General features: G+C 41.2%; 1 protein-coding gene across 1 annotated transcript; it reads right to left on the bottom strand.

The window, feature by feature from the left end:
* Nucleotides 1-33,055: 33,055 nt before the first annotated feature.
* MMP20 (matrix metallopeptidase 20) lies at nucleotides 33,056-91,104 on the bottom strand. The gene is made up of 10 exons (XM_061143348.1): nucleotides 90,979-91,104; nucleotides 83,162-83,409; nucleotides 78,945-79,093; nucleotides 76,292-76,417; nucleotides 75,348-75,509; nucleotides 72,364-72,505; nucleotides 54,009-54,145; nucleotides 52,880-53,036; nucleotides 34,160-34,263; nucleotides 33,056-33,156 (listed from the first exon to the last, which is right to left on the bottom strand). The coding sequence occupies exons 1-10, from the start codon at nucleotides 91,102-91,104 to the stop codon at nucleotides 33,056-33,058; spliced, it is 1,452 nt and encodes a 483-aa protein (XP_060999331.1).
* Nucleotides 91,105-114,517: the final 23,413 nt, after the last annotated feature.

Here is a 114,517-nt window from a genome sequence, read left to right as displayed (position 1 = left end):
ACGGCCCAGAACTTGATTCAGTATTACTCCTCTTCAAATAAATTCCCCTCAGTGTGCTGAATCAGAGTCCTCTCTGGACGGCCCTTGATCCTTGCAGTCACCCCTGCCATGGTGCCTTCTTTCTTTTATACACACACACACAGTAGGCCAGTAGTATCAAACTCCCAATACCTTGGGGAGAGCCTGGGAACTCAACTCAGGAGATCTGATGTGTTAGTTTCAGTAAGGTGGGGGTAATTACTTAGGGTCTCTGACACTTCAGTTAAGAGGCAGCATACTGTTACCACATATATACCAGATCAATACCAGATATATACCAGGTCAGTATATACCATATATATATACATACCAGATATATATACAACAGATATATACCAGATATATACCAGGTCAATATATACCATATATATATATATACCAGATATATATACAACAGATATATATCAGATCAATACCAGATATATACGAGATCAATACCGTATTGATACCAGAGATATCATAAATTTTAAAAAATTATGTGTTTCAGTTTTGGCTGGGCTGGCTCTTGGTTGCTGTGTGTGGGCTTTCCCTGGCTTGGGAGCTGGTGCTCCTCCCTACCTGCAGCACTCAGGTCTCTCATTGCAGAGGCTTCTCTCAATGTGGAACAGGGGCACACAGGATTCAGTAGTTGTAGCACATGGGTTTAATTGCCCTATGGCACGTGGAAACTTCCCAGACCAGGGATTGAACTGCCATCTCTCGATTTACCACTGGATCGCCAGGGAAGTACCAGAAATTTTTTAAATTATTAAAAATTTAATACCAAATACATGAAAATTCTGATCTTCTTGTATCACTTTCCATAGTGTTTATTTTAATAATGTCACTAATGGCCTCTAAAAGGTTTTACAGTGCTGGGCATTCAAAAAGGTAAATTAAAAAAAATTTTTTTTAACCGTTTCCCAATCTGCTAAATTCTATTTTTATTTATTATTTTTAAATTTTATTCAAGTATAGTTGGCTTATAATGTTGTGTTAGTTTCAGGTGTATATAAAAGTAAGTTATAAATACATGTGTATCTATTTTTTCACATTCTTTCTCCTTATAGGTTATTACAAAACATTGAGTGTTGTTCCCTGAGCTATACAGTAAGTCCCTGTTGGTTATCTACTAATGTTTTATATACTGTAGTGTATATGTTAATCCCCAGCTCCTAATTTATTCCTCTCCCCCTTTCCCCTTTGGTAACCATAAAGTTGTTTTCTATGTCTCTGGCTCTATTTCTTTTTTGTATATAAGTTCATTAGCATCTTTTTTGATTCCACATGTAAGTAATATCATGTGGTATTTTTTTTCTCTATCTGACTTACTTTGCTTAGTATGATAACCTCTAGTTTGATAAAGTTGCTGCAAATGGCATTATTTCTTTTTTTTATGGCTTAGTAATATGCCACTGTGGGCTTTCCTGGTAGCTCATCTGGTAAAAATCTGCCTGCAATGCAGGAGACTCTGGTTTGATTCCTGGGTCAGGAAGATTCCCCGGAGAAGGGATAGGTTACCCACTCCAGTATTCTTGGACTTCCTTGGTGGCTCAGACGGCAAAGAATCTACCTGCAATGTAGAAGACCTGGGTTCAATCCTTGGGTTGGGAAGATCCCCTTGAGGAGGGCATGGCAACCCACTCCAGTATTATTGCCTAGAGAATCCCCATGGACAGAGGAGCCTGGCGAGCTATGGTGCATGGGGTTACAGAGTCAGACACGACTGAGCTATTAAGCCCAGCACACAGCACAATATACCACTGTGTGTATATATATATATATATATATATATACATATAGCACATCTTCTTTATCCATTCATCTGTTGACAGCATTTAGGTTGCTTCCATATCTTGGCTGATGTAAAGAGTGCTGCAATGAACATCGGGGTACACATATCTTATTGAATTATGGTTTTCTTTGTACAGCCACCATGGAGAACAGTATGGAGTTTCCTGAAAAAAACGAAAAATACAGCTACTGTGTGATCCTACAATCCCACTCTTGGGCATATATCCAGAAAATCCTGATTTAAAAATAATGTTTATTTAAATAATTTAAATAAATAAGTAAACAAACAACCAACCATACTGTGTGGCCCAATACCCTGCAGGTCAAACAATGCGTGCCTTTGGGTTAGATTTTTCCCGTGGATCATGCTTTCCAACTCTGAAACCAGCCCAAACTCTTTACCTCTGGTTGACAGGACCAAGAGCAAGCCTAGTGCTTACGGCCCATGGAGTGAGTCATTTTTCAACACCTCCTTTCTCTGTATGACAAAATTATTTTCAATCATAACCAGGAAATGAAATGAATAAGAGTACTGACTGGAAAGACAATACAGAAAGTGAAATTTTCAGTTACTGAACATTGTAATGAATAATGTGCTTTTTGTTTTTGAACCCGAACTTCATTGTAATCGATTTTGCACAGTTGCGTGAAAATTTGTCAACCTATCTTGACTCATAGTGCATTGAAAAACTTTTTTTTGATGTTCATTTTATTTCTTAAACTTTTAAAGTTGACCTAGAGATGATTACGATGCTGCGCCAGTCTTTACTGTACAGCTGAGTCAGTTACGCACATGTAGACGCTATTTTTAAAGCACTGTTTTCTATCACAGCTTATCACAGGGTACTGACTCTTGTTCCCTGTGCTGTACGGTAGCACCTTGCTGCTTACCTGTCCTGTACCAACAGTCTACATCTGCAAACCCCAGACTCCTGCTCCCTCTCTCCCCGCTCCCCACTGGCACTCACAAGCTTGTCCTCTATGTCTGTGAGTCTGTTTCTGCTTTGCAGATTGGTTCCCTTGGGCCGTATTTTAGATAAAGGTGATATCACATGGTATTTGTCTTTCTGTGTCTGACTTACTTCAGTTAGTATGACAATCTCTAGTTGCACCCATGTTGCTGCAAATGGCATTATTTCATAAAGAACAGTTTTTATTAATTTAATTTTAAAGGTTTTTTTTCACATGAAGTGACCAAAATACAAAAAGGAAAAATCTTAAACTTAGGGATACTTTTGTCAGTGATAAAAAATTTCCATTTCACATCAGTGCTATACATATCTGTTATTTTGGAACTGACTTTAGCATCTTTCATATGTCTCTACAGTCAAAAAAAATTAAAATACCAGAAAGCTCCACATGGTCACAGGGATGACAGAAATGATGAAGTTCAAATTCCATTCTCTTATTTTTATAATCCCTTATTTTTATTGTTTATCTTGAATCTACTCTTTAAACATAGGAATGAGTAGTCCTATAGAAACTGGAGAAAGGAATTGGGCCATAGTGATCATGAAAGTTATTAACTTACTTTTAAGGGTATGTGTGTAGCTGAGTCCTCATTAGTCCATGGCTAACTTCAGCTAGAAGTTCTCCAAATTAAGTTCTGTGTGGGACACAATATCTATTAAAGATAAGTAATAAAAACATGCTTACTGGAAGTCTACATACATATTATTAAAATTCAACTGTAATGTCAGCATTTATTTAGAATACAGATTGATACAAGATTTTTGGAAGGGGCTTATTTCAATGCTATTTATTAGAATTGCTGGCACATGGTGATAATAAAAAGGAGACTGAGATTTAGTCAGTCTGGAAAGATGAAGCAAGCTATCCAAGAACACAAACTTCATTAACAGAAGACCAGGACTGGAGCTCAGATTTCTTGTTTCCTAGCATCTGGTAACAAGATGGGTAGCACTGCAACATGAAACAGTTCCTCAGGACTGTAAAAGGAAGTGAAAATAATTATTATCTTAATATTAAATCAGTATATTTATTGATCAATTTAATGCTTGTTAAGAGCTAGGCATTGTGATACGTGTTTTATGTAGATCGTCTCACTTAATTCTCCCAATTCTATAATTATTATCCCCATTATGTGGATGAGAAAACCAAGACTTGCGAGATGTATGTCATCAGAAGGATAAAGGTGGGAGGAAGTATACTGATCAATAAGATCGCCTAAGCTGTGAGCTCCTGCCACAGGCACTGACACCTTCCCTCTCACCTCCACCCATCTAGCAATTCACCTTTTTGCTTTAGGGCTCTGGGAATTTAGGTAGGGTCTGAGTTATATACTCAGAGTTATACACCATCACTTCATGGCAAATAGATGGAGAAACAGTGGAAACAGTGACAGACTTTATTTTGGGGGGCTCCAAAATCACTGCACATGGTGACTGCAGCCATGAAATAAAAAGACACTTACTCCTTGGAAGGAAAATGATTTCCAACCTAGGCAGCATATTAAAGAGCAGAGACATTACTTTGCCAACAAAGGTCCATCTAGTCAAGGCTATGGTTTTTCCAGTAGTCATGTATGGATGTGAGAGTTGGACTATAAGGAAAGCTGAGTGCTGAAGAATTGATGCTTTTGAACTGTGGTGTTGGAGAGGACTCTTGAGAGTCCCTTGGACTGCAAGGAGATCCAACCAGTTCATCCTAAAGGAGATCAGTCCTGGGTGTTCATTGGAAGAACAGATGCTGAAGCTGAAACTCCAGTACTTTGGCTACCTGATGCGAAGAGTTGACTCGTTGGGAAAGACCCTGATGCTGGGAAAGATTGGGGGCAGGAGGAGAAGGGGATGACAGAGGATGAGATGGCTGGATGGCATCACTGACTTGATGGACATGAGTTTGAGTGGGCTCCAGGAGTTGGTGATGGACAGGGAGGCCTGGCGTGCTGAGGTTCATGGGGTCACAAAGAGTCAGACACGATTGAGTGACTAAACAAAAGCAACGGCAACATTAAAGTAATAGGAATTTCCCATTTTTTCCTGGAGGTTCCAAGGAAGCGTTCAGGGGCCTCTAAATTTGGGGACGTGGAAAGGAGAGTATAGGCAAGGGGAGAGAGAGGAACACCACAGATGTGGGGGATTAGGGCCTGAGGAGAAAAAGAGGCAGGAAAGGATACTGGGCTGATAGGTTTGGGAAGGGAAGGAGCTTCCCTGGTGGCTCAGCGGTAAAGAATCTGCCTGCCGATGCAGGAGACATAGGTTCAATCCCTGGATCAGGAAGATTCCCTGGAGAAGGAAATGGCAACTCCCTCCAGTATTCTTGCCTAGAAAATCCCATGGACAAGGGCTCGTGGGCTGTAGTCTTGGTGTTCAATTGCTCTGTCATGTCTGACTCTTTGCCACCCCATGGACTGCAGGCCACCAGGCTTCCCTGTCCTTCACCATCTCCCAGAGCTTGCTCAAACTCATGTCGATTGCGTTGGTGATGCCACCCAATCATCTCATCCTCTGTCATCCCCTTCTCCTCCTACCTTCAGTCTTTCCCAGCCACAGTCTAAGGGGTTGCAAAAGAGTCAGACATGACTTAACATGCACACACATACATGATTGGAGAATGTTTTAAGAGAGCATTGATAGTCTCCTGTGCTGTAATCTTCTCCTTAAACCTGCGATAAATCTGTTCCTCTCAGCCCTGTGATTGTGATGACCTGGAACAGGGGGAAGAGAGGCTGTGTCCATGATGAGGGGGACGGAAGGCCTAGAAGGGATGAAAAGGCACAGATGACCGTGATGATGAGGAGGGGCTTGGAGGAAAGACGATGGAACAAATAAGAGATAAGAGAGAAAGCAAGCATCCCCCTAGCATGAAAAGTCTCAGGGGTCTGACGAGAGTCAGTGCAGAAAGGGCGACCTCAAGGGTGGAAATTTGGAGCTAAAATCAGTACTGTAGGCTGACTCAGGATCGTGTCCACCCAGAGGGTAAGGCCAGGCCAACTTGGCCCCCAAAGAGGCAGACTGAGTCTCCCAGGGTTTTTCCCTCCCTGAAGGGCATCCAAGAGTTTCAGAAGGGGGAAAACCGATGATCTATGTGCAGACATACTCCACTTGTGGGTTGTGGGAAGGTGGTCAGACAGCCAGAGCCTCAGAGCACCCTTCCCAGGGTTTACCTGACATTTTCAGGGCTCAGCTCATCAAAGAGGCTGCCGGCTTTCTCAGAGGAATTCCCATCAGAGTGGGAGGATAAGCCCACAGCAGGGGAATGAGGAAGAAAATTCCATTTAGAAAAAACAAACAGAAGTAAGAACAAAGGGTGGAGTTCCAGGAAGAGATAACAGAAGTTTTCTCCCCAGGGAAAGGTGAAAAGTGTGTGAAAATCACTCTTTCATTCAGAGCCCTGCAGTCTGTATTATTCTGTATTATTATTCTAGGAAAGTTCCAGAAAGTCAGATGACTCATTGCTCAGGAAGTCACAGATACCAGAGGCTGCAAGTGCAGAGGGCAGAGAGATCCCAGACAGAGCTCCTGACCTCACTTGGGCGTTGTCCATCTCCCAGCCTTGTCTAAGCCATCCTTCCCCTCCTTCCAAGGCTCCGAGCCATCTTCCCACGCTGACAGCACCTGGGAGGCTTGTCAGCCCTCCGTGGATCCCCACGCAGAGCCGGGTGGCTGATGCCCAGGACTAAGTACAGCTCTGCCTTTACTGCACTGAGGGGCACTTTTCATATGTGTTTGCTCTGGATGTGCTGAATCTTTCTCAGGGAAGGCTGAGTGGCTCAAAGCGGTGGACATGGATTCCAACTGTGCCTCTGCCTCTAGGACTAGGGCAAGTTCACTTAACCCAGAAACATAGAAACAGAAATACCCACCTCACTGAGTTGTGAAGATTAAATAAAACAACATGTGTAAAGCACTTACATGGTGTCTGGCACATAGTAAATGCTCAATAAAAAGGATCACACACTGTTGACTGTAGTGTATATTAGGACAATCCCTCTTGAAGACGCATGCACTCTTGACAATTTTTTGGCATATATTATATATCAAAGCTGAACATATGCATAGATTATCTCAACAATTCTACTCAAAATTACAATCTTTTGTTAGTTTAAAAGGTCACCATCTTGGGAAATATGTTCTAAGCTCTAAAGAGCAAACTAACAAATTTTTGAAATACAACCCAAGTAAAACTTGAGGACTGTTTTATATTTTATTAATAGTGTTGTGGCTTGGTGCTCTTCGGTACTTAAATTCCTGAGCCTTATTGGCTTGAAGTTCTTTGCCCTCCATGGTTAAGTTAGTCACATGGTCTTGTTTTGGAATTTGAGCTCTGTTAATTATAAGAATAATTACATCTTGGGCTGATTTGGAAATGCCTTGGAATTGGTTGACATCCTTGAATAGACAAGAGTAAGTCCCATGATGCTAGGCGATCCACTAGCAGGATTTCTGGGTGTGACAAATGTCACATTGAAACGCTTGACAATTTTCACTGTTAAGGACATTATTACTTGTGTAAGAACTAAACACTCATCAAATGCTCACTTGGTGAAATTACATTCAAAGCTCTCTTATTCACTCCTCAGCAGGATTGTCACACTTGGTTGTAATATTTTATGAATAAAGCCTTATTGGTATACATTTTGGTGCAATCACAAAATTGTCAGCTCTTTCTACTTCTTCCTCTCTTCTTACTTCCCTCCCTTCTTCCTTAATATTTCTGCTGTGATCTATTTTCAGATATCTCATAAATATAAACATATATATTAATATGAAATACTTTACAGATGACTTTTAATTTGAAAACTCGCTGCCCAACACTGTTGATATGATAAAAAGTTTGAATCGAAGGCACGTCATTTTGAATGGCTCCGTCCTGTGGACCAGGGCTACTCAGAATGTGGTTCACAGGGCAGCGTCTGTCGATGATCTGCTTGCTACCAGTCTGCGAAGACATACCTATAGAACTGCAGAACTTGGCACTAAGCATTTATACGTTTTTATAAGCAGTTTCTCAGAGTGATTCTATATACGTTGAGTATGTCTGTAATAACGTCTTCCAAAGAGAAGTGAGTGGTTTGTCTCCTGCTGCTGCTTCTCTTCCTCTTTTTCTCCCACCCCTCCTCCTTCCCCCAGCCCCTTTTCTCCTGTTCTTCCTCCTCCTTTTTCTTCTTATCCTCCTTGTGTTTCTTCTATAGACATAAAAGTCTGTGATATTGACATAAGGTGCATAAAGAATTGTTCCTCCCAGTCAATGTAATGGCAACTTTGTTTAAACCACTGTTGGAGGAGGCCCTGTGAGGACATGACTGCCTGCTGACCCTTGGATTGCTGTTCATCCTGCCAACTATGCCAACTGTATCACTGATCCCGTTTGTGACACCAGGTGTCTTGCTGTTCACACTGTCTGCACTGTTCGCTGAACCCGGGGTAGGCAAAGCGCAAGCTAAGAGGCTGGAAGCAAACTCAGGCAGCGGTAGGATCTGCAGATGTGTTTCTTCTCTCCTGGCTGATGCAGCAGCCGTAGCAGCAGACGTGCTATGTTCTCCCCTCTGGTGGTTGACCCCACGGACACAGCCGGGACGCAGCAGTAATTGGGGCCACCTTCTGAGTGGAGCTTACACATGCGCACCGCGCACAACCCGAGACTACGCCAGCGTTTTGTGAGGCGCGTGCGCAGTGCTACAAATGATCTCAGCTGTACTGTTTGCAAAGAGCTAGGACATGGAAGCAACCTAGATGTCCATCGGCAGACGAATGGATGAGAAAGCTGTGGTACATACACACAGTGGAATGTTACTCAGCCATTAAAAAGAATGCATTTGAATCAGTTCTAATGAGGTAGAGAAAACTGGAGCCTATTATACAGAGTGAAGCAGGTCAGAAAGAGAAACACCAATATAGTATATTAATGCATATATAAGGAATTTAGAAAGATGGTAACAATAACGGCAAAAGAGACACAGATGTAAAGAACAGACTTTTGGACTCTGTGGGAGAAGGCGAGGGTGGGATGATTTGAGAGAATAGCACTGAAACGTGTGTATTACCCTATGTGAAACAGATCGCCAGTCTAGGTTTGATGCATGAGACAGGGCGCTCAGGGCTGGTGCACTGGGATGGCCTTGAGGGATGGGGTGGGGAGGGAGGTGGGAGGGGGGTTCAGGATGGTGGACACATGCACATCGGTGGCTGATTCATGTCAATGTAAGGCAAAAACCACCACAATATTGTAAAGTAATTAGACTCCAATTAAAATTAATTAATTAATTTAAAAATGATCTCAGCTGTTACACAGTCATTATTTACAAAACATGGGGCTAGAGAGTCTGAACAGTCAATTTTGGCCAGTGTGCTCTGTCCCCACAGCCCCCAGCTGGACCTGGGCTACCAGAGGCTTTTCCCTGCCCCCTGCCCCTGGAAGGCACGGCCTGCCCACCCTTCCCACAGCGGGAGTCATTTTCAGGACGCGGCTTAAGAGAGCGTGTGCTGTTGAGATCACCCGGACTGGATGTGTGGCGGTAACTGAACCTGGTTAAGACCTCTGTATAAACAAGACTCTGGGGGCAGGTGCAGAGATTTACTCCCCTTGAGGTCGCCCAAGACGAGCCTTGTATGGCTGTACCCTTGAGTATCATACCTGCCACCTACCCGTCTGGAGTGATCTGCCTTTCTCCAGTCTCTCCTTGCTTTTCGCCTGTGGGAGCCAGTTTCAAATTCCACCCAAGGGAACTCTTGAAGTTGTAAGCCAACACCCATTATTAAAAATACCGCCCCCCCCAATAAAATAAAAATAAAAATACCCCCTTTTCTCTCTGCTGCTGCTGAGTCACTTCATTTTTGTCTGACTCTTTGCGACTCTGTGGATTATAGCCTGGCAGTCTCCTCCATCCCTGGGATTCTCCAGGTAAGAATACAGGAGTGGGTTGCCAGGCCCTCCTGCAGGGGATCTTCCCAACCCAGGGATGGAACCTGCATCTCCTGCGGTTCCTGCATTGGCAGGTGGGTGCTTTACCATTAGCTCCTCCTGGGAAGACCAAATGCTTAATACTGCTCCCCATCAGGGAATCAAACCCTGGTCTCCTGCGTGACAAGCAGGGATATTCACCACTATACTAATGAGGGGTAGCTCCATTAAAAAAATTCAGTTTTGCAACTTGCATTTTTTATTGAATAAAATATAGTTCTTCAGCTTGACCTTTAGGATCTTAACTTAAGCCCAGTATAACAGCTGAATTTCTCATAATTCTTGTAAAAGTTATGTAATTTCTTCTTATTATCCACTTAAGCCATTTCTTTTCCCAAAATGTTTTCTCTGCTTAAATATTTATGAATTTATTCACTCATCTAATGAATATTTGCTGGGCTTCCCTAGTGGCTCAGATGATAAAGAATCTGCCTGCAATGCAGGAAACCTGGGTTCAATCTGTGGGTCATGAAGATGCCCTGGAGACGGGAATGTCTACCCACTCCAGTATTCTTGCCTGGAGAATTCCATGGACCGAGGAACCTGGTAGGTTACAGTCCATGGGGTTGCAAAGAGGTGAACATGACTGAGCAACTAACACTTTGACTTTACTTTTTCACTTCAGTTGCTGGGCAATGGGTTTCTTCCCCTCTGTAGTTTAATAACTAGTACTTCAAATATTTACCTGCTTTGGGGACTAGCTCAAGTTTTGCCTTCCCCATGAAGTGCAATTAGAAAAAGTACTGATTATTGTCAGAAGAGTTGAGAGTCAGAACACTTGGGTGTAAATCCCAACTGGGAAAGTTGCTTTACTCCTGGAGTCTCATTTGTATAGTCATCTGTAAAATGGAGCCAATAGTGATCTTTCCTTCATAAAGATTTATTTTTTAAAAACAGACTGACTGACGTGTTTGTGTTGAGCGGCAGTGGGTCTTTGCGGCGCCCTCCGGTTTTCTCTGGTTGCGGAGCCGGGAGTTGCCCCTTGCTTTGGTGCCCAGGCTTCTCAGAGGTGGCTTCTCCTCCCGGTGGTTCTCTTGTTGCGGAGCGCCGGCTCTTGGCCACAGGCTTCAGTGGGTGCGGTACCCGCGCTTAGCTGCTCTGAGGCATGCGGAAGCTTCCTGAGCCGGGGATTGAACCTGTGTCCCCTGCGTTGACTGGCAATTCTTAACCACTGTACCACCAGGGAAGCCTCATAACGATTTTTATTTTTTTAAATTATATGGAATAACGATGTAAACATGTCTGGCGTAATATGAAGTCACTCAATGCTATTTTCTTCTTTTCTCCTATGAAAAGTTTTGCTTTTTACTCAATCTAATTCGGCCATCAAAGGCATGTTTTTTCTGTTGTCAATATTCTACACATTCTAAATTAGTTCATTTAACTGGTACTACCTTCCTATTCTAACTTCCTCCTTTTCTGGAATCTCCTCCCTTCCTTTCCCATCTGCCCCAATTCATTATTTTTTTCAGGACGGGATTCAAAAACCTCGTTTCTCCATAAGTACTCACCGGCCCCTTGACTTTTGGGGATTTGCTTAGAGAACTTTAGCCTCTAATCATGTTATCTCAGGTGTTGTTGGGCATCTTATTAACCCCACATTATTGATCTAATGAAAATAAATATTCTCTGATGGTAAGGAAAGTGTCGTTATGTGTTGTTTGTATTTTCCTGCTTCCTGGAGTTTAGAACATATGATAAGTAGTTAAAAAACCCAGTAGAACCTTGATGCTGGTGAAGGACACTGATGGTAAGCCATATTTTAATGCAGAGGCCCAGTGGCTGCAGGTCTACTGCTCAAATGCTTCTTTCAAGTACAGCATACAGATTAGTGAACTGCAACCAGTTTGTCCTTTAGCAAAATAATTAACCCATGTCCTCAGACATTCTGTGCTTGCAAAAAGCTGAAACTTCCAGGGTAAAAACTTCAAGGGTTTCTTATGCTTTTGATAAAGTTGGTTGTGCCCCAAAATACTGGGTGGAAAAATTCTTACTCGGCCAATTATTTTGGCATCGTACTGCTTCAGTAATAGACATATCACCAACTAGCAGTCAGGTGTGGTTTGGAAGGCTGGCTTTTGGGTAAATACAGACAAGGGAATAATTGCTAGTTCTTGCCTAGAGGCTCTGAACCCGCTTGCATTTTCCCATCTCTGAAGGAGCAGATGCTAAGCACTCCTCTGGCTGCTCGGTGAACTTCCAGAGGCCACATCACGTGTCTTCAAAAGTCCCGCTCCAGGAAGTGTCCTTTCTCAAATATTCCATCTCTCAGTAGCTCTACTCACTAACCAACTTTCTGAAGAATAGTGTCTAGCAAAATGGAAGGAGAGAGCAGTGTTCTGGTTTAGATGAGTATCTTTTATTTAATTTTAACTTTATTTATAAAAATTCAAAAAGAAAAAAGTAAGCTCAAAATTACACCATATTAAGAACTAATATTAGAATTAAATTTCAAATTATATCTAACCCTAACTGAATGCTTATAATGTACCTGTGCAGTTTTTCTTGTCCAGATGGTATATGAAAGCAGACTCAAAAAGTATATGAAAGTTGAACAAAGAATTAATTATATAAAAGAATTAATTATATAGCAATGAATAAATTGATGTTGGAAACTTATTTTGGCTATTTATTACAAATTTCAAGAAAAATTATGAGACTTAGAAATGGAGAAAAAAGAGAGCATTGAGTGTTCTTTTAGCAGAGTGATCATGAGTGTTGTCTAGCTGATCATCCAGGGATTATTTGATTGTATCTTATTATTTCACTGTCTGATCAACAAGTATATTCTATAATTCTGTAATAGAAACAAAGTTGTAGAAAACTGATAGCAATCTAAGTTTTTCTAGTCCACAGTAATGCAAACAATCTCGTCCATAGAAATGCAAATACTCTAAAAAAACAAATGAACAAACAAAACAGAAACAGTTTCATAGAAACAGAGAACAAACCGGTGGAGTAGGGGCTGAACCAAATAGGTGAAGGCGATTAAGAGGTACAAATCTATAAAATAACTGGGCTTCCCAGTGTTGCCTGCTAATGCAGGAGATGTGAGAGATGCAGTTTTGATCCCTGGGAACAGAAAGATCACCTAGAGTAGGAAAAGGAAACCCACTCCAGTATTCCTGCTTGGAAAATTTCCTAGACAGAGGAGCCTGGTGAGCTATAGTCCCTGGGTTTGCAAAGAGTTGAGTAAAACAGCATGCACGCACACACACACAGACACACACACACACACACACACAAAGTAAGCGTAATATCTGATAATATTTTAATAACTTTGTATGGTGACAAGGACTCCCAGGTGGTTCAGTGATAAAGTATCATCTGGCTGATTCAGGAGACTCAGGTTTGATCCCTGGGTCTGGAAGATCCCCTGGGGAAGGAAATGGCAACACAATCCAGTATTCTTGCCTGGGAGATTCCATGGACAGAAGAGCCTCGAGGGCTACAGTCCGCGGGATCACCAAAGAGTCCAATATGACTCTTTGTTTAGAGACTAAACAACAAGAAGAAGAATGGTAACAGATGGTTACTAAACTTATCATGGTGATCAATTCATTATATATGCAAATATCAATGGCATATTGTCTCATTGAGATAAAACTTTGAAATGTAAAATTTATATTTTATTGACCTATAAAATTTTAATCAGTTTTCCATTTATTAGCAAAATTATTTCAGTGTACCTAATTGCACATATATATTCTCCAAAATCTCTGACTAGTACACCCATTAATTAATTGAGTAAACAAATTCTTTGATATATGTTTATTTTATGTTTGAGAGTCATCATTTTAGAAAATTATGGCTTAGCATTTTTGGAATTTCCACTGAGAAACCTGAATGGGCTCTCTTGGCAAAGTATTAGTATCAAGTAAACCGCACTTCTGGAGACATTCACTAATGGTTATTTAACCTGGACACATCCCTTCTTGGAATCCAGGGTGAATTCCAGTAACAGTAGAACTTATTCTGTTTCTCTAGTTTTTCTTCTCTCTCAGCTGATTTTTTGTTTTATTTTCCTGTCTGATTTGCTCATACTCAATAACACATTGGTATCCTGGTACCTTGCATGCACCAGGAGAAAGGAGCAGTGACCCCACAAGAGACTGAGCCAGACTTGCCCGAGAGTGTCCAGAAGTTTCTGGTGGAAACCCGGTTTGATAGTGGCCTGCAGTGGGGTCAGAGGCACTGAATACAACAGTTCTGGGAGCTGCAGGGTATTCTGGCATGAGTCCTTTTGAAAGAATTTGGCCTCAGGCCAAACTACTGGGAGGGAACACAGCCTCACCCATCAACAGAAAATTGGATTAAAGATTTACTGAGCATGGCCCTGCAAGATCTGATTCCCCTACAGCCAGTCCCTCTCATCAGGAATCTTATACACCCTCTTATCCTTATCATCAGAGGGCAGACAGAATTAAAAACCACAATCACAGAAAACTAATCAAACTGATGACATGGATCACAGCCTTATCTAACTCAATGAAACTATGAGTCATGCCATGTAGGGCCACCCAAGACACACCGGTCATGGTGGAGAGTTCTGACAAAGTGTGGCCCACTGGAGAAGTGAATGACAAACCTCTTCAGTATTCTTGCCTTGAGAACCCCATGAACAGTATGAAAAGGCAAAAAGATAGGACACTGAAAGATGAACTCCCCAGGTCGGTAGGTGCCCAATATGCTACTGGAGAAGACTGGAGAAATAGTGCCTGAAAGACTGAAGAGGCTGAGAAAAAGCAAAAACAACACCCAGTTGTGGATGTGTCCAAAGAAGGAAGTAAAGTTCTAGGCTATAAAGAATAGTATTTCATAGGAACCTGGAGTGTTAGGTCCATGAATCAAGGCAAATTGGAAGTGGTCAAATAGGAGATGGCAAGAGTGAACATCGACATTTTAGGAATCAGTGAACTAAAATGGACCAGAATGAGTGGATTTAATTCAGATGACCATTATATCTACTACTGTGGGCAAGAATCCCTTAGAAGAAATGGAATAGCCATCATAGTCAACAAGAGAGTCCAAAATGCAATCTCAAAAATGACAGAATGATCTCTGTGCATTTCCAAGGCAAACCATTCAACATCACAGTAATCCAAATCTATGCCCCAACCTCTAATACTGAAGAAGATGAACTTAAATGGTTTTATGAAGACCTACAAGACCTTCTAGAACTAACACCAAAAAAGGATGTCCTTTTCATCATAGGGGACTGGAATGCAAAAGTAGGAAGTCAAGAGATACCTGGAGTAATAGGCAAATCTGGCCTTGGAGTACAAAACGAAGCAGGGCAAAGGCTAATAGAGTTTTGCCAAGAGAACGCACTGGTCATAGCAAACAAACACCCTTTTCCAACAACACAAGAGTCAACCCTACACATTGACATCACCAGATTGTCAATACCAAAATCAGATTGATTATACTCCTTGCAGCTGAAGATGGAGAAGCTCTACAGACTCAGCAAAAACAAGACTGGAGCTGACTGTGGCTCAGTTGATGAACTCCTTATTGCCAAATTCAGACTTAAATTGAAGAAAGTAGGGAAAACCAGTAGACCATTCAGGTATGACCTAAATCAAATCCCTTAAAATACAGTGGCACTGACAAATAGATTGAAAGGATTAGATCAGATAGACAGAGTGCCTGAAGAGCTATGGGCAGAGGTTTGTGACACTGTACATGAGGTGGTGATCAAATTCATCCTCAAGAAAAAGAAATGCAAAAAAGCAAAATGGTTCTCTGAGGAGGCCTTACAAATAGCTGAGAAAAGAAGAGAAGTGAAAGGCAAAGGAGAATAGGAAAGATATATCCATCTGAATGCAGAGTTCCAAAGAATAGCAAAGAGATAAGAAAGCCTTCCTAAGTGATCAATGCAAAGAAATAGAGGAAAACAACAGAATGGGAAAGATTAGAGATCTCTTCAAGAAAATTAGAGATACTAAGGGAACATTTCATGCAGAGATGGGCACAATAAAGGGCAGAAATGGTATGGGGCTTACAGAAGCAGAGGGCTTCCCTGGTGGCTCAGATGGTAAAGCATCTGTCTCCAGTGCTGGAGACCCAGGTTCGATCCCTGGGTCGGGAAGATCCCCTGGAGAAGGAAATGGCAATGAAAGGTTGTTGCTGAACGATAAGACGCGGGATTCTTGGCCTCCGGAGGAGAAGAATTCAATCCGGGGCCAGAGACGAGGTTTTATTAAAGTATAGAGAAAGCTTCTGACATAGGCATCAGAAGGGGGCAAAAGAGTACCCCCCTCCTAATCTTTAGCTGTATGTTATATAGTCACTCACAGTCTGTTAATGAAATGAAAGGAATGTCATAAAATTTAGAATGGCATCAGATAATCCATCCCAGGCCATAAAACGATTGACTTGAATCTTGTAGAAGGGCAGAATACCAACCAATAGTTCCGTTTACATAGATTAGGGGAACAATACCTGAGTAAGTAAGTTAGGCCGTTTGGCGGAACCAACTTGAAGATAGAGTTTGGAATTCATTAACATAGCTTAAGACAACATTTCCATACGAAAAAGGAATGTATTGGTTAACTCAAAGTTTGAGAGTAGTTAGCTTTTGGTGAAACCAGGTGTCATGGCAACACAGAATGTTAAGAGAAACCTCCTTTTAAATTTGTATAGAGAAGGAAAAACAGATCGCTGGTTTGTTTCTTCCTGCCGCTTAAGAGAGATAAAAATGTCTGGCACTTACAGCCTCTTTCCTCCATCTGGAGACCCCTGGCCTTCCTGCCTGTTACCCTCTCAGCAACCCACTCCAGTACTCTTGCCTGGAAAGTCCCATGGACAGAGGAGCCTGGTAGGCTACAGTCCATGGGGTCGCAAAGAGTCAGACACGACTGAGCGACTTTACTTACTTACTTAACAGAAGCAGAAGATATTAAGAAGAGGTGGCAAGAATACATAGAAGAACTAAAAGAAAAGGATCTTAATGACCCAGATAACTGCCTTGGTGTGATCACTTACCAAGAGCCAGACATCCTGGAGTCTGAAGTCAACTGGGCCTTAGGAAGCAACACTATGCACAAAGCTAGTGGAGATGATGGAATTCCAGCTGAGCTATTTCACATCCTAAAGATGACGCTGTGAAAGTGGTGCACTCAATATGCCAGCAAATTTGGAAAACTCAGCAGTGACCACAGGACTGGAAAAGGTCAGTTTTCATTTCAATCCCAAAGAAAGTCAATGCCAAAGAATATTCAAACTACCACACAATTGCACTCATTTCACAAGCTAGCAAAGTAATACTCAAAATTCTCCAAGCCAGGCTTCAACAGTACGTGAACCAAGAACTTCCAAACATTCAAGCTGGATTTAGAAAAGGCAGAAGAACCAGAGAAAAAAATTACCAGCATCAACTGAATCATAGAAAAAACAAGAGAATTCTGGAAAGACATCTGCTTCATTGACTATGCTAAAGCCTTTGGCTGTGTGGATCACAACAAACTATGGAAAATTCTTAAAGAGATGGAAATACCAGACTCCCTTACCTGTCTCCTGAGAAATCGGTATGCAGGTCAAGAAACAACAGTTAGAACTAGATGTGGAACAACAGACTTGTTCCAAATAGGGAAAGGATTCCATCAAGGCTTTATATTGTCATCCTGCTTATTTAAGTTATATGCAGAGTACATCATGAGAAATGCTGGGCTGGATGAAGCACAAGCTGGAATCAAGATTGCTAGGAGAAATATTAATAACCTCAGATGTACAGGTGACACCACCATTATGACAGAAAGCAAAGAGAAACTAAAGAGCCTCCTGATGAAAGTGAAAAAGTTGACTTAAAACACAACATTCAGAAAACTAAGATCATGGCATCTGGTCCCTTACTTCATGGCAAATAGATGGGTAGACAATGGAAACAGTGACAGACTTTATTTTCTTGGGCTCCAAAATCACTGCAGATGGTGAGTGCAGCCATGAAGTTAAAAGGCGCTTGCTTCTTGGAAGAAAAGCTATGACAAACCTAGACAGCATAAGCAGAGACATTACTTGCCAACAAAGGTTCATCTATTCAAAGCTATAGTTTTTCCAGTAGTCATGTATGGATGTGAGAGTTGGACCATAAAGAAAGCTGAGTGCCAAAAAATTGATGCTTTTGAACTATAGTGTTGGAGAAGACTCTTGAGAGTCCCTTGGACTGCAAGGAGATCAAACCAGTCAATCCTAAAGGAAATCAGTCCTGAGTATTCATTGTAAGGACTGATGCTGAAGTTGAAACTCCAATACTTTGGCTGCCTGATGTGAAGAACAGGCTCATTGGAAAAGACCCTGATGCTTGGAAATATTGAAGGTGGGAGGAGAAGGGGACAACAGAGGATGAGACGAGATGGTTGGATGGCATCACCAACTCGATGGACATGAGTTTGATCAGGCTCTGGTATTTGGTGATGGACAGGGAAGACTGCTGGCCTGCAGACCATGGGGTTGCAAAGAGTTGGACAAGACTGAAGGACTGAACTGAACTGAAGAGCATATTCTCATTTGGTTGCATCAGTTTTTGGAAATTTGCTTTTATAGCACAACCATTTGATGACATTTCTAGTTAATGGATATGAATTTTCAGTTTGGTGAGAAACAGAAGAGAGACTGATTGGTGTTTTTTGTTTGTTTTTCTGTTTATCTATTTGTAAGCTCACATTTATTCAGAATTTTGAGGCCATTGGGAAGGAGGATAATGCTGCAAGATCTAGACAAGTTAGGTTTTGTTTTTCTGTTTTATTCTCAACTCAGCTGAAGTGTGAGACTGAAGCCATAAATTCTCTATGTGCTCATGCATCGCTCTGTGTTAGTGTCTGTAACTGAAACAGGTTCTATCCTGTAACTGTGAAAATGGAAAATGTTTTCCAACTTCTGGAAGGTATTGCTATGGCAGGGTATTAATAAATTAGATTATAATTTCTTAAAGAAACATTGTTCTGATTTTTTCAGAGGTAAATAAGCACTTATATAACTACTAAAAAATAAATGCCTAATATGTTTAAAAGGCAGTAACAGTCTTCCCATTCTTACTTCTTCTTTTTCTCACAATGTGCAGCAGCAGGTAGACCTCTTGAAAGCTGTAATAAATAATTTAGCAGTGTCACAGAATCCAAAATTCATACACCAAAATCAGCTGTATTTCTATATACTCACAAAGAATAATGGGAAACGAATAAAAAAGAATACCATTTGCATCAGGATGAAATATTTATATATAAACTCAAGAGAATACATGCAACACTGGAACACTGACAGCTACAAAACACTGCTTGGAGAAATCAGGGAAGCTGGCAGTAGCTCTCCCATCAGGAGCTCTGTTTTGGATGGAATGGAGTCAAGGCATGAATGGCCCATGGGATCTGGAAAGGGGAATAAAGGTGCACTGGCTTTGCCACCCGTATTGATAGTAATAGCAGGTATCTCCAGAGACTGCTAGGTGAAATCATCTGAGATCAATAATTCATGATATACATGGTGTTACTGACCTGGGTTCTTGGACTCTTTAGTCAATAGAAATTGATGAGACCAGATGAGAAATTCAGGCAAGGATTTATTAGGACTCAGCATGAAGGCGTGAAAACAAGTAACAGGTTCCCTCGCTCCCTCTCTGAGTGGAAGCAAGCTGGGCCCTCTAGTGGGGTGAGGGTAAGGGCAGATCCATGGGTCGGGCCAGAGGGGAGGCTTAGGTGGTCTGCCCACCCCCTTGGAGGTGCTGTGTGCAGGGATCATGTTTAAGTACTTTGCTTTTGCTCTCAGTACCTCAGAAATAGCAGTTAGGGTTTGGCCTTTTTGTATCTTATTGTTTATAACTTGCCCCAGGTGGGCAGGCATACAGTTATTTTTAGTCCATTATAGTTTCTTTGTATTTTGCTGCTTGAGGAGATGTTTGTCCAGGTAGGAGTACTGCAAAGGTTTATAGAAGAGAAGGCCATAAACCTAGACTGAATTCCCTAGAAGGTAAAAATATCCTGGAGCCAGTATCTTAGTTTTCTGGAAAGACTTTAATTATGTGTGTCTCTTTTTCTTATAAGTGAATAAATAAATATCCTGAGTTAATGAAAAAAGTGATTCATAAATCATTCCCCACCCTCTTTGCATATTATAAAGACAGAGCCTTGGGCTGATATGCTGAGGACATAGAGAAATATTGCAAGACTCTAGAATCACGTTGCTAGAGTTTTTCATGTGATGTGCTTTCCAGAAAAGCCTTTACTTTCTGAAGTCGTTTGAAGCCTGCTTCTAATGTAGTGAAACTTCCATTCATACGCACATAACGTATTTAGGTTTCAGGCTTTCAAACTAAATTTGATCTGGAAGCTGGGAAAAGGGAGATACTGTGCGGAGGTACTGAGAGATAGATTGGCTACATGGTTGTGTTCAAGGAAAGTGGAAATCCTGACAGTTAAGCTTAACCACTTTAGAATATTGCTGCTGCTGTGCTCAGTCGTGTCCGACCCTTTGCGACCCCATGGACTGTATCTGGCCAGGCTCCTCTGTCCATGGGGATTCTCCCGGCAAGGATACTGGAGTGAATTGCCATGTCCTCCTCCAGGAGATCTTCCTAACCCAGAGATCGAACCCAGTCTCCCCCTTTGCAGGCAGATTCTTTATCGTTTGAGCCACCGGGGAAGTATTATTGTTATGAAAATAACAGAATCAGACTTCAAGTTCACTTGTAAGAAGGAAAATCCAAGATTTTTTCTTTTCCTTCTCTCTGGACACATTAAAAAAAAAATTGGATTTCTGTTTCTTTTCCCTTCCATCCTGCCATTTTTTTTTTTCAATTTGGGTTTCTATAGCATGTTTGGCTTGTCTTACTCCCTTGGCAATTTAGTTAGCACTGATTTTACTCTCTGTACACATTCACGTACATTTCCAGCCTTATCTGTGTGACTTTGGAAGTAATAATATCTCTCAGGGTTCTTGTGAGTCTCCAAGCAGATTAAGTGTGAAATGATGCTTTAAAAACTCTGGTACTGAATATAATTCTGAGACACCAGCCAAGTGATCTGGCGTTGAAAGTAGGTTAGGAATCTGTGTGCTGGGAGCAAAGACTGAGGTGGGGTGAGGGTGTGCATCTCTGGGACTCATCCTGGCCCTTGGTATACTGGCCCAATGGAGAGCTCCACTGATGGCTGGGCTGAGGTTCCAGATGTAATGGCTGTCTTCAAGATGGACTTGGATACTGAGGTAAAGACGTAGGGACTTTGGTTTTCAGGTAAAGACAGAAAAATGTGGTCGAGACCTTGCTAGTCACTTTCTCTGTAAGGCTTGGTTAGATTACAAATACAAGCGCTTTCACTATAAGAACAAAATGGATTTTTAAAAACTTAAAATTTTCTTACCCTTTTAAATAAATTCCCAGGATACCAACAACTTTCTTCCAGAAGAGCAATCTGTAAGATTTTGTATTTTCTTTTATGATTTAGGCTTTCATTTTTGCTCCAAGAAATGTGACTATCAAGGGAAAAAAGCCTCAAAACATCAAAAACTCTTGTTAAAAATTAAGCCATGTTCTTGCAAAGGGTAAGAAGAATGGATTAGTAGACTGAGCACTAGATCCTGATTAAAAAACTTCAGATCATTTTTATCTGCCTCTTTATTCCTTTATAATTCATTTTCCGCAGGTTTCATGGTAGTCCATGAGGGAAAGGGCCTCAGTGGGTTGTAAATAGCAATATAAGGGTTATCTGTGATTCCCAGATATCTAGCTCCAAATTCTTCCTTGAACTCAAGCTTTTATATCTACTGCCTAATTGGACATCTTCCCTTGGAATACATTCCCTTGGAAGTATTGATCGGTTCAGGTTCAGTCACTCAGTCGTGTCGACTCTTTGCGACCCCATGAACCGCAGCACGCCAGGTCTCCCTGTCCATCACTAACTTCTGGAGTCTACTCAAATTCATGTCCATCGAGTTGGTGATGCCATCCAGCCATCTCATCCTCTGTCATCCCCTTCGCCTCCTGCCCCCAATCCCTCCCAGCATCAGGGTCTTTTCCAATGAGTCAACTCTTCTAATCAGGTGGCCAAAGTATTGGAGTTTCAGGTTCAACATCAGTCCTTCCAGTGAACACCCAGGACTGATCTCCTTTAGAATGGACTGGTTGGATCTCCTTGCAGTCCAAGGGACTCTCAAGAGTCTTCTCCAACACCACAGTTCAAAAGCATCAATTTTTCGGCACTCAGCTTTCTTCACAGTCCAACTCTCACATCCATACATGACTACTGGAAAAACCATAGCCTTGACTAGATGGACCTTTGTTGGCAAAGTAATGTCTCTGCTCTTTAATATGCTGCCTAGGTTGGTCATAACTTTCCTTCCAAGGAGTAAGCGTCTTTTAATTTCATGGCTGCAATCACCATCTGCAGTGATATTGGAGCCCCCCAAAATAAAGTCTGACACTGTTTCCACTGTTTCCCCATCTATTTCCCATGAAGTGATGGGACCAGACGCCATGATCTTAGTTTTCTGAATGTTGAGCTTTAAGCCAACTTTTTCACTCTCCTCTTTCACTTTCATCAAGAGGCTTTTTAGTTCCTCTTCACTTTCTGCCGTAAGGGTTGTGTCATCTGCATATCTGAGGTTATTGATATTTCTCCCGGCAATCTTGATTCCAGCTTGTGCTTCTTCCAGCCCAGCGTTTCTCATGATGTACTCTGCATATAAGTTAAATAAGCAGGGTGACAATATACAGCCTTGGCGTACTCCTTTTCCTATTTGGAACCAGTCTGTTGTTCCATGTCCAGTTCTAACTGTTGCTTCCTGACCTGCATACAGGTTTCTCAAGAGGCAGGTCAGGTGGTCTGGAATGCCCATCTCTTTCAGAAGTGTGTTGGCTGTGACAGCGCAGAAGCGCGCCGGCTGCGATGGACAGCTCAGAAGCGTGGCCGTGAGGAGCTACCCACTCACCCAAGGTCAGGGGCAGTGACTGAGAGCGCCAGGATGTATTGATAGGTAACTCAAACCCAGCAAAGTCAAAATTACACTCCTGATTTCCAGCCCTCATAAACCTGTTCTTCCTCTAATCTCCCTCATTTTACCACCATTCTCCCATTTGCTTAGCCCCCAAATCTTGGAGTCATTCCTGATCCCCTTCTTTTTCTTAAAGCCACATGCACTGTGGGGGCAAATCCTTTTGGCTTTTTTTAAAGAGTAACAGCTTTGTTGCAGTGTGAATTCACAGACCATAAAGTGCACTCTTTAAAAGTACAGCTACGTGGTTTTGGATATATACACAAAGTTGTGCATTGGTCATAACCACCTGAGTTCAGAACATTTTCATCTCCAAAAGAACCCCATTCTCATTAGCATTCATTCTATTCCCTATTCTCCAAGCTCCTGGTGGCCGCAGGCACCATTTTACAACATACAGGCATTGAGGGTTCCATTTTGTATTCATCCTTATCAGTACTTGTTATTGTTTTTGATTAGAGCCATCTTGGTGGGTATGAAGTGGTGTCACACTGTTTATGGTATGTATTTCCTGAGCATCCTACTGGCTCTTCCTAGAAAGCTTTCTCCCATCTGACCATCCTTAGCATCTTCACGGCTCCTTCCTTGGTCAGCACCATTGTCATCTCTCCCCAGGGAAATTCCACTGCCTGGTGTCCGTCACATGCTTCTACACGCATATGTCCCACCATATGCATATGGCGCCCCTCATCTACAAGCTTCTACAAGCTTCCTGCCAGCCGGCAGCCAGACTGACCCTTTGAAACCTGAGATCATGTATGTGCCGGCTCACACCCTTCTCATCAGTGTGCAGCCCATTCCCTAGGTGGCCCACAGGCTTTGCAGAGCATGGCTGGCTTTCTCTCTGACCTCACCTTTTCTACTTCTCTTCTCTCACTGCCTCCAGCCACCCTGGCCTTCCTGCTGCTCCTCAAACGCCCGACCTCTCCTAGCTCAAGGTCTCACCTTGCTGCTTCCTCTACCTGAAACCTAGAGTCACCCATGTCTCCTTCCTTTCCTCACTCACATTGTTGCATGAACATTCCTGACTCAGTGTATCCTTTCCCCACACTTGCTTTTATAAAATGGCACTCCAACACCCTTTTTCCCCTCTCCCACTTTACATATTTTTCAAATTATTTTTAATGTCTTTCATTGTACTGAGATTTATTTAACCATTTGAATATTGACTGTCTCTCCCATTAGAATGTAAGCTCCTCGAGGGCAGAAGTTTACACTTGAAAGCAGCTGAGCCTAGACTGCTGTTCATATAAAGCAAACACTTATTTTTTAATGAATTAAGAATGAATCCTGAGGGTGATGGTGGGATAGCTAGAGCCTTCAAAATAGACTGAATTATTTGTGGAGATGATGTATTTTAGGGAAGGGGTAAAGTGAAGAAGAACTAAAGAGCCTCTTGATGAAAGTGAAAGGGGAGAGTGAAAAAGTTGGCTTAAAGCTCAACATTCAGAAAACTAAGATCCATGGCATCTGGTCCCATCACTTCATGGCAAATAGATGGGGAAACAGTGGAAACAGTGGTTGACTTTATTTTTTTGGACTCCCAAATCACTGCAGATGGCGACTGCAGCCATGAAATTAAAAGATGTTTACTCCTTGGAAGGAAAGTTATGATCAACCTAGATAGCATATTAAAAAGCAGAGACATTACTTTGCCAAAAAAGGTCCATCTAGTCAAGGCTATGATTTTTCCAGTAGTCATGTATGTATGTGAGAATTGGACTATAAAGAAAGCTGAGTGCCGGAAAATTGATGCTTTTGAACTGTGGTGTTGGAGAAGACTCTTGAGAGTCTCTTGGACTGCAAGGAGATCCAACCAGTCCATCCTAAAGGAGATCAGTCCTGGGTATTCATTGTAAGGACTGATGTTGAAGCTGAAACTCCAATACTTTGGCCACTGATTAGAAGAGCTGACTCATTGGAAAAGACCCTGATGCTGTGAAAGATTGAGGAAGGGAGGAAAAGGGGATGACAGAGGATGAGATGGTTAGATGGCATCACTGACTCAATGGATATGAGTTTCAGTAAACTCCGGGAGTTGGTAATGGACATGGAGGCCTGGCGTGCTGTGGTTCATGGGGTTGCAAAGAGTTGGACACACCTGAGTGACTGAACTGAACTGAACTGAACTGAAAGTCTTTCCAAATAAACTGTTGAAAAAGTATTAACTTCCAGAAATTGCCAATTCATATATATGGGAATATTCCTAAAGTTTAATGGAATGACATGCTGCACTCAATGGGGATTGAGATGCAAGTGATTCATGTGGAATGTGCTTTAAGAGGACTTTTGATGTCCCCTCCCCTACTGAGGCAACTGTGAACACCCAACCTCAAAAGTTAACATTGTTTACTTTGTATTACAGGCCTGGAATTTTCCAAGAATAAACAAATTGCTATTTACATAGACTTGATTTTCTCCCACCACTGCAGATGATCTTAAATGGATTTAAATGTTACATTTCTTAATTGGTCTTTTGCAACTGTTTTTTCATCCTTTTATCCTTTGCTGATCTCTCCCTCTATTTGTAGAAACAATATGCTGCATTGTGTAACAAAGATTTAATTTTATCCCCAACCATTTAAAAATATATCTTGAATGAAGGAAAGTATATTGTATTAAGGTTAATGGAGAAGAGGTTAAAAATGAGGATACGTGTTTTAGAAGTCACTGACTAATTTCCCACTCTACCTTACTTACCAGCATGCTTCCAATTCTGCTTTATTTCAATTCCAAGATTCTAAGCTGTGACAGCAAGGCAGAGATTATGCAGTTTTTAGCATAATAGGATGCCCTTTAGCCTCACCATCTTGACAAGCCACTTGGGGATGAGAATGAGACCAAAGACAAGTTCACCAGATGGAACATAATCAGAAGATACTGTTTAGGCCTAGTCAGGCTTGTAGGACAGAGACACAGACCTTTCTATGATCCATTTTGTTGTTGTTATCCAGTTGCTAACTTGTGTCTGACTCTGTGACCCCATGGACTGCAGCATGTCAGGCTCCTCTGTCCACCATCTCCCGGAGCTAGCTCAAATTCACATCCATTGAGTTGGTGATGCTATCTAACCAACCTCATCCTCTGCCACCTCCTTTTCCTTATGCCCTCAATATTTCCCAGCATCAGAGTCCTTTCCAATGAGTCAGCTCTTCACATCAGGTGGCCAAAGTACTGGGGCTTCCTTTTCAGTATCAGTCCTTCCAATGAATATTCTGGGTTGATTTCTTTTAGGATTGACTGGTTTGATCTCCTTGCAGTCCAAGGGACTCTCAAGAGTCTTCTCCAGCACCACAATTCAAAAGCATCAATTCTTTGGTGCTCAGCTTTCTTTATGGTCCAACTCTCACATCCACACATGACTCCTGAAGAAACCATAGCTTTGACTATAATAAGAATCTAAAACTCCAACCTGTTGACAAGCATTAGGCATTTCCACTCACTGGGAAATTTGAGCTACACATATTCACATAAAACCTTCAACAGAAGGAATGACTAAAAGCAGGAATGAAGAGGAAATGCAGATGACATTTAAATGAAAGCTCCTAAAGACCCTGTGACACATTTTAAACATATCACACACAATGATTAAAAATTGTAGTTCATTTGTTGTCTACCACGTGAAATAGAAGTCCAAGATGTTTCTGAATAAACACTTGAAAAAGAACAGAGGACCTAACAAAGTTGAGTCCACCATCGCACACCAGGCTAACAGGAAGAGAGCTTGGTTCCAGCCACAGAAAATTTAATGCTGATCTGTTAGGGAAGCTCCCCACCCAGGTGATCCATTTGTCCTTTAGCAGCCTTTCTGGTTTTTTCCAAGGCCACCTGCAAATCATTATAAAGAGGTTAATAGGACATACACAGAGGTCATCAGAAATCGAAATCTGTTCTGTTTCTTCTTGATTTCAAAAGAAGCAGTTGATTCACACTTTGGTCAAAACTGTTATTTAACCAAATATTTTTGCACTGTTATCCTGAAAACCCTGTACTCCAGAAAAACATCTACTTCTACTTCATTGACTACACTAAAGACTTTGACTGCATGGATCACAACAAACTGTGGAAAATTCTGAAAGAGATGGAGATACCAGACCCTCTTACCTGCTTCCTGAGAAATCTGATGCAGGTCAAGAAACAACAGTTAGAACCAGACATGGAGCAACAGACTGGTTCCAAATAGGGGAAGGGGTACATCAAGGCTGTGTATTATTACCCTGCTTATTTAACGTATATGCAGAGTACATCATGAGAAACGCTGGGCTGGATGAAGCACAAGCTGGAATCAAGATTGCCGGAAGAAATATCAATAACCTCAGGTATGCCCATGGCCACCACCCTTATGGCAGAAAGTGAAGAGGAACTAAAGAACCTCTTGATGAAAGTGAAAGAAGAGAGTGAAAAAGTTGGCTTAAAACTCAACATTCAAAATACCAAGATCATGGCATCTGGTCCCATCACTTAATGGCAAATAGACGGGGAAGCAATGGAAACAGTGACAGACTTTATTTTTCTGGGCTCCAAAATCACTGCAGATGGTGAGTGCAGCCATGAAATTAAAAGACACTTGCTTCTTGGAAGAAAAGCTATGACAAATTTAGACAGCATATTAAAAAGCAGAGACATTACTTTGCCAACAAAGGATCATCTAGTCTAAGCTGTGGTTTTTCTAGTAGTCATGTATGGATGTGAAATTTGGACTATAAAGAAAGGTGAGCACCGAAGAATTGATGCTTTTGAACTGTGGTGTTGGAGAAGACTCTTGAGAGTCCCTTGGACTTCAAAGAGATCCAACCAGTTCATCCTAAAGGAAATCAGTCCAGAATATTCATTAGAAGGGCTGATGCTAAAGCTGAAACTCCAATACTCTGGCCACTTGATGGGAAGAGCTGACTCATTTGAAAAGACCCTGATGCTTGGAAAGATTGAAGGTGGGAGGAGACGGGGATGACAGAGGATGAGATGGTTGGATGGCATGACTGACTCAATGGACATGAGTTTGAACAAGCTCTGGGAGTTGGTGATGGACAGGGAGGCCTGGCGTGCTGCAGTCCATGGGGTCGCAAAGAGTTGGACAGAACTGAGCGACTGACCTGACTGATCCTGAAAACAAGTGAGCAGTATATGTTATAAACTACTTCTACACAAAATTCCTCTTTCAGATGAGTATGTAAATATACTGATTGAGCTCTGACACAAACAAAATCACTTCTTCCTGTGCTTTAGAAAGGCTATATATTTACAAAATGCACACAACTATTTCTCTTACTCAAAAAGGGATAAGGATTTGTAAGAATTCCTTTTGATAGATGGGGGTTAACCACAGTCAGTATATCATTTGATTATTAATTCAACTTGGAATTTGGGAAAGAAAAATTTCAGGTCACTGGTTATCAGTCTTTGTGGTACTATTGCTCAGCTATCTCAAGGAATAATTACAAATTCTCTAAAATATCTCAAAATAAAATTAATTCTAATTGCTTCAAAAGCAACAGTTTTAGAGCCCTTATATGGGCTTATCTAGACCACATATTTTGACTCAGATATTTAAGCCTCTAAATATCCCAGTGAGGTAAGAATTATTCTTACTGTAATTTTACAAAGGAGGAATCTAGGACAGAAATTAGGGAACTTGACCAATATCACAAAAAAGATGACAGATCTGGGTTTTTTTCTTTTCTTTTTTTTTTTAGATCTGGGTTTGAATTCAGTCAGGCAGGCCTCAGAGCACATGCATTTTGCACCGAGTAACATTCATTTATTTGGTGAAAAGTCTACAACGGACACACGCAGGGCTAGCATTGGCCACAAGTCGGACACCACGGGGTTTGTGCTCAGCACTCAGGCCAAAGTGTCACTGCTGTGGGTTCGCGGCCACAGCTGGTCAGCCGGCACGGCCTGCACATCATCATACTACCTTCATCTCCTCGCTTAATTATTTCAAAAAATATAGCAGGTTTATTGAGATATAATTCACATACCATACAATCCCTTCACTTATGGTGTACAATTTAATGGCTTTCAGTATATTCACAGATTTGTGCAACCATCACCTTTAGCAGGTCTTACATGTTAGCAGTCACATCCACACTGACTCTCTCCAGCTTCTAACAAGCAGAGATTAGTTTCCTGCATCTCTGAACATCTCATACATATAGAATCATGCAATATTCTCTGCCTTCTGTGCATACCAATGCCTTATGTGTGTGACTTTTTTCACTTAGCGTAATGTTTTCAAATTTAATTCATATTGTAATATGTATTAGTATTTTTTTAATTGTCAAATAATACTCCAATATGTGAATTTTCCAGGTTTAAAAAGTCCATTCATCATTTGATGCCTGCGTTTCTACTTTTTGGCTATTATGAATAATGCTGCTGTGAATCTTTATGTGCACATTTTTGTGTGGACATATATTTCCAATTCTCATAGGTATATACCTATTTGGAGCCTGGCGGTTTTCAGTCCATGCGGTTGCAAAAGAGTCAGACACAACTTAGCAGCCAAACACCACCACTACCACCTAGGTATGCAATTGCTGGGTTAGTGGTGTCTCTATGTTCTGTGTTTTGAGGAGATGCCACACTGTTTTCCATTCTTGCGTATTGATATTAAGTTTTCCTCAGCTGACCGTTTTTGCAAAAGCGACTTTTTTTTTTACTCTGTAGAGTCAGTTGGCATTGGAAATCAGGGATACCAGATTTTGTCATCAACAGTCAAATATTCAACATCTGGTTGGCTGTAAATAGCCACTTTCACTAATGGAAACCAAATGGAAAGTTTAGAGTACCCTTGAGTAATTGTCCCATCTCTTCTTACTATTAAGTCTTTTTAGTGAGCCTATGAAACAAATTTAATAAATAATAGTAAAATTATAACTAGTATCTACTGAGTACTGTAGCTGTTCCTGGCAGTCTATGAAATATGCTAACTATATTTTATCATCTAATTTTAGAGCTACTTTTTACAAACATTTTTTTAATTGAAGGATAATTGCTTTACAGAATTTTGTGGTTTTCTGTCATACATCAACAAGAATCAGCATGGGTATACCCATGTCCCCCGACTCCTGAGCCTCCCCCCCACCTCCCTCTCCATCCCACCCTTCAGCCTGTCACAGAGCCCCTGTTTGAGTTCCCTGAGTGACATTTTAAAAAAAACTGAAGTATAGTTGATTTACAATGCTGTATTAAATTCTGATGTAGAGCAAAGTGGTTCAGTTTTATACATATAAGTATTACATATTATTTTTCATATCTGTTTTCATTATGGTTTATTATGGTTTCATTATGGTATACTACAGGATATTGAATATAATTCCCTATACTATATAGCAGGGCCTTGCTGTTTATCTATTTTATAAGTATTTGTTCATAGCTGCTAATCCCAAACTCCTAATTTATCCTTCCCCTGCCTTTTAACCATAAGCTTGTTTTCTATGTCTGTGAGTCTGTTCCTGTTTTGTAAATAAATTCATTTGTATCATATTTTAGATTCCACATATAAGTGATATTGTGCGGTATTTGTCTTTCTCCTTCTGACTTATTTCACTTAGTGTGATAATCTCTAGGTCCATCCACGTTGCTGCAAATGGCATTACTTCATTCTTTCATAGCCTAGTGGTATTCCGTTGTATGTTTATATCTTCTTTATCCATTCATCTGTTGGTGGACATTTAGGCTGCTTCCATGTGTTGGCTATTGTGAATATTGCTACTATAAACAGTGGATTGCATATGTCTTTTTAAATTAGAGTTTTCTCCAGATATATGCCCAGGAGTGGGATTGCTGGATCATATGGCAACTCTATTTTTAGTTTTTTGAGGAACCTCTATGCTGTTTTTCCTGGTGGCTGCACCAACTTCCCACCAATAATGTAGGAATGTTCTCTTTTCTCCACACTTTCTTCAGCATTTATTGTTTATACTCTTTTAATTATGGTCATTCTGACCTGTGTGAAGTGATAGCTTATTGTAGTTTTGATTTGCATTTCTCTATTAATCAGTGAAGTTGAGCAGTTTTATTGGCAATCTGTATGTCTTCTTTGGAGACATGTCTATTTAAGTCTCCTGTTCATTTTTTGATTTGGTTCTGTTTCTTTGTTATTGAGTCGTATGAGCTGTTTGTATATTTTGCAAATTAAGCCCTTGTCAGGTCTCATTGTTTGTGTATTTTCTCCCAGTCTGCCAGTTGTCATTTTGTTTGTTACGGCTTCCTTTGCTGTGCAAAAACTTACAAGTTTGATTAGGTCCCATTTGTTTATTCTTGCTTTTATTTCCATTTCTTTGAGAGACTGAACTAAGAAAATGTTGCTATGATTTATGTAAGAGAATATTTTGCCTATGTTTTCTCTTCTAGAAGTTTTATAGTGTCATATCTTATATTTAATTAAGTCTTTAAGCCATTTTGAGTTTACTTTTGTGTAAGGTGTGAAAGTGAAAGTGAAAGTCGCTCAGTCATGTCTGACTCTGCGACCCCATGGACTATAAGGTCCATGGAATTCTCCAGGCCAGAATACTGGAGTGGGTAGCCTTTCCCTTCTCCAAGGGATCTTCCCAACCCAGGGACTGAACCCAGGTCTCCCATATTGTAGGTAGATTCTTTACCAGCTGAGCCCCAAGGGAAGCCCAAGAATACTGGAATAGGTAGCCTATCCCTTCTCCAGGGGATCTTCCCAACCCAGCAATCCAACTGGGGTCTCCCGCATTGCAGGCAGATTCTTTACCAACTGAGCTATTAGGGAATCCCGTAGGGAGTGAGGAAGTATTCTAACATCGTTGATTTATATGTGCTTGTCCAGCTTTCCCAACACTACTTGATGAAGAGACTTTCTTTACTCCATTACATATTCTTATCTTGGCAAAGATTAATTGACTGTAGGTGTGTGGGTTTATTTCTAGACTTTCTATTCTGTTCCATTGATCCATACCTCTGTCTTTGTGCCAGTACCCTGCTGTCTTGATTCCTGTGGCTTTGTAGTATTTTCTGAAGTCTGGGAGGGTTATGCCTCTAGCTTTATTTTTTTCCCTCAGGATTGCTTTGGCAATTCTGGGTCTTTTGTGGTTCTATATAAATTTTAAGATTATTTGTTCTAGTTTTGTGAAAAATGTCATGGGTAATTTGATAGGGATTGCATTAAATCTATAGTTTGTGTTGGGTAGGGCCCAACACATTTAAATAATATTAATTTTAATATATTTAATAATATTAATCCTTCCAATCTTAAGAATATGGGATATTTTCCCATTTCTTTGAATCATCTTGAATCATCTTCAATTTAATTTATCAGTGTTTTAAAGTAGAACTACTAAAATATAAGATAAAAAAATAAGAATGACAGCTATATTTTATCTATACTAATGACTAGGTAGAAAAAAATTTAACTTGAAATAAGAAAAACTAAACCAAAAGACAAACTTCCCCAAATGAAAAGCTAGTCAGAAGAGGCCCTCTTAGAAGGGTTAAAGACAGTTTCACTGAGGGCATTTTATTTTCAGGAAGGAGGAAAAACAGTGAACTACTATTATTTCTTTTAAGTCTGAATATTCATGATACTATCTCAAGGTTTGAGTTTTCTATAAAGTACACAGAATTTGTTATCAAAGTGTGATAGAAGCTAGTAACCATTAACTAAAGAGAAATACTGGATTGATCTTATACAACATTTTTATTGGCTTTTGTTAAAAATTTTCTTGTTGTTGCAAAATGCCCATCTCTTACCAAGTATAAGAATCCACTTGAGTAGATTTGCCCATTATAAACTACTTCAAAGACCAGTGAGCACACATAGAGTCAAACAAACAAACAAACACACACACAAACAATGAGAAACAAAACTTATACAGTATGTAATCTGTGATATGGTTAACGACGGATACATTTATATTCATCATAACAAATGTTAAGACCAAAAAGGCTTGTTTAGAATTAATATAATTTGTGTGGTAATGCTATTTCCTACTAAAAGAATTATAATACATGTTAGAAAATCCACATATAGGCTTCTTCCTGGAAATAAAAACCATACTGATCAATTAGCCTCAGTGTATTAGTGAGGAAAAAAAGATGCATATCTAACTGAAGAGTTGCACCATGTTGATTCTGATTTTGCATGAAGCTGATCATATAATAATTTCCCATTTGGTTTAAAGTTCTGAATCCAAAACTGAGAAACTGTTTAGAAGCATAATTATTTTCAATGAATTCGAAATTACCCTTAGAATTGAAGGCCATGGGAAGAATATGTAACCTGAGTTCTGATTTAGTCCTTAATATCCAGTCCTCAGATCCAGCTCTCAGTCATCTTCATTCTTTAGGAAAGACTAGACTTTGCTATTTAGCAACCAATCCAGGAACTAGATTTCAGCACACTAACCACATCTTCCTTCTCTGTATCATATTTGTATGCTTTGGGTCCTGAAAAGAAGTAAATGTAGCCTAAAAGAGACAAAGTTGAAATAATGGTTACTGAAAATGACTTGAAAATTTATAAATGGGATGGCCTTGCAGTTGTAACTTTCTCGAGGGGGCACCAAAGAGAAACAGGGAATGTGCCAGGGGGCAGCTGGCTAACCCTCAGCCCAGCTATCTCTGAGCCCTGGAATCTGACACCCCTAGCTTGCCAGTCATCTCTCATTATTCTCTCTGCCATGCAGGGGAGCTCTGTGCCTCGCCTCAGGTTGCTCCCATCCGGGAAATCCACCCCCCACTTTTGCTTTCCCGAGTCAAAAAACCAGCCATTTTTTAAAACCCAGCAGGTTTTAAAGTCCCACCACGAAATCTATACCAACTGATGCTTGTTTTGATCTTTTCTTTCTTAGATCACCTCTTGCAATTACTGGGAAGACTACCACCCAATTCAGTACTAAATTATAGATTGTCTTGATTTCTAGTAATTTCATCTGCGTTGGATGGAGGGGCATTTCCCAAAGAGAGTAACCATTCCAAAGTTGCCTTTGCATTTCTCGACAGTGTCCAGCTCTGTGCTAAACACTCAAGACGAATGTGTTGACTGACTGATTCAAAGATTCAATTAAACTTATTAAACCCAGTTCAATTCAACTTTCACAGCTATGTGTCAAATTTCAGAAGCTGGGTGATAGAATGGGGAAAGGCATTTATTCTCAATGGGAAGGTTGAGAATATATACATTTTAAAGACGAAAAAGGTAATTTTGACTGGATGACCTTTATGATGTAACTGGCTAATGGACTGAAGCTATACTTTTAAAACTTTGCATTTGTAAAGAGAGACCCATAATGGCAGACTTTTTATACTCTTTCTGATGGTTAATCTGGTTAACTAAATTTATAAGGGACTCAGGGCCCCAAAAAATAAGAACCAAGGACTCCCCTTCTGAAATCCATTTTCAGTTATGTTAAAGCAAAGCCCAGAAATTGTTACAATTTCTACAAAGAAAGTGTTCTATGGAAACACTCACCATTTAATTCTACAGCCGCATCTATTTGGCCATTGACTCCTGAAAATTCTTCTTCAGTACTCTTTGGATAGTCTTTTTCCATTTTCCTTTTTCGCTCATCATAACTGTAAGAAATATTATTTCATAAATAATGTAAACATGAAGTATTCATTGATTGTAGAGGGCACCACGCTAGTCAGGTGTATTTAGCCAGGGTTGACTTATGATTTACTTTAGATCTTGCTCTCTCTGTTTCTCTGTTTTTCTGTGTCTGTCTCTGTTTCCCTCTCTCTCTGTTTCTTTTTCTCTCTCTCACACACACACTTTCTGCTATTACTTTCCCATTTTGCAGAGATTCCGTGGCCACTAGTTTGGGGGTCATTTTCTCTAAACATTTTCTTTAGCAAATTGCCAGTTATATTGTTTAGACTTAGTTACATTGTTTAGAATTTTAAGATGATATTTCTATAATTAAAAATTACTGCTTTTCAATGGAAAATCTACACTTATTTTTAGTGCTTTTTTTACCGTTGTAATTTCTTTCTCTCTTACTCTCCATGTATGAATTTCCTGGCTCACCAAATAGTTGAAAGCCCTTCATGGAGGCTTTCATTAATGAGCTTTGTGCTCTGTGGAGAAGGGATTGAACAAATGATGCACGATGAATGAATGCATGAAGAAACAAATGTGTGAATGATCAATTGATAAAGACAAGAAGTGAGAAAGTCTGGAATAACAGATATTCTGCTTTTAAAACATTCTAGTTGTTTCCTAGAAAGATTACACAACTAATCAAAAAGTAGATTAGGTTTCTTTTTTTGAATTCACAACTATCATGCAATGATAACTCTAAAGACTGGTTAATACATCTCTTTAGTATCTCTCTAAATTATCCCTTGTAAAGAGACGGTGACTCATATGAACCAGTATGACTTGGATGAGCTCAGCATGTAGGCAGAGCAGGCTCTCTTCCCTTCAAGAAAACTTCATTTAAAGTGTGAGAAAGTCCCTTCGTCATCAGCATGGAGCTCCCAGAGGGGACATTCCCTAGGTGGACGCCCTACTCATTTCCCACCAGAAGGTCAAACAGTTTCTCCTGGTGCCTGGGCCACTGGGAGTTTCCTGCGGCAGCAGATCACAACTGCCTTCTCCTGAAATGTGCCCTCATATGGCTATGACTACACAGGCAGGGGACAGAGCTCTCATGATACTGAGTGGATCAAACCCCGGGAAGGAAGTATTCAGGTCGAAACTGACTTGTGGTTGAGATGCTTCACTGAGTGTTAAGGAGAGAAGTGGAAGTTAACTCCTAGAAGTCCAAACTCCCTCTCCAGGAGAGTCCTTAGAACCTTCCAGCAGGCTGAGGGGAAACCCAAGCAATGTGAGTTACACAAATAAAAATGGAAACCATTGCCATGGTTTGTCATCAGAAGTGCCAGTAAGGAGTGGGGACAGGGCATGTCTATGCTATCAGGAGGAGTGTTGCAAGGTGTCAGGACTGTAGTGAGGCAAAGAGAGGAGGGAAAGGACAGCTGGGCATATTGCCTCTCCCACGGCTTGGATTTCTCTTGTTCGCTTTGTTCCAGTGTTTGAAATCTAGAGTCCCTTGTTCAAAGTGGAAGTACGATTGTGTACATATTAACCAGTGCTTACTAGGTTCTCTTCTCTCACTTCCCTGAAACAGTTGTATTGAGGAAATGGGTGCTATGACTGGAGGGAATGAGGAGGGTAATTCTAATGCTTAAAATATTTGGGGCGAGGGATGAAGCAGGAAGAACAAAGTGACCGAAAGGTGTTTGGCATGTCTGTAGACATACAGAGAGATGTGGTGGGGGATACCAGGGAACGTGACATTTTGAATTCTTTGATTAATGTTGATCCCTAAGCTCAGGGAAAAATAGCAAAATGCATTTCATATCCTCCTCCTCTTCTGTCTGCCCCGAATAAAGGATGAGGGGCTGAGCTATTATAATTAGAGCTATGCCTTACCCTGTGTTCATTAAACATTTATGAGTGATTTTAAGAACTTCATCACCATTTACATCATTTTACAGCAAAATGTGTTCTCAGTTCCAAACAAGTGACTGGCCAAAGAATATCTGTAGGGAAACCTATTACAAATTGGGATCTGCTCATACTGAGAAATCTGGAAAGTATGAAAAGAGAAAGTGAAGATCTTTTCTTGAGAATAGAAAAACCATTTAAATAATATGGAATAAGTTTTCAAGAAAATGATGACTATTAATCCAACAGAAAGAAAAATCCAATAGATTTGAAAAAGTGATCTTTCTTTCTTTCTTTTTTTTTAATGTGTGGGCTTAGTTTGCTAAGGGCAGTGGTGACATCTAAAATCTTATATATCTATCTGTTCAGAGGATAATGGAGCTAATAATATTATATGTAAATACAATTTCAGCAGAAATTTTGGACAAGCAATATCCAGCTGAGAATTTTAATTTTCAGTTACATTTATAAAAACATAGGCAAAAATTCTGGCAAACCTGTGAAATCATTTTTCTTTTCTTCACCCTTTCTACCACTTAGGTGTTTAATAGTTCCTCCGCCTTTCTGAAACCTGCGTCTCTGCCCTGTTGTCTCTTACCCTATAACTGCTTTTCAAAGAGTATCTTTTTAAAGAGCATCAATAAAATCTATGCCAAAGTGTCACTCTGACACATAAATCATGTGGTCCTGGGATGTTGGAGTGGGTAACCATTTCCTTCGCCAGGATCTTCCTGACTCAAGGATCAAACCCTGAAATGCAGGTTGATTCTTTACCATCCAGGGCCAGCACCACTAAGGAAGCCTGCATTTTAAGATTAGCTGATAATATATATATTTCTTTTGGACCTCTTACATAGACACTGTGTAGATGGCCTTACACAGTTAACATAGAGTTAACCTACTTCTCATTTTACCAAATAAAAACATTACCATTAACCATCAAAATAATAATTATCACCTATTTTCATCATCATTTCATTAAAAAAAGAAACTTTAATACTAAAAAAGGCAGAAAGAACATAACCTCAGAAGAAAAGATGTTTCTTGCCAATAATACTGACCCAGATCACATCCTCCTATGTCTTTATTGTGCTATTTTTATTTTTCTGTGGACTAATGAAAACTTTGTGATGATCTATCACTTGGTTTTTGGACAGGTGTTTGAGGATTTCACTTCCCTGGTAGCTCAGTTGGTAAGGAACCCATCTGCAATGCAGGAGACCCCAGTTGAATTCCTGGGCTGGGAAGATTCCCTGGAGAAGGGATAGGCTACCCACTCCAGTATTCTTGGGCTTCCCTTGTGGCTCAGCTGGTAAAGAATCTGCCTGCAATGCAGGAGACCTGGGTCTGGTCCCTGGGTTGAGAAGATCCCTTGGAGAAGGGAAAGGCTACCCACTCCAGTATTCTGGCCTAGAGAATTGCATGGACTGTATAGTCCATGGGGTTGCAAAGAGTCGGACACGACTGAGTGACTTTCACTTTCGCTTTGAGGGTTTCTGTTATGGAGCAGAGAGCACAGTCAAATGGCACAATCAGGGTTTGAGTTCTGACTCTGTTATGTGCTGGCTCTGTGATCAGGGGAAAATGCTCTGAGCCCTGGTTTCTTTATCTGGAAAATAGTAGTCATGAGGATGAGAGAAATAACACATATATACACTCACACACACACAGGCACACATGCACACAGAAACGTGCCTGGCACATGTAGAAATCAAGGGCTGGCCCAAGCTATTTGCTGTTTATTTTGGCCCCAAGAGGGCTTCCCTTGTGGCTCAGACAGTAAAGAATCTGCCTGCAATGTGGGAGACCTGGGTTCGATCCCTGGGTTGGGAAGATTCCCCTGGTGGAAGGAATGGCTACCCACTCCAGTATTCTGGCCTGGAGAATTCCATGGACTGATAATCCATGGAGTCACAAAGAGTTGGACATGACTGAGTGACTTTCACTTCACTTGGTCCCAAGAGCCATTAACTGGCTGGCTAGTATAAAGTTGAGTGAATGTTACCAAAAAACATTTTGTCTGGGATTTGTCCCAGATCTGATTTTGTCTGGGATCCTGAATCATCAAAGAGTTTAATGTTTACCTAATTTTTTAAACATACTTCATTGGGATAACATTTTGCAGTAGTAGGCAAAGTTGAGAAAAAAAGAAAGGAGGACTAGAAAATGTTGGAGGTAGTCCAGAGACCTCAGCAAAAATGAGGTTAGAAGGTCTACTGTTAATAGTATACTGAGGATTTTGCTGAGAGTTAAAGAAAATAAAATTATATGACAGGATGAGAATTATGGGCATGGTTATTTTAATTGAGAGTAAATAAACAGATGGTGAAGAGAATGAAAAGTGACTACACATGGTATATGGAAAAGACTTCTGGATCTGGACTCAGAGGGCATAAAATATAGCCTTGGATGGACTACTTTTAACTGTGTGGCCTTGACTTAATCACTTGATCTCTTAGATGCAATGTTTTTAACTGTGAAATGAAGATAACAGTACCTACTTCTCAAGATGGTTGAGGAGGCAGATGGGAAATGAGAGGAAAAAAAGAAAATAGTTTGATTTCTAACACATAATAAACCATCAATATTTGAATACTAAGAAAGTATTTATTGTAAATATACTATATACTGTGTGTGTGCTAAGTCACTTCAGTTGTGTCCAACTCTGTGCGACCCTATAGATTGTAGCCTGCAAGCCTCTTCTGTCCATGGGATTCTCCAGGCAAGAGTGCTGGAGTGGGTTGCCATTTCCTCCTCCAGGGAATCTTCCCAATCCAGGGATTGATTCCACGTCTTTTACATCTACCTGCTTTGGCAGGAGGCTTCTTTACCACCAGTGCCACCTGTATACCAGATACCTGGTAAAAGCATGCACACATTTTCTCACCACTAAGGTCTTGTTTGTGAAACCCAAATACCAACTAAAAATGATTGACCAGTAACTATCTTTATTTCCTCTGAGGGTATTTGTTTCATCATTTAACATCGATCAATGGGTATAGAAATAAAACAAATCATTACTGACAGTTAAGCTTTACTAGCAATACTGTGTAACTGAAATATGGTAGGGCTGTAGATATCTGATATGCCTTCTCATATATATTACCTTATTCTGCACATTTGAAATCTAAGGATTTAGGGAGTATTTTGGTAAAGTACCTGCGAATTGTTTAATTTTTTGCTGAGAACTTAGATTTGGTAGAAATTTCTAGTGTTTTCATTGTGATGATTTCTAACTCGTGTGAATGGCAAAATTTAACAGCATTCTGTCTTCTTTGAACTGCTGAATCGAGAGTTCAGTCTGCTAAACAATGCTTAAAGAAAATGTGAGAAAGGATGGCAGAGAGAGGAATTTACTGTTAAGTATGTAAGATACTGTCTTCTCAGGGGGTGCTAGTGATAAAGAATCCACCTAGCAATGCAGGAGACATAGGAGACTTGGGTTCCATCCCTGGGTCGGGAAGATCCCCTGGAGGAGGGTATGGCAACCCACTCCAGTATTCTTGCCTGAAGAATTTCACAGACAGAGGAGCCTGGTGGGCTACAGTCCATAGGGTTGCAAAGAGTTGGACACGACTGAGTAACTTAGCATGCACACATGTATTTATGGTACATGTTTCAGGAAGTTTCTTCAAGGAGACCTTTCTAGTGAAATCTAGTGGAACTTCTAGTGGAATCCCCTTTGAAGTTAATAATACACTTCTAGCCAGTAATCACATGGTTCTCATGGAGGAAGGGATCTTTGTGATCTAAACTAGAGAGGGTAGGGGGGAGAACAGTCAGGAATGAAGAGAAGGGAGAAGAGTATGAACTTGCTATGCACCATCCTAGATGAGGTGAGGAAAGTGGCTATGAGAAAATTCTGGAACAAAGAATTAGTAATAATGTTGAAAAGTACTGATGATCTCAATTACTGCCTGACTGTATGATGAAATGCAAATTTATATCCAGCCTGAATTCTCTAAATTCAAGACCTGTATGTCCAACTCCCTTCCAGACATTTCCATTCTTTGATCTTACCAGCATGCCAAACTACATAAATACAAACTGGAATTTCTGTTTATTCTTTTAATTTTGCTTTACTTCTTAATTTTATCCTTTCCCTATTGAAAGGCCTTAGCTTCCTTGTAAAAAAGTGACTGATCATAGATATATGGACTGTCATTTTTATTACATTTATCTATATGTCTATTTTCATTATTAGTATCACATTGTCTTGATTACTGTTGCTTTCTAGTAAGGTTTGAGATTAGGAAGTCTGAATTATCCAGCTTTGTTCCTCTTTTTCAAAATATTTTGGCTATTCTGGGCTTTTTGATTTTCCAAATAGATTTTAAGATCAGCTTCTCAATTTCCAAGGAGAAACCAGTGGTATCCTGGTAGGGACTGTGTTGAATCTATAGATCTATTTGGGGAACACTGACATTAGGGCTCTGAGCCGTGAACATAAGATATCTTTCCATTTAGATCTTGTTTAGCTTCTTCCAACAGTGTTTTATAGTTTTCAGATTATAAGTTTCCCACTTCTTCTGTTAAAATTTATTTCTAAGTATATTTTTCTTCTTGATGCTATGAAATTGCTTTCTTAATTTCATTTTTGCATTGTTCATTGAAGTATATAGAAATACATTAGATTTTTCCATATTGCATGTATACTCTACAAATTTGTGGACTTATTCATTTAGTTCTAACAGCTTTTTTTTTTTGTTTGAGGTTCCTTAGGTTTTTATATGTAAAAGATTATATGACATACAAATACAGATAGTTTTACTTTCTTTCCCATCTTCTGTATCATTCATTTTTTATTATCATTCATTCTTCCTTAATTGCCCTGACTAAAGCCTCCAGTAAAATGGCGAATAGAAGTGGTGAGAATGAAAGTTTTTGTCTTGTTCCTGATTTTACAGGGAAAGCATCCAATCTTTCACCACTGAAGATGATATCAGCTGTGGGTATTCATAGATGCTTTCTATCTGAGTGAAAAAGTTTCCCTCTATTCCTTGTTTGGTGAATTTTCTTTTATCATGCAACAGTGTTTGATTTTGTCAAATGCTTTTTCTACATCTATTGAGGTGATTTTATGGTTTTTAATTTTTAAATCTATTGATATAGTATATTATATTAATTGATATAATTAATCAATATAGATGTTATTATAAGATGAACAGATGTTAAACCAACCTTGCCTTCTTGGAGAAAAATTCCCAGCTGGTCATGGTGTGTAATTCTTTTTTATATGTTTCTGGATTTGGTTTGGTAGTATTTTTGGAGGATTTTTGTATCCATATTCATAAGAGATATTGATCTGAAGTTTTATTCTCTTATGATGCCTTCATTTGGTTTTCATATAAGGGCAATGCTGGCCTCATACAAATAAGTTGGGAAGTATTCCTTCCTCATCTACTTTCTGGAGGAGTTTGTTAAAAATTGGCAATAATTCTTCTTGAAATGTTTTGATAGAATTCACCAGGAAACATGTAGGTGTGGGTTTTTCTTTGTGGATAATTTTTATAATATGAATTGAATCTCTTCATTTGTTATAGGTCTATTCAGAATGTCTATTTCTTCATGACTCACTTTTTTTTATCACTTTGTATTTTTCTAGGAATTTGTCTATTTCATCTAAACTTTCTAATTTATTGACACACAATTGTTCATTCTTTTATAGTCCATTTTATTTCTGTATGGTTGTGTTCATTCTTTCATTTCTGATTTTAGTAATTTTGGTTTTCTCTTTTGTACTAGGTCAATTTAGTGAGAAGTTTATAAATTTTTTTGACCTTTTCAAAGAAACACATTTAGCTTTGCTGATTTTCTCAAAGTGTTAATTCTTTACTTCATTTTCACTGTTATCTTTATTATTTGCTCCTTCTTGCTTGTTAGAATTAATTTGCTCTTTTTTCCAGTGTCTTAAGTGGAAAGTTAAGTTATTGATTTGAATTCTTTCTTTTTTTTTAATATGAATATTTACAGTTAGAAGTTTCTCTTTGAGCACCGCTTTAACTGCATCAACATAGGTTGTGCTTTAATTTTCATTCATCTTAAAGTATTTTCTAATTTCTCTTGTGATTTCTTCTTTAGCCCATTGGTTGTTGAAGAGTGTGATATATAATTTCCATTTATTTGTAAATTTTCCAGTTTTCTTTCAGGTATTTGTTTCTAGCTTAATTCCATTGTAATCAGAAGAGGTATTTTGTATAATTTCAATGATTTTAAATTTATTGAGGCTTCTCTTTTGGCCTAACTTCTTATCTATCCTGGACAATGTTCCACATACACTTAAGTAGAATCTGTAGTCTTCTTTTACTGAGTGAAGTGTTCCATAGATATCTATTAGGTGTAGGTGGCTTATAGTGCTGTTCAAATCTTCCTTTCCTAATTGATCTTGTTTTCCAGTTGTTCTGTCCATTATTGAACATGAAGAACTGAGGTATCCAAATATGATTATTTCACAGGTTGTTTTCTCTCTTCATTTTTGTCAGTTTCTTTGCTTCATGCATTTTGGGGCCTTATTGTTAGGTTGTCTTATATTTTTAGTAGAATAATCTGCCTTTCATTATAAATTGTCCCTGTCTATTCCTAGTATACTTTTTATCTTAAAAGTATTGTTTTAATACTTCGTGTTGCCTGATATCATAACTGCCCTGGCTTTCTTATGGCCATGGTTTCCATGATCTATATATATATATATATTTTTTTTTTCCCCATCCTTTTAACTTTCAGTCTATTTGTATCTTTGAGTACACAGTGGCATCTTGCTTTTTAAATCAGTATGACAGCCTTTGTAATTTGATTAAATTGCTTAATCTATTCACATTTAATATTACTGATATAATGGGATTTATATCACTTCTGTTTTCTACGTATCCCACACATTTTTTAGTTCCTTTTCCCTCCTTATGCTTTCTTTTGCATTAGTTACAAATTTCCAAAGAACCATTTAAATTTCTTTTGTGATTTTTTTCACTTCACTTAATAGAGTTATTTTCTTAGTAGTTGCTACAGAGCATAACATACATATTTTAACTTACCATACTCTGCTTTCTTCAGAAAGAAACAAATCTTTCTATATGCTATAGGCCCAACAATACAATTGTATATATATATGATTTTATACAGCTAATTTAACAATTAGAGGAAATATACATTTATACTATCTTTTATAATTTCATAATTGCACTTACTGGTGTTCTTTTTTTTACTGTGGATTCAAATTTTCAAATTACTGCCTGGGTTTACTTGCTTGAAGAATTTTCTTTAGTACTTCTTGTTAGGAAGATGATAGTGGTAAATCCTCTGTTTTTGTTTATTTGGGAATGTCTTCATTTTACCTTCATCTTTGAAAGATAGCTTTGCAGAATATAGGATTCTTGGTTGAGCATTCTTTCCTTAGGCACTCTGAAGATGTTTCCCACTACCTTCTGGCTTAACTGGTTTGACTGATTTTCAGTCTTGTCTCCCTATAACATAACCGCACTGCTTCCAGAGTGATATAACAAAAACCTTAATGAGTTACTTCCCTGTTTAAGACCTTTACAGATATCCCTATTTTCTCTAAATTAGCACTGATCTCCAGGAAAGGCACAGGCCCTTCCTGATCTCCATCCTTGGGCCACATCTCTCATCCCAGCCCACGTTCTAATCATACTGAACTACTTGAGGTTTTCCTCCTAAACATAGGCTTTTTCATGCATCAGTGCCTTTGCATAACTGCTCTCTCTGCCTGGAAAACACCCTGCCCATCCTGTCTGGGAAACTCCTACTCAACTCTCAGAATGAAGCTCAGTCATTGCTTCCTCTAAAAACTCTTTCTGGACAATTTTGCTAGAATTGGCCATTTCCTTCTTGTTCTGCCCCACTGATCCCTGCACAGTCTTCCATGAGGCCACTTGCGGCATCTGGGTTGCTTTTAATTAGTTATCTATACATTTACTTTCAACTGTACAACTTGCTGAGGGCATTAATAACACCCAATAAGAATTGAGTCCTTACTATACGACAGGAATTTCACACTTTTCTCATTGATTTCCACAACTCAATGAAGTAGATGCTATTTCTGCATCCAGAAATGATCCAACAGAAAGATGATCCAACATGCCAGAGTTGAGATGAACATTCTCTTAATCCTGTCTACACTCTGAAACAGCAAACTTTGTGCCTTGTCATGAGTGTCAAGGTCTTAGTACACAGCTTGACATGTAATCATGACCAATACGGGCATGAATGCAGTAGTTTGGTAATATTTAAAAAAAAAGATTAAAAAATAAGATTTTGAAATCTATCCATCTTTCTTATTTTTGTTACTATTATTTATTTATTTATTTTGATCAACTATAAAATCTTTAAATAAACAGATCCAGTTTCAGCATTCTTGAGGTATCCAGGAAGGAAAGAATCTGGAAGACTGTATCCTATTTTGGGCTTCCCTGATAGCTCAGGTGCTAAAGAATCCACCTGAGATGCAGGAGATCTCGGTTGGATTCCTGGGTCAGGAAGATCCTTCACAGAAGGGATAGGCTACCCACTCCAATGGGCTTCTCTTGTGGCTCAGCTGGTAAAGAATCCACCTGCCATGTGGGAGACCTGGGTTGGGAAGATCCTCTGGAGAAGGGAAAGGCTACCCACTCCAGTATTCTGGCCTGGAGAATTCCATGGACTATATAGTCCATGGGGTCGCAAAGAGTCAGACACGACTGAGTGTCAATCATGCTTCTAGTCTATCTGTATAGACAGAATGATTTAGGAGTGGAAAAGAGCTTGTACCTATACATTTGTAAGTCATTTTACACAAATTTTAGACAACACTGACAGAAGCAGAAGATATTAAGAAGAGGTGGCAAGAATACACAGAGAACTGTAGAAAAAAGATCTTCACAACCCAAATAATCATGATGATGTGATTGATCACTCGAACTTACCTAGAGCCAGACATGCTGGAATGTGAAGTCAAGTGGGCCTTAGAAAGCATCACTACGAACAAAGCTAGTGGATGTGATGGGATTCCAGTTGAGCTATTTCAAATCCTAAAAGATGATGCTGTGAAAGTGCTGCACTCAATATGCCAGCAAATTTGGAAAGCTCAGCAGTGGCCACAGGACTGGAAAAGGTCAGTTTTCATTCCAATCCCAAAGAAAGGCAATCCCAAAGAATGCTCAAACTACCACACAATTGCACTCATCTCACATGCTAGTAAAGTAATGCTCACAATTCTCCAAGTCAGGCTTCAGCAATACATGAACGATGAACTTCCAGATGTTCAAGTGGTTTTAGAAAAGGCAGAGGAACCAGAGATAAAATTGCCAACATCCGCTGGATCATCAAAAAAACAAGAGAGTTCCAGAAAAACATCTATTTCTGCTTTATTGACTATGCCAAAGCCTTTGACTTTGTGGATCACAATAAACTGGAAAATTCTTCAAGAGATGGGAATATCAGACTGGTTCCAAATAGGAAAAGGAGTATGCCAACGCTGTATATTGTCACCCTGCTTATTTAACTTCTATGCAGAGTACATCATGAGAAATGCTGGGCTGGAGGAAGCACAAGCTAGAATCAAGGTTGCCAGGAGAAATATCAATAACCTCAGATATGCAGATGACACCACCCTTCTGGCAGAAAGTGAAGAAGAACTAAAGAGCCTCTTGATGAAAGTGAAAGAGGAGAGTGAAGAAGTTGGCTTAAAGCTCAACATTCAGAAAACTAAGATCATTGCATCCGGTCCCATCACTTCATGGGAAATAGACGGGGAAACAGTGGAAATAGTGCAGTGGATGACTTTATTTTTTGGGGCTCCAAAATCACTGCAGATGGTGATTTCAACCATGAAATTTAAAAACGCTTACTCTTGGGAAGGGAAGTTATGACCAACCTAGATAGCATATTATAAAGCAGAGACATTACTTTGTCAACAAAGGTCCATCTAGTCAAGGTTATGGTTTTTCCAGTGGTCATGTATGGATGTGAGAACTGGACTATAAAGAAAGCTGAGTTCCAAAGAATTGATGCTTTTGAACTGTGGTGTTGGAGAAGACTCTTGAGCATCCCTTGGATAGCAAGGAGATCCAACCAGTCCATCCTAAAGGAGATCAGTCCTTGGTGTTCATTGGAAGGACTGGTGTTGAAGCTGAAACTCCAATACTTTGGCCACCTGATGCGAAGAGTTGACTCATTGGAAAAGACCCTGATGCTGGGAGGGATTGAGGGCAGGAGGAGAAGGGGACGACAGAGGATGAGATGGTTGGATGGCATCACTGACTAAATGGACATGGGTTTGGGTGGACTCCAGCAGTTGGTGATGGACAGGGAGGCCTGGTGTGGGTCACAAAGAACTGGACATGACCGACTGAACTGAACTGACCATCTCAAAGCATGGTGGAGTTGATGGCACCCCTCTGCTCCCAGAGTCCTCAGAAGCTTCTTGGTGTAATCACCGCTCTGGTGTTAGTAAGTAAGGGAAAATACTTACAGGGAGAAATTATCTAGAGGTGGCAGAAGTAACATAAAGAAAGAAACTGGATGGATCGTTGAGGCTGTCTAGAATAGGAAAGGAAGGAATAAAAGCAGACAGATGAATGGGGAAGTAGCCCTTGTTAGTAAAGCTTACCTGATGTGTCATTTGGTGGGGCAGTATGTGCTGGCATCAGCCTGGCAGAGCCCCATTTGGGTTTCACTTTGTAGTTCTGTGTCTGCTCCTCTGTAAGTTACTGTTACACTGACATGTGGTTTCCTACTCTTAGGTGGTGGTGGTGATTTAGTCACTAAGTCGTGTCCCACTCTTGCACCCTCAAGAATTATAGCCCACAAGGCTCCTCTGCCCATGGGATTCTCCAGGCAAGAATGCTGGAATGGGTTGCCATTTCTGCAACTGGAAGGAGATCTTCTCCAGGAGATCTTCCTAACCCAGGGACTGAACCCCAGTCTTCTACACTGCAGGCAGTCTCCTGCATTGCAGGTATTCTCATGCATTTCAGGCAGATTCTTTACCCTGAGCCACCAGTGAAGTCCCCTGAATCAACTTGACCCAAGCCAGCACTCAGTCCTCAGTGGAGGAAGCTATTCAGTAGTTTTTTAATGGCACTTCATTTCACTAAAACGGGCCCCCAGCCCTAGGGGTTCATGGAGAATTTCCCTGACAACAATCATATCTAGAGACTTCTCTTCCATTGGCACATTATTTGTACCACAGACTGAACTAGCATGAGGACCAAAGAAGAACCTGAGGGATGACTAAGGAGAGTAAATCCTAATGCACTGCCCAGGGGTATCAATATAGTAAAATTATTGGTGTGTAACTTGAGCTTTCGGTATTTTTGGGTGTGTCCAAGTGCTTTACCTATAGAACTTCATTGCCTCCTTCCTCTTTCTTTTCAGCCCAACTTCTTCCTATTTAGCATAGGATGTAATGACTGAGGCACCACTGGCCACCTGGAATCCTGTGGCAATCATGAGTGGAAGCTACCTGTTAATACTAGAGCAAAATGTCAGAAGGAACTTGGGACCCTAATGGCCATGGACCTGTCTTACCAGCTCTAAACCTATAAAACTTCAGACATTCTACATATATGAGAGAAAAACCCCTTGTGGTATTTAAATCACAACTATTACTGTCTCTCTTTCTAGCAGCTGAACATAATTTCTATCTGATACAGGGCTTTATAGACTATAAGATATCATACACATGAGGCCCTATTGAGCAAAATGTGTCAAACACAGGGGGGCAGTTATTAATAAAAATGATACATTAGCTTTTCCTGAACTTCTGAGCTGTAGGTCAAGGTTATTTGTCATATTTCTTATTGTGCAAACCAGTGTGTGTATTGGAGAGTGTAAAATAGAAGACTCCCATTGCTGAAAGTACTGTATCTGCCTTGCCAGAAGCAGAGATTTCAGTGCAATGTCAAGGTACTTCAGTGTTTAAAAAGAAAATTCTCTTTGATGAACTCTTTGACTGGATTGCTATATATAGGAATATTTAGGTTTAAGCAATCACTTGTTAATTATCACAATATTTTAAGCAATTATTTGTTAATTACCATATAAGTTCAAACAGGAGATGGCAAGAGTGACATTCTAGGAATCAGTGAACTAAAATGGACTAGAATAGGTGAATTTAATTCAGGTGACCATTGTATCTATTGTGGGCAAGAATCCCTTAGAAGAAATGGAATAGCTCTCATAGTCAACAAAACAGTCTGAAATGTGGTACTTGGGTGCAATCTCAAAAACGACAGAATGATCTCTGTGTGTTTTCAAGACAAACCATTCAATATCACAACAATCCAGGTCTATGCCCCAACCACTAATATTGAAGAAACTGAAGTTGAATGGTTCTGTGAAGACATAAAAGACCTTCTAGAACTGAAAAAGAGATGTCCTTTTCATCATGGGGGACTGGAATGCGAAAGTAGCAAGTCAAGAGATACCTGGAATAACAGGCAAGTTTGACCTTGCAGTCCAAAATGAAGCACGGCAAAGGATAACAGAGTTTTGCCAAGAGAACACACTGGTTATGGCAAACACCCTTTTCAAACAACACGAGACAACTCTACACAAGGACATCACCAGATGGTCAATACCAAAATCATATTGATTATATTCTTTGCAGCTGAAGATGGAGAAGCTCTATACAGTCAGCAAAAACAAGACTGGGAACTGACTGTAGCTCAGATCTTGAACTCCTTATTGCCAAATTCAGACTTAAATTGAAGAAAGTAGGGAAAACCACTAGACCATTCAGGTATGACCTAAATCAAATCACTTACAATTATACAGTGGAAGTGACAAATAGATTCAAGGGATTAGATCTAATAGACAAAATGCTTGAAGGATGACGGATGGAGGTTCGTGACACTGTAGAGGAGGCAGTGATCAAGACCATCCCCAAGAAAAAGAAATGCAAAAAGGCAAAATGGTTGTCTGAGAAGGGCTTACAAATAGCTGAGAAAAGAAGAGAAGCTGAAGGAAAAGGAGACAAGGAAAGATATATCCATCTGAATGGAGTTCCAAAGAATAGCAAGGAGAGATAAGAAAGCCTTCCTGAGTGATCAGTGCAAAGAAATAGAGGAATACAATAGAATGAGAAAGACTAGAGATCTATTCAAGAAGATTAGAGATACTGAGGGAATATTTCATGCAAAGATGGTCACAAAAAAAGGACAGAAACCATATGGACCTAACAGAAGATATTATGAGGTGGCAAGAATACACAGAAGAACTATACAAAAAATATCTTAATGACCCAGATAACCATGATGGTGTGATCACTCACATAGTGCCAGACATCCTGGAGTGTCAAGTCAAGTGGGCCTTAGGAAGCATCACTACAAACAAAGCTAGTGGAGGTGATGGAATTCCAGCTGAGCTATTTCACATCCTAAAAGATGATACTGTTAAAGTGCTGCACTCAATATGCCAGCAAATTTGGAAAACTCAGCAGTGGCTACAGGACTGGAAAAGGTCCGTTTTCATCCCAATCCCAAAAAAAGGCAACACCAAAAAATATTCAAACTACCGCACAATTGCACTCATCTCACAGGCTAGCAAAATAATACTCAACATTTTCCAAGCCAGGCTTCGACAGTACATAAACCAACAATTTCCAGATGTTCAAGCTGGATTTAGAAAAGGCAGAGGAGCCAGAGATCAAATTGCCAACATCTGTAGGATCATTGAAAAAGCAAGAGACTTTCAGAAAAACATCAACCTCTGCTTCATTGACCATGCTAAAGCCTTTGATGGGTGGGTCACAATAATGTGTGGAAAATTCTTTAAGACATGGAAATACCAGACCATCTGACCTGTCTCCTGAGAAACCTGTATGCAGGTCAAGAAGCAACAGTTAGAACTGGACATGGAAAAACAGACTGGTTCCAAATTGGGAACCCTGCTTATTTAACGTATATGCAGAGTACATCATGTGAAATGCAGGGCTGGATGAACACAAGCTGGAATCAAGATTGCTGGGAGAAATATCAATAATCTCAGATATGCAGATGACACCACCCTTATGGCAGAAAGTGAAGAAGAACTAAAGAGCTTTTGAGGAAAGTGAAAGAGGAGAGTGAAAAAGCTGACTTAAAACTCAACATTCAAAAAACAAAGATCATTGCATCTGGTCCCATCACGTCATGGCAAATAGATGGGGAAACAATGGAAACAGTGACAGACTTTATTTTCTTGGGCTCCAAAATCACTGCAGATGGTGACTGCAGCCATGAAATTAAAAGACATTTGCTCCTTGGAAGAAAAGCTATGACCAACCTAGACTCCATATTGAAAAGCAGAGACACTACTTTGCCAACAAAGGTCCATCTAGTCAGGGCTGTTGTTTTTCCGATAGTCATGTGTGGATGTGAGAGTTGGGCTATAAAGAAAGCTGAGTGCTGAAGAATTGATGCTTTTGAACTGTGGTGTTGGAGAACAGTGGACTCTTGAGGGTCCCTTGGACTACAAGGATTCCAACCAGTCCATCCTAAAGGAAATCAGTCCTGAATATTCATGGGAAGGACTGATGCTGAAGGTGAAGCGCCAATACTTTGGCCACCTGATGCAAAGAGCTGACTCATTTGAAAAGACCCTGATACTGGGAAATATTGAAGGCAGAAGGAGAAGGGGACAACAGAGGATGAGATGGCTGGATGGCATCACCCACTCAACGGACATGAGTTTGAGTAGTTCTGGGAGTTGGTGATGGACCAGGAAGCATGGTGTGCTGCAGTCCATGGGGTGGCAAAGTGTTGGACATGACTGAGCAACTGGCCAACAACAACCATATAAGTTCCTTTTATTACTAAAGAGTTACTCTTTTTGAGCACCTGCAATATGTTAGGCAGTATATTAGGTAGCTGCATCCATTATTTCACTAAATACTCTCAGTAACCCAGGGAGGTTAATATCAAAATTGGCCACTGTGGTTTCTTTTCCTTTCTGGCAAAATGAGCTCTTTAATATTTGAATTAATGTCCTAGGCCAACCTTCAATGAATTTGTTTTATCTAGATTGCCAAAGACTTTTCCTTAATAGAATCTCATAGAGGTTCAGTTGGAAAGTTTCAGTATTATTTCCACAGGGGTTATTAGCCATCATTAATATCAGAGATCCTCTCCCTCCCATTCCTTAATTTACAGAGAATTAAAAACCTTTCACCAAGCTCCTCATGTTAGCTGTTCAGCCTCAGTCCTGCTTGGTTGCAGGTATGTGTTTGACTTTGGGTTCTGGTGGGTAGTGGTATTAGTCCAAAGACTAGAACCAAAGTCCTAGGCAATGAATGGATAATAGAAACCATGAGAGTGGATAATCCCCCCAGGGAGAATCAAGCTGTGAACAGACTTTGACAAGTTAAATGGATAATCACAACTCACACTCTGACATGCCAGCTCATACACTCCATCTCTGGACACCATTCTCTGAAAACCTAAAATGGGAGTTGAGTTTCTTAATATGTATCTCCCTGTAGGTCAGCATGGTGATGACAGCCACCTTATCTTGAAGAAAAACTTTGGAGAACATGGCCAGCAGATACTAGGGACTTAATAAGTGAATAACTATTCCTATTTTATAAAGGAAGTTCTGAAAGAAAATTAGCTGGCTTAGTGGTTAAACACTGGACTGGAAGTGTCAACGCATGACAACACAAGACACTTTGAGCAACGCTTCCAAGGCTCTCAGTGCCTCAGAAGAGTCAGGAGGGTCCACATGTGACATTCATTTTTATGAAATAAGTTTTCCTGAAGTATATCTGTGCTTCTGTTAGATTACGTTTTCAGCTCTAAACTGAAGAAGTAGAGGAAGATGATAGATATGTATTTATAAATTTATTTTATACCACAGATATGGTCATTAAAAATAGGTAATATAAAATAAAATGAAAACCCTTAGACCAAAGCTGAGTTGTTTTCCACTGCCAACAAGGTCCTAACATAGACCTACAGAGTTTAGCATAGTTACCTGTTTAGAATCTGTTTTTGCTTCTCTCTCTCTCTCTCTTTTTTTTTTTTTTTGCTTCTCTCTTAAAGTTCAGAAAGACAAGGAATGCTCAAGTGAGAACTGTGACTAGAGAAGGTGTAGAGGCAGAGCTTGACAAAGTTGTACCTAGTTCTTCAACGTGAGTCAGTTAAGGTAGTGAGATGAATCAGGAGAGACGAAGTGTGACCCTGTGTACAGTGATTGAATCTGCTCATAGTAACCTTTTATAAGACAGGCCTGGAAATTATACATGATCTTTGTTTGGATAAGAAGAATTTTCATGTTCTAGGTTAAAGAACATAGCAATAAGGCCTTTGCCTTTCAGCAAAAATTTCCTTCAAAGAGCCCCACAGTCATCACCACATTCATTTTGTACAAAATCACAGAGCATTCTGGAGTGCAGTGATATTCATGCATCAATAAGATATACTCACGTAAGAAGGAATCAGTTCTTCTTTCAAGGCATTCATGGTAGGTATGTATTGGGAATAGTACTTCCACTCTTTTAGGCCACTGGGCATCCAGCTAATGAGTGCTTTGAAAGATTAGGATGTTTCATGTGTTAGACACCAAACAATGGAATTATTGAATGAATGTTTCACTTATTTGGATGGTTCTGTATCTTGAAGACAGTGTCAACCATCAGTAAATGACACCCTAGTGACTGAGAAGAGCCAATGGGCCTATTGTAAATTTGCCTTGCATTCTTTTCAGCAAAAGGATTTTTCCTTCTCATTGAATACAGCTGGACAATCACAAAGAGAAAAGTCATACCTGTAGTATTCATCTCCCACAAAGAAAAGGGTCTTCTGTGCATCCTTGAGATAGACCGCGGCATCTATTCGCTGCACATGTCTTGGGAACCCAAAGTCATAAATAGTCCGAGGAGGACCTTGCATTTGGAATCCTCTTGTTATCCAATAGTGGGGTCCTAGAACCAGAAATTAAAGTTTACAAAAACTCCGTACTGTTTAGTGATGCCCTTCACTCATTAGGATTTCTATGCAGGATTACAAATGGAGCTAGTTTATGGGATATTTGCCATGGCTAAAACCCAGGAGGAGATACAAGTCTCTATTCAGTTCAGTAAAAGACTTAAAACTTGCCCTGGAGGCAGAAATCCCTAGTTATGCCTTATGAAGGCAATAATACTGATACAACTGTGTCTTAAATGCAACACATTCATTTTTTTCAAGATACTTTTCATCTGTACAATCTCATTTCAGTCTTATATATGTGTGAAAGAGAAGGAAGGGGCAAATGAAACACAAATGCTGATTCTTGCTTAAATTGGCACTAATCTTCTATCCTCAGCCCTTGGCATTAAGAAAATACAATCTAAACTGATAGCTAACATTTGCTGGACAATTTCCATTGGCTAGCTACAGTCACATCTTCAAGGTTGTTATTACTATAACTATTTTGCACAGGAAGAAATGAAGATGCAGAGCAATTGGATAACTTCCCTAAGGCACTCAAATAGTAAAGGGCTGGAGACAGAGTCCAGGCGTCTCTCTGCTCCCAGATGCTTGTACTGTTTTGCTGAGGTTTCCACACTGACTTTTGTGAATTAGAGGCTCTCAGCAGAGAATACCATGTCACTCAGAGCAGAGGTCTGGGGAGGGGGGTGGCAGGGCGGGGCAGGGAGCAGGTTTCTAGCTTCCCGGACACTCGCTTATCACCGAGCCTCACCGGACTGCATCTTTGGCTCTGGGAGAGTTTGATAGTCACCGTCACTGTTGTCAGCATCACAATACAGTAGAGGGATGTTTCATCCCCAGTCTGAGGAGCAGGAATGGCTGGAATTGCTCTGTGGTCACTAACAAACACTGATGGTTCTGGGTGCTCCAGACACACTGTATCCTGTACCCCTCCACTTCTTTCTTGGCGATCTTCAGCGTACCTTTAAAGAAGTAGGCTGTGCCCCTCTCAGCCACTTCATAAGCTGCATCCACATTGGACATAAGTTGGGGGAAGGAGCTGGTGATGGTGCTGGGCCGGATCCCTGACATCAAGTGAACCTGCCGACGCCAGAAAATCCTATTTGGTGACAGAAAAGAAATAAGATCAGGGTTGACTCAGATCTTCAACTGAACTTGGACTGCAATATATGGCAAACCACACTTCAGAGGCAATTTCTAAATGCCTCTTGCCCATGTCTTGTTTTTAAGTAGAATATATATATTTTGGCTTTAGTAATCCGTTTCTTTTTCCTTCTCATTCTTTTAGCATCTCTGTAATTCTTTTTCCTTCATTTATTTAAGGATGTTCAAAGCATGGAAGGAAATAGCAGGGGTTGACATCAATGATGTATACACTTAAGCTGTGCACCTTCCTATTCCAAGTATCATTTGCTATAAATTTCCCATTCCTCTTCTGATTTTTTTTATTGTGTGTGTGTGTTTGTGGTTTTTAAATTTTTTTTAAATTTATTTTTTAATTGAAGGATAACTGCTTTACAGAATTTTGTTGGTTTCTGCCAAACATCAACATGAATCAGATCTTTTGAAAATTAAAATCTCATAAAGGTAGCCATTCAGGTGCATTTTATGAGTATTATATAAATGAGCCAAACTTTTGTGGTTTGGAGATGCTAATTACTTCCAGTAAAAACAGCAAAAACATTAATAATTATAAATTATGTTGCCTATTTACTTATCTATTGAATGTGTTTATACCTTAGGACCTAATGACTAGTTCACACAAATCTGGTACCTATACATTAACTTAAGATTTAGCAGCTTAACCATCCATTTTCCCAATATTATTTATATAAAATTGTGGGAGTATACACGAGGGTACTGGTCTGAAAATTTCAATGTAAATGTGGTCTATTTTGAATTTTTGAGTTTAAAATCATTCTTATAAAATTAAAGAAAATTAAAAATTAAAAAAATTTTTTTTTAAATTAAAATTTAAATTAAAATTTTTAAAGAAAATTAAAATTAAAAAAAAAAACACATAAAATTATTTGTGGACAGAGAACTTAAGGGAAAGTTTTGACTTTTAATTTTCCACGTGGTAAATTTAGGCACTCCTCAAACATTCTGTTGAGCTTCAGTTAATTTAACAAATATTTGTGAGCACCTATCAGCAGACACTGAGTTAGACCTTGGGATGAAACACTGAACAAGATTCAGGCTCTGCCTTCAAGAAGCTATCATCTAGTAGTAGAGGTGGATAACTAGTTAGACACTGTGTGTGCTTAGTCGCTTCAGTCCGGTCTGACTCTTTGAGACCCTCATGGACTGTAGCCGGCCAGGCTCCTCTGTCCATGGGATTCTCCAGGCAAGAACACGAGTGAGTTGCCATGCCCTCCTCCAGGGGATCTTCCCAACCCAGGGATTGCACCCAGGTCTCTTGCATTGTAGGCAGATTCTTTACCATCTGAGCCACCCGGGAAGCCCAATTAGACATTATAATTTATGCAATGCAGAGTTAAGTGCATGATGTTCAGGAGCGTAGAGTGTACCCCATAAGAGGGATGCTGCATATAGGGGTCTGGTGAGGCTATCTGGGTGAGCTGATGATGAAATCCAAAGAACAGCTCTATTGAGAGAGAGGAATATTTTTTTCATGTTCCTAAGCAGCATCATGGTGCAGAAGGGAAAGCACATTGTGTTTTAGAAAACTGAAAGCTGTCTTTGCACCTCTAATGCTGACCATTATCTTCAAGCTTGTTTCATAATCTCTTAAATGTAAACAATAATACCTGGCCTATCCCATGCGATCACTAAGAGGATCAACTGAGATAAAGCATGTGAAAGTGCATCATAAACTGTAAAGTACCACTTGGCTGGATATTGTCCATTTTAAAAATAATTATTTGGGCACCTACCATAGGTGTGGCAGGAGTCTATTGAGGGTATGCTTCCTCTCCCCAAGCCCTATACATCATGGCCTTATCTAGACTGTACATATTTTTGTTGTGTTGTTGTGTTAGTTAAGTTTTATTGGGGGCAAAAAGAAGACTGTAGGCTGGGAGACAGCACCTCAGATGGCTCTGAGAAATTGCTCCAAATATGCAGGGTGAGGGAAGGTCAGTATATATATTTGGTTTTGGTGAAGAGGGAATATATATAATCAAGTACATATTTTTCCAGAAGGTTTCTGCTAGTCTGGTGAAGCTTTCTGCTGTCACAAGGAACAGCTGTCACCACAGGGATTTTAGTGCTTTTCTAGATATGAGGAGGTACAAAAATTAGGCTCATAAAATCAGTTCCTAAAAATATCTTCTGCAAACCCATTCTGCCAGCTTTTCCCTGAGCACAGAGTGCCTCATTTTTGCTCTTCTCCCTGAACATTTTTCGGGGGATGTTGAAAATCGGTAGCTGCCCCAGCTCACGATTTCATTCTTGTAGAGGTAGGTAAAAATTTGTAGTTGACAGGGCCCCCTCATGGTTACAAATTCGACCATACTTTGGGAGGCATTTCATGACCATTTCATCCCATGGAGCAAGGAACTCATTCCTAGGTCTGGCGAAGATTTTGCTGATAGGCCAGTCAGTGTACTGTTACTATCAACAGTAACCAAGGGGCTGGACCAACCTGTCTTACTCAGCCTCTTACAGTCCAGGAAAAATTTCCTCTTGTTTGTATCCTTCCATATCTAGAGTAATTACAATTATCGATTGCATACAGAACTATGTATTTGATCAACTGCTCCAAGTCACCTAGTTATTATTATTTTGTTGGAGATTCAGCCACACATTTGGTAATGCAGGAAACAACAATCTCATAAAATAGGCAAAGTGCAAATAACAGAGCTAGCAGTGTTATTAAAGTTATATGTAAGAATTAGGCCAAAATCTTCTATTAGGTGTGGGAAGCCCCTGGTGGCTCAGCAGTAAAGAATCTGCCTGCAATGCAGGAAACATGGGTTCAGTCCCTGGAGAAGGAAGATCCCCTGGAGAAGGAAATGTCAGCCCACCCAGTATTCTTGCCTGGGAAAGCCTATGGACAGAGGAACCTGGCAGCCTACAGTCCATCAGGTCTCAAGAGTTGGACATAATTTAGTAACTAAACCACCACCACCGTTCCATTAGGTGTAGCCCAGTGTATTCTCAGGTTGTCTGAATTAGTCTACTCTGTACCAATCTTTATCTATCAAGGAAATTATATATTTACACTGTATGTATTAACAGATAGAAAACTTAGACCCAGAAAGACTGGGAGGCTCCAATGTCAGTGAGTGGCTAAGGCCAGACAGAGTCAATTAAATTCCAGCTGCCTTGATTTTCATCATACCCCCTAATTTCTCTACTTGCTCCTTCTCAGCCTTGTGACCTCTGGTTTTCCTCTGTTTATAACTTGACCGCTTACCCAATGAGATCTGGCCTTTTCTGGAGGCCAGAAGAACTGCTTTCCCCACTTCCTTCTCTTCACCATCACAAAGTGAGCACTTGTTTGGGTATCCAGAAGAATCAGGTAATAAATATAGAAAAACAGATTAAGTCAAAAGCTCATAATTTCATCTTTGATAAGGAGGCCAAAAAATGGATTCACTGGGAACCCATGAAGAATCCAAAAAGCATTTTCCAATTAATTCAACACAATATGTAATTCCAAAATGCTGATTCTGCTCAAGTCACTGTGCTAGATTTTCTCTAAGGCACAAAGTGTGCCTTTCAGGCAATTAAAATAATGAGCATGAGGAAAGTGGGAAGGAGGAGAAGCAGACACATTGTCTAATAATCAGGCTTTTTCTGAATTACATCTCTGATGAGGTTAACTTCCAGCTGCTTTCTCTTCTTGGGTACTCTAGAGCTGGGATATATTATCTTTCATTTCTCATTTAAAAATCACATGGGAGTTTTTAAATTCTCATTTAAAAATCAAGTGACTCTAGGCAAATTAAACCAATTCTTTCATTTGAAGTTGCATGTTATTGATGTCCCAGATGACTCAATGTGAGAGGTAGTAAAGTGCAATGGCTAAGAGTTTAGGCAAACCAAAATGTACTTTTAGAACTGTTCACAGGTGGTAGAATCTTATATTACTTACTTGACTTAGGATATTGTGGGTATTGTGAGGATTAAATTGATGTAAAGTATCATTCTAAACCAAGAATAATTTTGTGACATGGAAGACATTTTTTAATGAGTGGTGATAGTTTTGGTTGTCACAGCTAGGAGTGGGTAATGCTTTTGGAGTCTAGTGAAAACCAGGGATATCATTTTATTTACCTATTACAATGCACTGGATAGCCCAGCATGACATAGACTTGTCTGGCTCAAAATATCAGTAGTGCCAAAGTCAAGAAACCTTGGCTTAAACACTGTTATGACATATTAGAATGTATACATGATAAATACTAATAACTAATAAGCACTAATAAAGTATCACAAATTCCAAAAGAATCTTTACTCATTAAAAGTTTTATATTAATGAAGAAAAATTATATCTTGTGGGTAATAAAGTGATAAGACACATATTCAGAAGATTTACAAACTTAGACCTATAGATTACAATAATAAATAAATTAAAATTGACCAAAAAAGGTATAACAATTAACCTCCTAATATACCTGTGAGTAGATTTAAAGTATAAGGCAAAAAAAGAAAATCTATAAAATTGTTATAAAAGAAGAACTGATGGGAATGGAAAGATATTCCATGCAAATGGAAATCAAAAGAAAGCCTGAGTAGTAGTACTCATATAAGACAAAACGTTGTTGCTGCTGTTCAGTCACTAAGTCAAGTCCAACTCTTGCAACGCCCTGGACTGTAACCCTCCAGGTTCCTCTGTCCAGTGGATCTTCCAGGCAACAATACTGAAATGGGTTGCCATTTCCTTCTCCAGGGGATAGTCCTGACCAAGGGATTAAATGCATGTCTCTTCCATTGGCAGGCAGATTCTTTACCTCTTTACTGAGTCACCAAGGAAACCCAAGACAAAATAGACTAGGATAAAGACTATTGGAACCCTCTTGCACTGATGGTCAGAATATAAATTGATAAAGTGACTATGGAGAACAGTATGGAGGCTCCTTAAATAACTAAAAATAGAACTACCATATGATGCAGCAATCCCACTACTGGGCATAAACCCTGAAAAAGCCATGTTTCAAAAAGACACATGCACCTCAATGTTCATTGCGGCACTATTTATAATAGCCATGACATGGAAGCAACCTAAATGTCCACCAACAGAGGAATGGATAAAGAAGATGTGGTACATATAGACAATAGAATATTACTTAATCATAAAAGGGAATGAAATTGGGTCATTTGTAGAGATGTGGATGGACCTAGAGGCTGTTATACAGAGTGAAGTAAGTTAGAAAGAGAAAAACAAATATAGTATATTAATGCATATATGTGGAATCTAGAAAAATGGTATAGATAATCTTATCTGCATAGTGGAAATAGAAACACAGATGTAGAGAACAAATGTATGGGCACTAAGGGAGGAATGAGAGGTGGGATGGGTTGGGAGATGGAGACTGACATATATACACTACTATGTATAAAACAGGTAACTAATGAGAACCTACAGTACAATTCAGTGCTCTGCGGTGACCTAAATGGAGGAAAACCCAAAAAAGAGGGGATATATATATATATATGTATAACTGATTCACCTTTCTGTGTGGTAGAAACTAACACAACATCGTAAAGCAACTATAGTCCCATAAAAATTAATTTAAAAAATGATAAAGTGTTACAGGAGACAAAGAAGACACTACATAATGATCAAGGGATCAATCCAAGAGGAAGATATAGCAATTGTAGATGTGGCACTAGTGGTAAAGAACTCCCCTGCCAATGCAAGAGATGTAAGAGGTGTGGGTTTGATCCCTGGGTTGGGAAAAAGACCCTGGAGGAGAGCATGGCAACCCACTCCAGTATTCTTCCCTGGAGAAGCCATGGAAAGAAGAGCCTAGTGGGTTATAGTACATAGGGTTGCAAAGAGTCAGACATGAATGAAGCAACTTAGGACACATGCACACATGCACCCGACATAAACTTCCCAGGGGGCTCAGAGCAAAGAATCCACCTGCCAAGCAGGAGATGCAGGTTCAACTCCTGGGCCAGGAAGATCCCCTGGAGAGGGAAGTGTCATTCTGCTCCAGTGTTCTTGCCTGGAAAATCCCATGGAGAAAGGAGCCTGGTGGGCTACAGTCCATGGAGTCACAAAAGAGTTGGACATGACTTAGTGACTAAAGAACAACAATAACAACATGGGAGCACCTGTTAACAGACATACAAGGAGACATACAAGGAGATATTGACAGTAACACAATAATAGCAGGGGACTTTAACACCCTACTTATGTAAATGGACAGATCATCCAGGCAGAAATCAATAAGGAAACACAAGGCTTAAATGATGAATTAAACCAGATTAACTTAATTGATATTTATAGAACATTCCATCTGAAAGCATTGGAATATTCATTCTTTTTAAGTGCACATGGAGCATTCTCCAGGATAGATCACATGCTAGGCCACAAAGCAAGCTTCAGTAAACTTCTATAGATTGAATCATATAAAGCAGGTCCCCAACCCCCAGGCTGAGGACAGGTACTGGTCTGTGGCCTGTTAGGAAGTGGACCACACAGCAGGAAGTGAGTGGCAGAAAAGTGAGTGAACCCTCATCTGCCATTCCCCATTGCTTTCCATCATTCACATTACCACCTGAACCATGCCCACCCCCCACCTGCCCTGTCCATGGAAAAACTGTCTTCCACAAAACCAGTCCCTGGGACCAAAAAGGTTGGGGACCACTGATATAAAGCACTTTTTTAAATTCACAGTACTATGAGATTAGAAATCAATTACAAGATTTGTGTAAAAAAGCACAAATACATCAAGGGTAAACAATATGCTACTAAACAACCAATGGATCACTGAAGCAATCAAAGAGGAAATAAAACAAAATACCTAGAGACAAAAGAAAGTGAAACGCAATGATCCAAACCCTGTGGGATGCAGCAAAAGCAATTCTAAGTGGGAAGTTTATAGTGACACAAGCTCACCCCAGGAAACAAGAAAAACCTCAAATAAACAACTTAAACCCATACCTAAAGCAACTAGAGAAAGAAGGACAAGCAAAACTCAAAGTTTGTAGAAGGGAAGAAATCATAAAGATCAGAGCAGAAATATTGAATAAATGAAATGGAGACAAAGAAAACATAGAAAAGATCAATAAAATTAAAAGCTGGTTCTTTGACAAAATAAACACAATTTATAAATCTTTATCTAGCCTCATCATGAGAAAAAGGAAGAGGGCCCAAATTAATAAAATTAGATATGAAAAAGGAGAAGTTACAACCAATACCATGGAAATATTAAAGACCATAAAAAACTACTACAAGCAATTATATGCTGATAAAATGGACAACCTAGAAGAAATGGACAAATTCTTAGAAAGAAATCTTATAAAGCTTAGAAATCTCATAAAGCTAAACCAGGAAGAAATTTAAAAAATGAATAGATGAATTACAAATACTGAAATTGAGTCTGTGATTTCAAAACTCCCCAAAAACAAAAGCCCAGCACCAAATGACTTCACAGGCAAATTCTACTGCACATTTAGAGAAGCGTTAACACCTACCTTCTGAAACTCCTCCAAAAAATTGCAGAGGAAGGAACACTCCCAAATTCATTTTATGAGGCAACCATCACCTTGATACCAAAACCAGAAAAAGATACCACACAAAAAAGAGCAGAAATAACCTCATGCACCTATGGTCAATTAATCTATGATAAAGGTGGCAAGAATATACAATGGAGAAAACACAGTTTCTTCAATAAGTGGTGCTGGGAAAACTGGACAGCAACATGTAAAAGAATGAAAATAGAATATTCTTTAATATCACACACAAAAATAAACTAAAAATGGATTAAAGACCTAACTGTAAGACTAGATATTATAAAATTTGTAGAGGAAAACATAGCTAGAGTATTCTTTGACATAAATTACAGCAATATCTTTTTGAATCCATCCCCTATAGTCATAGAAATAAAAAAGTAAACATACAGGATCTAATTAAACATAAAAGCTTTTGCACAGCAAAGAAGATCATAAACAAAATAAAAAGAGAACCTACAGAATGGGAGAAAATATTTGCAAAGACAAACAATCCAACCAAAAAATTGGCAAAAGATCTAAACAGACATTTCTCCAAAGAAGATGTACAGATGGCCAAAAGGCAAACAAAAAATGCTCACCATCGTTAATAATATTAGAGAAATGTAAATCAAAACTACAATGAGGTATCACTTCACACCAGTCAGAACAGTCAGCATCAAAACGTCTAAACAATAGAGAGGGTATGGGAAAAAGGGAACCATCTTATACTGTTGCTGGGAATGTATATTGGTACAGTTCCTATGGAGAACAATAAGGAGGTTCCTTAAAAAACTAAAAATAGAGCTATATATAATCCTGCAATTCCACTCCTGTGTGTATATCTGGAGAAAACCTATTTGAAATAATACATGCACTTTGATATTCACTGTGGCACTATTTACAAAAGCGAAGACATGGAAGCAACATAAGTATCCATCAACAGATGAATGGTTATGGAAGATGGGATATCTATACATATCTATATCTATATATATATATACACATACACATATATAGGTATATAATGGAACATTACTCATCCATAAAACAAATGAAATAATGCCATTTGTAGCTACATGGATGAACCTAGAGATTATCATACTAAGTGAAGTAAGCCAGACAGATAAAGACAAATATCATATGATATAGCTTATATGTGGAATCTTAAAAGACTGATATAAGTGAACTTACATACAAAAAGAATTAGATTCACGGATATAGCAGACAAATTTATGGTTACCAAGGGGAAAGGGAAAGAAGGATAAAATAAGAGTTTTTGATTAACATACACACACTACTATATATAAAATAGATAATCAAAAAAGATCTATTGTATAGCGCAGGGAACTATACTCAACATTTTATACAAATCTATAAAAGAAAAGAATCTGAAAAAACATATGCATGTATAACTGAAGCACACTGCTGTATTCCTTAAACTAACACAACTGTAAATCAACTATGTGTGTTCAGCTGTGTCTGACTCTGCAATGCTATGGACTGCAACCCACCAGGCTCCTCTGTCTATGCGATTTTCCTGGCAAGAATACTGCATTGCCATTTCCTGGCCCAGGGTATCTTCTTAATTCAGGGAAAGAACCCACGTCTCTTGCTTCTCCTGCATTGCAGGTAGATTCTTTTCTACTGAGCCACCAGGGAAACCCACTGTACTTCAATTTAAAAAAAAAAAAAAGGAACAATTGCAGGATATTTTGAAAATGGTAGTGAAATAAACAGATCATATTAATAGTCTGTAATCTGATTTTAGGTAAGGAGGGCAAAACAATGGAGTCTATTGATATTGAAGACTTGCTGATAGATATTTAACTGCATTGTTTAGCCAGGAACCAAAGCTATATCTGGAACATAGTTAAGCTCAATAAAAATTTGTTGACTAGATAGATAGATGTCACGGTTGTGTAGAACTTATCTAACCATCAGTTTTCATACTCTCTTTTCTAAAGAACAGCATCTAAGTCATCAGGTTTGAGCAGAAGTCACCGGTAACATTCCTGACGCTCGCTGCCAGTCCTGTGAGCTCCCTGCGGCAGGGTTGTATATTATTCATCTATGTATTCTTGGGATTAGCAAGTCCTGGCACATCTGGGGCTTGATTGAAGTCTGTTAAGCTTTTATCTTTTTTTTGTTGTTGTTGTTGCACCCCACTGTCTTCATTCCCCACCTGCTTGACTGATCCTCTTGGTCTTTCCTTTCTAGGAGACACGGTTACCTCTTTGCTGACTGTAATTCAGCAAGAGTGAATAGGTCCTTTCATTTTCCATTCTCTTCACCCCTGACTTTCCTTGACTCTTCTCTGTCACTCTGTGCCCTAGTTTCAGGAGAAGGGAGTGTCTTTCTTCTTTCAGTCTTTTGATGCTGGGTTGAATTGATGCTTCTCTTCCCTGAGAATGGGCACTGTGGTGCAGTGAAAGAAGCAACAGGTGCTTGAGACCTTATTTTGTTATTGGATGTGTGACCTTGTATGAGTCACTTAATTTTTCTGAGGCTAAATTTCTTCTTGTCAAATAAGAATGAAAATAATAATAATAACTGCTAACATTTCAAAGGATCAATTGAGACAATGCATATGAAAGTGTTTTATAAACTCTGGACTGCTACACTCTTACAATTATTTGTAAATACTTTAAAAAGACATGATTTTACCCTACAAATTTATTAATTATGTAAAACCTAGAGTTTATCAATAGAACTAAATTTTCTTGTAAATTTTTCTCATTAATATAAAATTTTGTCAGTGGAAACTTTGAAATACAAACAGTCACATCATTGGTCAAGAAGGCATTCATTTGCGGGGAGCTCACTATCCAGGGCTGTTTATATCAGGAAGTTTAAGAGGCCAAGAATCAGACATGCATCATCCATCTCACTGAAACCAAGAAAAACAGAGCTTATAAAATTAAAATCCTACCTGTAGATAGTGGTTAAAACAGTGAAAACTATTCATTGTGTCCTTAAATTAAGTGTATATATCCATTTTGGAGCCTATGGAGATCCATATTTTAAGCCACAACCTATGAAGATGTAAAGAACCTCGTCCTTAGTCAGAAGGAGGGGTTTCAGAAGAAATGACAGTGAATCAGCAATCTTTGTACACCTTCTGCCTCTTTGTCTGAATTCATAATACATAACAGAGAATCAATCTAAGTAAATACAATGCCATGTGTTGACTTTCAGTGATGCAACCTTATAGCCAGAAAAGAAATATCCTCAGGGAGACTGAAGGAGGAAGACTTCCTTTTTAGTTGTGTGTGCTTTCCTCAAGCTCATGAAAATCTGGAAAATGCTAGGTTCCAATGGACTCACCTATTAATAAAAGGAGAGGGTACTGATTTTATTGTCTTTCCTTCTGATAGAGCTTTGCATTTCTTTCTCTGCAACGGCTGGCTCCTTTTTATGCCTTCAAATGTTCCCAGGTATTTCTCAAACTGAAAAATCCTCATTTGACTCTGCTGCCTCTTCCAGTTATTGTCTTAACTCCTTGTTATTCATAAGATTTTCAAATGAATGATTTGAAAATGAATGATCTATACCATCACTCTTTGTGCATGTATGCTAAGTCGCTTCAGTTGTATCTGACTCTTTGCGACCCTAGGGACTGTAGCGCTCCAGGCTCCTCTGACCATGGGATTCTCCAGGCAAGAATACTGGAGTGGGTTGCCAGGCCGTCCTCCAGGGAGTCTTCCTGACCCAGGGATAAAACCCTCATCTCTTATGCCTCTTGCACTGGCAAGGGGGGTTCTTTACTACTAGTGCCACCTGGGAAGCCCGCCATTACCCTTTGCCTTTTCATTCCTTAGGATCTGGGTTCATTCCTTCTTGTTGTTTAGTCGCTAAGTTGTGTCTGACTCTTTTTGACTCCATGGACTGTAGCCTTCCAGGTTTCTCTGTCCATGGGATTTCCTCAGGCCAAAATAATGGAGTGGGTTTCCATTTCCTTCTCCAAGGGATCCTTCCCATGCAGGGATCGAACCCACATCTCCTGCGTTAGCAGGCGGGTTCTTTACCACTGAGCCACCAGGGAAGCCCCAACTGTGCTGCTAAAACTATAATCCTTCATCATCCTGGACTGAAGTCCTGTTCTTCAGTTTTCAACCTGGTGACCTCAGCAGCATTGTCCACTGCTGATCACTTAAAAAAAAAAAGGCAATCCTCTTTTCCCTGATTTATCTGGGGTTCCATTATAATGATTCTGTCTCTGATGTCAAGTAGACCTAGGTTAAAACTCTAGCTGGGAAAAAGAGTGTGGATTAAAGGAGCAGATACCTATAAAATGCTTAGGATAACATTGCACATCATAAAGGATCATGAAATGTCAGATTTTATAATTAATAATATTGTAAGAGTTTATCTAAAATTGAATTTTTCTTGATGCATCTAAATCTTTTTGATTTTCTTATCTAAGTGAGTGATGCTGCTACCTTCGACTCTCCTTTTCCATTGTTCTCATCAGATCAGTGTCAAGGTCCTGCTGGTGACTTTTTCAAGATGCCTCTTACATTTGTCCTTCTCTTCAGTCCCTACATGCGTGACCCTGAAACATATTTTTCTTCCCATTACTATATACGGTACAAAACATCTTTCAGAATGTGACAATTAGTCAATCAGTCAGGGATTTACAGATGTTTTAAAATAAAGAACTCTATTTTGAGAATAAAACAGCACATGCAGAAGCCTAGCAGACATTTTTGGGGACCTAGATACTCAAGAACCTCCTCCTCCCTGTGGCTCTTCACCCAACCTGCAGGCCCAGGGCCCAGGGACAGAGGAGCCACCCCAAAGTGCTTTTCTCACTCTTGCAAATGCATTCCAGTCAGAAGGCAGTCATTCATTCAAGTCAAAATCCAGCATTCTCTTCACAGTTCCACTGCACAGCTATGAGGTTTTCTACGTGAGTGATAGGAGACTCTGCGCTGGGTGTCAGCGGACTCCAAAATGAAGGATTTGGACATGATCAACTTTATGCCTATTCTACATGTGAAATGCTATTATTCTCCTGAGATCTGAAGCTGATAGACATATTCTTGATCTTATCATTAAAACTGCATCATGTAAAACCCAGAATAATAGAAGGCATACAAATATCATTTGGGTATGACTGTTGTTCCAGTCATTTCAAGGAAATCTGAGATAACCTTAATATTTTGTAATTTATTATAAAAAGTAAATCTGTGTGAATTACATATGTGTGTGTGTGTGTGTGTGTGTGTGTGTAGCTGAAGTTTCTCTTCAAACAGAACATTTGAATGTACCCATATCCATTTATACACTGTGGAGAATATGTAGCAGTCTCACAGTGACTTTAAAAGGCACTGCATTCCATCATGCTTTGGAAACAAACTGTGCGGTTATTACCTCCACAGCCTGAAATGTCTCATCAACAGATTATTGTTAGTGATGGGGAATTCCAGGCTGGCGGGTGGGAGAGAACAGGCTGGGAATGCTTTCATATGGCCCCCAGGTTGCCATGATGGCTGTGGCTGAAAGAATTCTTTGTTCTTTGTCCAGGTTTAGCAAGCCCTTGGGGACTTTTGGTGACGGTAGGGGATCAGCGCCATGCGAGTCCAGCTCTGCAGCAGGGCAGGGCGCTCAGGAGCACAGCCTCTGGCACAGGACTGTGGGTGTGGGCCCCAGCTTCAAACATGACCAGCCCTGTGAGCGTGAACAAGTTGTCCATCTTTTCTATCTCTAATTCATACCTTACAGGGCTGTGTAAGGAGTTGATAACAAAATGCTTAGCACCGAGTACTGAACACATTGAAGTCACGACAAATATCAGGCAACACCTGATTTTGCAAAGGAGGAAGAGAGGTTCAAGGTCCCATGGCGGGTTAGTGGCAGCTCCGGTGCTGGAAGGGTACCACTCTTGGCTTCCTGTCCTCCTTCTAGCTCTTCCTAGTTCTTTGGAATTACCTGCCCTTACCATAATAGCTCCTCAGATCCTGAGCGGAAGAAGATGAGAAGGTGATGGCTGAGCAGAAAAAAGTTAATCAGCCATCTTTCTTCCCTGCTTACTCCCTTCTAAATGCCCCTTATATCTATGCTTCTCTTTCTATTCTCTTATCACCGTCAGTATTTACATTTCATTTACATTTGGTATTTCATCAAAGGCTATATTATCTCCCATTAGTTGTTAACAATTGTTGAATGCTCATAGCTTGATAAATAGAAGTTTAAAAAGGTTTCTTTTAGTTTTTAAAGAAAATATGATTGTGTGAAAGGGCTGTCTTTGACTCCACTGTCCCTTTGCCTCTGTCACAACCACTGATAATACCAAAAGAAGAAGCTACTCGCTGCACTGGGGCACACCCACTCATCAATGATGGCACAGAGTCTGATGAGCTCATTCTCTCAGATGGAGCCGACGTTACCTTGCATGGTGTCTGGGGCTCTCCTGCTCTTCACCTTGCCTATCACTCCTAGCTCAATGCCTACTGATTTCACTTTGGTTTACTTTTTGGTAATAAATAATAAAAACAAAGTAAATAATCAGCAGGTCTTAGGAAAAAAAATCAATCGAAACAGGTAACAATTAAAAATACCTCTGGTTGTTTCCAAGCCTTAATCCATTGTACATAGTTTTTGTTCCCCTTCCTAAATATAGTAACTGCCTTTTATTAAGCCCTCACAAGTTTGACACACGACTTGCGCAGTGTCACCTGATCAGTAGGAAGCATAATCAGAACTCAAACCAACTTAGCCTAAGGCTAAAGCCTAGATTTCTGGGTTTCCCTTTTACTTGCTTTGAAAAGTAGACGCCCATCCATTGTTGAAGATTTAGTTCAGCTGTTTCTAATTTTTTAAAAAGTGGAAACAATCCAGACATTCATTAGTTTGGGACTGGTTAAATAAGTAGGGATAAGTAAATAAGTAAAGATCTGTACACTGGGATAATATACACATATATTAAATAAAGATGAAAATTAAAGTTCACTGACATGGAAAAAATGAGAGATAACTGAGTGAAAAAGTTTGCAAATCAGCACATCCAGCACATTACAAAGTCTTACTTTTGTGGATATCCCTGTCTCCCTCCCATATTTAATATTAAATCTCTACTCAGAGAAAAAGTCTGGAAGGATATTCAATAACATGTTTAACAATATGATTACTCTGTTATGGACTGAATGTCTGTGTCCCCCCATAATTCATCATAATCCCCAGTGTGATGGGACCAGTGGGAGGTGATTAGGGCTTGATAAGGTCATGAGGGTGGGGCTGAGGGAATTAGTGTGTTTTTAAAGAAAGAGACACCAGACCCCTTTCTCTGTCTGACTAAATACACCCACAGCACACAGCGAGATGGCAGTGCTCTTTGGATCTTTCTTTCCTTCATTTTGAGGTGTGCAAAAGCCAGGGGACTGTTGATCTGTCTTTACAGCCCCAGTTACTGTGACGGGGTTAGCACCCTACATGAGTTCAACACACACTTTTCCAATGAAGAAAAAGAATAAGTCATGTCACACATGCTTATGCCTGAGCTACCTCTGCCTATTCTGATGTGGTTGAGTTCTGTCCCCAGTAAAGGTAGGAGTGGGGGTGAGAGTTGGGAGGTTTCTTTTTGTCCAAGGAGAGAAGTGATTACAGAGGAACTGGTAGCCATGTTCCCAGAGACAGCACCATGGGAGGGGAATAGGAATAATGCAACTTTAATTCACGAGCTTTCCAACAAATCTTCATGCTTAACCTTAGTCACTGTCCGCTTCTACTCATGGGGCTTCCAGCTGTGGCTGGAGAATCCCTCCAGCTTGGCCTTGTCCACCACTTCCCTCAGCCTCATTCAAGCACAATGGCTGGAGCTTTTATTAATTTGTTTTTACCAGTGATAGAAAAGAATAGAACTATCCAAAACACTGACATCTGTTCAGGTGTTATTACCCACACCAACTATTCTCGTGAAGCAGATTGCTCTCTCCTCTACTTCAAGCCATTTAGGCCTAGTAATAGTTATTATTGGTATTAGTCAACCATACTTAGCATTCTTCCATGTCTGCACACCTACATTTTAAAAATCCATGTTATTTATATGCTCTGGGTCTATTCTTCATAGCTATAAACAAGACACCTTTCAAATGGGCAGCTTATTTAAAGCTTTATTCTTTATTTCAACCTCACTTACTGTCAGAAGCCTACAGCTCATAGATAGGCCTTCCCTTAAAGGATTTTTCTCCAAAGGTTGAATTATCAAAATTGCTAACACATTGTATACTAATGCCTGCACCTGATTAATAAGAGTCACTGCCACTTTCTTAGCAGCTGCCCAAAGTATTCAAATTATTTTTCTTCATGTGTCTAGGAGAACCTTGTTTTTTTACTCTAATTTTGATAAATGAAAATAATCCTCTCCTAATTGATTCTATTAAACATCTTTTAATCAGAAGCGTTTTCCAACAAGATTACTCCAACAACTATTAATATATAACTCTGCCCTACTACTTAAAATGAGCAGCTTTGCAGTAACTCTCTCAGGTTTTATTCCAGTACTTGAATTTAACTTTATAACGCAAAACCTAAAAATTAATTCCCCTTTATGTGTTAGTTGCTCAGTCGTATATGACTCCTTTGGGACCCCCTAGACAGTAGACCACTAGGCTTCTTTGTCCATGGGATTCTCCAAGCAAGAATACTGGAGTGGGTTGCCAGTCCCTTCTCCAGGGCATCTTCCCCACCCAGGGATCAAATCCAGATTGCCTGCATTGTAGGTTTCTTTACCGACTGAGTCCCCAGGGAAGCGCCTGTATGAATTTTCCAATCTCTTCAGATTTTTCACTCACTGCCTATCACCATCCATCCACCTTTCAGCAAGCCAAAAGTCAGCATCATTATTATTACACTTAATTTGGGTAGAAAAATGTATTACCAAAGCCTACTTCCTATCTTCAAATAAAAACTTCCACATTAATTTCAAAACAAAAAGTTTTAATTTTCTCCTTTTCCTTTATTACACCAATATTAAACTTACATCTACTTAATTTCCATGATTATCTCCATAACAACAAAAATACTAAAAAATAAAGATCAACTGTGCTCACTTCGGCAGCACATAACTAAAGATCAACCACCAACCACCACTAGTCATAGCTATATCTGCAGCTATTCCTATAGTATCTTCACTAAAAATCCAGCATCTCCAGTATCATAAATTACTCAGTCTCCAATGCCATTAAAGTCAAACACCAATGCCATCACATTGTTTTTTATAACTCACAGAACTACTGAAACTTCAATTAATAAGCCCAAAAGAAACATTCCTAAAACGACAATAATAGAAACTCAAACCTCAGGGTATTCTTCTAGTAGCTATAGCTGTAGTATAACAAGAAGTCACCAATATTCCCTCTCCTTCTGTGCTTTCTGACAGCTGGCAGTTGAAAAGTCAAGAGGCCTGCCATATGACCCAGCAATACCACTTCTGGGCATACACACTGAGGAAACCAGATCTGAAAGAGACACGTGCACCCCAATGTTCATTGCAGCACTGTTTATAATAGCCAGGACATGGAAGCAACCTAGATGCCCATCAGCAGATGAATGGATAAGGAAGCTGTGGTACATATACACCATGGAATGTTACTCAGCCATTAAAAAGAATTCATTTGAATCAGTCCTAATGAGATGGATGAAACTGGAGCCCATTATACAGAGTGAAGTAAGCCAGAAAGATAAAGAACATTACAGCATACTAACACATATATATGGAATTTAGAAAGATGGTAACAATAACCCTATATGCAAAATAGAAAAAGAGACACAGAAGTACAGAACAGACTTTTGAACTCTGTGGGAGAAGGTGAGGGTGGGATGTTTCAAAAGAACAGCATGTATATTATCTATAGTGAAACAGATCACCAGCCCAGGTTGGATGCATGAGACAAGTGCTCGGGCCTGGTGCACTGGGAAGACCCAGAGGGATTGGGTAGAGAGGGAGGTGGGAGGGGGGATCGGGATGGGGAATACATGTAAGTCCATGGCTGATTCATGTCAATGTATGACAAAACCCACTACAATATTGTAAAGTAATTAGCCTCCAACTAATAAAAATAAATGAAAAAAAAAAAAAAGAAAAGAAAAGTCAAGAGGCCTTGAGAAACAGGGGTTTAGGAAGAATACTAAGTTTAGAACTCTCCACCCATCTATCTACGCACGTGATTATCCATCCGTGAATCCATCCACCCATGCAACAACCTATCTGTCCATCTTTCCACCTACCCAACCCTCTTTAACAAATATTTATTGAGAATATACTATGGGCTCTCAGTAGGGATACAGAGGTGAATAAAGTAGAAATCAGATAAATCTGGGCTGATGTCATAACTCAGTCACTTAATACAACTGTGTTACCTTGTAAAGTTTTGTGTTTTCTTGAGCTTCTGTCCTCATCTGTAAATTTGGGATTCTAACTCTGCTTCACAGTGAAAAGGATTAGAAGAAATACTGGACTTATACAGAAAACAGCCCAGTGGCAAAGCATCGTAGGTACCCCACAAACAGTAGTTTTGGCGATTCTGTGTCTCCCCAAAGACTCCTGCCTCCCATCCGACTGTCACACAGGACAGCACTTCGGCACGATCGTCACCCATGGCAGCAACAAGGTCGTCTCCAACAACGCGTGCCTGGGCACACGGCTGAGGCCTGGTGAGAGCTGGGGGCACGTGTCAGGCTTACCGGTCCCTGAAGAGCAGGAGCTCCTTCCCCAGCATCGTCACAGCATCGAAGGATAAGTTGGAGTCACAAAGGTCAGGGATGGACGGATTATGAGGGGGGCCGTGGGGTGCGGTGGGCTTCCCTGGGAATGCTCTCCGAGGTCCTAGGATTCAAAGTGACTTGGTCAAAATGGTACCAGGAATGCAGTCTGTACACTTCTGCTCCAGGGACCCACTTCCATTGTATATTACAAAGTCAATGACAATGAGGACCTGGGTTTGAAGCCTGGCTTCATTAGTTGCTCACTCCTACGATGGTGGTTCAGTCGCTAAGTCGCGTCTGACTGTGGCAACCCCATGGACTGTAGCCTGCTAGGCTCCTTGGTCCATGGGATTCTCCAGGCAAGAATACTGGAGTGGGTTGCCATTTCATTCTCCAGGGGATCTTCCCAACCCAGTAATCGAACCCAGGTCACCTGCATTGCAGGCAGATTCTTTACCAACTGAGCTACGAGGGAGGACTCGTGTGATTCAGATGAATAATTCAATCTCTCTAAGCCTCCGTTTCCTCATAGTAAAATAGGGGAAGGCAATAAAGGTACCGACGCGACCGGAGTGACTTAGCAGTAGCAGCAGTAATAAAGGTACCGACCTCAGAAGGTTTCTGTGAGAATTAAATAATGCCTGAAAAGCACTTAGTGGAGTGTTTGACATATAACAAAAGTTCCAAAAAATGACTATTATTTTATTATTAAGCAAATTTCTTTGATAGCCATGGGTGTTTCAAATTAGGAATCTATTTTGAAAATTTCCTCTGTGTTTTTTGTTTGTTTGTTATTAAATACTCCTGTTTTCAATAAGATTATATCTTTCTTGTGTGTTTTCTTCTTATTTTTGAACAGCTTCTGGGTATCTTGCCCTGTGTATAAGCCTTTTCTTACGTGTCCAGGAGAGGCTGAGCAAATTCTTGGGGCCCTGAAGTACCATGGAGGTGTCCACCATTTAATGGCATCTTCTGGTAGATCCTCTCGGAAGAAGTACCATGGAGGTGTTTACCATTTAAAGGCACCTTCTGGTAGATCCTCTTGGAACACAGGACCTGGCCCTTGGGGGAAATGCTGTTGAGTTTTCCTGAGACAGTCCTCGGGAACAGTCTGCCAACTACAGAGGAGTGAGCTGGGGCTGCCTAAGTCACTGCTCCTGGCAGGTCCCTCTGCTGAATCGAGTCTTGTTACCATAGCTGGGGATCAGGGAAGGAGTGAGGCCAGAGGGTGAGGTGGGTAAGACCCGGGTGGAGAAAGGTCAGCAGTAAGATGAAGATCAGAGGTTGGGGTAAAGCTTTGGGAAAAGATCAGAAAGTGGAAACTGGTCAGATCAGAAACACACTGCCGTTTTTTGAACACTTACTAATCCTCCAAGCACTCTGCTGAAGCTCAGGGTGGTAAGGTGGTTAGTAGTAGGTGAGGCTTGTGCTTCTCGGTGATATAAAACCATGTTTATGTACTTTGTTCACTTGCAGAAAAACAGCCTTGTCAAAACATAAACTTCATCTCCTGGCTGAGGAACAGTGGCTGTCAGAATGGCGGTGATGCTCCAGGGCACAAAGACCCATAAAGGGTAGGCACAGATCTGGAGTGGCTTCTTCTTGGGGGTCACAGGAGAAGAGCATGACTACCCACTCCAGTATTCTCATCTGGAGAATTTCGTGGACAGAGGCCACAGTCCATGGGGTCACAAAGAGTCAGACATGACTTAGTGACTGAGCACGCATTCCTTGATGGGCACAGGAAGGGTTTTACACTGGAGCCCTAGCTTGTTATATGGAGAGATTTGCAGTTTTTTTTTCCCTGTCACTCAAGAGAGAAGCAGAACTGGCATAGACCCCACCTCTGAAGGGATACAGCTGGCTGAACACTTCTTGGGATGAAATTTGTCTTTTATGTGCCTCAGATGAGATCTGACTGCAGCTGTGTGTACCTACGTCTACAACAGATGGACTGGCCAGATGCGGGAAGGCAGGAGGAGCTGGGTTCTGTAGGCCCTTCTCTAGGCTGAGAGGAAGAGCAGGAGTGCCTACAAGTAAAGGCTGAATGAGCAGGTTCTGAGGCTTACAGGAAAGGCAGCGTCCTAGATTCTTCAGCTTTTTACCCATCAAACAAACAAAATGTCAAGGTCTAGTGATGTTTCAAGATTTCTTCTCATGGATTAATGGACTTGTCTTTATGTTTAGGAAAGTGGGATACAAAGTTCCTAATAATCCTTTATCACCTTTAAAAGAATGGTAACATTTCAGATAATTTTGGATATTTTGGGATAGTTACTTCTTTGAGCCTCAGCTTTCTCAACTATAAAAGGCACAAAACATTTTACATCCCTCAGGCTGGCGATGAGGATGGTATGTGATGACTCATATGAACATGATTTATAAACTGCAGATCAGCTATATGACTCAATGGTACAGTTATTGCCATTGTTATTACTATTTTTAGGAAGATAAGGTCCATTCTCTTCTCCAGAGGATCTTCCTGATCCAGGGCTCAAACCTGGATCTCCCGCAGATTCTTTATTGTCTGAGCCACCAGGGAAGTCCTGAGATAAGGTCACTTATTTGCAAATGAATAAACACTATATATATGAACTGTAAAAAAAATCCATCCTCTTCCAATATCTAACTCCTGATCAACACTCAAAATACACACAAATGATTGTATTTTCTATGGCCATTGAGGGACCAATATGCTCGGAGGAAAGATGTAAAATTTGAGGAAAGATGTAAAATTTAAATATTCATCTTACAAAAGAAAGCAATACTCATATATGGTAAGTAAGTTCTTCCTAAGAGGGGATAGCTTAGGGTTTCTAAGCTATTCTTAGGTTCTAGAAACCTAAGGGTTTCTAGCTTAATCTTCACCTATGCAGGTTAATGTCTGGCAGAGTACACTTTGCTGTGAGACCAAATGCGTGTCACTTTCAGGGTCTGTAGTCAAAGAAGTGTATCAGTTGTACCGTACAGTGCCTGGATCCCCTTCACGTCATCCTTGGGGAGATGGAACCCATAGGGATTCTGATACTTATAAGTTGGGTACATCAGTGCTGATGGGTCTGTGGAATGGGCCAGGCCCAGCGCATGGCCAAACTCATGAGCAGCAACGGTGAATAAATTGAAACCTAGATGATGTGAGAGAGGAAAAGACAGCATCAACACAGAGTTTTATTTTCACTATTTCCTGTCTTCACAGGAGAATTTATGCCAAATCAGTTTGTTCATTTTCTTTTCAGAACTGGGTTATGATAATGTTGGTAGGGTGTTCTGGCACTTAGCTTTGCTGACTTTAGCCTAGTTCATCCCCCCTTGGCTAGGAGGGGCTTGGGGTAGGGGACGATGGAAATGTAAATCCATTCATTTTGTTCATGGTCAATGGTGCTCCGTAAAGAAGGACTTTAGCACTAACAGTGGCAGTAACACCTAGATTTAGTCCATGCATGCTTCACTGGTTCCCTGTCTGCTCTCTTTTATCCACCCATGTTTCACACTGGAGGTTTCCAGATGACATGCATGATGTTCTAGAAATTTTAACCCATCCCCATGGCACTTCTCAGTAAAGTACTAATTCTTCTCAGGTCATTTCTGAATGTGACCTATTTCCAAGTACAAGTAAGAAACAAAAATTACTACATAGTTGAAGAAAAATACTGCTGTGTGTTGAGTAGGGGATTGCTGTTTCTCGAGATTATACCCTGTGAACCAGAGATCAGACAAATCTACAGCACAATTGAGGATGGATCTTTTCCCTTATGGTGTTCCCTTTTGGATTTTTGGCTTACTTGTTTTTCCTAGCCAGCCTCCCTAGTTAAAGGGTGGCTTGGGACGTTGAACCTCAAGGTTTCATGATGGAGGCCCAGAAGAAGGTACAATATTTTCCAGGTTATGGTGAATTGTGCATATATACCATTCGTTCCCATAGTCCACTTCTCAGCATTGTCGAAATGTGTATCTCCTCCCAGGCCTTCTCCAGGTGCAAATGCATGGGCTAGAGTCCCTCGAGGCCCATCGAATGGATAGGAATCCCCGTGATCTAGACATATGGGGAGAAATGCCAACAGGATTTAGTCTTTCTAGCAAATTTTGAGGGGTACATAATATCACAGGGAATGGACAACTTTTTGAGGAGCACTGACATTTCTCATACAAATAGATTTACTTTTCAATATTCATTTTTTATAAGAGAAATCTCATATGCCAATGAGTGATCTATTAAAATAATAAAAGCAATTTTTTGTATTTTAAAGATAGTAAGCATTACAAATTTTTAAAAATGTTCTTTTGTTATTGTATTTGTTGCACTATTAATTGGCACAAGGCCTACTGTAGACTATGACCATGCTGCAGATCACAAAAGGAGAAAGGCAGATGGTTATTCAGCCACCATCTTGTCCACTCACTGGACTGTGAACATGTTGGCCAAGTGCTTTCAACGTATTATTTAGGGGGTGGCAGTGACGGAGGAACAAATTAGGAGTTTAGGATTAACGTATACACATTACTATGTATAAAATAGGTAACTGAGAATGAACTACTGCATAGCACAGGAAACTATACTCAACATTTTTGAGTATAGTTTAGTAATAATAACCTATAAGGGAAAAAAATCTGAAAAAGAATATATATATAAAAAACTGAATTACTATGGAAGCAACCTAGATGCCCATCAGCAGATGAATGGATAAGGAAGCTGTGGTACATATACACCATGGAATATTACTCAGCCATTAAAAAGAATTCATTTGAACCAGTCCTAATGAGATGGATGAAGCTGGAGCCCCTTATACAGAGTGAAGTAAGCCAGAAAGACAAAGAACATTACAGCATACTAACACATATATATGGAATTTAGAAAGATGGTAACGATAACCCTATATGCAAAACAGAAAAAGAGACACAGAAATACAGAACAGACTTTTGAACTCTGTGGGAGAAGGCGAGGGTGGGATGTTTCGAGAGGAATCGGGTGGAGAGGGAGGTGGGAGCGGGGATTGGGATGGGGAAGACGTGTAAATCCATGGCTGATTCATATCAATGTATGACAAAACCCACTGAAATGTTGTGAAGTAATTAGCCTCCAACTAATAAAAAAATTAAAAAAAAAAAAAACAACTGAATTACTTTGCTGTACAACTGAAACTAACACAATTTATATATACTTATATATAAAGTATATGTCAAAAAATTGCTAACAAAAAACAAAACAAAAATATGATCTGGCTAAGACAATGATAGTAAATTGGACAAGTGTGTGCTTTCTGCTTGTATAGCCCAATATAATTTAAGGATGTGTCAAAAAAAGAAAGAAAATTTCTCTGTAATTTTGTTATAAATTTTGCATAAAACTCCTGAAAGCAACAGAAGTATTTACAAAATTACAGCTTTTAAAGCTTAATAGGCTTTTGTTTTAGTATCTATTTTACTTTCATTACAAAATAACAAAAAAAGGAGGAAGGATAAAATGAGGGATATTATAGAATACATTTCACAGATTTTCAGAATTTTGATGAGAATACTTTGCTTTATTTAAAACCAACAAATCAAAGTTCTGGTGCACCCTTCCCCAAGTTTCAGGGCAGTGTTGTTTAATCAGTACATGCCCTGAGGTCCTGGTTAAACGGTAGCAGAGTGCCCAGTCCACTTGTTTTAGGGAACAGAGCACCAGCTTGGACGATCAAGAGAGAGCTAGATGTTAACTCCATCACCCCCAAAGCTGCCCCAGGCCCTGCCGCTTCCCTGGGGGTAGCCTTGACCCTGCGGGAGGGGCAAGACCCACCATGGACAGGTCACCCCAAGGCCACCTCTCAAGGGCTCCAGCTCAGGACTTGCTTGATCCTCTCTCCGAGCTTCTACGCATGTCTCTCCCCAGTGATATCAGATTAAAATTAGGATAAAGACTTTAAAGAGGACACTTAGAAAGGTTATCTGTGGAGGGAAAGAAGCAGGGATACTCACCTTGACTCTGAGAAAGCTGAGAGGGAAAGGACTTACACGGCCTTTCCTTCATTTACTACTAGACCTGTTTCTCTGAAACAGGGGCGAGTGAGGCATGGAGTGTGCAGGCTAGTGGCAGGCCTGGCAACTCCACCAACAGGCGTCTGAAGCGTGGGCCAGACAGCAGTGACATCCGCCCTCCTAACCACCGCTGCCGGGGAAAGCTTCAGGAGTTCTGTGGGACTGACCCTCAGAGAGGATTCAGAGAGGGCAGATCCTCAGCTAATATGAAGGGGAGCGATGGACACCGTCATGGGGATGGGGTGAGGGCAGAGGGTCTCCCAGCCATCAAGAAGCTAAACCTGACAGAACTTGTCCCTGACGGGGCAATGCCATGGCGAAAATGGATGATGCCGAGGCTGTTCTGTAGCTCAGTCATGTGGACAACTCCCCGGCTCCATTTTCTGACTAGATAAAGGTCGTGACTTTGCCATGATCTCGGCCTCTGCCCTTCACAGCTATGAGAAGGAGCGTGCTGCTCACACGGATTAAACATTGTATGAGGAAAAGTATTGAAATATTTCTCCTCTGGACTAATAGACAAAATCCAGGAAGTACCACAGTACCTCCGGTTTCAAAAGAGATCATAATGTCTGCTTCGCCCGCATTGACTCTGACAAAGTTCAGAGGGACGGCGCTGCTCCAGGCCCGCAGGGCCATCTCCATGGCTCTGTCCACTTCCGCAGGGGTCATGGAAGGGGTGTACTTGGATATTCTGTCAATACAGAAGCAACACATTTTCCTTTTAACAAGTGCTCCCAAGTGAGGAAAGTGAGAATTACGTCAAGTTCATATTGAAAATAAAAATAGTGAAACATAAATCTATAATTTAGAGATTTTTCTAAAAAAATAATGATTCTTATTTTGCTTTCATATTTATTACCTTACTGAAACGTGCATAAGAAAACTGAAGAACATAAGAAAAATGAAGGGGTGAAATGAAAAATTTGAGATTTCTGATGCTGAAACAGTTTGACTTTTGTTGTTATCATACATCACTAATTGGAAAGAATAACACCTGTGTAACTTATGAGTAGCTAGAAGTCCATTTTTCCTAAAGCGGTTTTAATTGAGAAGGGATCTTTTTCCCCTAAAGGGACCAAAATGTTTCAATTGTAAAAAGTAAAGACAAAGAGTTTTGAGGTTTTGCAAATTCTTATTCAAAGACAAAAAGGTTTTCCCCAGGGCCAAGGGGGAATGTTTTTTCTTAAAATAATGTACATCTTAAAGAGGAAGTGGTGGCTTGTCACAAGGATGCTCACTTGGGCTGAAAAAAGCTCAAGTCTTTCTTTCATCAAGTCCTGCTCTGACAATGATCTTGGAAGGCATAGAAGGATAGAGCATTTTGGATACAGTGGGTAGAGACCGTTGGTGTTTTTCTAGGACGTGCCACTCTGGCACCCAGGGGCTGGGGATTCTAAGCTGCCATAAAGGAAGGGCGAAAGAAAGGAACTGCAACCTGGGACCTTGGGCTCAGGTTGAATAGTGGGTGCAGAGTTAGAAGCGAATTCTGTAAATGAATTCACCTTGAGAGCCAGACACACAGTCTACTTCTCCAGGTTCTAGCCCTGGCCCTTGCCCATAGTAGGTGCTTAACAAACACTTGCTAAATGGATGAACTAATGAATAAAAGCTAGTGTTTTTTAGGGCCTACTCAGTTGTTCTCAAAGTTTAGGACCTGTGATAACAATTCAGAAAACTTGTTAAACACACAAGCGTGATCAAGAAATCTGCATTTTAATAAGTGTCCCATGCTATTCTGATGCAGGTGGTGCAGTCTCAGCCAGAAATCAACAGTGGTTGTCCCGGATGCCCCAGAGGAGGGGACCATGTCCCACAGAGAGGAAGGGAAATAGCTAAACCCAGCAACTGAGAGGGAAGGAATAAGATCTCTCACTCCAGAAACTGGGTCCAAGAGGAGGGAGCCAGAGTGTCCAGAACGGGAACCGGGACTCTTAAAGGGACCAGTTAGTGTTTTCCGAATTTGCCACTCCCACTGCATAACATGAATCTGTGATTTGTCGTGGCTATGTATAGTCAGCATCTCTCATATTGTAGATAAGTTATCCATCCCCACATAGTGGCCTGTGTGTGTTGGGCTGGAGAAAACAGTCATGGAGAAGGGATGCACCAGAAAGGAAGAACACGTGGACAGAGGTCCTCACCCAGAGGGTCTAGAGACCGATACAGCAGCAGTGATGACAGCCGACGTTCTGGGAACACACGCTAAGGGCTGGACCCGGTTCCGGGCACTTTTCAATGTGGTACACCCACTAACCCTCGCAGCCACCTTCAGAGATGATAGTATCACCCTATGTTTCATGACTAGTCAGGAACTGAGCCCACTTCTTTATGGCTCCAAAGTTTATGCACATAAACACTAGGGTATATTTTATCTATTTCAGTCCTCTGCATGCTAAGTCACTTCAGTCGTGTCCGACTATGTGTGACCCCATGGACTGTAGCCCGCCAGGCTCCTCTGTCCATGGGATTCTCCAGGCAGGAATACTGGAGTGGGTTGCCATGCCCTCCTCCAGGGGATCTTCCTGACTTAGGGATTGAACCCCCATCTCTTACATCTACCTGCTCTGTCTGGAGGCTTCTTTACCACTGCTACCACCTGGGAAGCCCTTTCAGTCCTCTGCGTGTGTGTTAGTTGTTCAGTTCTGTCCGACTCTTTGCAGCCTGACGAACTATAGCCCACCAGGCTCCTCTGTCCATGGAAATCTCCAGGCAAGAACACTGGAGTGGATTGCCGTTCCCTTCCTCCAAAGGACCTTCCTGACCCAGGGACTGAATCCTGGTCTCCTGCATTGCAGGCAGATTCTTTACCGTTTGAGCTACAGGGAAGTCCTTTCAGTCCTCTGGGCTATGTTAAAAGAAGTTATTCTGAGATCCAGTAGCTACACAGAGTGCTAAGGTAGCCTCTAGTTCCTTTTTTTTGGAGAAGGGGAGTGGAGGAGAAGGAGAATTGTTCAGGAGGAAGTGGGTGGTCAGTGTGGGTGTGTTGAGGGGTTTTGGGGAGTGCCCAAAGAATATTACCACAAGAACACTATACTTCAAATCCCAAGTTAGCTTGATCTATCCCCTGGTCTTTGCTGTGTGTAATCACAGACTATGGCTTCCCAGGTGGCGCTAGTGGTCAAGAACCCACCAGCCAATGCAGGAGACAAAAAACAAGTGGGTTTGATCCCTGGGTCCAGAGGATCCCCCGGAGAAGGGTGTGGCAACCAGTATTCTCACTTGGAGAATCCCATGGATAGAGGAACCTGACGGGCTACAGTCCATGGGGTTGCAAGGAGTCGGACACAACTGAAGTGATTTAGCAAAAACGTAATCACAAACTACGTGCTCAGAAATGTTTAGGAAATGTTTACACAGTTTAGGAAATGTTTAGGGAAGTTTACACAGTTTAGGAAAACTTCCTATGACACAGTTTAGGAGATGATGGGAAAGACTTCATGAGTTTATATAAAAATTTCCTTTCTTACCTCGTAATCTCGTGGGTGTTCAGTTTCTTTTAGGTGTTTTTTTTTCCCCCCAAGAAAGATCTTTGAGGCATTCTTACACTGAAGCAGAGACTAAAGATGTATCCAGAGTGCCACCTTATGGACTCAAAGGCTCATAGCAGCTAACAAGTGGCCTGGAGGAATCATCTGATCTTTGCTTGGGTTTGGGCTCTCAGCTGTCACAAGGAGTCACCGGAGTGCTGGGACAGTTTGACAGCTCGTTCTGTAGCTACCCCACTCCCCTCGCAGGGTTTGCTGATTACAGTATTGGAAACACTCTTCAGCAACCAACCTGCCACCAGCGACCGTCAAGTTGGGAAGAGATGAGCTTCCGTCACACAGATAAGAGCTGTAACTCACCTCCTGAACATCGATAACAGTAAAATGCACCGTAATAATTAGGAAGCACCACGGCCGGTCTATCGGAGGTGGACCAAGTGGGGAAGGAAGCCAGCACTGGGCTCGCAAATGGATGCGGGCTGCGGGCTGGAGCGCAGGCCTGAGACACCAGAGCACAGAGCGGGGGTCGGTTCGGGCTGGGTGAGTCCCCTTGGGTGATGCGCAGTCCTTGTTCCCCCTGGGGCAGGACGAAACCGGAGGATGGCCCCGGGGGCTGGGCTCCCGTGTGGGAGCGGCGGAGGATGAGGCGGAAACCGGGGAGCCGGGGCCTCGCGGCGGCCAGCTCCCGCGTGGCCTTCGGGTCAGGCGCGGATGTCACGGGCCATCCCTGGGAGAGCTGGTAGCCCCTCCACATGCTGCCGCAGCTCTCTGCTTGGACTTGTGGGTTCCCATCTCTCACCTGGAGCTGCGGCTATTTGCTTGTATTTCTCCCCAAAAGGCGAGGGAAAATGATGTACTTACCTTTTATCTCCAAAACTGAATGCCTATGGCAGACATTTAATAAATTGCAAATAAATTATTTCTGGAATTAATAATAAATTTCTTACTTCTAATTTAGAAGATTGTTTTAAGAAAACTGGTTGGTACCATCAGGTTATTAATCTTAGACAAGATTCTTTTACTTTGTGGAAAAATGTGTTGTCTCTAAACTGGTAAAATTGTCATACCTAAAATGGCCACTCATTACGACAATCTTGAGGTCATGTTTTCTTGTGAATTCTCCATTGTCTAAAGAGTAGACCAAAAAAGTTATTCTCTCTTATGGTTTGGGCGAGTCATGATTTTTATACACATCAGAAGGAAGATATTTTTAAAAGAAAAGAAGGAGAGGGAGGCTATTTCTCTGTGAATTTGGAAAGACTCGATCTCATTACCTGTATGTCAAAGTATTTTTTTTCCATTTGGGTTCACCTGGGAAGAGGCGATAGTCGGCCACATCGGGAACTCCGCAGCGAGGCCTCTTGATCACGTCCATGGTAGCTCGGTCTAACTTCCCGGTGACTCGGAGGCCGAAGAACGCCTGCAGCTCCTTAATCTTTTTAACCGTGGAATTGCCTCCTCTTGCAACCATCTCGCCAATCTGGGGCCCTCCTTTTTTTGTGTAATACTTGTCAAGGTACGCCTGAAACGGAGAGGCAGGCTGATTGTCTACAGCACAAGCTCTGAGCAACACTCATGCTCAGGTAAGACAGAACAGTATTCTTGTTATGCTAAAGACAGTGTGCACAGCATTTGCCACTTTTGAAAAATATTGGATATATTTGCATAGATAAAGCTTAGATATATAAGTCCAAGTTATTAACAACAATTATCTTTGGGAGGTGGGATTTTAGATTTTTTATTTGCATGCATTTCGTGGTTTTTCTACAATGAACTGCTATTTTAAGAGAAAAAAAAATTAGAAAGAAAATAATGTGAACATTATCCCCACAGCCCATTTATTTGTATTGAAGTCTTTACCAGTTTGCAAAATAAAGACTATCCTATTTCTCTGTAAGCAGCTATTAGAGTCGCCTTTTCATTATACACTGTGCAAGATTAGTATGTTCTTAACTCTGTGAGGCCTCATAATGCGATCTCTCATATTATGTAAAAGTAATAGGTGTCAATCTGGTTTCTGGCTGAGACGTTTAAATAATTCAGGTGTGTTCAATACGTGGGGTGTTTTTCAAGGGGCAGGTTTTCTAGGACTGACTGTCCCTTGAAGCAAATATTAGAAAATTAGTCATAAATATAATGTTTTCATTTGCATTTAAAGGCTTACAACCCCTAACGTATCACTCAAAACACTCTGTATGACTTCTCGGGTGACGTGAAGAACATAGTCATGCCAAGGCAGGTTTAGCGCCTGCCGCTGTCCTAGGAATTTCATCCACCGAACTTGTTTCAGGAAAACAGAAAGCAGCTAAAGATTTATACCTGCATTTTATTAAACATAAATGTTTATATTTATGTTATAGGGTGTTTGTTGAATATAAATAATATTATCTGTATATCATATGAACTATATTCAGAAACCATGTGCTTTATTATATTCTATATAAACTATGTGCATTATTCATTTCTGTTAAATATATTTATGTATAAATAATAAAATTTTGGAAGTAATCTTAATATCTAACAATAGGGAATGTGTTAGATACATTATTATATATTGATATGAAGTAATACTAGGCCTCTGCTAACATCACATTTTTGAGAAATATTTAGTGGCATGTATAATGATTCAATAGAATGGCAATACACTGAGAAAAGCAGAAGTGAAACCTTTATACAGATTATAATCACAATTTCATACATAAACCAAATCATATAATGTATATGTATTATGTTCATGTTTATTATATCTGTATGTTAATATATCAATAATAATGTTAGCCTGTATATTAACATTTAAAGTTAACACACTAGTCAATGTATTGGTAATTAGCACATATATAATTTATTAATATAGTGAACATAAGTAACATAAATAATGGAAGAAAATATATCTGAATATTAATCTTGCTTATCTCCGGGTTGTAAAATTACAGGTGACAATTTGTCTTTATCCTTTCCTATATCCCAAAGATTTGGTATCAACATAAGCTGTAATTTTTAAGCAAAAAGTGAAAAGGAGTAAGACTCACTTGTTTAGATAAGGTGCTGTGTGTCCTTACTGTGTCCTTACTGTGGACTCAACCAGCCCTTAGTCTGCTAAGTCTGCTTGTGAACAGACCTCACTTCCCTGGTGGTTGTTCTTTGTAAAATCTTAGTGAGATGAGAACCCAAGAGAGAAAAAGGGTGAGGGAGCCCTGAAACATAGGGGAGGTGCCCTGAAACAGAGATGTGACTATTTGCTTTCATTTCCCTGTCTCATTAAGCTATCTGATACACGCATTTACGTTTCTGATTCTTTTGGCAAGATGACAGTGATTCTCTGAGCTGTTCTGTTTGCTCAAGCGGATGCTACAGTCATACAACGCTCATAGTCTGAATTACAGACTTCAGAGGTGAGCTCTGTGTGGAGCTCTGTGCTCCATATGTTCTGTGGCTGTTTAAATTTCAAATATTTTGTTTCCTGTTAGGTTACATGTTACAGTTACACTCTAAACTCTAATTTTGATTTCACAAAATATGGTCCCATAAGAAGATGCTTTGGCCACCTGCTGCAATGAACTGACTCATTTGAAAGGACCTTGATGCTGGGAAAGATTAAAAGCAGGAGAAGGGGCTGACAGAGGATGAGATGCTTGGATGGCATCACTGACTCAATGGACATGGGTTTGAGTAAACTCCAGGAATTGATGATGGATAGGGAGGCCTGGCGTGCTGCCGTCCATGGGGTCGCCAAGAGTCGGACACGACTGAGTGACTGAACTGAACTGAAGAAGATGCTTAATATGCATTAAGTGAAAAGAGATTTATCACTATTATTATTATAGTACAAGCCAAGTTTGTAAATAGAAATGTGTGCACATGAATACACACAGATATACAGTGATAAACTAGGATGAGGTGAGGAAGTGGGGGGGGGGGTTGCCAAAAACACAGTGATCCAGAAAAATAATATCAAATGCAATATTTTTGGAAAAAACTTAAATTAAGGCAAAAAAAATTCACAGTGGAAAAAAAAATTAAAATTTTAAATAAAGATAGGATCCAACCTTCAGCAATCCTTCGTCCTAGTCCCAGCCCTGAGTCATAGAAAATATTTCAAAAAATATAAACTAAGGGATTAACAGTTCTTATATGTTGGTGATGGAATTAAGAATAATACTTTTAAAATCATATATGTTTTATATATATATATATTTTCTATGAACCTATAAAATTCTTACAATAAAATGGTTCTTCTTCAAAATGCGCAAAAGAGGCTAGGCCTGCAGCTCAAGAAGTTTAAGGCCAGTGATAGTAAACAGGATGCAAACCATCTTCAGTGAAGTAAAGGTAGAATCAGTAACGATTTCTCCTTAGAGCATGAGGACTGGTTGCTGCAGAGATCGGGTGAGCTGCTCCCCACTGGGTGCTCCCGTGGGACACGGCTCTTACAGGATGGAGCACTGGCCGCCGTGCACACGGTCCATGGCCTTCTCCTCACTCCCACTCGGGGGTCTCACGGTCCTCCCTGCTGGGCATGATAATGCCTTCACAGCTATGGCCATGGCCTGACCCAGTTCCAGACACAGGGTGGATGTTCAGTTACCATTTGAGCTCTTATTCTTTAGGCAGAATATAGCAAATGTGCTTCTTTGAAGAATTATCAGATGTTCTATGGTACAGAGAGGCCAATATTTTCTATGCACTTTATTGCTAAAATTACCGACAAGGTTTTAGCATGCTTTCCAGAGTCAAAATGTTCAGTTAGGCACAAAGGTGCACACCTAGAACTGTGCATTCTGTTCTAACACTTGTGTGCTGTTGGCTCAGCTCTTGGTTGTGGGATCAGCTGGGTCGAGGATTTCAGGCCTCCCCAGAACTGTCCTACGTGCCTCCACCTCCTCATCCTCACTTGGAAAACCACAGGAGCCTGTTGCTGGTGTTTGGGTGATCCTCTTTCCAGCGGTAAGAATAGCAGAGGCCTGGAGAGCAGGCCCAGAAGCTTGTATCCCGTCCAGCTCTTACTAAGTGTGCCTTCCGAGTGTCCCTCCTGGGAGGAACGAGCTTAAAGCTCAGATTTAAGTGCTCCTCAAGAGAAGATAAACTTCAAGATAAGATTTCTTCAACATTTCTTTCTATTTTGGCAAAGTCACAGAAATGGAACTGTGTGAATTTTCAGCGTGATAAATCCTAGGTTCTAAAAAGTGTGGGCAATTCCTGTAATTTCTTTTGGTATCAGTTTTCTCATCTATGAGATGGGGTCGGTGTCTATCCTTCCCACACCAAGGTGAGGATCCAATGAGATGCTCAATGTGAGAATGCTTTGAAATGTATCGAAAGACCTTAACATGTTCCTACCCTTTTACTGACTAATTCCACTTCTGGAAATCTGTCCTGAAAAAGTAATCCTTTAGATTAAGCTGATGTACAAAGATGTTCACAGAAACCTTATTCATGTGGAAATATTCCATGTAGCCAAGAAAACAAATGGGACAAATTATAGCTCACTTATTTTCTGAAATATTTGTCAGTATTAAACATGATGTTTATGAACATATAAACATCAAAGTTTTATTATGATATAATAATAAAAAAGGAAGGAACCAAAATTTGAGTATAATGATGATTTAAAAATATATTTATGCACAGAAAGTAAAAGGGTAGTAAAGGCCCCTGAATTTAACAATTTGTATTTGGAAGATTTTTTATTTTTATTTTTTTCAATTTTAAGTTCATAATAATGTGATATTAAAAGCTTCTATTATTTTAAGGACAACTTAACAGCCTGTATTAAATGTCGTATTGATATTACTATTTAAAAACAAACAAACAATAGGCTAAAACTCTGGACAATGAAACTAATTATTTCATTTTCCAAGCCTTTTGATAATTAGCCAATAAGAATTGAAAAGATACAAGTGAGCATGAAATGAATCAATTAAAAATCTGTTTATCTTTTCAAGAATAAACTATCGTGTTCCTGGGTGGAGGAAGTGAATCGTACTTGGAAACACTTCCTGCCTGGAGTTCCCAGGCACAGGAAACCGTTTGCTCTCTCTTGGTGAGCTACCAAGAGAGAAGCGAGCAGAGTGGAGGTGCTTAGCCCGGCCTGGGCTCCCAGGCCCTGCTGTGTGCTGGCCTGACTCTGAACTCGGCGGTGTCCTCCTGCCATCTGGCCTGCTGACCCAGGCTGCTGCACTTGCTCTTTCCTCTGCCTGGACAGCTCTGTCTCCAGATCTTCACACGACCGAGAAGTTCAGGTCCACATCGTTCTTTACAGAGTTCAGGTTCACTGCAAATATCCCTTCCTCAGAGAAGCCTTCCTGGACTACTCAGGTGAGAATGCCCCTCTCCCCCTCCAGGGCCCTAGTAACTCTCTATCATCCTGGTAAACTTATTTTTTAGCATCACATGGACACTTATCGATTGCCTGGTTTGTCTCCTCCCAGCCCTTCCCACTCCTCTGTCACCCCCATGTCAGTGCTGGAAGAACAGGAACTTTACCTGTTTTGTTCACTGATGTTTCTCCAGTGCTTAGGACATGCCTTGGCACATAACATATAGTAAGTGAAAGGGTGAAAGTGAAAGTCGCTCAGTCATATCCGACTCTTTGAGACCCCATGGACTATATAGTCCATGGAATTCTCCAGGCCAGAATACTGGAGTGGATACTCTTTCCCTTCTCAATGGGGTCTTCCCAACCCAGGGATCAGACCCAGGTCTCCCACATTGCAGGGGGATTCTCTACCAGCTTAGCCATTGGGGAAGCCCAAGAAAACTGGAGTGGGTAGCCTATCCCTTCTCCAGTGGATCTTCCCGACCCAGGAATCAAACTGGGGTCTCCTGCATTGCAGGTGGATTCTTTTACCAACTGAGCTATTAGGGAAGCCATTCAATAAATAATTGCTAAATGAATAAACCTAAGCTGTTTTATGAAATAAGGTCTATTTTCATGTTGTTTCAGTTGTTGTATTGTTGCCTGAGTTGTTAGCTATTTCTTTAAACTGTAAGGTGGGACAGTAATTCTTTCTAGTCATTGGGATGCACTTGGGAGGTTTGCCTAGATCATACCAGCCTGCTGAAGAGTGATACCCTTTCCTGCCCGGAGCTGATGCCTAGGGCCACTGCAGGCAGGAGAAGGCCTGTTTGCCAGGTGTCAACAAGTTTCCTTGCTCTTTGGTCGAAGTATGCCGTGAGGGAGACTGCAGGGGGCTGACTTGCTTTGGAGGGGAAGGATAAGGGGTCACTCTGAAAGTGACAGTGTCAGTCGCTCACTCATGTCTGACTCTTTGCGACCCCATGGACAGTAGCCCGCCAGGCTGCTCTGTCCAAGGGATCTTGCAGGCAAGAATATTGGAGTGGGTTGCCATTCCCTTCTCTGGGGGATCTTCCTGACCCAGGGATCAAACCCAGGTCTCCCACATTGCAGGCAGCTTCTTTACCATCTGAGTCACCAGGGAAGCCCCAGGGAGTCACTAGAGACCCCTAACATTCCAAGAACACCTAATTCTTTCCCAATACTCTTAGCAAGGATAGATTTATTTCAAGGTTCACCGACCTTATACCTGCATAGACCAGTATGGGGTCAGTTAACTGTTTTCTGAAAGTCCAATAATTAATATTTTCTGTTTCATCACGTGATTTCCACCATTGTGGTACAAATGCAGCAGATGATTTGTAAATAAACAAGGGTGGCTGGTTTGGGTCTGATGACCATAGCTTGTCTGAACCTGGACAAAACCATGATTTTTCATCCACCAGATCAGTTCTAATCTCAGCATGACACTCCTTCTGGAGACCCCAAAGACTAGCGTCTGAATCAGAGTGGCATGAAGCTGGGTAAGTGACAATTACATGTCAGGAGAAGGGAGGCAAAGCCTGGTGGCAAAATACGACTGGAAATAGACCTAGTTAGTATTCTGAGATATGTTATTTAGAATTTAGTTCATCTGAAAGTGGTTTCAAGTCAAAGAACGTTCAACTCAACAGGTCTGTACTTGGCATCCACTGTGCTGTTTATATGGAGAGCTGATATTCAAAGCGTTGAACGACCGGTGGGCAGAGGGACTGATCAGTTAGAAAGGAAGAGTGGCATGAGCCATCAGGAGGGACACGCGGTGTATACAGAAGATCAGCTCTGCGAAGCAGCCCATGAATATAGCCTGGCAGGTAGGAAAGCAGTCCCCAGCAGGGCTGCGATCACAAGTGTGCTGTCTTTGTGACAGATACACAAAACAGAGGCCCTGGTGCAAAAACGTCTCACCACACACCTTTCACTAATGTTGGAAATTCCTCCATTAAAGATTTATTTCTTTAGGCTAAAGGTTGCCGCCTTTCCTCTAAATGTAAAAAAAAAAGCAAAAAATCCCTCCCCCTGCACCCCCCCCCCCCCACCAAAAACCCCAAAAACAGTTGGAAGCAAATATACATTGAATCACTTTGAGTCACTCTTAGTCTTTGAAGGAATTCTGATATGCTGAATGAATTATTTGTATTAGATCCTTGCCAACAGTCAGTTGGGAGAGATTTTAAAAGAGAAAGGTACAGAAAGTGTAAGTAAATAAGGGACTTTGGGAATATGCTTTAGAGAGGAAAGACCTTGGCATGAGAAGTGGGTTGGGAGCCAAGAAAAATTTGGTTCACTCCAAATTTTGATCAAATTTGCCCTGAGTATAAGAGCTGTTTTTCTGAAAAGCGAACACAGGAAATCTTTCTGTTGTGACTGTTAGGAATCTTAGCGCTAAATTTGCAATCCACCTCTACTGTGCAAATCTTACACTTTGTTTTTTATTTTTCTTCCCTTAGTTTTCCTTCTGTGTTGTTTCTCAAACACTTCTTTTGTCTTTCTGTAATGCCTGTATTTTTGCAAGCCCCCTCAAATTCTGTGTGCAGCAAAATTCATTCATTTATTTAGGCAATCTTGCAACACAGACACTCAGCGTATACTAGATACCAGTCTTAGCTGTACAGGGAATCATATCCATCAGACTTCAGTGGACTTAGAAGATGATTTCAAAAACCATAACAGATTTTCATGCTTTTCTTATTATTATCCCCTTTAGATTTTCTGGGGCTGGAGGGGGAAGAGGGAATTGTGCAAAGAGTCACAAACCTGTGCAAGGTGGTAGTTGTTCCTTGAGGTCCTGGGGGAGGCCGTGAGCAGGGAGGGGGCTGCGGTGGAAAACTTCAGAGCGGTGACGAGGAGGACAGCAAGGCCAGATGCGGGGAGCATCTTCATCTCCTCTTGGTGGATCGGTAATTATAGCAACCCCGGGGGACGCGAGACAGTGCATGTTTGCACTTCAACCTTGAGCTGCTTTTATAGAGTCAAACAGGTCTGGGCCCTCAGAGTAAGGATGATTCATGTCTCAAAAGGTAATTATACAGCTCCTTTCTCCCCTGATGATGGGGTAACACAGTAGGACACAGGAGTCAGGGAAAGCTTCATTCTTTGCCATTTATCAAGTGGCAAGCGGAGGAAAAACAGTCACTTTTAATGCAGCTTGTCAGCTATTAATAATTCCACGAATTGCAGTAAACATGATTAATCTGAACCCATCTCAGTTGAAACCTTTGATAAGTCTCAGTTTGGGGCCTTGTCCATTCTACTTGCAGGAAAGGTAAATAAATAGAACATACTTTAATTTGTCCTTAGTAATTCTGGGCTCCCCACACGCTCACCCCAATCACCTTCTTCTGCATCCACTTGGACATTTCTCAGAAACGAATGCTGCTTATAATGATGGTGCTGGGACACGTAAGATCCTGAGTCATCAAGGAAACAGTACATTATTCTGTGCTGACTTAGGGTGCAAGGTACACTGGTAACTGTTAGAAAGCTTTTGAATAAGTTAGCGCAAGAGAGATGTTCTTCGTTAACGGAGACATTAAATTCCCCCTTCTCTGTGCACTCTTGTTAACTAGAGTCATACTCTTGTTCCTGGCTCTGATTTAGCTGGATCTTGACTAAGAAAATGCAGAAATGCATGCAGAAATGGTGCAAAATCACTTTGGCATCAAACAAATTGAGATTGAATTTTAAGATACTTTCTAGTTGTGTGATTTTGGACAAGTTATGTAACCTCTGAACATCAATTTGTTTAAATCTGCAAAAGACTAACAGTAATATTGTGTGCAAGCTCATCACATAACAGAGATAGCATAGCATGATGTCTGTGGGCACCACTTGCCTCCAGTAGACCTGGGTTCAAGCGCTAGTTCTGACACTTGTCCATATGACTTTGAGCAGGTTACTTAATCTTTTTCAGCTATGTAATTTTTCCTGAAAAAAAAGGGGGAAAAAGTGCCTACTTTGAAGAATTATTATAAAGGAGTAAATCAGGTCATAACAAAGCAGAGTGCTCAGTAGACATCAGCTCTTACAAAATAATGTTCAATTTATCTTTTTACTTTGATACCAGGCACCGGGTAGGCTTTTAATTAATGTTCTTTGAATAGATGTGCTGTTATTTAGTTGCTCAGTGGTATCCGACTCTTTGTGATGCCCTGGACAGCAGCATGCCAGGTCCCCAGTCCATCACCAACTCCCAGAGCTCGCTCATACTCATATCCATTGAGCCAATGATGGCGTCCAACCATCTCGTCCTCTGTCACCCCCCTCTCCTCCTGCCCTCAGTCTTTCCTAGCATCAGGGTCTTCTCCAAGGATTCAGCTCTTCACATCAGGTGGCCAAAGTATTGGAGCTTCAAAGTCAGCTTGAGTCCTCCCAGTGAATATTCAGGGTGGATTTCCTTTAGGATTGCCTGGTTTGACTGATGGATACATGAATGCTCAATCAATGAATTACTAAGAAACTTGTTGGAAATGTAAATTCTCAGGCCCCACCCAGAATTACTGAATCAGAAACTCTGGGACTGGGACCCAGGATATATGTTTTAACAAGCTGTGCAGGTTATTCTGATGCATGCTTGGAAAACCACTGGAGTAATTGAGTGAACAGGATTATGAAATGAACAAGATATACAAAATGCCAAAAACATCCTGGTCACAGAAAGTATTCAGTATCACCCTTGCCATCTGCAACAGTGTGGCATTTCTGGTATTTAAAGTCATTTGTGAAGCCTGTTGCAAATAATTTAACAGTAATATTTGTTAGGTGATAAAAACATGTGAATGTCTTAGTTAGATATTAGAATAACTATGATTAGATTCAAGCCTATTCCTAGGTGATCTCTCTCTCTCTTGCTCTGTTGCATGGTGATATACTTTCCTACATGAAGAGAAAATAGTGGAGTTATAGGCCATGTATGGGGGTCTGGTGAATAATCCCAGGTGCTCGATGAGAATTTGTTATACATGTGAACATCATCTCCATTATATGCTGTGAGATACACAAAACATGATCCTCAGAAGAAAAAAGAAAATCACAGATCTAATAGACTAGTTCAACTAACTGAATTATACTGTTCCTTGAAGAATGAATGATACAAGTCTCACTTAAGGTTGTTTTATAAATGAATGAATGAACATACACACATATACTCATTGCCACTTTTTGGCCTGAGGAAAAGAAAAGATTATTACAATAATCATTCAAAATTTCCATCAATATATTCTCCTATCTTCTACAGTATGCTGCTTACTACTGTAACTTCATAGCAGCTGCCACAATTGAAGAACAAAGAATGAATGACTCATTCAAACTTCCCTCCATTTGCTCATCTCATTCCCCTGTTTTCTCCCCACACTACTGTTCCAGTTTATCATGATGGTCCAGTGCAGATAGGAAGTGGAGGAATGGCAGCAAGAAATTCTGAACCAATTGAGAGAAAATGCTCTCATTTCCAGAACTCCAAAGAGTTTACAAAATTCCATTTTTGGATGCAAATTGAGGAAAATAACTGCTTATAAGGTATGATCTGGGCTTCCCTGGTGGCGCAGATGGTAAAGAATCTGCCTGCAATGCAGGAGGCCTGGGTTGGATCCCTGGGTTGGGAAGATTCCTTGGAGAAGGGAATGGCAACCCACTCCAGTATTTTTGCCTGGAGAATTCCATGAACAGAGGAGCCTGGTGGGCCAAAGTCCCTGTGGTCACAGAGTCAAACACAACTGAGCAACCAACACAAAATATGATCTAGATATTTCTAGAAGATTCCAGCATCCAGTTTTCATTTGCATGAACTCAATAAATCCCAATACTCCCAAGTATGACCCTTTGATTGTTAAGTGCAAAAATTGATAATTTCTAGGTATTTTCTCATCCTAGAAGATAATTTCTCTTCACAGGGGAGCAAAAATTTGCTTTCTACAATTTTTGTGTCAAGACTAAGTTAAATTCAAATCATTCCAACCTAAAAGAGTCATATCAAAGCAAGTCAATGACTAAAAGATAATAAAATGAGAGACCATATCCCAGAGAAATGTGGAAAGCATAGTATCTATAGAAAAATTGGGTGATAAAAATAATATGCACATTGGAGGTTGACAATCTGTTTCATGTTTACTGATGTTTGGGTTGATGTTTTGGGGATCCTGCAGACTTTGTAGAAAGTTTATACAGAAATTAGGTTTCAATATACCACTAATGTAAGGGACTAAGTATTTCAAATTATAGAATCAAGTTCACTGCAAATAATTGCTCTTTTTTAGACTCTCGCTGAATTCAATTCCATGGCGTGATCACTCATGTCTGACTCTTTGCAATCCCATTGACTATAGCCCACCAGGTTTCTCTGTCCATGGGATTTTCCAGGCAAGAATACTGGAGTGGGTTGCAATTTCCTATGCCAGGGGATCTTTTCAACCCATGGATCGAACCCACATCCCTTACTACTTCTGTATTGGCAGGCAGGTTCTTTACCACTAGTGCCACCTGGGAAGCCCTTGATTCCATAGGGGTTTTAGTAAATCCGCAGCATTTAGGTTGCTGAGATGGAGCCTGCTGTGCCTATGATGAATAATTGTTGAATAAATTACTGCTTGCCCAGTTGACTTACTTAAGGGGTTCTGTTTTTAGATAGACCTAAAATTAAATATTGACTTGGTCATTTTCTAAATGTATTATTAGTCAGTGTTACTAAGTTTCAAGCTATGAAAATCTGTTTGGATGATTCAGTTTTTAAAGGATATCAGGCATCTGAGAGGACTGCCAGGAAGGCCGGCACATCAGGCTGGGAGAACCAGCAGAAATAAGGGCAGCAGAAACCAAAGCTGAGGAGCGCTCTGTGGTTGGGACCCTGGCACCTTACAGCCGGGCACAGGCCCGGCTGCGCAGTCAAGGCCGCCGCTGTGGGGCTCTGGTTTCCGATTGTCTTTTCCTCTCTCCCACCACTTTCAGAGTCTTTAATGAGAGGTTCTGCTGCTTAGGTTGGGTCAGTGTTCTTACCTTGACGTTCAGAGTCCACAAGCTTGTCTCCACACTAAGCGGCAGGACACCTTCCGCAGAGATCACTGATTATACATAGGTATTATGTATATAATGGCCATATCCCCCAGAGAGAAAACTGGTGCTGGGCAGTCAAAGAACAACTCATAACCAAACCCAGAAAATGTCTCTTACAATCTGTGAACCCTCCTAAATGATCTCCTGCATTATAAAATCGGGGAGCGGGGTAATATCTATTTCAGAGGGAGGTTGAGAGGATTAAAATGGCTTGTGGAAGCTTAGCATTCAGTCCAATTCTGAAATAGGAGGTTTCAGAATTGCTTTTTGCCATGATTTGCAAAAATTCCCCCAGAAATACTGTGATTAATTAATTAAAAAAATGAACATATGGCATATCTAACTTCTAAGATACCATTGGTTACTGAATTGACCACTGATTAAAACAACAGGTGTGGGAAAAAGCAAAGCATCGCATCACTAAATGTACATATTGACGCGCTATATGCTGTTTAAGTGTGTTTTGTCTGACACGCACTACACTACACGCACTACTTACTAGAATGTAGGATGTACATGCACTACTTACTAGAATGTAAGCACCATAAGGGTAAGGACTCTATATTTTCTCTGCAACAACATCTCTAGTACATAAAACAGTGTCTGGCACAAAATAGGTATTCAATAAATAGTTGAATAAATGATTTCATGAATGAATGAATGATTGATTGATTAAAGCTAAGAATAAGAAAAATGATTGACTTCAGAGGAATAAATTTTACTTAACCCATATGGTGAATCAAACAAACGTGTGTAACATTACCCTAAAGTATTATTAAACCCTTGTTAGACACCACACTTTGAGCCAAGCACCCTATGTACACTTCCCCCCAAAGTGTAGAACACTCCATTTTTCCAATGAAGACGCTTTAGCCTTAGGGAGGGTAAATAATTAGTTGAAGTATCTATAGATACTAACTGATGGCTCCATGATTTTAATCCATTTTGCCAGAGCTCAATATCTGTCTTCTTGACACTTACAGGAAGCACACACATATGTGCGCGTGGGCCACGCAGTGTCCTCGGGAACACTGGGTTCGAGTTGGCTAGGGGAGGACCACCTGGCTGACTCCAGCTGCCAGGCAGCTCCCTAGCACTCCCAGGTCTGGTTTCTACATTCCTGGTTTCTGCATCTCAATCTCTAGCGAATTCAGCTTTGATAAATGATTGGATTTCTGGACTTGTGAGGGGTTCAGGCACAGTCTGGGAGAATGCCTTGCAAAGGAGACAGGCTCCTAGCAAATCAGCCACCAGCATTACATAGTCTTTCTTTTATACTTCTCAAATAAACATACTCCACTTTGAATGTCTGACTTGTGAAAATGGTGCAAACTGATGTAATCCTAAAATCACTATGTATCAAGAACCATATAAGGGTTCATACTTTTTTGAACATTTTGTGTAATCCTCAGAATTCTCATTGAGAATATAATTTAAAAGAATAAAAGCCAAAGTGTTTATTTTATTCTTAGTGATAACAGCAAAAACTTGGAGACAACCTAAATGTCTAAAAATAAGGAAGTGGTTATGTAAGTGATGGTAACTCAAGATTGTATAATTTAGCCATTAGAAAGGAAACAGCAATGCATAAAATATAAAAGAACAATTTCAACCAAAAAAGGAAATCACAAAATTGGGCAAACTTGTTTCTGTCTGCTAAAAATATATTTGTACATAAAGGCAAAAGAGAATACCTGGAGAAATGACAGCAGTAGGGTTAAGGCGGAAGGTCTTATACATAAATGTGTTTGTAAATCTTCCTCTAATTCAACCATATGTTAAAAAAAAATAGTGAAAATTTCAGATAAACAGAGTAAGCTAATGGTCATCAGTGAGGAGAGAGAAGGGGGAGGGGCCATTTGGGGGCGGGGACTAAGAGGTGCAAGCCATTAGGTATAAAATAAGCTACAAGGGGGGCTTCCCTGGTGGTTCAGTGGTTAAAGAAAAATGCCTATTATACAGAGTGAAGTAAGTCAGAAAGAAAAACACCAATACAGTATATTAATGCATATATATGGAATTTAGAAAGATGGTAACGATGACCCTACATAGCAGAAGAGACACAGATGTATAGAACAGACTTTTGGACTCTGTGGGAGAAGGAGAGGGTGGGATGATTTGAGAGAATAGAATTGAAACATGTATATTACCATATGTGAAATAGATCACCAGTCCAGGTTTGATGCATGAAGCCAGGCACCCAAAGCTGGTACACTGGGATGACCCTGAGGGATGGGATGGGGAGGGAGGTGGGAGGGGGGTTCAGGATGGTGGACACAGGTACACCCTTGACTGATTCATGTTGATGTATGGCAAAACCCAGCACAGTATTGTAAAGTAATCAGCCTCCAATTAAAATAAATAAATTAGTGAAAAGAAAAACGGACTTGCAATGCAAGGAACACTGTTTGGTCCCTGGTCTGGGAAGATCCCACATGACCCAGAGCAACTAAGGCTGAACACCACAACTACCAAATACCTAGAACACCTGCACACCTAGAGCCCGTGCTCCGCAACAATAAGGCTGCACACCGCAACTAGAGAAAGCCTGTGTGCAGCGAAAGACCCACAGCAGCCAAAAGGTAAAAACAGATAAATCTACAAAGAAAAAAAAATAAGCCATAAGGAAATAGTGTCCATCGCAGGGAATGTAGCCAACGTATTATAATAACTAAAAATTTACAAATTGTGAATCACTGTATGGTATGTCTATACTTATAATGTACATTAACTCTGCTTGAAACAAGTATGACATTTGTATACCACAAAAAGAACCAGTGAACCATCTAAGACTATATCCATGTACTCCTTCCGTTTGTATTTGAGAAAACCCATATGATGAACTCAATGGCATATTTTACTTATACATTTATTTGCCCATTCTTCATTTGAAAGCTCTTGCATTTAATCTGTGTGCTGGTACTAGGCTTAGGGCTGAGGTACAAAAGGTAAATAAAACCTGTTCCTACCCACCAGGGTCTCTGGGTCTCCAGGGAGAGGATTAGAGGTAAACACAAAGAGTCCTCCGGCATAATTAGTTGGATAATAGAGGTATCTCAGGGTCCGGATGAGGGCGGAAGAGGGCTCCTGAGAATGGAGGTGGGAAGGGGTGGGGGGGTCAGAGTGGGCTCCCTGCAGAGTGGAGCTTCAGCTGAGTCCACCCGCAAGGCGGGCGAGGTGAGGACTGGGTGAGGGAAGCGGGAAGGGGAAATTCTGAGGGGAAGGAATGGGGGGTGAGGAGCTATCAAAAGGCATCCGTTCCTTAAGGAAACTGGAGGCGTTTCTGTACACGAGTCTGTCTGGGGGCAGCATCAGGAGACGCGGCGGAAAAGGTAGCTGAGACCTGTCTGCTTGAGGACGCCTCTCACCCACAGTTCGGATGACTGCATCAGCCAGTCGGGCCAGGGGTCGTTTGCTGGGGGAGCCGCGGGCCACGATGCAAGGCAGGAAAGCGAGCTCTGCCCCACGCTGAGGTCCAAGGGCAGGAGTGATCTGTGCAGGGCACAGATCTGCCACGTGTGGGCAAAACCCAGAAGGCAGAAGGTGAACAGAACGCCCAGCACCAGCCTGGGGCTGCCACAGCAGAGCTTGGAGAGCTTTCTCGGTTTATTTAAAGGGCACAGAGAGGGGTGGACTGGGCAACGTCATGGAGCCCTGTGCGCCAGGCGGAGGCATCTAGACATTAGGGGTGTGTGATGGGAAGCCACGGGAGCGTGTCTGCCCCGGGGATGGCATAACGGGGCTTGCATTTCCAGAAAAGACTCCTCTGAAGCACACAGCACGAAACGGAGGGGACCAAGGATGGCAGGAAGGGGTCACTGAGGGGCGGGTTGTAGGAGGCCCAGGCGGAGCGCCAGCAGCTGCGTTTATCTTAGATCAAGTACCATGGAGACACACAAGTCAGTATGGTTAGCATTCTGTTTATTCTTCTAAAATCCCGGGCCTGTAATGCAAGGACCACTAATATGAGCTTCTGAGGTTGGATAGTAAGTGTGTTTACTGCGGCCTGTGTGAGGGATGGGATGTCAAAACTTCCATGAGAACACATACCACGTGCCCAATCATTTTAGCAGTCAATTCTCTAAATTACATATCTATTTCTGTGGAGGAGTCAGCAATTTCTGGAAGTTGATAGCTGGCCCAGAAGTTTCTTTTGAAATCTCCATTTTTGCTTTCCTTTAGAGTTTTATCTATATGTAAAATAAATTCAATCACTTTGAGGGATCTACCACACATATCTCCCACCATCCCCCTCTTCAAGAAGGAACGAAAGAAAGTGAAGTCGCTCAGTCATGTCGGACTCTTCGAGATCCCGTGGACTGTAGCCTACCAGGCTCCTCCGTCCATGGGATTCTCCAGGCCAGAGTACTGGAGTGGGTTGCCATTCCCTTGTCCAGGGGATCTTCCCGACCCAGGGATCAAACCTGGATCTCCCACGTTGCAGGCAGATGCTTTACCCCCTCAGCCACCAGGGAAGCCCCCCTCTTCAATATGTGATCAAAAATGTTTTTGAGAATCCTCTACATGTGTCAGGTACTGTTCTGGATGTAGGGAAGGCAGAAGTGAGAAGGAGGCATTTAAGCAGAGATTTAAATGTAAGGAGGGAGTGAGTCTCTTCTGTGTGGAGAGGGAGGAACATTCCAGGTAGAGGGAACGGTAAGTACAAAAGCCTTTAGCTGGGCTATTCAGGGCAGAGCCAGGAAGAGTCAGAGGCCAGAGCAGAGGGGGTGAGGGGTGTATGGCGGAGGGGGTCAGGGTGGCTGCAGGGTGAGCCAGGGTGGCCTTGGGTTCCCGCATCAGGCTCTCCACGGGATAGGGAGGCCCGGAGGGTGGGTTGAGCAGGTGCCCCACTCTGCAGCCAGCGTGTCTACAAGGGTGACTGGCCACTCTGGAGACATGTGAGTCCGAGCTGGGAGACCAGCTGGGAGCCTGGTGTCCATGCAAGAACTGGTGGTGGCTAGAAAAGCGTTCTCCAAGTTGGTCCCTGGACCAGCTGCATCAGCATCACTGTAGGGTTTGTCACTTCCTGGGCCCCCTCGAGGCCTACTGAATCAGAAACTCAGGGCTGGGGGCCCAGCGAGTGGTGTTCTCACCAGCCTGCTAGGAGACTCTGGTATATGCTTCCTGTCTGGGGCATTGGTGGGAAGAACATGTCAGATCTGGGATATACCCAGAGCGAGCTTCTGGGGCTTGCTGATGGCATGGATCTGGTATGGATCAGGCAAGAATCCGGAATGAATCTTGCTACGTCTGAGCAAATGGTAAGGGAATGCAGTGAGGCATGGCAATTTTGAACATTAATTTGAGACAGTCTGTCTGGGTTTCAATCCTAACTTGATCACTAAGTATCTGTGTGACTTTGGGGAATTAAGGTCTCCTGCAGAAGTAGACACTGAAAGAATGACTTAGGTGCAGTGATCTTCAGAAGTGCCAAGAGGGGCATCCTGTGTCATTTCCCAGGGTTGGGAAGAAAGTCAGTAAAGGGTATAATAGCGAGAAGGTTACCGCTGTGTGCCCACGGAGGGTTCGGCCCCACTGAGGACCCCTGAGACTCTATGTCGAGTGTACTTCAGAACTCCCCAGGAAGTGGGAGGAAACTGGGCCGTTTATCTAGTAATTCCTGTCTTCACTGGTTGAAGTTACTCTTGGGACATTCCTTTTCAGGAGCATCCAGACTGTAAATGTCCCCAGAAAGAGATAGGAATTGGCTGTAGATAAGCTCTGGCGTAGGATTCCCTGGTGGCTCAGATAGTAAAGAGTCTGCCTGCCAGTGCAGGAGACTTGGATTTGATCCCTGGGTCGGGAAGATCCCCTGGAGAAGGTAATGGCAACCTACTCCAGTGTTCTTGCCTGGAGAATCCCATGGACAGAAGATCCTGGTGGGCTACAGTCCATGGGGTTGCAAAGAGTCAGACACAACAACACAGCACACACCGCCTCTGACGTTAGCTAAGGGACTGTGAGAAGGTTACTGACAGGGTCTGCAGCTTGTGCTCAGACCCTCTGTGCCTCACCTTTCTCATCTGGAAAATAGAAATTTCCCTGCTAGAAATGCTCTGAGGATTAAATGTTAGGACATTTAATGCCATTGGAACTGTGTCAGACATCTTAGCACATGTTAGCACTCAGTGGACATCAGTTTTTTTTTTTTTTTTTCCTTTTAATGAGATAAAGACTAGGGGAGGTGAATTTGGGAGCAAGGAATCTCGAGAGTTCTGGGTTGGATGTGACTTTTTTCTGCAGTCGACAACAGGCAAGGAGAGGCTGAGGAGCTGTTCTAGGTGGAAGGAACCTAGAGGCACAAGATGGCCAGATGCCTTTGGGATCCTCTGCTGTAAAGGACGTGATCAGCATAAAGCAGACTTCGGATGAGGTCTCTGGGTGAGTGACCTTGCTACTCTTCTTGCGACTTTTCTGTAAGTTTAAAGCTTCTTCAAAATGGAAAAAGAATTAAATAGACATTTAAAAAATGATCATCTAAGGCATTCAGGCTTAGACATAGAAGAGTAGGACTCAGGCCAATGTAGTAGGAACTCCTTCGAAGTGTTTTTCCGAGGAGCTAGTGAAAGAGTGTGAAAGCTAATTTAAATTGCTCTATCTGTCGACTGAAAGCAACACACAGCTTACTGGTTGAGAGTTACGTTTCATTTGGTGGACAAAACTAAGGACTTAAGCCTGGGAAACAGCATCTCAGATAACGCTGGGAGACTGCTACAAAGAGGCAATATGCAGGGGACTCCAGAAATATAAAGGTTTTTACAACAAAAACTATGTAGTCAGAACATCAAAATATTATTATTTTTCTTTTAACTTTTGTTTATTTTTGGCTGGGCTGGATCTTCTCTGCAGGCTGCAGTCTTTTTGTTGCTATGCAGGGGCTCTCCCTGACTGTGGTGAGCGGGGCTCTCCCTGACTGTGGTGAGCGGGGCTCTCCCTGACTGTGGTGAGCGGGGCTCTCCCTGACTGTGGTGAGCGGGGCTCTCCCTGACTGTGGTGAGCGGGGCTCTCCCTGACTGTGGTGAGCGGGGCTCTCCCTGGCTGTGGTGAGTGGGGCTCTCCCTGGCTGTGGTGAGTGGGACTCTCCCTGATTGGGGCGAGTGGGGCTCTCCCTGGCTGTGGTGAGTGGGGCTCTCCCTGGCTGTGGTGAGTGGGACTCTCCCTGATTGGGGTGAGTGGGGGCTCTCCCTGGCTGTGGTGAGTGGGGCTCTCTCTGATTGGGGTGAGTGGGGCTCTCCCTGGCTGTGGTGAGTGGGGCTCTCCCTGATTGGGGTGAGTGGGGGCTCTCCCTGGCTGTGGTGAGTGGGGGCTCTCCCTGATTGGGGTGAGTGGGGGCTCTCCCTGGCTGTGGTGAGTGGGGGCTCGCCCTGGCTGTGGTGAGTGGGGCTCTCCCTGGCTGTGGTGAGTGGGACTCTCCCTGATTGGGGTGAGTGGGGGCTCTCCCTGGCTGTGGTGAGTGGGACTCTCCCTGATTGGGGCGAGTGGGGGCTCTCCCTGGCTGTGGTGAGTGGGACTCTCCCTGATTGGGGTGAGTGGGGGCTCTCCCTGACTGTGGTGAGCGGGGCTCTCCCTGGCTGTGGTGAGTGGGGCTCTCCCTGGCTGTGGTGAGTGGGACTCTCCCTGATTGGGGTGAGTGGGGGCTCTCCCTGGCTGTGGTGAGTAGGACTCTCCCTGATTGGGGCGAGTGGGGCTCTCCCTGGCTGTGGTGAGTGGGGCTCTCCCTGGCTGTGGTGAGTGGGACTCTCCCTGATTGGGGTGAGTGGGGGCTCTCCCTGACTGTGGTGAGTGGGGCTCTCCCTGGCTGTGGTGAGTGGGGCTCTCCCTGGCTGTGGTGAGTAGGACTCTCCCTGATTGGGGTGAGTGGGGGCTCTCCCTGGCTGTGGTGAGTAGGACTCTCCCTGATTGGGGCGAGTGGGGCTCTCCCTGGCTGTGGTGAGTGGGACTCTCCCTGATTGGGGTGAGTGGGGGCTCTCCCTGGCTGTGGTGAGTGGGGACTCTCCCTGGTTTGGGTGAGTGGGGCTCTCCCTGGCTGTGGTGAGTGGGGACTCTCCCTGGTTTGGGTGAGTGGGGCTCTCCCTGGCTGTGGTGAGTGGGGACTCTCCCTGATTGGGGTGAGTGGGGGCTCTCCCTGGTTTGGGTGAGTGGGGCTCTCCCTGGCTGTGGTGAGTGGGGGCTCTCCCTGGTTTGGGTGAGTGGGGCTCTCCCTGGCTGTGGTGAGTGAGGACTCTCCCTGATTGGGGTGAGTGGGGGCTCTCCCTGGTTTGGGTGAGTGGGGCTCTCCCTGGCTGTGGTGAGTGGGGCTCTCCCTGATTGGGGTGAGTGGGGGCTCTCCCTGGTTTGGGTGAGTGGGGGCTCTCCCTGGCTGTGGTGAGTGGGGCTCTCCCTGGCTGTGGTGAGTGGGGCTCTCCCTGGCTGTGGTGAGTGGGGACTCTCCCTGGTTTGGGTGAGTGGGGCTCTCCCTGGCTGTGGTGAGTGGGGCTCTCCCTGGTTTGGGTGAGTGGGGCTCTCCCTGGCTGTGGTGAGTGGGGCTCTCCCTGATTGGGGTGAGTGGGGGCTCTCCCTGGTTTGGGTGAGTGGGGGCTCTCCTTGGCTGTGGTGAGTGGGGGCTCTCCCTGGCTGTGGTGAGTGGGGCTCTCCCTGGCTGTGGTGAGTGGGGCTCTCCCTGGCTGTGGTGAGTGGGGGCTCTCCCTGACTGTGGTGAGTGGGGCTCTCCCTGGTTTGGGTGAGTGGGGACTCTCCCTGGTTTGGGTGAGTGGGGCTCTCCCTGGCTGTGGTGAGTGGGGCTCTCCCTGGCTGTGGTGAGTGGGGCTCTCCCTGATTGGGGTGAGTGGGGGCTCTCCCTGGTTTGGGTGAGTGGGGGCTCTCCCTGGCTGTGGTGAGTGGGGCTCTCCCTGATTGGGGTGAGTGGGGGCTCTCCCTGGTTTGGGTGAGTGGGGGCTCTCCCTGGCTGTGGTGAGTGGGGGCTCTCCCTGGCTGTGGTGAGTGGGGCTCTCCCTGATTGGGGTGAGTGGGGGCTCTCCCTGGTTTGGGTGAGTGGGGGCTCTCCCTGGCTGTGGTGAGTGGGGCTCTCCCTGGCTGTGGTGAGTGGGGCTCTCCCTGATTGGGGTGAGTGGGGGCTCTCCCTGGCTGTGGTGAGTGGGGCTCTCCCTGGCTGTGGTGAGTGGGGACTCTCCCTGGTTTGGGTGAGTGGGGGCTCTCCCTGGTTTGGGTGAGTGGGGGCTCTCCTTGGCTGTGGTGAGTGGGGGCTCTCCTTGGCTGTGGTGAGTGGGGGCTCTCCCTGGCTGTGGTGAGCGGGGCTCTCCCTGGCTGTGGTGAGTGGGGCTCTCCCTGATTGGGGTGAGTGGGGGCTCTCCCTGGTTGGGTGAGTGGGGGCTCTCCCTGGCTGTGGTGAGTGGGGCTCTCCCTGGCTGTGGTGAGTGGGGACTCTCCCTGGTTTGGGTGAGTGGGGCTCTCCCTGGCTGTGGTGAGTGGGGACTCTCCCTGGTTTGGGTGAGTGGGGCTCTCCCTGGCTGTGGTGAGTGGGGACTCTCCCTGGTTTGGGTGAGTGGGGCTCTCCCTGGCTGTGGTGAGTGGGGACTCTCCCTGATTGAGGTGAGTGGGGGCTTTCCCTGGTTTGGGTGAGTGGGGGCTCTCCCTGGTTTGGGTAAGTGGGGCTCTCCCTGGCTGTGGTGAGTGGGGCTCTCCCTGGCTGTGGTGAGTGGGGGCTCTCCCTGGCTGTGGTGAGTGGGGCTCTCCCTGGCTGTGGTGAGTGGGGCTCTCCCTGGCTGTGGTGTTTGCGGGGGGGGTCTCCCTGGTTGTGGTGTGTAGCTTCTCACTACTGGCTTCTCTTGTTACAGATCATGGGCTCTTGAGCACTTGGGCTCAGTAGTTGTGGCACACACCCAGGCTCTAGAGCATGCAGGCTTTTGTAGTTGTGGTACTTGGACTTAGTAGTTGTGGCTTGGTTGCCTCTCGGCAGGTGGGATCTTAGTTCCCAGACCAGAGATCAAACCTGTGTCCCCTGCATTGGGAGGCAGATTCTTAACCACTGGATCACCAGGGTTGTCCCAAGATTATCCCTAATTAAGGAAACCCAGATATCTCGAGTTAAGGAATTTAGTGCTTTTCTGTGTATACATAATCTGAGCTTATTGAAATAATCCCTTTGATATGCACCTTAGCCATCTAGGACCAGCATCCTGTGCTTCTCATCCCATGTCTCCTCAGGGTGCAACCCCGGGGGCTGTTTGGGGGGGTGGTGACGGGTAGCTGCAGCAGCCAACTGCTAGATGGGGCATCCTGCCTCTACCCTGAGTTTCCTTAGGATGGTTATGATGTGATGCCTTGGTAGCTGCAACATCCTTTGTTTACTAATATGGCAGGCAATATTTTTCATTCACATAGCCATGAAGAGAAGAGTAAATGCTAGCAATTTTGAGAACACTCAAGCCAGAAAAAAATTATCATAAACCATCTGTAAAACCATACCCACGCAAATTAACTCATTAGCTTTGCCTAAATATTTAAGAGAAAAATTGAAATAAAAGATAAGTCCAAATAAGTTAAAAGTTTATGATCCATTAAGTGGCTGTGATAAATCTCATTTTATATACAGAAGATATGATCTTTGTTTGGAGAAGGGAATGCACTCCAGTATTGCCCAGGAAATTCCATGGACGGAAGAGCCTGGCAAGCTACAGTCCATGGAGTAGCAAAGAGTCGAACACGACTGAGTGACTAACACACACATGATCTTTGTTAATAGAAAAGATTTTTTTCCCTGATCTCTTTTAACTAAGCATTGAATAAATCTTCCAAGATTATAGATTTGAAAGGTACCAAATTATCAGGCTGAATATTAGGGTTTAGCCTTGGTCTAGTCTTGATTAAGGAAGGAGAGTAATATGACCTCTTAACTTCCCAGAAAAAAATTACAATGGTCAGAAATGCAATAAAATTTAAATATACATGGAACAAGTCATCCTAAATTCAGTTCAGTTCAGTCACTCAGTCATGTCCGACTCTTTGAGACCCCATGAATTACAGCACGCCAGGCCTCCCTGTCCGTCACCAACTCCCAGAGTTTACTCAAACTCTTATCCATCGAGTCGGTGTGCCATCCAGCCATCTCATCCTCTGTCATCCGCTTCTCCTCCTGCCCCCAATCCCTCCCAGCATCAGGGTCTTTTCCAGTGAGTCAACTCTTCGCATGAGGTGGCCAAAGTACTGGAGTTTCAGCTTCAGCATCAGTCCTTCCAATGAATACCCAGGACTGATCTCTGTTAGGATGGACTGGTTGGATGTCCTTGCAGTCCAAGGGAGTCTCAAGAGTCTTCTCCAACACCATAGTTCAAAAGCATCAATTCTTTAGTGCTCAGCTTTCTTCACAGTCCAACTCTCACATCCATACATGACCACTGGAAAAACCAATACCTTGACTAGATGGACAAATAATAAATTTATAAATTCATTTGTTCTCTGAATTCATGAATATCTAAAAAATTTTATTAAGCTAGGTAATCAAAATAAAAAATTTATGAGTATTTGAATAGCGAGATCTAGCATTATCAAACTCAGTTCATGTACTCCCACCCTAACCTCACAGCCAGATTATACCATGTTGTACCCATGTCCTTGGGCTCCTCTCTCATCTCCTTAGTCTACTTGCTTTTCCTTCAAGTGTGTTAATTGCTCAGTCTTGTCCAACTCCTTACAACTCCACGGACTGTAACCTGCCTGGCTCCTCTGTCCATGGGATTTTCCAGGCAAGAATATTGGTGTGGGCTGCCATTTCATTCTCTAGGGGATCTTCCCAACCCGGGAATCGAACCCTGGTCTCCTGCATTGCAGGCAGACTCTTTACCCTCTCAACCAGCAAGGAAGCCCTCCTTTTCCTTATCTAGGCCTTTAAATAAATGGTCACTTGGATTGCTTTCATATTTTGGTATTGTAAATAGTGTTACTGTGAACATTTGGGCTCCTGGATCTTTTCAAATTAGTGTTTTAATTTATTCTGGATATATACCTAGAAGTGAAAATGCTGGGTCACATGGTAGTTCTATTTTTGGTTTTTTGAGGACTCTCCATATTGTTTTTCATAGTGGCTGCACCAATGTACATTCCCATCAGCAATGTACAAGATTTCCTTTTCTCTACATCCTCACTGGCATTTGTTATCTGTAGACATTTTGATGATAGTCATTCTGACAGGTGTGAGGTGGTATTTCATTATTGTTTTCATTTGCATTTCTCTAATAATTAGCATTATTATTATTATTGGTTGCATATATGTTAACAAGCATATCTTCTTGTATTGATCCCATTATCATTACAATGCCTGCTGTTTTGTTATATAGCCTTTCTTTTAAAATCTATTTTACTTGATATGAGTATAGCTACCCCTGCTTTCTTGCAATTTCCTTTTATATGAAATGCCTTTTTCAGTCCTTTCAGACACACTTTCAGTCTGTGTCTTTAGCTCTGAATTGAGTCTCTTGTAGATAGTGTATAGGTGGCTCTTTTTTTTTTTTTTTCCTTTTTAAAATCCAGTCCGCCACTCTATGTCCTCTTTTGGGAGCATTCATCACACCGTTATTTAGAGTAATTACTGGCAGATTTGCATTTGTTGTCATTTTATTACATGTTCTTTGGTTGTTTTTGTAGTTCTTCTCTGTTCTTTATTGTTTGTTTCTTCTCTTATTGCTTGTGAATTTTCTTTAGTAGTATGCTTGTGTTTCTTTCTTTTTAGGATTTTTTTTTTTGGTATCTCTTTTAGTTTTTTTTTATTTGTGGTTACCATGGGGTTCATTTATCTTGACCTACAACTGTATCTACTTGTTTTGAACTGGTAGTCATTTAAAAGCAAACACATTCTAAACGATCTATATTTCTTACCCCCTCCACATTTTGTGTTTTGATGTTGTAGTTTACATCTTCATGCTTATCCCTTAACTGTTTATTGTAATTACATTTGCTTTTACTTTTTTTTTTTGTCTTTTAACCTATGTACTGGCTTATTTTAGAAGTTGATTCTCAGTCCTTAACTATATATTTGTCTTTCCTAGTAGAATTTTCCCATTCTAATAAGTAAAAGATTATTACTTCTTTTCCACTTAGAGAAGATCCTGAACATTTCTTTTAAAAGGTAGATTTAGTATTGAACTAGGTAGAGTATCCTAAAATAAGGTAAGGTGTTAGTTGCTCAGTCATGTCTGACTCTTTGCGACCCCATGGACTATAGCCCACCAGGTTCCTCTGTCCATTTGATTTCCCAGGCAAGAATACTGGAGTGCGTTGCTGTTTTCTCCTCCAGTAAATCTTCCTGACCCAGGGATTGAACTTGCATCTCCTGCATTGTAGACAGATTCATTATGGACTGAGCTACCCTAGGTTGCAGGTTTTTCCCTTTCAGCATTTTGAATATATCATGCCACTCCCTTCTGGCCTATGAGTTTTCTATAAAGAAATCAGTTGATAGGGATTCCCTTGTATGTGACTCTTTGTTTTTCTCTTGCTGCTTTTAGAATTCTCTATTTTTAACTTTTGCCATCTTATTTATGATATGCCTTGGTTGGGTCTGTTTGGGTTCATCTTATTTGGAATCCCTCGTGCTTCCTGTACATGGATATGTTTTTTTCTTCAGACTTTGGATGCTTTCAGCCATAATTCCATTAGATACATTTTTGATGCCCTTTTCTCTCTCTTCTTCTGGGACCCTTATAATATTAATGTATATATGTTTAATGTTATTCCAGACATCTATTAAATTGTTTTTATTTAATAAAACTTGTATTTCTTTTTGCTGTTCTGATTGGGTGATTCCCATTATACTATATCCAGATTACCTATGCATTTTTCTGTATCACTTAGTCTGCTAATCAGTCCTTCTAGTATGTTTTTATTTTCAGCTATTGAATTCTTCCTTTCTTTTTTAAAATTTATTTTTAATTGGAGGATATTTGTTCCCCTCTGCTTAGCGGCTGCTCCCACCCTAGTGAGAGTAGGGCCTGATTCCAAGTTGCTGGAGCACAAGCCAGAGCTGGCTCTGTTCTCTTTGTGTTTCCCTCTCCCTTGCCTCAGAGGGCTTGAACGCTGAATTGCCTGTCTCTTTAGACTCAGATCAAAGGTCATCTATTTATCTGTTAAATGTTTCTCATGCTATTGAGCAAGTTGTATGTCTCTCCTTTAATTGTGCTTTGAGCTCCTTAAGGAAAGAAACTTGACATCTAGTAAATATGGTTATTGAATATAAAATGTTAAAAAATCAACAAAATATATTTGTTGAACAAATTAAGATTTTACTGACTTAACAAAATTATTTGATAGATAATAATGACTTAAAATCATTTGATTTTAGCCTTTTGTTATGTTTAATGTTTCTAAGAAGAAAAATAGATTTTACATACTGAAATTCTGAAAATGTGTTCATTTCAAAATCTTCAGTGACGATTCTAGAATAAGGAAGTCACTAAACATAAAGATTTGCATTTTTAGATAAGGAAAAATTGTGAATAAACTGCAATGTGGGTAGCAGTGATTTAAAGGAAGTGTATATAAATAGAGGCTAGTTGTCTTAAACCACGTAATCATGGTAATTCATGAGCACACAATAAAACAACCACAGTTTCCTGTTCAGTGTTCCCAGTAATTAAAAATATATATTGCATTTATCAAGCTTCTCAAGTAATTTTATTTTAATGTCTATGACGGCAGAAATACTGATCCCTCCATGTTATAATCCTGAAGTATTTATGTCAATAAATTTTTTCTCAAGACCAGAATGATAGCTAAACAAAACCTTAATTTTGGCTTATAAATCTTTCTCTAATAATCTGGGGCAAATTCAAAGGACACAATTCGCTAGTTATTAACCAGAATCTAAACAAGGACAACATTCCGTTTTGGAAAGAAATTATTGGTCCACTCGAGACACAGGAGATGTTTTGGTAGCAATAGTCCTAAAACTTTGCTTTCCAAGTGGCTCAGTGGTAAAAAATCCACCTGTCAAGCAGAGACGCAGCTTCGATCCTTGGGTCAGGAAGATCCCCTGGAGAAGGAACTAGCAACTCACTTCAATATTCTTGCCTTTAAAATGCCATGGACAGAGGAGCCTGGAGGGCTACAGTCCATGGGATCGCAAAAGAGTCAGACAGACTTAGCCACTAAACAACAACAAACCATTTGGACAAGTCTGCTTATACACAATGATGCTAAATTGTAGTTAATTAAGTTACTGATTTCTTTAATAACTTACATATATGCACGATAAGTAGGCACTTATAGTTGTATGATCTTCCGCAAGGTAGTTTACTTTCTAAGGTTTGAAGATGAAATAAGTCTAAGGTTTGAAGATGATAAAGCTCAGCTGTGTCCAACTCTGCAACCCCATGGACTGCATGGCTCCTCTGTCCTGGGATTTTCCAGGTAAGAATACTGGAGTGGGTTGCCATTTCCTTCTCCAGGGGATCTTTCCGACCCAAGGATCGAACTTGGGTCTCCTGCATTGCAAGCAGACTCCTTACCATCTGAGCCACCAGGGAAGTCCTTTCTAAGGTTTAGTTTCTTCAATTAAGGAATGAGGATATTAAAACTTACTTCACTGAGTTATGTGAATTAGATGTGACAGTGTGTATAAAGGCTTAGTATAATACCTGAAATGTAGAAAGTGATGGATAAATGTTTGCTATTATTATATATTATGTCATATATATAATCTAATTATAATTTAGCATAATTATTATAATCCTAAGATATAATTATCTGCAAAGCCTCTTAATATCACTCCCTTTTTACCTGAATCCCTTCAAGCATGCTTAGAACAGCTATGCAAGTGTGTGCAGCTTAATAAATGGTTATTAGAGTACCCTCTGGTTTTCTTCTCGCTCATACTTTTCTTCTTCCCAATCTTCTAAACATATCCTAAACTTATCTACCCTAGCCCTGCCCAGCTACTTCATAATTAAAAAGTAAAAAGTTCCTCTTTGTCAAGGACCCAGGGCTCACTGTGCCTTTCCTCCCCACCTCCACCCCTTCCCTGCCAGTCATCCACACAAAGGCCCCTAGAACACTGCTTAGGAAGTTTTTGCCAACAAAGGTTGAAAGAAGAGCCGATTAAAGTTTACGACTATCCCAGTTACTCATTCACAAAACATATGGCCACAGCCCTGCCACTAGTGGTATTGTAGCAAACATGACCCAGCTCTGTCCTCGGGGAGCTCACTAGCTGGTTTAAGATACAGTCATTTCAAAGAGCAATTATGAAACAGGGTCAAGGTTATAATTTTTATGGGGTTCTTGTAGAGGTCAGGGAAAGCTTCCTGAGTTTGGTGGTATAGGCAACAGTGAACTAGGTGAGAAGAAAAAAAAAGGTGTCCCTTTAGAAAGTGGGATGTCTGAGATGTCCTGGTTTGTGCAGAGTGGCAAGATTTAAGGCAGAAGAGGCTGGGGCCCAGTCACAGACTTGGAATTTACCGGTGCAAGTGAGGATTTTAACCCTGCCTGTACTTGTGGTTTTAACTTCCTGCTTTTTCCTGAGGTTTCCTGTGTGTACCTTCTTCTATTGATCCTAGTATCAAGAATGCAATTGTGGTTCTGGCTGAAAATGTGCATTCTTGAGAAATTGGAGCCCCTGGGGAACATAAAGAAGCTTCTGGCACATTCTTATCACCACCTGCCACTGGGCTGAGTCTACAGCATGCTCCTGGTTTCTCCCAAGGCAGGCACTGATTTCTTTTGGGTTATCAGGCTGTATTTTTTCTCTTTTTCTCCTAAACCATGTCATTTTTTTTTTTTTCTGTTCAACTGAGAAATGTCTAGACTTTATTCTCACGTCTCATTTCCCAGTTGCTGTTTCAAAAGAAAATTTCTGACTTTTAAGTCTGATTATTCTATTATTCTAATGAGAAAAACAGTTACTCAAAATAAATGTGCTTATTGTAACGTAGGTCTTCTTTTTAACAGCCACTGCAAGACCAGTGATGGCTTGGACTTTAGCTGAAGTCATAAATATTCATCACTCATTCAAATGATTCTTTCGTTTCATTCTTCTTGAAGATCAAAGTCAAGGGAAATTTAACATTAGTTAACGCTTCTGTTTTTCATTTTGTCATTGCAGTTGGCTCTGCTTTCCTCAAAATGTATCACTCATTGTCATATCTTTAGGTGTACAGGGTTTGTCTATAATTTATCATTTCATCTGTCTCTTTTTTTCCTGGAGCATTGAATCCTTAAAAATTCTAATACATGTCATTTGAAATTAAGTATGTCCCCTCCCCAACTCCCAATTTTTATTAAAGAGGAATAAGTAAAAAGTGAAGTGAAAAAGAAAGGAACAAATAATGTTGTATCACACATTAACTATAATGCATGGTTTTTATCAGGAAAGCAAATTTAGCTGTGTTTTCACATTATTTCGTTCCTGCTAAGTTGCTTCAGTCATGTCTGACTCTTTGAGACCATATGGACTGTAGTCCACCAGGCTCCCAGGCCTTCTGTCCATGGGATTCTCCAGGCATGAACTAAAGAGGGTTGTCATGCCCTCCTCCAGGAGATCTACCTGACCCAGGGACTGAACCTGCATCTCTTACACCTCTCGCATTGGCAGGTGAGTTCTTCACCACTACCACCACCTGGGAAGCCCTTTCACACTATTAAGTAACATTAATTTTTTTCTCAGAAAGTCTTTCAAATGTTAACCACTGATTTTAAATCAAGGGGTGTAATTTCTTCATCTGCAAACAATTATTTGGTTTTAGAGTCTTTTGGTGAGAGGAACAGAGGTTAAAATCATTAACAGGCAGGGGCAAGTAAGAGTGGTCATCCAGCACTCAAGGTCAAGCTGACAGTGGTGGGCATGACACCATGACTTAGCAGTAGGACTAAAATGACCTGAAGAATTTGCATTTATTGTTCCCCAAGACCATCATCATCAAGTCGAAGTCAGTCTATACTTCTGTACACCAGCCTGAGAAAGTGGCAAACTGTCCTTTTTACATTTCTTTCCCTCTCCTTGATGTTCACCTTACCCTGATTCCATCCGCATGAAACGGCAGTGGTGGTGATGAGCTCTACCTCCTAAAGGCTGGCTCTTCCTGGGGTATTCTGTGTCTTCTAACTCTCTCTGATTTCTTGAACAGTGAGGCCACACTTTGGCTTCTATGCACAATCATCTGACCTCCAGACTGGCAGCCCTTGTGGGGTTTATGCTTTAACTTTGGGCTCAGAGCCTCCTTGGCTTTATTTGGCATTATTGTCATTGTCGTAGCTTCACTTTTTGTCTCTATCAGGCTTTGATATAGTGGCCATTGTTGTGTTTCCCTCAGGATAATGAGATATGCTAGCACAACAGAGAACAATGCTTAAGATTTGCAGCAGCTGCATTTTTGTGTCTTAATTAAGTTTTATTGATGGCATTTCCATAGAACTCCATTTCTGTACTTATTTCCTTTTATTTACGCTATTTATTGTATTCTGACTCCCACATTATATAATATTAGGAGGTCTCTAAAAGCTGAAATCAGTATTTCACGCATGTTTGATTTCCTATCCCTGTAAGATCTAATGTAAGTGGCGGAGAACAGCTTAGGAAATATACACTGTACAAAATAAACTATAGCAGCAACAAAAATATTGGCTTGGAACCAGAATAATGGTCCAAATTCAGAAGTATTTACCTTTTTTCCCCCTGAGAAACCAGGATCTTTTTTAAAATGCTAATTTGCAGTTTGAAACTGTTGAAATACAAGAAGCAGCAGCAAAAGAGACGAAGCAGGCACTTTTGGATATTATAATTACACCTAAGGATTGTTTTTATTATAGTTCTTCAGGTTTAATCATGCTCTTGATTCTGTGAAATGTCATGGAATCACAGGACGGAGGGCTCAAAAGGTCTTTAGTCTCTGTCTTTTAAAGAAACGTGAGTTTAAACTTCTGCAAACATTTACTTACCCTATAGTTTTCTTTTAAAATAACCAGGAAAAGAAGGACCAAGAGGCCCAAAGATTTGTTTGAATAAATAATATTTTACTCAAGCCTTTTTGGTTAATCTAATACATCTGTTACATCTAACACATCTGTTCTCAGTTCTTCCTTTTCTTGCCACTTCTGGGATTTTCCTTTCTCTGCTCTCTTTCCCCTCTTCTCAAAGAGAATTTTAAATCCCTCACTTCCCTGCTGTACAGAGAAATTTAGCAAGCAATTTGCTTCTTGAGCATGCGTCTATACCCTGTAGATGATGCTAACCTCTGTCTAGTAATGGTTAATTCAGACAGTTACT

This window comes from Dama dama, chromosome 1 (assembly GCF_033118175.1).
Source record: "Dama dama isolate Ldn47 chromosome 1, ASM3311817v1, whole genome shotgun sequence".
In the NCBI taxonomy this organism is placed as follows: Eukaryota; Metazoa; Chordata; class Mammalia; order Artiodactyla; family Cervidae; genus Dama; species Dama dama.
This window is presented reverse-complemented; position numbering and strand designations above follow the sequence as displayed.

Coding starts and splice junctions, on each gene's coding strand:
- MMP20 (XM_061143348.1), bottom strand. CDS start 91,104: ATGAAGATGCTCCCCGCATCTGGCCTTGCTGTCCTCCTCGTCACCGCT. Junction 83,410..90,978: donor ACAACTACCACCTTGCACAG/GTTTGTGACTCT, acceptor TCTCCGTTTCAG/GCGTACCTTGACAAGTATTA. Junction 79,094..83,161: donor AAAAATACTTTGACATACAG/GTAATGAGATCG, acceptor CTGTATTGACAG/AATATCCAAGTACACCCCTT.